Here is a 144,179-nt window from a genome sequence, read left to right as displayed (position 1 = left end):
TGCTTGCCTCAGCCTCCCAAAGCGCTGGGATTACAAGCATGAGCCACTGTGCCTTGCTGGTGCATACAGTATTGCTTTTTCTTCTTGGTGGATTATCCCTTTTATTGTGATGTAATGCCCCTCTTTGTTTCTGATACTTTCTTTGTTCTAAAGTCTACTTTGTCTGAATGTTTATTGAACAACTGAGTGTTCTGCAACACAGCTACTGGCTCATAAAGTAGGCCCCTGTGTAAGTTGAGCATATAGAATGGGTGAATGTTTATTTTAGGTTATATATACACATACTTTTTTTTTCCTCTGTAAAGGATGTTGTAAAAATGTAAAATATGTAAAATTCATTTGTAAAAATTCATTTCATGTAGCTAATGTAAAAATGTAAATATGTAAAAATTCATTTCATGTAGCTAATATGGAATTGACAGAATTTGAACTAATTTTGACAATTTCAGAATTAATATTATCCTAGTTTAAAACATAACATTTTATATTTGAATATCATTCCTGTCATTTTATGTACATAATGTAGATGTAAAAACTAATGGCATGAAAAACTTTATAAACATATGCATTACTTGTTTTGGCTAATAATTTTAGAAATGTCTGGGTTAGAGTTAGATACTGGAATGTAAAACTTTTATTTTACTTTTTAGGTAAAATCTTAAGTAAAAAACAAACAAAAACCCTTTGTTTATCAATTGTAATGTAACATAGCATTACCATATAAAATAAAATTTTGTCCAGGCCTGGTGAATCCCAGCACTTTGGGAGGCTGAGGCAGGAGTATCCCTTGAGCCCAGGAGTTTCAGACCAGCCTGAGCAACGTAGGGAGACCCCATCTCAACAATGACAATAACAACAAAAGTTAGCTGGGCATGGTGGCATGTGCCTGTAGTCCCCACTACTTGGGAAGCTGAGGTGGGAGGATTGCTTGAGCCCAGGAGGTGGAGGCTGCAGTAAGCCGTGATTGTGCCATTACACTCCAACCTGGGCGGCAGAGCAAGACTCTAAAACAAAATAAATAATAAAATAAAATAAAATCTTCAATTACATGCATATGAGGGATTCTTGCTGTGCAATGCTTTTCTCTAGATATTTAATTTTTTTTTTTTTTTCAGTTTATGTGAAGAACCAGCTCAGTTGGATACTACAGATTAAACCAAGGGTTTTCAATGAATACAGAACCATGTGGTTCAAATCCTACAGGACGACCTTTTCCTGTCTGAACAGAATAAAGAGTTTCAGGTGAGTTTATTATTACCGTGGCAAATATTCACGTAATTATTTGCAATAGGTTTTTAGTATTATCTTTAATAAACCCAGTCAGTATGTAATAGTTCATGTGGTTTGATTAAAGTAGCTTGTGTTTATTTAAGTAGTCTCAACTAATTTATTTTCTAATAATTTTTAAATTTGGGGAGTTTCAAACCCACAGAAATGGTAATAGAATAATGTAGTATACAGGCAACAAATAACCTTCATTCAGATTCAGAGATAGCTTTTGTTTTCAATATAAGACTATTACTTAGAGAAGAATTTTTATTTCCTTATAATGTCCTTATGACAAGACACAAAATGCAGTGCTTAAAATCATAAATATTACTTACAATACCTAATACAGTATTTTAAAATTTTTAGAAATCATAAATGATTTGGGTGCTGCATAAATATGATAAGGTGGCTAAGGTAGTAAAATTGAATGAAAGTAATATCTTTCTATATTTGTATTTTATAAGCCAACTTTTAACCTTGTGAAAATATTGCATAGCATTAATACTTGAACTCTGTTTGTTTGTTTGTTTTTGAGGCGGAGTTTCACTCCTATTGCCCAGGCTGGAGTACAATGGTGCGATCTCAGCTCACTGCAACCTCCACCTCCCGGCTTCAAGCGATTCTCCTGCCTCAGCCTCCCGAGTCAACAGGATTACAGGCGCCTGCCACCACGGCCAGCTAATTTTTTTTTTTTTTTTGAGACAGAGTCTCACTCTTGTTGCCCAGGCTAGAGTGCAATGGCGCAATCTCAGCTCACTGCAACCTCCGCCTTCCAGGTTCAAGCAGTTCTCCTGCCTCAGCCTCCCGAGTAGCTGGGATTAGAGGCATGTGCCACCACACCTGGCTAATTTTGTATTTTTAGTAGAGAAGGAGTTTCACCATGTTGGCTAGGCTGGTCTTGAACTCCTGATCTCAAGTGATCCACCCGCCTCAGCCTCCCAAAGTGCTGGGATTACAGGCATGAGCCACCGTGCCCAGCCTTGAACTCTGTTTTCTAAGTGCTTGTTCCTCCTTCTTGTAAATGAGCCCCTTTGAGATTGGGTTTATATGAAATCATTCTTAGTCAAATGAGCAATCACCTACTGTTATCTATTGTAAATTAGTCCTTGATTACTGAGGCTTTGCATGAAGCATGGACAAGGGGGCTAATATTCCTAAGATAATATTAAAGAGGAATGACATTTGAATCTCAAAAGAAAAAAAAGTAATGAATATAGAATATGCTCTTGTTATGTGGCTAAAAAAACGTAATAAAAATGTGAATGGCAGTATTTTTTTTCTAAGTTAACATCCTTATTATCTTTTACCCGAGCAGCCCTTTGAAGGATTTTTCTATACTATATACTACTACATGGAAGTCAGTGTAGTGTCTAATCCCGCGTTATTCCTGTTTGATCCCATTTAATTAAATAAAATTTTAGGCAAATTGTGTACTTTTCTGGGCTTTTCCCTTCAGATTATTCATTTACCAAGTGCTTCCTGAGCACCGTGTTCCAGGAACTGTACTAGTCACTAAGAATAAAATGATAAGGAAGACAGTCCATGCCTTGCCTTCATAGTGCTTGTGGTCTAGTGGAAGACAGACATGATCGATCAGATAATCACACAGCCCCATGAAGAAGTACAAAGTGGTATAGGAGTTAAAATAGGGGGATAGGGGGATGAGGGGAACATGACCCAGTTTTGAGGATCAGGGAAGATTTTTTTGTTTGTTTGTTTGAGACAGAGTCTTGCTCTTTCACCCAGGCTGGAGTGTAGTGGCATGATCTCAGCTCACTGTAGCCTCCACCTCCCTGGTTCAAGCAATTCTCATGCCTCAGCCTCCCAAGTAGCTGAGATTACAGGCACCTGCCACCACGCCTGGCTACAGGGTTTCACCATGTTTGCCAGGCTAATCTGGAACTCCTGACCTCAGGTGATCCACCTGCCTCAGCCTCCCAAAATGCTAGGATTACAGATGTGAGCCACCATGAGCAGCAGATCAGGGAAGATTCTTAGATAACATTTAATTGAAACTAAGATCTGAAGGATGAGAAGGAATTAATTAGGTGTTTGGGAGAGGAAAGGAAGGAGGTGGGAAGAATGTTCCAGGCAGAGGGAACAACTAACCTATGTGAAGTACCTGAGGAAACAGCGTGCATGACCAGTCCAAAGAACTGAAAAAGGACCTATGTGGCTGGAGTGGGAAGGATGAGGAGAATAGAAGGAAGTGAGTTTGGAAAGGGAGGAAACTGAGCACTAAATAATTCAGAACTTTGTAAACTATGCTAAGGAATTTTGGTCTTTTTTCTAATGGCACTGGGAAGATATGGAAGCATTTTATTCAGGAAAATAACAATCAGATTTGTATTTTGGAACAATCACTCTAGATGCATCATGGAGAACAGATTGGAAAGGGATGAGGTAGGAAGCAGCTCCCAGTTAGAAAGCTAGGACAATAGTTCAGGCAAGAGATGATGGGTGCTTGGGTTAGAATTGTGGCAGTAGAAATGGAGCAGAGAAGATGGAGGTACCTGTGTTCAAATCCCGGCCCCACCATTTACTTAATCTCTCTGAGCCTCCCTTTTCTTATCTGTAAAATAGAGATAATAATAGTACCCACTTTCAGAGTTGTTGGAAGGGTTAAGTGAGGTAATATATGTGGAACTCTTAAACAATACCTGGAATTTAATAAGTGCTCAATAAATGGTAGCATGCATTTATTTATTTATTTATTTATTTATTTATTTATTTATTTATTTATTTTGAGACAGAGTCTCGCTCTGTTGCCCAGGTTGGAGTGCAGTGGCGCAATCTCGGCTTGCTGCAATCTCCACCTCCCGGATTCAAGCGATTCTCCTGCCTCAGCCTCCTGAGTAGCTGGGATTAGAGGTACACACCACCATGCCCAGCTAATTTTTGTATTTTTAGCAGAGATGGGTTTCACCATGTTGGTCAGGCTGGTCTCAGACTCCTGACCTCTTGATCTGCCCCTTTCGGCCTCCCAAAGTGCTGGGATTACAGATGTGAGCCACCACACCCAACCAGCTATTATTAGTAGTAGTAGTAGTAGTAGTATTAGAAGGCTAAGTTTTATAAAGTTCTGTTTTGAATTGAAACTTACTTGGAAAGTAATTTTGTTTCATCTGTGAGTATATATATTTATAAGCAGTGTGATTATAAGAAAACTTGGTTTTAAGCATCAATATTGAGCAATATACAGATTTAGAATATAATAAATTATAAATAAGACTATCTTTCTACATGATATATCCCACGTTAAACATTTCTTCAAAACAGCAGTATTTGCCTGGTTCTTTGTTTTCACCTCTTAGGTACCGTTGGGCGAGACTGTACAGTACTTCCCAAACCACTGTTGACAGCGGTGAGGTAAAAACCTTCTTGGCCCTGGCTCACAAATGGTGGGATGAGCAAGGAATATATGCACCTCTTCATTCCATGAATGACCTGAGGGTGCCATTTATTAGGTAACATTCCAGAAACTCTAAGTCTTTTTAAATGGAACTTTTAAAGAATTCATATTTCACATTTCTTTTTCTCTTAGTTTATACCTAGTTAAAAGTGCTGCACATTAAGTTTGCTTTGGAAATTAAGGAGATTCTTTTCAGTTACCGCTGTTTGAAACCATTAATTTTTAATAATATCATGCAAGGTCTAGGCTGCTTTCATAGCTTAAGTTGAAGCCTATTTGTACATTATCAAGTTAATTACAATTAAGTTCTTATAAAAGTAAACTAGGGTCTTATGGCATCAAGGCCATTTTATTTTATTTTATTATTTTATTTATTTATTTATTTATTTATTTATTTATTTATTTTTAAGATGGACTCTCGCTTGTGCCACCCAGGCAGGAGTGCGATGTCACGATCTTGGCTCACTGCAACCTCCACCTCCTGGATTCAAGCGATTCTCCTGCCTCAGCCTCCTGAGTAGCTGGGATTACAGGCATCTGCTACCATGCCCAGCTAATTTTTGTATTTTTCGTAGAGACAGGGTTTCACCATGTTGGCCAGGCTGATCTCAAGCTCCTGACCTCAGGTGATCCACCCGCCTCAGGCATCCAAAGTGCTAGGATTACAGGCATGAGACACTATGCCTGGCCCAAGGCCATTTTATAACTACAGACCTACTGTGGCTAAACTGACTTAGGCAGTTCTGGTAAAGTTTGATTCAACAATTTTTTTTGAGAACTTACCTCATACAGAGCTCAGGGACTAGACTGTAAAAGACTCTAAGATGAATGAAACATAATCTATGTGCTTCAGGAACTTATAGGTTGCTGTGGGAGTTAAGAAAAGGCAAGAGTTCATCAGGGCTTACATTTAAGAAATTGTTCATTTGTTCTTCTGTCCATTTATGTATTCATCAAACAATTTTGGGCAAAGCACTGTAACAGACACAGAATATCTGACTCAGACTTTGCCCTCCAGGAACTTCCTGGTTGGTTTTTGTTGGTTCATCCAGAATCAATGTAGCAAAAAGAGAAACACTGGCGTCCTTTAATACCACTGACTTTGTGGATCACTGCAACAAATCGTAAAGCAAAGAAAAACAGAAATGTCATTTTTGTAAGCTAGAACACTGGTTCTCGAAGTGTAGGCCCTGGACAGTGACATTAGTTCCCCTAGGAACTCATTAGAAATGCAAATTATCATGTGTCATCAGGGACCTACTGCTCTGTGGAGGGGTCAGAACTCCATTTTAAGCAAACTTTTTACATGATTCTGATGTATACCAAGTTTGAGAATTACTCTATTCAAACTGCTGAGACACCTTTAACTAGACATCACACATAATAACCCAGGGCAGTGCAAGCTATGGTTAAAAGTTTAGATTTTATTTTGAGCATAATTAGAACCCATCAAAGGAAAGTGGTATGATCTAAATTATGATGTAAAGGAGTCATTTTAGCTGCTGTTTAAAGAATGGAACGGACTTCATTTGAAATGGGTCTTTTCTGTATAACTTTCCAGAATGCTCTACTTAACCACTATCCATGTTATTCTTCGAATTCAATTAATTTTAATGGTAATAGAAGATACCTTAAGATATCCTCATTATGAATAATGCTTATTTTAATATAAGTATAATTAAAATTTATGCATAATCCTCTCTCTATATATATGTTTAGTTTACAATACTGTTAGGTGTATATATACTTGTGTGTATATGTGTGTATACCTATGTTTGTATAGGTAAAGTATTACTGTGATTATCTTAGAAGTAAGTTTACTTGATTTAGATGCCGGTTTACATGCTCATACATGAAAACACCACTCACCAAGAAGATTAAAAGACATTTTATTTCAAAGGGAATATAGACAAATTCTGAAAATTAGGTCTCCCATCTGCTTTTTCTAAGCTCTGTAAAATAACCTATTTGCTGCTGACATGAAATGGGTCTAGCACGTATTGACAGCAAAGTCAAAACATGTATCATGATATCTCAAGCAATTGAAATTAGGTTAATCTAGATTATTTCAAAAATTTCTCCTTATATTATTACTAAAACAGTAATTAAGTCATAATTACTACTAGATTATTTCAGACCTTTAAGCCTCCTGCTTTTTATTATTGAAAATGTTTTATAAATTAAATGTCGCTTAATGTTGAAAGATCTAGTTATCAAAAATATAAATAATGTATTTAAATGGAGGTTAATAGTTCCTTGAAACTGCATACCTTTTTGACTTTTCATTGATAAAATTAATTATTTGTTTTGGTGTGTTTTGAATTTTTTAAAAAAGAGACAATCTTCTGAAAACAATTCCTAATCACCAGCCAGGAAAACCTTTGTTTGGAATGAAGATTCTTGACGTTGGCTGTGGTGGTGGGCTGTTAACTGAAGTAAGTGATAGCTTTCCTGCCATTTTTAACTGGGGGAAAAAAATTAAGAAGTAGACTTCTGCCTCATTTATTCTTTCAACAAATAATATTATTCATTAAAAAAAGAAATGCATGTTGGGAGGCCGGGGTGGGTGGATCACCTGAGGTCAGGAGTTCGAGAACAGCCTGGCCAACATGGCGAAACCCTGTCTCTACTAAAAATACAAAGATTAGCTGGGCGTGGTAGCGGGCACCTGTAATCCCAGCTACTCAGGAGGCTGAGGCAGGAGAATCGCTTGAACCCGGGAGGCAGAGGTTGCAGTGAGCTGAGATCGCGCCACTGCACTCTAGCCTGGGCAACAAAGAGAGACTCTGTCAAAAAAAAAAAAAAAAAAAAAAATCCATAATATTGATTTTAATCTTTTTTTTTTAACTGCTTGTCAGGATGATTTGACTTCCTCAGCTCACTCCAGTTTCAATGATTCTTCTGCCTCAACTGGATTACAGGCTCCCTTTCATGCCTCCGGCCTAATTCTGAAATAGAAACAGGTTTCACTCCCTATTGGCCAGGTTGATGTGAACTCCTGACCTAATCACCACCTCAGCTCTCAAACCTATACTAAGGATATGGGCATGAGCCACCGTGCCTGGCCAACCTGTGTTTAAAAACTTGGGCATGTCATGGGAAATGACTAAATACAAAAGCTGAGAGAAGAATTAGTTATGAAAAATCATTTCTAGTCATAGAAAAAAAACTTTTGAGAAAAGATTGTTCTTTAGAAAATTTGAGTATTTCAAAAATGATTGCAGTTTTTTCAATGGCTTGTTATATTTATTGCACTTTAAATATGTTAATACTGTACTATATGCAAGCAAATGTATCTAGAGTACATAGACAAAATTTTTTTCACTGTCTTCGAGTAGTTTTTTTTTTTAATCAGTTTTTTGTTGTTTTCATTGTTCTTCTTACCTTTAAGTGTTTGATTGTGGAAAATTTCAAATGTGTACAAACTAGAGAAAATGTATATGAATTTCCATGTATCCATAAATGATGTCCAGTATTTATCACCTCATGGTTAATCTTGTTTCATTTTTGATAAGCTTTTTATTGCTAACATATGTTCTATTTTCTTCCTGAGGGTAACAGCTTTTTATGCTATTAGCCTCTAGGGCGGCTTGGGGCTTCAGTTATTGGAATCGATCCTGTGGATGAGAACATTAAAACAGCACAGTGCCATAAATCATTTGATCCCGTCCTGGATAAGAGAATAGAGTACAGAGTGTGTTCCCTGGAAGAGATTGTGGAAGAGACTGCAGAAACATTTGATGCTGTGGTAGCTTCTGAAGTTGTAGAACATGTGATTGATCTAGAAACATTTTTACAGTGCTGCTGTCAAGTGTTAAAAGTAAGGCTTATGGAGTTTATGTCTTGGTTTCTTCTTCTGAGTGTGTGTATATGTATCTATAGCAATAAAATGGTCCATAATGCATTAGCAGTCCAGCAGGCAAGGTACAGTAGAGAAGAAACCAGGAAGCCTGGATAAGGGGACAGCATCTCTGCTGTAGATTTCGTCTACCCCTCGGTTTTCCCTTACTACCGGGGTCTTCCTGTGTCCTGTTAGTATATTGGATGTCCAGGGATCTTGAAAAATGTTGGTGCTGGTTGGATATGGTGGCTTACGCCTGTAATCCCAGCACTTTGGGAGGCCAAGGTGGGCAGATCACTTGAGGCCAGGAGTTCGAGATTAGCCTGGGTAACATGGTGAAGCCCCGTCTCTACTAAAAATAGAAAAAGTTAGCTGGACATGTTGGTGCACGCCTATAATCCCAGATACTGAGGAGGCTGAGGCACAAGAATCGCTTGAACCTAGGAGGTGGAGGTTGCAGTAAGACGAAATTGCGTCACTGCACTCCAGCCTGGGCAACAGAGTGAGACCCTGTCTCCAAAAAAAAAAAAAAAAAGAAAAGAAAAATATTGGTGCTGAACACTGGAAAACCATACACTTATAGCAGTATTTTTCCATTGGTGTAGTCGGGGTTAAATACTTAATAGATATTGAATGACAATTATAAGACATTGATTTGAGGCCAGGCATAGTGGCTCACACCTGTAATCCCAGCACTTTGGGAGGCGGAGGCGGGTGGATCACCTGAGGTCAGGAGTTCGAGACCAGCCTGACCAACATGAAGAAACCCTGTGTCTACTAAAAATACAAAATTAGCTGGGTGTAGTGGCGCATGCCTGTAATCCCAGCTTCTCGGGAGGCGGAGGCAGGAGAATCACTTGAACTGGGAGGCAGAGGTTGCAGTGAGCTGAGATTGTGCCTGGGCAACAAGAGTGAAACTCTGTCTCAAAAAAAAAAAAAAGAAAAAGAAATTGATTTGGGTGAATACTTAAAAATCAATAAAAATAATTATTATCATAAGTTTAAATAACAAGTAATTCTGTACGGGGTAAATGCATAATAGTTTACAGCTTATAAAAGAATATTTCATAAATATGATCTTACTGGATCTTACCTATAACTAGGTGAGGAAGGAGAGGCAGGTATTGTTATCATATCCTTTCACCTACGAGGACTCAGGATTTGTGAGAAGTCAGAGGTCACTAGGCATGTAAGTGGGGCTTAAGGCCAGACCGTTTGACTCCAAGTTTGGTTCTCTCCACTACTTACTATGCTTATATAGTATAATTTGCAACAGACTTCGTTCTCTGAATGTGGTTCTAAGTTTTCTTTTAATAAATCCCCCTGAAGTATTATTATTATTACTATACTGACTCTGTTGTTCACATATTTAGGAGGTGACAACCTAAAGTCAAAAGCTAAAAGAATGAAATGCTTAGCTCTTATCGAAATAGAGCTTTTTTTAAAAAAAAATGTTATTTTTAAGTAATTTTAAATTTATAGCAAAATTGCAAAGATAGTACAGTGTGCCTTTCGCCTGTCTTCCCCTTAGGTTAACATCTCACATCATAAGGGTAGGAACTAGGATGAGTCAAGTGAGGCACCTGGGGCACGAAATTGCAGGAGACAGCCCCTCTCAGGTGCTGACCCTGCACTTGCACACCCTGAAAGGGGTTGCCTGTTTCAATTCTGTGCCCTAGAAACCTCACTTACCTCATTATAGTTCTAGCCCTATATATAACCCATGGTACCGTTCTCAAAATTAAGAAATTAACATCAGCATTGTACTTATTAACTGCACTACAGAGCTTGTTAAATTTTTTTTTTTTTTTGCTAATATCAGTTTGCTGTTACAGGATCCAAACCAGATTCCTGCATGTATTTAGTTGTCATTTCTCCTTAGTCTTCTTCAATCTGTGACAGTTTCTTGGTGTTTCCTCTTTTTTCTTGACAAGGTCTTACTGTGTCACCCAGGCTAGAGTGTCCTGGCAAGATCACTGCTCACTGCAGCCATTTCCTGGGCTCAAGCCATGCTCCCATCTCAGCCTTTCAAGTAGCTGGGACCACAGGTGCATGACACCATGTCCAGCTAATTTTAATTTTTAATTTTATATTTTACTTTTTTGTAGAGACAGGTTCTCCCTATGTTGCCCAGGCTGGTCTCAAAATCCTGGGCTCAAGGGATCCTGCCGCTTCAGCCTCCCAAAGTGCTAGGATTACAGGCATGAGCTACTGTGCCTCGCCCTTGTTTCCTCTTAAGTAGAGTTTTACTAGGCTTATCTCTTATTTTCCAAATAAAACTTCTTAATTGATTGTTAGTTCTTGTTTTATATGTCAGTCAGTGTGTATGAATGGAGGTTCTTTGACACATATGAGGGATGCTGGCATTGTAGGGTTTAAAACTAATTTTTGCTTCAGTGTAAAACCTATGTTTTGAAAATGACTATTGCTTACCACCATTTCCTTAGAGTGTGAGTTTGTAGAACACAGATTAGATATTCATAAGTGACTTTTTTTCTTTTTTTTCCAGAGACAGGGTCTTCCTCTGTCACCCAGGCTAGAGTGCAGTGGCACCATCATAGCTCACTATAACCTCAAACTCCTGGACTCAAGTGATCCTCCCGCCTCAGCCTCCCAAATAGCTATGTCTACAGGTGCTCAGCACCATACCTGACAGTTTTTTAAAATACATTTTTTGTAGAGATGGGGGTCTCGCTATGTTGACCAGGCTTGTCTTGAACTCCTGGTCTCAAGCTGTCCTCCTGCCTCAGCACTAGAATTATAGGCATGAGCCACCATGCCTGGCCTATAAGTGATTCTTAAGATATTTTAGAGTTTGAAGTCGCAGTGAGCTATGATCATGCCACTAAAGGAAAAAAAAGATATTTTAGAATACTGGAGCTTTACAGAGGAAAGTTAAAATGTGTGATAATATAGTGTAGGATATGTTTGTTTTTAATTTAAAGGCATACTCCAGTATTTCATGGTCCCCTCTTGTCTTTTTTATTTTTGGCTTAGAGTGATATCTAAGATATATTATTTCTTTCTCGCAACTCTCCTTTCTTTCTGTCTTTCTTTCTATATGTCTATAGTAATGTAATTATTTTGGAGGGAATCTTTGACATTTTTTCCCCATCAGGCTAATGAGAATGTATAAAAGAGAGAGGGGACATTAATATCCTTGCCATTTGTGAGGCAACATAGGAAACACCATAAATACATTTACTATAAAGTGGCAGACTGAGGCCAGGCGCAGTGGCTCACACCTGTAATCCCAGCACTTTGGGAGGCCAAGGCAGGTGGATCATGAGGGCAGGAGTTCGGGACCAGCCTGACCAGCCAAGATGATGAAACCCTGTCTCTACTAAAAATACAAACATTAACTGGGCGTGGTGGCAGCCACCTGTAATCCCAGCTACTTGGGAGGCTGAGGCAGGAGAATCACTTGAACCCGGGAGGCGGAGGTGGCAATAAGCTGAGATTGTGCCGCTGCACTCTACCCTTGGTGACAGAGCAAGACTCCGTCTCAAAAATAAAATAAAATGGCACACTGAATAGTCCTATAAGTCCTTTGCATTCATCCCAGTGCTTATGTTGTTCTCTTTATATAAATATATATCACTTCAACCTCCACCTCCTGTGTTCAAGTGATTCTCCTGCCTCAGTCTCCTGAGTAGCTGGGAATACAGGCACTTGCCACCATGCCCAGCTTATTTTTATATTTTTAGTAGAGATGGGGGTCTCACCATGTTGGCCAGGCTGGTTTCAAACTCCTGATCTCAAGTGATCTGCCCACCTTAGCCTCTCAAAGTGCTGGGAATACAGGTATAAGCCACCATGGCCAGCCACTCTTTATATTTTTTATAAAAATGAAATAAAAACAAAAACAGTTCAAACCTAATCATTAATGTTTTAGTGAGAGAACACTTAATGGTAGTACTTCCCTGCACAAGATGTATAGCTCTGTGCTGTAACAAACAAATTAAGACAGGCTCAGCCCTTACAATGAAAACTGTTTTGACATATGTTAGAATGTGAATGTGGACATGTAACAAGGAAGAGCAGCCTGATCTCATTTTTATTGTAAAGTGTTTGGTATGTACAAAAGAATATATAAATATAAATCATAATTATGTATGATCTTAAGAGTTGTAAGCACTGTTGTATATACTCACCGAGTACATCTAAAATGCCTTTTATAGTGAACTTCCCAAGAGAAGAAAAAATGCTATTTTGCTGAATTATATTTTATTCATACATATATATTTTAACAGCACTCAGATTATTTGGAAGAAAGGAGGAGGGAGGGGGAAACTTAGCTTTTACTTAACTGATACACTTAACCTTTTACATTTTACTTCTATATAATTTCATTTCTTTTAGCCCAGTGGTTCTTTATTCATTACTACAATCAACAAAACACAGCTTTCCTATGCCTTGGGAATTGTTTTTTCAGAGCAAATTGCAGGTATTGTACCAAAAGGTACTCATACATGGGAGAAGTTTGTTTCACCTGAAACACTAGAGAGCATTCTGGAATCAAGTAAGTATTAAGAGAATTTTTTCCAGTTTTCCAGGCCTAACTGAACTTTTAATATGCCAGTAATTATTACACACTTAGCCTAGCACTTAATAAAATAGGCCACTATGTTTTTGGATGTTGGTTTTATCTTCTCAACTAGGTCATAAACTCGTTGAAGTTAGGATTAAGTAGTAGATACCATTTCTCTTTTACCTGTCACCCCCTAACCCAGGGCCAAGCGGATAACAGATGATCAATGAATACTTTTTGGCTGTTTAGTTCTCACTTGTTTAAGAAAGAGACACAAATGTCTGTTATTTACACATTCTCGGTCTGCCCTATTGAGCCCTACTTGTATCAGCTTATCTTACATATTATTTTTCCTGATTCCACCACGGTTACATATATTTTGAACTTCAGTATCACTTTTTTATGTATTTTATATGACTTACAGCATGACTTCATGGTTATTTTGGAGTTTTTTTTTTTTTTCATCCTTTTATAGCCCATAAGCTACTTGAAGGCAGGACTATGTCTCCTTTTTGTACTCTCTAAAATGCCTAGCTGTGCTTTACACAGAGTGAGCTCTCGATTTATGTGATGAATTCCGGTCAAGTAATAGTGCTTGTCAGTTCATTTATTTGGCATTTGGTATTCCTACTGAGTACTTAGACTCCTATATTTCTTATGTTTTTTTTTTTTTTTCATGTAAGTCCATCAGTAAACTTGATTTTACTTGGAATACTATCAGTATATAGCGATGTAGTAAATTCTAAAGATTTCTGTGAGTAACTTTGTTGAAAATAAAGTAAGGCCACGCGCAGTGGCTCATGCCTGTAATCCCAGCATTTTGGGAGGCCGAGGCAGGCAGATTATTTGAGGTCAGGAGTTCGAGACCAGCCTGGCCAATGTGGCGAAACCCTGTCTCTACTAAAAATACGAAAAAATGGCCGGGCGCCGTGGCTCAAACCTGTAATCCCAGCACTTTGGGAGGCCGAGATGGGTGGATCACGAGGTCAGGAGCTCGAGACCATCCTGGCTAACAAGTTGAAACCCCGTCTCTACTAAAAATACAAAAAACTAGCCGGGCGCGGTGGCGGGCGCCTGTAGTCCCAGCTACTCGGGAGGCTGAGACAGGAGAATGGCGTAAACCTGGGAGGCGGAGCTTGCAGTGAGCTGAGATCCGGCCACTGCACTCCAGCCTGGGCGACAGAGCAGACTCCGTCTCAAAAAAAAAAAAAAAAGAAAGAAAGAAAATTAGCCAGGTGTGGTGGCGCATGCCTGTAATCTCAGCTACTTGAGAGTCTGAGGCAGGAGAATCACTTGAAATCAGGGGATGGAGGTTGCAGTGAGTCGAGATTGTGCCACTGCACTCCAGTCTGGGTGACAGAGTGAAACTCTGTCTCACACACACACACAAAAAAGAAAGAAAATAAAGTAGGAAAAAAATGTTTTAAAGATGCGTTATGGGGACAATCTCCTGTTGGCACATATTTTTTAATGACAGCTAACATTTATTGAGTACCTACCAAACTCCAAGCATTGTGCTAGTTTACACATATAGCTCATCTAATTCTAACAGTTCTGTGATACAAGTTCTGTACATGTAAGAAAACTGAGATTTAGAAAGTTAAGTGACTTGCCCATGGTCACCATATAATAGATACCCGAGCTGGGATTTGAATCCAGGCAGACTGCTTTGGAATATGTGTCCTAATTGCGACTTACTGAAGTTCTGCACTAAATTGTGATTAGTGCTTAGTTACAAAATACATTTGCCGATTAAGTTAGGAATCCTTTTTCTTCTTCTTTTCCTATCCATTTAGTGTATTCTCAGCATTTTTAATGCAGAGAGTTGCATGAAACTCTTGGAAATTGGAAGGAAAATATTTATTAAATCTACTCTTTCTGATTTTTTTTTCAGATGGTCTGTCAGTTCAAACAGTGGTAGGAATGCTCTATAACCCCTTCTCAGGTTACTGGCATTGGAGTGAAAATACCAGCCTTAACTATGCAGCTCATGCTGTGAAATCCGGGGTCCAGGAACACCCAATGTCTGCTGAGTTTGCTTTCAAGGGAGAAACAGAAGAGCTCCAAGCTAATGCCCGCACCAATCCAGCTGTGCATGAAGAGCTGAAGAAATGAATTGTTTCTGAGGACTATAGTAATATGGCTTAGATATCTGATGTTTTCAAATATAAGAAATATATAATTTATCCTTTGAGAGAGAATCATGAAGAAAAGAAGGTCAATAAAAAGGGCTAAAACCTTGATCAGAAGTTTTTGTTATTTCATCTAATAGCTACTTTCAAGGGATTCTAAGAATAAAAAGTTTTGTCAAGATACTATGTGATCGAGGAGTTTAAGTTCCTCAATCTTTGTTGTATAATTAGGGTATGCATATTCATTTCATTGTACAAAAAAAATTATATATATATATGCTGTAATTTGTTTTTGTTTTGAGATAGGGTCTCACTCTATTGCCCAGGCTAGATTGTGGTGGCGTGATCATGGCTTACTGCAGCCTCAACCTCCAGGACTGAAGCAATCTTCACACCTCAGCCTTCTGAGTAGCTGGGACTACAGGCATGCACCACCATGCTTTGCTATTTTCTTATTTTTATTTTTATTTCTTTTGAGATGGAGTCTTGCTCTGTCACCCCCGAGCTGGAGCGCAGTGGTGCTACCTCATAGCTAGGCTCACTGAACCTCCGCCTCCCAAGTGCAAGCGATTCTCCCACCTTAGCCTCACAAGTAGCTGGGATTACAGGTGCCCGCCACCACGCGCAACTAATTTTTGTATTTTTAGTAGAGACAGGGTTTCGCCATGTTGGCCAGGCTGGTCTTAAACTCCTGACCTCAGGTGATCCATCCACCTCGGCCTCCCAAAGTGCTGGGATTACAGGCATGAGCCACCATGCCCGAGCCATAACTCATTTTTTTAATATACTTTAAGTTCTGGGGTACATGTGAAGAACATGCAGTTTTGTTACATAGGAATACATGTGCCATGGTGGTTTGCTGCACCCATTAAGCTGTCACTGCATTAGGTATTTCTCCTAATGCTATCCCTCCCCTAGCCCCCAACCCCCTGACAGGCCCCAGTGTGTGGTGTTCCCCTCCCTCTGTCCATGTGCCGTAACTAAATTTTTTAACTGAGTTTTTAAAAAATGCTTTCTACTTAAAAAAAGCACCATAAAACATTTAAGGAACTGTATACAGAAGTATGTCCAAATAACCTTAAATTCTTAAATTTAATATTTGAATCCAAATCCAGCACATATTTAGCAACTCATTTGCTTTCCAACAAAGTAAAATTTAAAGGAAAAAAGTACATATTTTATCTTCCCAAATATAAGTGATATGCAGTTATTAGTGAATCATCTTGAAGCAGTTATTACTGAATCATCTTGAATTTCTAGTACTTAACAAGGTATATATTCAATAACTGTGAAAGTTAGGCATCTCTTTCTACAATAAATGAGTTTTGTTTTGGGGACTGCTTTCGAAGCAATTCCATTACATATTTCTTAGATTAATGTTTAATACCAATACTACTACTTCCAACAGATAGAGTGAGGAGGCTTAATTTACTAAGGAAGCCACTAGAAAACAGACTAAGAATCAAACTTCTAGATGAAGTCCAATGGAAACTCCTCATTTTTAGTCCCCTAATTAGTCACTGGCAACTGAAGTTAACATTTTTCTTTTAATTCTTGAAATTTCACTTTCTTCCCCTAAAATGCCACTGGAAAAAAAAAAAAATAAGCTAAGATAGTTGGGAAGTGTTTGCCCAAGGAACCTAAACCAACAGACATTGACAAAGGAATATAGAAAACCTATGAACTGAAAAGTGGAAAAGGCAGAAAGTAAAAGCTGACCTCTACATGGGCCACACACTGCCCCATCTGTGTTGTCACATTTGGCCAACACGTTCTGTGTATGTCCTTATGCAGCATCCAGATTTTCAGAAAAAGCCAGAGACTTGCGTACTTCAAGAGGCATAAAAATATATTTCAAAGTAGTCCTTTTCATTATAAAAATGTTAGCTGAAAAAGGAAGTTTCCATAACTAAATTTTTGTTTTTGTTTGGGACAGAAACTCACTCTGTCGCCCAGGCTGGAGTGCAATGGCATGATCTCGGCTCACTTTAACTTCTGTTAATTCCTATGGAATTAATAAATGAAAATATATCTTGCCCCTGTGTATAATCTAATTTGATCTTGCAGGCCAATTTCAATCATATTCCAGAAGAAATAGACTTTTAAAAGACATTACAATTTCTTAAATGTGTATTTGTAAAGTGAGGATTACTCAGCTGAAAAGTTCTAATTTTGAGAACCACCTATTTTTGAAAACCAAGAATGTAGCAATTAGGGTTATAGTAGGAACTTTAATATGCAAAACTTCCCTTAGGAACCCTGGGGCATAAGAGTCCCTGCAAGAACTAATGATGGAAACTTTAGGGCTGATAGTCCAGCAAAAGAGACTGTAGATCTGTCTTAGGAAGAAAAAGAACAAGGCTGGAGAAAGCAGGAAGGTGAATTTGTTTGGGATTTTGGTTTAGGGTCAGAGGAACAGCTGTGGGAAGCTGAGAGATGATCTGAATGAATATTCATACCCTACTTATAAAAGTAGATGACTCATGTAGTCCTCATGAAGGCAGTCAGATTGCTCAGTGGGGCTACTAATTATAAAAACTCCTAGACCATTTAAGGTTGGCTCCCAGAGCTATGAGCACTAGGAAAGCAAAACTTTCAGCACTTGGAAGTAGTAATAAATGATGGTAGGAAGAGTCACAAGAGAGAAGTCAAGTGGTGTAGCTTTTTTGAAAACATCCATAAGGAACCATAGGAGCCAGCACCCAGCACACACACAAAACACCTGTAGAACCTAGAGGAGCCTTCTGGCAAGATTCCAGAAACTAGCAACAGTAATGAATAAAATCAATAAAACATCATGTGCCTATTCTACATATTTCCTCATAGCAAAACATGACAACAAAAATCTTTTACATCTTTCAGGAGGCACTAGAATTGTCAGCATCGATTCCTCAAATTATGCCTGAGTGTTCTCAAATGAAAATGTCAGTGTTACTACAACTGTAAGCTTAGAAAACTTCCTATTTTTGATGATAATGTCAGGATTTAGAAGTCAGGAGTATCCTTTACATAGTCAGGAGCATCATTTACACAATCTCTATGTAAACAAATCTTCCTCAAATCATCTATTTTGAGCATGCCATCTCTTTCCTGTTGGAAACCTCACAGATATACTGACCCCATGCCCCAACCTCTTCTTCAGTGGTTTCTCATTGCTCCTAAGATATAAGGCCGAAATCCTTTAACATGGCTACAAAGTGCCTTCATGGTGTAGCCCTACCTACTTCTCAAGACTGCTTTTTGACAAGCTTGCTGTATTTGAATGACAGAACAGTTCATTACAAGTCTTTTGCATTATTTTATTTTATTTTTTGAGATTCAGTCTCACTCCATTGTCCAGGCTGGAGATCAGTGGTGTGATCTTGCTAACAGCAACCTCTGCCTCTCGGGTTCAAGCAGTTCTCCTGCCTCAGCCTCCCGAGTAGCTGGGACTATAGCTGGGACTACAGGCTAAATGCCCAGCTAATTTTTTTGTATTTTTCATAGAGATGGGGTTTCACCATGTTGGCCAGGCTGGTCTCGAACTCCTGACCTCAAGAGATCCACTTGTCTTGGCCTCCCAAAGTGCTGGGATTACAGTCATGAGCCACCGCACCTGGCCTTTTGCATTATTTTAAACTTTACATTTTAAAATAATTTAAAAATAATTTCAGACTTAGAATAAAAGATAACAAAAGTGATACAAAGAGTTCCCATATATCCTTTACTCAGCTTCTCCAAATGTTAACTATTTTAACCACATTATAATTATAAACACCAGGAAATTAAATTTGATACAGTACTGTTATCTAATCTAAAAACCTTATTTATATTGTATTAATTGTGCCACTAGTTGGGCTCTTTTTTTCCTTTTGAAACAAGATCCCACATTGCATTAATTTGTCATGTCTTCTTAGTTTCCTTTAATTTGGGATGGTTCCTCCATCCTTCTTTAACATTCATGACTTTGACACTTGAAGAGCACTGGAGAGTTATTTAGAATGAACCTTAACTTGAACTTTTCTGAATTTTCTTTGTGACTAAATTCTGATAATGCGTTTTTGGAAAGAATACCACAGACATGATACAGTGCTCTTCTCCACCTCAGTGCATCCTATCAGGAGACACATAATGTCAATTTGTCTTGTTACTTGTGATGTTAACTTTCATCACTTGACTAAGGTGGTGTCTACCAGGTTCCTTCACGGTAAGGTTAGTATTTTTCCCTTTGAAAAACAGAATATTTTGCTGAGTATCTTGTAGCAAGATAACCCTAGAAATATATAAATATTCTGTTTTTCATCATATTTTACCCATTAGCTGTATCATCCATTGATGCTTCTTGCTTGGAACTATTATGCCTTTGGTGTTTGTCTCTTTCTACACTTATTAATGGAATTCTTCTGAAAGGAAGATGTGTCCCTTTTCCTCCATTTACTTATTTATTTATTTACATCCATATAGACTCACAGATATTTATTATTATTGATGGGTTATTATCATTCATTACCATTTCATGAAATGATTATTCATTATTACTTTTTTCAACTTGTCCCAGATTTGGCCATTGGAACTGCTACTGTGTCCTTTCATGTCCCCATAAGTTTTTTTTTTTTTTTTTTGGAGACGGAGTCCCACTCTGTCGCCCAAACTGGAGTGCAGTGGCACGATCGCGGCTCACTGCAACCTCCACCTCCCGGGTTCAAGTGATTCTCCTGCCTCAGCCTCCCGAGTAGCTGGGATTTTTTTTTATTTTTATTTTTAGTAGAGCCAGGGTTTCGCCATGTTGGCCATCTGTCACCCAGGCTGGAGTGCAATGGCGTGATCTCAGCTCACTGCAGCCTCCGCTTCCCAGGTTCAAGCTATTCTCCTGCCTCAGCCTCCCAACTAGCTGGGATTACAGGTGCCTGCCACCATGCCCTGCTAATTTTCGTTGTTTTTTTGTTTTTGTTTTTGTTTTTTTTTTTTCAGTAGAGACAGGGTTTTGCCATGTTGGCCAGTCTGGTCTCGAACTCCTGACCTCAAGTGATCTGCCCACCTTGGCCTCCCAAAATGCTAGGATTACAGGCGTGAGCCACCATGCCTGGCCTAATTTTTTGAACACCACATTTTTTCTGGCACCATAAGATGCTCCGGGTTCAACTTGTATTTTTCCTGAACTAGCCCTGGAAATCGAGGGACTCCAATACCTTTAATTAGAGAATGGTATTTAGAAACCAAGATCTGAGCACTAAGGACTCTTAAAACTACTGAGGTGTCATTGTTTCCAGGTTCAGCAGATAGCTAGGAAATATGTGAATGCATACAAATATACATATCTCTATTTCTGTATCTGTGGGTGTGTTGTTTGTGTGTATACAATAATGAATTCATACTGATACGTCTGATTACAATCCAAAATCACAGGGTTTATTCAACGTTCCTCTTTTTTTTTTTTTTTTTTTTTTTTTGAGACGGAGTCTCTCTCTGTCCCCCAGGCTGGAGTGCAGTGGCCGGATCTCAGCTCACTGCAAGCTCCGCCTCCCAGGTTTACGCCATTCTCCTGCCTCAGCCTCCCTAGTAGCTGGGACTACAGGCGCCCGCCACCTCGCCCGGCTAGTTTTTTGTATTTTCTAGTAGAGACGGGGTTTCACCGTGTTAGCCAGGATGGTCTCGATCTCCTGACCTCGTGATCCGCCCGTCTCGGCCTCCCAAAGTGCTGGGATTACAGGCTTGAGCCACCGCGCCCGGCCCCAACGTTCCTCTTTATTTGTAACCCTTGCTCGGACAATGAGAAACCTAGCTCTCATTTTATTCACATATATTCAGTTATTTACCCAATTCCAGAATGCTTAGTTTCACAATTGCTAACCCATACCACTGCGAGTTAGTTCTTTTCCTTCTCATCTATCTCAGCATGTTATTCATTTGTAACACAGGTGGGTTCTTATGATGTGTGTGTGTGTGTGTGTGTGTGTGTGTGTATCTGTATCTATCTATATTTTTAGAGACAGGTCTTACTCCAGGCCAGCATGCAGTAGCCCATGCATCGCTCACTGCAGCCTCAAACTCCTGAGCTCAAATGATCCTTCCACCTCAGCTTCTTGAGTAGCTAGTACTACAGGTGCATGCCGCCATACCTGGCTAATTTTTTTGAGACTGAGTCTCACTTTGTTGCCCAGGCTGGAGTACAGTGGTGCAATCTCGGCTCACTGCAACTTCCACCTACTGGATTCAAGCGACTCTCATGCCTTGGCCTCCTGAGTAGCTGGGATTACAGGCGCACATTACCATACCCAGCTAATTTTTTTGTATTTTTAGTAGAGATGGGGTTTCACGGTGTTAGCCAGGATGGTCTTGATCTCCTGACCTCGTGATCCGCCTACCTTGGCCTCCCAAAGTGCTGGAATTACAGGTGTGAGCCACTGCACCTGGCCCTACCTGACTAATTTTTAAAAATCATTTGTAGAGACAGGGTCTCACTATGTTGGCCAAGCTGATCTTGAACTTCTGACCTCAAGTGATTCTTCTGGCTTCGCTTCACAAAGCATTAATATTACAGGGGTGAGCCACTGCATCTGGCCTGTTATTTCATTTTGGGTCCGTCTTTGCCCACATCTTGGCTAATTTAAATTATTTGCTTTGGAAATACATGCCACTGACATAGTACTGAAAGTCAAAACTATACAATAGTTATACTCAGAGACATATCACTCCCCCATATCCCTTCTACTCTGTTTCCATCTGCCCCATTCTTTCCATCCATTCCTGCTTACTCGTTGTAAGTGACCAGTCTCATTATTTTTCTGGTTTTGTGGGTTTTGCAGAAATGAACAGACATGTATATTATTTCCCCTCTTGCTTACATGAAAAGTGGCGAACTATTGGTGGTGCTTTGCACTTTGTCCCAGGCCTCATGTTGTTACGTTGTTATGGGAACTGTTGCTCAGTTCTCCCTCCGCTGTCAGGAACATTTAAACTCTCTCACCACTAGCCACCCACCCCTTCACTTAGTTCACTCTACTTCTCCTTCTGACCTCAGCCCAAGCATCACCTCTCGTGGGGACATTTCTCTGACTTCCCTGACTAGGGAAATACCCTTTTAATATTATACTTTATCTCCTTCCTTGTAGCACTTATCACAATTGCAGGCTTAGGTTTATTCATGTGAATATTTGATTCAAATTTGTCTCATATAAGTACCGTGCAGTCTGGGTCCACTGTTCTGCTGTGTTCACGATTGCATCCCCTGACCCAATTTAGTGCCTGGTACATGATATGTGTTTATTGAATAAAAAAATGAATGAATGAAGTGTTGGTAATATATTCCAACAAAGTTCTAATAAAGTCAATAATCTGGATATCTGACAGGTTACTACTATAGGCTTTTTAAAAAATTTTTTAATTTTTTTAATTTTTGGAGACGAAGTCTTGCTCTGTCACCCAGGCTAACCTCCACCTCCCAGGTTCAAGTTATTCTCCTGCCTCGGCCTCCTGAGTATCTTGGATTACGGGCATGTGCCACCATGCCCAGCTAATTTTTATATTTTTAATAGAGATGGGGTTTCACCATGTTGGCCAGGCTGGTCGTGAACTCCTGAACCTCAGGTGATCCACCCGCCTCGGCCTCCCAAAGTGCTGGGATTATAGGCATGAGCCACCACGCCCAGCTGATTTTTTGTTAATAGGTTCAAAACTTACGCTTTCTTCACTTTGGGACTACTACCTTCAGAGAAGGCCAAACAAATAAATTTTCTTGAGGTTTTGAAAAGTATTTAATCTGCCTGTTTTTATTCTCAATTTCCCCTTATCTTTTCCTAAAAATATGGTCTATTTTCATCTTTCTAAAGATTAACGCATGCCATCCCCAATGCCTGGAGAGTCTCCTTTTTGTTTTCCACTAACTGCTCCTCAGTGACCCTCTTAGCCACCTGTGAACAGACATAGCCAAGTCTGATGGATGTTCCCTAAACCTCCCCCCTTCCGTAGCAAAATAACTGTATTTTAGCTACATTTCTCAACCTTCTTTGCAGCTAGATGTGGCCATGCCTTTTAGTTATGACCAATGAAGTGTAAATAGAAATAATATGTGTAACTTTCAAGAAGTGTCCTTAAAGCAAAAGTATGCCCTTTGCTGTCCCTTTCCTCCTTCCTGCTGGCTGAAAAGAGGACATGTTGGCTTAAACTGGAGCAGTCATCTCAGACTTTCAGTTGGAGAAACAAGATTGAGAAGCCTGAGATGTGAAGTACTGTGTTAGCCTTAGGTTGTTTACTTCCATACTTGAGAGAAGAGAGAGAGAAACACAGAGAGTCAGAGAGAATCAACATGTTTGAGCTACCGATGTTTGGGTTTTCTGTCACTCACAGCCAAATCAAATCATAATTTATTGTAGCTTGCTTTACCATAACATCCAGACCTAGAGCCAAATTACCACTTAGAGAGCAGGGATAAATAACCCAAACAAACCTCACGTCTGTTGATTGGAGGATCCCACACAAAGGAAAGCAATGATTTAGGAATCCTTATAAGAATGACCACTTTAGGTCTAGGGGACCATGATGATATAAGGATGAAGACAATTGAAAGGCAATGGCAGGTGTCCATGTCTTTATTCACTCAGCACCCTTCTCTCTCTTGTCCATTGAGTGAGTAGCTAACCTGCTTCCAGGCTCAGCCCAAATATCACCGCCATGAACCCATTCCTGACCAGCTTTTTTACTCAGGTAGAACTGATTATTCACATCTTAGAGCCACCCTTTTCCATCCTCCACCTGCCCCTCTCTGTGATCCTATAGTTATTCTATCAAGTGTTTATAACATCTTAGTACCCTTAATTCTCTATTAGGAAGCTCTTTGTGAGTAGGAACTGCATGTCTTATCTCTGTATTTCTAGTGTAATTTCTGGCACATACAGCCACTATTAAATAATAGTTGAAATGAATAAATGCTTATTTTATGAAATCCAGTCAACAAACATATATACTTATAAAATGAGATCATTTTTTACACATGGTGTAGGAACACAATCTCTGAGCCCTTGGTGATTTCTGTCAACTTTTAGATATTCTTCTTCCCTTTAAGCCCCTGTCTCTACTCTTTTTTAACTGACCTATTCGGTCTCTCAAATGGAAAACTAAAAGCACTCGCATTGCCTAAAACGTAATAATTGATTCAGGCAATGGTCATCAACGAAAGCTGTCAATCTAAAATAGGCAACAGAGAGACTGACTCTCCAAAATAAAGAATTTACTTGAGAATAGGAAGAAATTGCCATTCAGAATGCAATTCACCATAGGCACATACAAAGAGGCTGGGGCAAGGGGATGCTTTTAAATGAAAAAAAAAAAAAAAAGGAAACATCCATGTAAGCTGCTTTGAAACAAATCCATTGGCTACACAGGCTTGTTGCAAGAGTTGGCACTGGCGTATTACTGGAGACAGCCATTGTTAGGCGAGTATCCTTTGCAAGTGGCTTATCTGGAATAGTGTGGGTTTGAGAAATTTATTGCAATAATTTCTATTACAGATATAGATGTGTGAGGGCTCCTTCTTCATAGTTTCTCAGCTGCATTTTGAAAGAATATGACTTAAGTGAATCAATTTTGATACTGATAACTTCCACGAAGCTAAAACCATTGATATAAAAGTTGAGAGGAACAGGATGTTTATTGGATGTCAAAGTATCACCCAACAGATTACTTACTGATTTCAAATGAATAAGTGTTCTTTTACAATGGAAAGATTATATTTAGCATCACTCATAGTGGGACTGCCTTACATTATGTCCTCCTGATACGATGCAAGATGAAGTATATGATATCTATGGTGTGTCCTTGCTAAGAAAAAATTTAAATCTAATTATGCTTCTAGGCTTAAGTTTCCAGAAATATAGGGCAAAGGAAAACACGTTGAAAGAAATTATAAGGGGAAAGCTAGACACATCTAAAATGTGAGGCATTCTACAAGTTAACAGGCCTAAACTGGGATGTAGGTTAAAAGTGACCAAATGCAATGCAAGATTGGATTCTAGACAGAAAAAACAATGGCAACAACCAAACAACTAGAAAATATGTTTGAGGCAATTAGAAAAATTTGAATATGGTTTGAATATGTACTGGACATGAGATAGCATTATGGAATTATATATTTCCTGGTGTGTGATAATATTATGTTTGTGAAAGAAAATGTCTTTGTTCTAAGGAATTGCATGCTGAAAAGTAAAATACCTGCAACTTATGTTCAAAGGGTTAAGAAAATGAAAACAGGTGACGTTGTTAGAACATGATAAGGGGCAAATGGGAATAGTCAGATAAAGAGAGACAGATGAGGTACTTTTCAGAACTTTAAGTTTCTGAGAGTGTGTGTGTCCCTGCCTATGTAGAAACAGAGAGGAAGTAAATGTAGCAGAAGACTAACAGTTGATGAGTCTAGACGAGGGTACACAGGCTACTATTCCTTCAACTTTTCTATTAATTTGAAAATTTTCAAAATCCAAAGTTAGCAGAAAACATTAGTGAAATTATGATTTTGAGCTGGCCAAGAAAAGAAGGCCTACATTGATTATTATCTCTGTCTCATATTGCATTTTAAAAAGAATTCATGGTTGGCCGGGCACGGTCGCTCATGCCTATAATACCAGTACTTTGGGAGGCTGAGGCGGGCGGATCACCTGAGGTCAGGAGTTGGAGAGCAGCCTGGCCAACATGGTGAAACCCCGTCTCTACCAAAAATACAAAAATTAGCCGGGCATGGTGGTGATGTGCCTGTAATCCCAGCTAATCGGGAGGCCGAAGCTGGAGAATCGCTCCAACCCAGGAGGCAGAGGTTGCAGTTAGTGGAGATTATGCCATTGCACTCCAGCCTCAGCAACAAGAGTGAAACTCTGTCTCAAACAAACAAACAATTCATGGTTACTTTTGGCTACTTACTGTAATCCTTTGGATTTATGAAGTTCCAAATCTTGTGCTAAATGCTATGCATGTGCAATCTCAATCCTCACAATAACCCCATGAGGTAGAAACTATTGTTAGCTACATTTCTCAGAAATGTTGAGTGACATTGACATGTTCAGCATCACACAGCTAGGAAGACAGAGCCAGGATCTGAAGCCAGGCAGTCTGATTCCTGAGCCTGTGCACTTCACCACTTTTATACTTGTATCTATTGTCCATGCCATATAGTCATAGCGGTAGCATAGCCATGCTCAGCTGGATTATTTTAATCACATATTTGAATTGTCTGTATGCAAGGCAGTATCTCCAAAAATATTGAAATCAGACAGAACCTCAGCAAGCCTAGAGTCTGGGCTCTTGCCTCAGTTCTCTTTTTTTTTTTTTTTTTTTTGAGACGGAGTCTTGCTCTGTCGCCCAGGCTGGAGTGCAGTGGCCGGATCTCTGCTCACTGCAAGCTCCGCCTCCCGGGTTCACGCCATTCTCCTGCCTCAGCCTCCCGAGTAGCTGGGACTACAGGCGCCCGCCAGCTCGCCCTCGCTAGTTTTTTGTAGTTTTAGTAGAGACGGGGTTTCACTGTGTTCACCAGGATGGTCTCGATCTCCTGACCTCGTGATCCACCCGTCTCAGCCTCCCAAAGTGCTGGGATTACAGGCTTGAGCCACCGCGCCCGGCTGCCTCAGTTCTCTTAAAGATTAATTCCCCTTCTATGATTAAAACAACTATGAGCTACTAATTGCTACTTAATAAAAATGCTTTAAATACCCTGCATAAAATTATATCCTTATTCTCTGTATTATAATTGGATGTTTTACTATTATATTAGTGATAAATTGAAGAAAAGCATCAAGTTAAAACATAATACATCGAAAGTATCTTAGTCAAAATTTTGGACACTGTTTGAAATAGCCCTTCGATGTGTCCTAGGGACACCCAAGAGAGCTTCTGTGCTACTACTGGCCTTGAATAGATATAACATTGAGAAGCATCAAGTTTTAGAGACTGTTCAGTAACCAGGCACAAGCTCAAGTCATGCTTACTGGGAATATTTTTTAAACCTGTACTGCTGAGGTCCCCACAATTCCATTTAACATATTTACATTATTATAGGCTACAGAAGGAGGTCTGAACATCTAAGAAAATGTCAGTGTAGAAATAAAGATGGAAGCAAGACCAGATAAAAGTGTTAGTATAGCCAACACATAATTGTTTTGATTAACTTATGTTAATTAACTTACAATGTGACTCTATTAGAAGGGAGATTCTTACTTGACAATTACTAATGAGATGCAAATGACATACAAACTTTTTCTGTATCAAAAAACCTGACACTGACCGTTTGCATGAAAATTAAGTAAAAAAAAAATGGACTGTGAGTTCAATAAACCTCTTGTATCTGAGCAAAAAAGTGATGCGGCACATATAAAGAACCATTGTCTAGGAGATAAAAGGCACCAATTGGACCCAAAGAAAAAAAATATGTTCTCAAGATGATGTGGTGGCAGAGCTAAGAATGGGAGTAGACAGTTTCAAGGTAAATATGGACACGAGATGTTCCCACTTCAGCTAGATCTGAAACCTTGTTTCTCATTGAGGAACAGAACCAAATGGATATAGAACTCACTGATATCTCATAAGATCTCCATTCCTTTTTGACTTTAAAACAGGGTTGGTGTTTGTCTCTGTGCTCCTAGGATGACACCTTTTCCTGGGAACAATCAGTTCAAGTGCAGGTCATTGGTGTTCCAGGGAGCCGCTGAGTCCAGATGGTTGTGCCATTCTTATAGCCTGATAAGGATCTCTGCTATCCCTAGTCATTGCCCAACATGTAGGCACCCCACAGTGATTCTTTCCCAGAATCTCTCCTTAAGAGTGTTTCTTGAATTTTTCTTGCCTAACTCTCATTGATTTTCTATACTTTTCTGCTACAACCTCTATAAGGCCCGTTTCATGATGTACCAATTACCCTACCTTCTCAAGTCCTCTTTGTAGTGCTCTTTACTTCCTATCTCAACTGAAACCTGCTCTCCTAGGAGGACATGACTTCACCTGGAGGAACTCCCACATGTTCTATGAACCTCAGAGTTTGGAGATGGGTTTTATGTCCTCTTCACTCACTGCCATTACTTTTGGGTAAAAGCTCATGCTTCTCCAAGTTTCAGGTCTAGCTCTCCCATCCTCTACTCCTCCTCTGTTCCAAACTCTCACTTCTGTTCACACCCCTCAATCACAGCATCTTTTTCTTCTACTCTCCCTGAGTCTTCCTGTATTCTTGCATAACTTGTCTGTCTTTGTGGATGGTCTCTGTCCTATCTTGTCAGAAACAGACCCTTATCTCTAGAGGCTTCTACCTTCCTGGTCACAAATGACAAAGACTCTCTTCTTGACCAAATTGTAGTCAGGCTCCACTAAGCCTTCTTCTCAACTAAGCGTCAACATTTGGACTTCTGTGTCTATGTTTGCATTGCCCAATTTTAGAGAGAATGCTGCTAAGTCAGTTTAGCCAGATTTCCCCCATCCTTGATATTTGATCACCTTCAGTGTCTGATCAAATTTCTCATCTCCCAGGTGGCATCTGATCACCTAGGCCTGTCTTCATCAGGAATCTTGTTGGCCAGTTTAGCCTCCTAGCCTTGATGTCTTCTCATAGTAATTCTCCACCCCCTGACATCTGCTCCCCTCTCCCTGCCACTTGGGTGTAAATCCTCACTTTTCCTTGTTGTATTTGGAGTTAAGCTCAATCTTTCTTCCCTATTGCAAAGCCCCATTGCAGTAGTCCCTTGAAAAAGGTTTTCCTTACTGCCTTTAACAAGTATCAGAATAAGTTTTTCTTTAATACACCCCAGCACTTGAGGTCACCCCAGAACATTGAAATAATAGATTTGAGCATCCTATTCAGAGGATAACGCCACTCTAAAACTATAAAAGAAAATCAAGAAGCCATAGGAAAAAAAATGGAAAGAGACTGGGACAGTGGCTCATGGCTGTAATCCCAGCACTTTGGGAGGCTGAGGCAGGCTAAATGCTTGAGCCAGGAGTTCAAGACCAGCCTGGGCAATATGGTGAGACCCCGTCTCCACAAAAAATTAAAAAAAAAGAAAAATTAGGTGGCCGTGGTGGTGCCTGCCTACAGTGCCAGCTACTTGGGGTGGTTGAGGTGGGAGGATTGTTTGGTAATTCAGAGAATTATCTGAAGTTACCTAAGCCCTGGAGGTTGAGGCTGCAGTGAGCTGTAATCATGCCACTGCATTCCAGCCTGGGTGACAGAGCAGTCTTGTCTCAAAAATAACAAATATGTAAAATAAAAAGAAAAAATGGAAAGATAACAAGCTGGGGAAAATATTTTCATCACTCTAATTTACAGACCAAGAGTCATTTTTCTCTATTAAGAGCTCATATAAATAAAGAAATAATAAATAAATAAATAATGCCAAGTGAAAAAATGAATGGTTCAGGACCAGGTGTGCACTTATAATTTCAGCTACTCAGGAGACTGAGGTGGAGGGATCACTTGAGGAGTTCGAGTCCAGCCTGGGCAACATAGTGAGACTTGACTCTTAAGACAAAACAAATGAACAGTTCACAAAAAAATAGAAATACATCTTTCCAAAAAATGCATTCAACCATACATGTAATCAGAGAAGTACAAATTGAAAAATACAAGGAGACACTGCTTTTTCAAATTAGGAAGGATCAAAACATTTAAGAGTATCATGTACGGGCCGGGCACGGTGGCTCACACCTGTAATCCCAGCACTTTGGGAGGCCGAGGTGGGCTGATCACGAGGTCAGGAGATGGAGACCATCCTGGTTAACACGGTGAAACCCCATCTCTACAAAAAATACAAAAAATTAGCTGGTTGTGGTGGCGGGCACCTGTAGTCCCAGCTACTCGGGAGGCTGAGGCAGGAGGATGGCGTGAACCTGGGAGGTGGAGCTTGCAGTGAGCGGAGATCGCACCACTACACTCTAGCCTGGGCGACAGAGAGAGACTCTGTCTCAAAAAAAAAAAAAGAAGAATATCATGTACGGTAAGGGTAGGACAAGGAAACAGACACTCTGAACACTGTCGACAGTAACATTTTTTCAAGCTGGTTTCTGCCTCCTCAACATTTGAATGCACTCACCCACCAAGTTCAGCAATGTCTGCCCTGCTGGCTAACTTTATTTTACTTGACTTTTTGGGAGCATGTGACACTATTGATCCTACCTCTAAGTTTCTCAAAACTCCCTATTCCCTTCTGTGTCTCTGACACCCTCCCACTTGTTGCTCCTTCTCCATTTCCTGGATAGTCCCCTCTTTCTTTGCCCATTCTCTAAATATGGTGTTCTTAGGGTTCTGTTCTTTGCCCTAGCAAACTAATACACTGTCCAAACTCAAAATGTTCTACACTTCTCACGATTCACCTTCTCAATTGCCTCTCACTCATCTGAGCCTGGTTATTATTTGCATATCTTTTCTCAGCATCAAGTTACTCTTACAGGACATGCTTTCTGAGAGTTACATAATGGTTTGTAAAATGCTCAAGTCCAGTGGATCAGAAAGTACATAGGCAAAGCACCTTATGGTGAGAGATGAGAAACTGACTTCCAGCTATAACGTTGGTTAGGATTCAGAATTCTCCTATGGGCCAGGCACGGTGGCTCACGCTTGTAATCCAAGCACTTTGGGAGGTCGAGACGGGCGGATCACGAGGTCAGGAGTTTGAGACCAGCCTGGTCAACGCAGTGAAACCCCATCTCTACCAAAAATACAAAAATTAGCTGGGCATGGTGGCAGGCGCCTGTAATCCCAGTTACTTGGGAGGCTGAGGCAGAAGAATCGCTTGAACTCGGGAGGCGGAGGTTGCAGTGAGCCGAGATCTCCCCACCGCACTCCAGCCTGGGTGACAGAGCTAGACTCTGTCTCAAAAAAAAAGGAGTTCTCCTGTGCCAGGTGGGTAGTTTGGTGTGAGATGTCCTCTCCACAAATCAAGCCAAGAAAGTAGACATTTACAACAAAATTCAGATAAATATTATCAATTAAATCGTCTACATTTGAATAACATAGAGATATTTTAATGCAATAGCATAGTAAATTTTACTATGTAAAAACCAGCAATAGTGCCACGTCACATCCATTTGTTACCATAGGAGCAAGGCTTTAAATCTCTTAAACTCGATTTTAAAACATCAAGTATAATATTATTCTGATAAAATATGTTTAGGATAAATTTGTAAATTATTTTGTTCATTTGTTTATGCTGTTTGTTTTGGTGCCTGAAAAATACATTATTTTGATATTATATATATCCATGATATTATTAATCACCCAGGTAGTGAAGCCGAGACATGATAAATTGCCTATTCTCTGTCTTCTCTCTTATCTCCTATCTCCTCCCCTTACATCTCTCCTTCCCCATGACTTCCTCCCTCAGCTCCTACCACTTGGGCATCAGGTCAGTCTCGCAGAAGGGATACACATTACTACTCTCTGTTCTAATTGTTCTCCTAGAGTCTTGATTTATTTTCTTCCTATTTCTCATTCTACTACTGCTCCAAACTTATCTGCAATGTATGATGTTCAAACTAATAAAAGGTGATGACTTGATTGGGTTGATTAGAAACCATCCAACATGGAGTACACCTGGTGGGCAGAGTTCTTGATCTTCCTCATAAGCCAGTGGTATAGACAATTGTTACGCAAACTGTGGTCGGTATCACCTGGAAGCTTGTTAGAAATGCAGACTCTCAGGCCCCACCCCAGAACTACTGAGTCAGATTTTGCATTTTAACAGTATCCTCATATACACGGTAATGTTTGAGAGGCCCATACTCAAAACATCCTAAACTTTTCTCACGACCCACCTTCTCAGTTGCTTCTGACCTAATTGTCTCTTGTTTGATCATTATGACAGAGCCCCAGGTGACACACATGTACTTTAAGGTTTGGGAAACACTGATTTAGTTGTCCTTACCCAATTGTCTTGGCGAGGCTGTAGACCCACATGACATAGGGCATGCCGATATCCGCGTAATACGTTATCTGAAGCTACCTTTTTCAGGTGACAGTATAACCTGCAGGCATTTAACACTTTGTAGTCATTCAGTTGAGACAGTTCAAAACTGAGCCTAGACTAATAGTGTAAAGCAAGAATACCATGGACAGCAGCACTCCAGCACTCACTGTTCTTGGTGTGAGGCCCTTGTAGGTCAAAACCTTGTCCAACCTGGCGGTCCAGGATGACTTTGAATGTGGCCCTACACAAATTTGTAAACTTTATTAAAACATTATGAATTTTTTGTGATTTTTTTAAAAAGCTCATCAGCTGTCCTTGGTGTATTTTATGTGTGGCCCAAGACAGTTCTTCCAATGTGGCCAGGGAAGCCAAAAGATTGGACACCCCTGATGGAGGTGGTGGAGCACCCACAGGGCCGCTGGTGTGAGACATGCTTGGATCCATCATCACCTCGCTCTGGAAATTGAACTTGTTAATTGTCCCCTCTGGGCCTTAGTTTCTTTCAGTTGTAAAATTGAAATGACAATACTTACCTAACATAGCTTGTTACTGGAAAAAAAATCACTATACAACACAAATAGGTGTTCAATCAATATTAGTTTCTTCTTTTTTCTTGTCTTATAACACCTCAATTAAAGTTAGTTAGAAAAAGTCCTTGGAAAAGAAAAATAAGTTGCCTCTAGTTTGGAGCTAATGTCCATGCGTACGGCACCAAAGCTGTCAAAATTAGTGGTGGTGGTGGTAGAAAGGGTGGAGTAGAGATGCCCAGCCTAGTGCTCAGAGTCTTCGAATTTTTTTCACTAACTATAGGAGCCTGAGGAGGAGAGCTGGGGTGCAGACATGCTCAGCTCCTGCACCTTCAGCCTCAGCGGGCAGGCCCTGCATAGCTACTGTGGCTTCAGCCTGCGACCTGGCTCTACAATGGGGATTCTGAGGAGGCACTCTTTGAAGAGTCAGCCTCCTTAGCTCCTCTTGTTAACCCAGCTGTGTTCAGTTCCTTTCTGCTGAGTTCATCCCACCACTACCACTCCTCTGGGGCTGAGTCCCTTCCCCCTGAGCCTGAGTCTCCCGTCTTTCTACAGCTGGCTTGCACCCCTTTGTAGAGCAGCTTTTCCTTCTGGAACTCAGTCTGACTTTGGATGAAGAGTTGGCTGAGGATTGCATCAGTCGGTGCCTTTACAGCTGGAGCTGCTTTCCTTGCTCCCCAAAGGTTTGTTCTGAGGTTCTTCTTCTTCTTTTTTTGAGATGGAGTCTCACTCTGTCACCCAGGCTAGAGTGCTGTGGTGCAATCTCGGCTCACTGCAACCTCTGCCTCCTGGGTTCAAGTGATTCTCCTGCCTCAGACTCCCGAGTAGCTGGGGTTACAGGTGCCCACCACCATGCCTGGCTAATTTTTGTATTTTTTTAGTAGAGATAGGATTTCACCATGTTGGCCAGGCTGGTCTCAAACTCTTGACCTCAAGTGATCTGCCCACCTCCCAAAGTGCTGGGATTGCAGGCGTGAGTCACCCCACCATGCCTGGCCTATTCTGACATTCTGATACCAAATATTTGTCCAACTCAGATTTGCTGTCTCCTCAGTCTACTCTTCCTCCTTTCATCTTATACAACCCTAGCAATAATCATATTTTCTCTTCTATGCCCTGGATCTAAAAGTTAAAATTTAACATGTATCAGATTAAGATGACATTTTAGTTTCTCTTGTGGGATTTTATTTTATTTTTATTTTTGTTTTTTTTTTGAGATGGTTTCTCACTCTTGTTGCCCAGGCTGGAGTGCAATGGCACAATCTCTCCTCACTGCGACCTCTGCCTCCCAGGTTCAAGCAATTCTCCTGCTTAGTCTTCGGAGTAGCTGGAATTACAGGCGCTCGCCACCACACCCGGCTAATTTTTTGTATTTTTAGTAGAGACAGAGTTTCACCATGTTGGCCAGGCTGATCTCGAACTCCCGACCTTAGGTGATCCACCAGCCTCGGCCTCCCAAAGTGTTGGGATTACAGGTGTGAACCACCTGCGCCCAGCCCACGTCTGCTTCTTAAAGACTTTCACTGCAGTGTTCTTCTAAAAATGTAAACCATGTTTGAACCAGAGACCAGTTGATGCTCAACAGTTGTCTGATACTCCCAGGAAGCAGCAGTGGGCCCCCGGCCTGCATGTGTGGGTGGGGCAGGTCACCATGAGTGAGAGCCAATTGTAGTCAGTGTCTTTCTGGGATAAAAATACTATACTTCTTCTGGTTTCTAACTTGTTTTTGGGCATTAGGTTTGTCAGGATTGACTCTCCCTTTTGCCTTCCATATTCTTCCACTCAAGGTAATTTATGCCCATCCCCATGCCTAGACCTAGATACACAAATAATGTGATCCCAAGTACCAAACTTATATTCTTTAAATATTGGCTCAGTGTTCACTGAGAGCAAAGACTGAGTGCTCTGTGGGAAGGGCACAGAAGGAGCATGGAGAATTCCTGGTGCCAGCCCTCCTTGTTCCCTCTTCCAGAGCACTGCAGCTCTGGTCCCAAACTTAACTACTCTGCTTCTTGCCGACAAGGCCAGGCAGCTTTCTGGTCTCTCTCCTTGCAAGATCGGCTGGTGACCACCTCAGTCACCCCAGGAGGTCGTTGGGTTTCACTCCTTACAACCTACTCATGGGAGCTTCACTTAAAACCACACACATTACTTCTTCCTGGGAGGTCACATGTTCCCAGGAGTGTCTGGGGCGTCTCACACGCTGGTGCCTAGGCATCAGCTGACTAGCCCCTCCCCGTCTCGTTGAGGCAACACGTCCATATTTATCATTTTTTAACAATATGACCACACTCCTTGCCTGTTCTAAGAGGCTAGTGTGGCAGGAGAGGAAAAAAGGGGGGAGTCCTTTTGCACCTCAATCTCTGTCCCCAGGCAAAAGTCTGGAGGTTTCTTTTATCCATCCTTCCACCTTAAGAGTGATGAACCTCCACTGTCCTGTTTCCTTTTTCAGTTCTTCCAATTTAAAACTATCCATGCTCTTGCTAAAATCTGTGCATATACTACAAGCGTCTATTCTTTGTACTTATGAACTTTAATAAATGAAGTTAAAGGAAAAAAATACACTGAACACACACACAGTTGTTAGACAGATTTTCTTAACCAAAAGAGGGACCCCCGCCCCCCCAACCAAAACCCTGTATCAGCGAGTTCCCTGATAGTGACTTCAAAGAGGAAAGACTTGAAGTGGGTTTGTCAGAGAAATCTCTCTAGGTATTTTGTTATTTGTCAAACCAGACATCTCGTCCCTGTGAACACCTGGTCAATCTCGAGGTAACTGTGTAATGTAATAAGAGTGTTTTTTACACATTATGCAAATACACAGCGCTTTCCTGATGGCCAGAACAATCTGATTCCCGACTTTAATCCCGGCCCCCGCTCCCAGCCCCCGCCTGGTGGCGTCTCCTGCCCGCAGCTCCGCGCCGCCCCAGGTGAGTCCTGCGCGTTCCCCGCTCTGGGGCCCGCGGGAGGGGCTGGAGAGCAGGCGGAGGGCGGGCCGGGGTAGGGGAGGACCAGGATCCGGGCCCCGACTGCAGCTTCCTCGCGGTGAAGCCGCATTTCCAGGCACCTCCGCCGCCCTTGCCCGCGCGCGGCGAGCGGTTTTTGGGCGTGCCGCCTGGAAGCGCGGAGCCCGCCCGGCGCGCCCCAGCCCTGCAGATCCGGCCCCGGCGGAGGCGGCCGGACCGCGGAGATGCGGGGCGGGGGCAGGGCGCGGGGTAGGTGACTTTATCCCGCCTCTGTTTGCCTGCCCCGGGGAGCAATGACATCACGCGGCCTTCTCCAGGCGCCGACACAAAGAGCGGGGCGGAGAGGCCGCTGCGGGGGGAGCCGGCGGCCGCTGCTGCCGCCCAGGGCTCTGGGGCCCCGCCGGCCAGGCCCGCAGTCCGCGGCCAGCGTCCTTCCTCCTCCTCCTCTTCTGCCGCCGCCTCCTCAGTCGCCGCCGCCCGCGTCCTCCGCGCGCCTCTGAGCCCGCGCCGGGCCGCGCCGGCCCCTTCCCATGCGGGCGGCGCGGGCCCTGGGAGGGGCGCCCGGAGCCAGCCGCGCAGCATGCACTGGGGGGTTGGCTTTGCTTCGTCCAGGCCGTGCGTGGTGGATCTGAGCTGGAACCAGAGCATCTCCTTCTTCGGCTGGTGGGCCGGGTCCGAGGAGCCCTTCTCCTTTTATGGGGACATCATCGCTTTCCCTTTGCAGGATTACGGTGGGATCATGGCAGGGCTGGGCTCCGATCCCTGGTGGAAGAAAACCCTTTACTTGACCGGGGGAGCTTTGCTGGCCGCAGCTGCGTATCTGCTCCACGAACTCCTGGTCATTAGGTGAGCCGGAGAGAGGGACCCGCACAGGGGCGCCGAGAGGGGCACCTGACTAGGGCAGGGCTGGCGCGAGGGGGGCCCCTGCCAGCCCCTCGGTCACGCTGCCCAGATGCCCAAGCGTCCTGCAATTACCTTTCCCTAAAGGCATTCGGTGGTCACCTGGCCGTGAGGGGCAGTTTGGAGTTGAAAGGAGAATTAAACCGGTGCTGGGAGGGAAAAACATTTGTCTCCCAAAATGCTCTGGGTCACTTGTCGTTATCTATTAAGAAATGTCCTTAGGAGGAGGATCTAAGTGCAGTGTGTTTGCAACAATAGAATTGGGCCCTGCAGAAATAGGTTACACTTTTATGAGATGCCTTGTTTATAAGTAATAATGCTGGAATATTAACTGCTAACCTTATCTTTTACTTAAAGGTTAGTTCTTCACCATCCTTCCCTAAATGTCAACATCAAAAGGCTGAAAAATTGCAAAAGCTCCAGAAACCTGCGGGTCCCTGTTAAAGATGCATGACCAAGTGTAGTGGTGTGCAGCTTTGATGCAGCCTTAACCTGGTTCTCTGCTTCTCTGGTGTTGAACGCCAAGCACCATCTTCAGGCTTAGATGTCATTGTTGTGTGAGCAGTAGGACAGGCTAGCACATGGGTGTGTTGGGCATAACACGGAGTCGACCAGTGCCGTAAACAGTTGCATCCGCTGCCGCAGAATGTTTACAAGATTGAGTTGGAAATACCAGAAAATGGAGGCCCCTGTTGTTGGTACATCCAACGGGCACGAAATTTTTGTTTGGGTAGAGTAATACCACAGGGCACTGAGACAGTCGTTTGGCTAATTGATACATCAGTTAATGGTTAAAATTTCCGTGCATTTGAGCCCTCCGTCACTGGAAGATTACCAGAAGCCCAGTTTTCAATAGCTCAGAATGTCCCTTTGCCAGTATTTTCAAAAGTGGAAGAAATGTGTCCACACTGCCTTATTCCAGTGGAGGAATCCTACACAATAGGTTATAAACAAAGACAGTGATAGGTGACCTTTACTAGCCTGCAGGGATCCAAGGAGATTATTGGGATAGCCTAATGTAGGTATTTGGCCTAACATACATATTTTGAATAGTTCCCATCTCTGAGAGGGTAGGAAATCATTTAGGTTTGGGGAAATGTATTGGTTTTCATATTCTTTAGCCATATTTGAGGAAGTTTATTTTAAGCTTGTTGCACATTTAATTCTCTCACTTAACACATTGCTTTGAATCTAGCTGAACCAAACAAAAAAAATTTGAAGAGAATTATCTCTCTAGATTATTTGTTAATTGTGCTAGTTTTCGAACTGTATTTCAAGTTAGATTTCAAGCTACCTAAAGAACTAAAACATCTGGGCAGCAATTTAAATGGTAACCCAGTTGTTTCTCAGTTGTATTCTAGTCTAAAGCCTTTGAGGAGATCCCGAACCATGAGACTTCTCAGCAGTGGAGGGAGTGAAGGCTTCACAGGACCAATTTTAAAACAGAGCTTAAATGACCTTGCAGAAACGGTATGGAGCTCAGCTCCCACTCTGGAGTAGGCCATGCCCTGGCAGGTGTGGTCACTGGAGCCTGAAGTGCGCTCTGCCCACAGATAGCTCCTAACTCATTTAGGGGACTATAAACCTCAGCACTGGATGCTTATTTGGACTAAGGAGTTTAATCCTAGGTTGATTCACTTTTTCTTTTTTTTTTTTTTTTTCTTTTGAGACATAGTCTCGCTCTCATCCATGCTGGAGTGCAGTGGCTTGATCTCAGCTCACTGTAACCTGTGCCTCCCTGGTTCAAGCGATTCTCCTGGCTCAGCCTCCTGAGTAGCTGGGATTACAGGCATGCACCACCGCTTCTGGATAATTTTTGTGTTTTTAGTAGAGATGGGGTTTCACCATGTTGGCCAGGCTGTTCTTGAACTCCTGGGCTCAAGCGATCCTCTGGCCTCAGTCTGCTGAGTTGCTGGGATTACAGGCATGAACCATTACACCTGGCTAATTTTTTTTTTAACCTTTTTGTGGAGATGGGGTCTCACGGTATTGCCCAGGCTGGTCTCAAACTCCTGGCTTCAAGCAGTCCTCCCTCCTTGGCTTCCCAAAGTGTTGGGTTTATAGGTGTGAGCCACCATGCTTGGCCAGTTTTGTTTCTGGACTAATGTTTGAGTTGAATTAGACATCTCTGAAGTAATGCAAACAATGAAGAAGGGCTATTTGTGAACACTGAGTAGAGACTTTGCATATATGGGCTTTGCATGTGTGACTGCATTTATTCCTGGCAACTGTTGTTTGAAGCTTGACACCCGTTTCATAGATAAGGAAATTGTAGCTCAGGGAGGTTAAGCAACTTGCCCAAGGTCACACAGTTAAGAGTAGCAGGATCTAGATTCATATCAGAGCCTGCATTTTTTTTTTTTTTGAGACGGAGTCTGGCTCTGTCACCCAGGCTGGAGTGCAGTGGCCGGATCTCAGCTCACTGCAAGCTCCGCCTCCCGGGTTCACGCCATTCTCCTGCCTCAGCCTCCCGAGTAGCTGGGACTACAGGCGCCCGCCACCTCGCCCGGCTAGTTTTTTGTATTTTTTTTAGTAGAGACGGGGTTTCACCGTGTTAGCCAGGATGGTCTCGATCTCCTGACCTCGTGATCCGCCCGTCTCGGCCTCCCAAAGTGCTGGGATTACAGGCTTGAGCCACCGCGCCTGGCGAGCCTGCATTTTTTTAACCACTGCCTCTTAGATAGTATCTACTTTGGCTGGGCGCGGTGGCTTACGCCTGTAATCCCAGCACTTTGGGAGGCCGAGGCGGATGGATCACGAGGTCAAGAGATAGAGACCATCCTGGTCAACATTGTGAAACCCCGTCTCTACTAAAAACAAACAAAAACAAAAATTAGCCTGGCATGGTGGCACGCGCCTGTAGTCCTACAGCTACTCGGGAAGCTGAGGCAGGAGAATCGGTTGAACCTGGGAGGCGGAGGTTGCAGTGAGCTGAGATCGTGCCACTGCACTCCAGCCTGGCGAGAGCGAAACTCCGTCTCAAAAAAAAAAAGTACCTACTTTGAAATCAGTTTTGTTGGAGGAAGAGGAAGGAAGAGCAATGTGGAGAACTGAAGCATCGCTCAGGAAGACAGGCCTGTAGCAGGTGCCTTTCTTGCAGCCTCTAGGGGAAGAGGAGTGGAGGGGCAAAGGGAAAAAAACAGGCAGGAAGGGCGAAGACCAAGGCTTTAGAGGTTACATGATAGCTACCTCCACTAAGGTGAAATCTAGGTTTCAACAGTCTTTATAATTTAGGCAGAGAACAAGACAAAATCTGAAATATGTGATATGGAAAATACACCTTAAAATGACTTCCCTGAGTTTACTGGCTATTGTAAACTCTTCCCCAGCCTACCTGGATTTTCTGCTGCATAGACATAACCTTAATCTATGACTATGTCTCTAGAGTGGACGAGTAAAGTTGACAGGTGAGAATTATTTAGGATGTTTAATTAATGAATATAACCAAAGTAGGTTTTTTGGGGTTTTATCCATGTTTTTTTAGCACCATATTTTTAAATAAATATTGTTCCAACACACTACTTTGTTTTCCCTGAGTAGAGATAGCTTGGCAGCTGTCTTAAATTCAATCAGGCTTTGGAAATTTTTGTTTGTAAATTGAATGACTAAGTAATAACTTCATTACCAGTGCTTATTTGCACTTTTGACACACAGGGTCAGCCTCTTCTAGAACATTTAGTTGGTGAATCAACATCTGATCTCTGCAAACTAACAAATCATCAGCTGTATACAGAGGCATGTTCATCTGTGATATCGTTAGCCCCAGGAATAGTAGTAAACTAGCTAGTTAATGCTCTATGGGTGTCCTCTTCTACAAACTTTATGATAAGGTCACTTTATAAAATACAGCTGTGCGGGAAACAACTCACTCAATCGTCTGATCCTAAATTAGAGAGGAGTTTCTGACATATTGGAGGGAGGGCTCTGGAGCCAGACTGTCTGGGTTCAAATTCAGACTCTGTCTGTAACCAACCACATAACCTTGGATATGACAGTAAGCTCTTGATGACTCAGTTTTCTCATCTGTAAAATGGTAATAGTAGTAGTAGCTTTTCTCATAGTTGATTAAATGAGTTAACACGTGACATTCTTAGAACAGAGTTTGTCATGGTCAAAATTCAATAAAACTTGGCCATCATTAGCTGTGACTTTTATCAGAAAGTTCCAGGCTTCAGTGGTCTGAGTCAAACTGGTAGCTTTAATACGATTAACTGAGGAATTGCCCATTTTGGTGGCCTTGAAGTGCTTAAGAGCTGGAAACTGGAGTTATTTCAGAGTCAATCTTAAATTGATGTTCCTTAGGCAAGTTGTTTAACGTCTTTGAGCTTCAATTTTCTTATCTACTATAAAATAGTATAGTATGATATACCGAATTTAAACTATAACAATACCCATTCTAAAGTGTCATTGTCAGAATTAAATAAGTTAATATATATAATATATATAAAGTCATTAGCATATGCTTGGTAGATAATTAGCATCCATTCTTACTATGACATGGCCCAAATTAACAATTAGAATTAGATCGTTCTGGCTGATGGAGCAGGGATTTTTTGTTTGTCTTCTCTCCTGTCGGTTCTGAAATTTTTGTCTGGTTAATTTACATGAAAATACCACTTTGTGATGGGAATTATTTGACTGGACAAAATCAGTTAATTGTCAAATCTATGCAGTCTTGGAACATCATCTAAATGAGTTCTTGATTTTAAAATCTGACTTCCCAAACATTCCATCTAAATGAAAACATTTCTTTTATAGTAAATATTGCCAGAAAGCAGCAAATATTTTTATTTTTTTGACTTGACAGATATTTTCAAAATGAGTCTGAATTGTGAAGTTGAATGGGCCCTTGGGTGGTAAACTTTTCAAGAGAGTTTGTTTTATTAAATGGGGATCTGCAGGAAGTGGGCATCCATGTGATGAAGAGACAAAGAAATTATTCTTGCTTGGGTAGAAAGAAGCAGGTGTGGCGTTGTACTGGGAACAATGCGAGGGAACCAGAGGCTCAGGGAGGGCCAAGGGGAAGGAAGAGTGAAGTTTATCTGACTGGGAATCGGCTGGGTCAAATGAAGATGGAAATTGCAAAAGGGTCCCGAGGAGTGGGGTATGAGTGGGGCTGTGTGGAATGATGAGCTTGCAGGGATGAGACCATATCTCTTTGGATGAGAATAAATTCCACTATTACTTAATGCTTGATGGTTCACTAAATAGTTACAGTATTGCCTTATGTAATCCTCATGATAATCCATACAGAATTGGTACTGTCCTCACTCTCCAGGTGAAGATGGTGGAGAGATCTAGGCTAATGTGGCCAGTAAGGGAAGCAGGGCTTGGATTTGACACCAGGTGTCCAGACTTGGAATCCAGCATTCATTCCATTATGTAGTGGTTATTGAAAAACTGTATGCAGGGAAGTCCTCCTCACCCAAAAGAGTAGCCAAAGGAAAAGATGGATGCGTGGCTGAGACAGAAGAAAGGGGAAAAGCAGGGGTACTAAAATACATGCTGTATGGTAAAAGTGGGGATGCTGGGAAGGCAGAAAATAAGGAAGACAGAGCTAGAGAGAGAGCATCCAGAAGGCGGGTTCCACGGCGTTACAGGTGAAAGAAGGGTTAGGTGAGGGCATGGGCAGTTGGGAAGAGGGACAAGAATATTCAGTCTCAGTTTCCCTACAGACTTGGGTCATAGCAGAGCAAATCTGCACTATTATTCCTGGGTCTTCTGGATGAATAGACTGTTTCACAGTATAGTCTAATGGCCAAAAACACAGACTCTGACTTCTTGATTCAGTGCCCATTCTGCCATTTACTAGCAATGTGACTTTGGGCAAGTTAATCCTCTGTGCCTGAATTTCCTCATCTATAAAACATGGATAGCGGTAATACCTACTTCATAAGGTTATTATGAAGATTAAAGGAGATAAGACCCGTGAGACCCTCAGAACAATGTGTGACACACAGCAAGCACAGAGTATCATTTTTATCCATCCAGCTTGTTCCTGGCAGGTAAACACAGCCGGCTGGAGAATAGGTGGACCAGTACCAGAAAATGTTCTTGTTGCCCAGAGGCCATAGGTAACAGAAGGAGGTTGGTTGGTATATAGTTACTTTGCTGAGCCACTGGGGTCGTGGTAATATCATGGGAGTTTGTAAGGTTCTCTTGTGTTTTGACTAAGCTTCCATGAGTGCTGGGTGAGGTAAGCCCCTTCGACAAACTGGGTGCTGGGTGAGGTAAGCCCCTGTGACAAACAGATCTGCTTGTTCACTGAGGAGCTACAACCCTGCAGGGTCCTCTCAAGAAGTAAGGGAACTGAATGTGGATAACATGTGGATTGTTCTTTATTTCTGTTTTGGTTTTGACAGGAAACAGCAAGAGATTGACTCTAAAGATGCTATTATTTTACATCAGTTTGCAAGACCTAACAATGGTGTTCCCAGTTTATCTCCTTTCTGTTTAAAAATGGAAACTTATTTAAGGATGGCTGACTTACCGTATCAGGTACTTGTGTGCAAATATGTTTTCTTCTTATGACATCAGTATCAGGGGATGAGTATTTAACTAAAGGGGGGAATATTTCATCTCACACAGTGGATGCCAGAGGGGATGGGAGCTGAAACTAGCAGTGCCTAGTCCTTAGTAAGAGGGAAATAAAATACTTGGTTCCAGAGTCTGTTGATTTTTACAGATCCAATTTAATGATGGATCAAGAAGGTCTAAACTTTCGGGAGACTCAGCGCCATGATATTTTTCTTTAACAGAGTATTCTTTGGGCTGGGTGTGGTGGCTCACACCTGTAATCCCAGCACTTTGGGAGGCTGAGGCAGGCGGATCACTTGAGGTCAGGAGTCTGAGACCAGCCTGGCCAACATGGTGAAACCCTGTCTCTACTGAAAATATACAAATTAGCCAGGCGTAGTGGCGGACCCCTGTAATCCCAGCTACCTGGGAGGCTGAGGCAGGAGAATCACTTGAACTGGGGAAGCAGAGGTTACAGTGAGCCGAGATTGCACCACTGCACTCCAGTCTGGGTGACAGAGCAAGACTCCATCTCAAAAAAAAAAAAAAAAAAAAAAGTATGCTTTGGTTAATAATTTTGACAGGCCTACTGGGCCTTGACAAAGATTGGTGTGCCACTGCCTGATGTGGTTTTTTTACTTTAGGTTTTAGTTTATTGACAGCATTGTATTTTGTCCCTCATGAATCTTGGGGGCAGAAGGCCCAGTACGCCATGAGGTGGATATTTGTATATGTAGTGAGACCTTTTCCACAGCACTCCATGTTCTGTTTGTGTGACTTTCAGGGAAACACTTGTTCATTTTAATAGGAAGTAAGGAAGAGGAATGTACTTAAAGGTATATATTTCTCTCTGAGTAATGCTTGAGCTGTGTCTCACAAAGTCAACATGCTGTGTTTTCATAGTCATTCAATTCTATGTATTTTTTTAAAAGTTCACTTATGTTTTTATTTTTAACCAAGTTCTAGCCATATGGAATTATTTTAAGCTTTGATTTTTGTTATCATTTTTAATTTTATGGTCAGAGAAGATAGTCTCTGTGATATTGATTCCTTGGAATTTACTGAAGCTTTGGCCTGGTTTGTAGTTACTTTTTAAAAATGTTGAAAATAATTACATATGCTCTGTTTGGATATAGAGCTCTATATATATCTACTTGCTTAAACATGTTTGGTGTATTATTTAGACCTTCTATATTTCTGCTTATTTTTTGTCTGCTGGTTCTAGCAGCTTCTGAAAGGAGCATGTTAAAATATTCAAGTGTATTTGTTGATTTTTCTCTTTCCTGTCATTCTCTCAGTTCTTGCTTTATGTTAGAGTATTTATATATTTTAGGTTACATTGTTAGGTACATATAAAAGTTCACATCTTTCACTCTTGTTTATTTTTCCAGTATGTATCATCCATTGATGTCTCTTACGATTTTTAAAAAATCTTGAATTCTGTGTTATTAGATATCGAGATAGATTCTCCAGCCTTCTTTTGGTTCATATTTGCTTAGGATATCTTTCTTCATCCTCTCTCTTTCTCTCCCTCTCTCTTTTTGTATTTGTTTCTTGCTTATATCTAATTGGAGAGTCTTTTAATTGGCAACTTTAATCCATTTACACTTATTGAAATGATTGTTTTATTAGAAATTATTTCTAATATCTTATTTAATATTTTTCTCCTTACTATACTTCATTTTAAAATTTTTTCTCATTTCCTGCTTTCTAATAGATAGATAATTTTTTCTCATTTAAAACAAATTATATTTTTATTGTTATTGTAGTTAAGACCCAAATTTGTGTTTATGCTCATTAATTTGTTAAATGTATTAAAGTCTGTATTTATTCTGTTATAATACAAACACATTAGCAGTTTACGTATACCTTGGGTCTCTCCCTTTCTTCCCAGCCCTCATCCCAGTTATGTTGCTGTTGTCTAAGATTTTAATTCTGGAGTTTTTCGGCCAGGCACGGTGGCTCACATTTGTAATCCTAGCACTTTGGGAGGCTTAGGCGGGTGGATCGCTTGAGACCAGGAGTTCAAGAGCAGCCTGGCCAACATGGTGAAACCCCATCTCTACGAAAAATACAAAAATTAGCCAGGCCTGGTGGTGTGCACCTGTAATCCCAGCTACTTTGGAGGCTGAGGTAGGAGAATTGCTTGAACCCAAGAGGCAGAGGTTGCAGTGAGCCAAGATCGCACCAATGCGCTCCAGCCTGGGTAACAGAACCAGACTCTGTCAAAAAAAAAAAAAAAAAAAAAAAAGAAAAAGGAATTTAGCAGTTCTTTTCCTTTCTTTTTTATCCTTTTTAGACAACAAACTTTACTATGTTATTTGACTAGCCTTATTTACCATATATCTTATTCTAAAGGATTTATCTTTTTATTTGAGAACTTCCCTGATGAATATTTTTAGAGTGAGTCTTTACGTGGCAAACCTTCAGTGGCTTTGCATGCCTGAGAATATTGTTATTATACTCTCACATTTGATAAATTTATGTTCAAAGTTCTTTTCCTTCTATATTTTAAAAATATTAGTCTGGGCATGGTGGCTCATGCCTGTAATCCCAGCACTTTGGGAGGCTGAGACCAGTGGATCATTTGAGGTCAGGGGTTCGAGACCAGCCTGGCCAACATGGTGAAACCCCATCTCTATTAAAAATACAAAAATTAGGCCGGGTGCAGTGGCTCACGCCTGTAATCCCAGCACTTTGGGAGGCTGAGGCGGGTGGATCACGAGGTCAGGAGATCGAGACCATCCTGGCTAACACCGTGAAACCCTGTCTCTACTAAAAATACAAAAAATTAGCCGGGCGAGGTGGCGGGCGCCTGTAGTCCCAACTACTCGGGAGGCTGAGGCAGGAGAATGGCATGAACCCGGGAAGCAGAGCCTGCAGTGAGCCGAGATGGTGCCACAGCACTCCGGCCTGGGTGACAGCAAGACTCTGTCTCAAAAACAAGAATTAGCTGGGCAGTAGTGGCATGTGCCTGTAATCCCAGCTACTTGGGAGGCTGAGGCAGGAGAATCGCTTGAACTGGGGAGGCGGAGGTTATGGTGAGCCAAAATCGCGCCACTGCACTCCAGTCTGGGAGACAGAGTGAGACCCTGCCTCAAAAAAAAAAAAAAAAAAGAAAAAAAAATTCATGTTAATCTCATTCTTCTTTCTCTTTCTCTCTAAATTATCTTAGAGTTTGTATTTAATCTTAATATTCTCAAGTTTCAATATGGCATGTGTTGGTGTGGCTCTTTATATATCCTGTTTGGTCCTTTATAAACTCTTACTATCTGAGGTCTTTCATCTCTTTTGAATTCTGGAGAATTAATGATCAATTTTCTTAAAATATTTCCTTTTCTTTTATGTTTGGTTTTCTCCCGCTTCCTCTTCCTTGATCCCTATTATCTGGATTTTGGAACCTCTGCTTCTATTTTCTATATCTCTCTACTCTCTACTTGAATTCTTTTCTGCTTCTTTCTGGAAGCATTCCTCTCGCTGAGCTTCCTTTGCATTGCCCTGTGTGTGTTTGTTTGTTTGTTTTTGTATCCATCATACTATTTACCCCATCTATTGTGTTCTTTATTTCAATCTTTGTATTTTTCTTCTTAATGTTTTCTTTTAGTTTGTATTAGTAATCTCTTCCTTTATCCATTGGAGGATATTTGTTATGTTACTTAAATTTTTTGGTCTGTCCCAATAATTCTGCTTCATGTGATATAATTCAGTGCATTGCCCTTCTCATAGTAGTGGTACTTATCTAGTTATTTTGGTTTGAGAGCTCCTTTTGCCAGGGATGCCAACTTCTCTGCCTGGGAATTTGTACCGGACAAGGGCTAAAGCCCAGGCCACAGGTCCTGTACCTCTGAGGGATTTAAAAAAAGAAGGGAGGTGAGCCTCAGTCATCCCCAAACTACTCTGGTCCTTTTGCTTTGCTGCCACTCCCCCAAATGGCTCCTGCAGCTCTGAGGTTCATCTTTAGACTCTTACAAAGCAGCAACACTGGGAGGGGGTATTCTCCTCAGGTTGTAAGAGACCAACTGGGAGGTTGGAGGGGGTGGGCTCCCCACTCAGCCAAGCTTTTGCCTGCCCCGATATTGATATTACCCCTCCAGCTCCTGACTCCCCATAGCCTGTGCTTTTTGAGCCAGTTTCTGTAGAGAAGAGGGGAAGGGGGTGGCAGTGATCCTCCTCAGGCAATGCTGGGACAACATGGTTGACATGCTTTAGTTTGGTTAAGTGCTATAATGCAGGTCCTTTGGGGACATGGTGAAGTGGCACCGAGTCCAGACTTCAGATTGGGGCATCAGGGAGGACATGGGATGTTTGGGAACAGAAAGAGATTAGAAAGGGGATCTTCGTAACTGGTAACTGGAATGCACAGGGGGAGTCCAGAGAGAGCAGCAGGGAGAAGATTACTTTGGACTTGTGAAGACAGCAGTGGAGGAAACAAGGCCTGCGGCATCTAAATGCATTGGCTCATATTTGAGAGATCGTTGTTCAGCTTGGTGTTGGCAGTCAGCACTTGAAGATGTGTGTCACTTGGAGACTCAAATGGAAGGAAGAGATTGCTACCCAACAGCTACCTGTCTCTATTCCATCATCACTCTTGACCAGATTGCCTCACTTAGCCAGGACAGCTTTGGGGCAGTGGGAGTCCAAAACCTGAATTTTGTGCACTGCTGTCTCTGACTACTTTCAAGATCTTTTGTGCTCCCCCACCTTTGATAAAATAATCCTGTCGTTTGTGGTGGCTGCAGCAGCTGCCAGGCTTTTCTGCACTTTCCTTTCTGCCCTTCAAGCCGTCAAGCCCTGACTGCTGCAGACCTGTCTTTACCTGCAGCATATCTACCTTTCTTCACGTTTTAGAGCAGCTACCTGTAGTTAGTGTAACTGGAGCAGTGGGACTATCCCTTGCTGTGAAGCCTGCAGCCATTACAGAGGTCTTCAAGAAGGGGTGTGCTTACCCCTTCCAAAATTATATTTCTTATTAAGTATATTTTTAAAGAAAGAATTGGGCTGTTTTTCTTCTGTGAGGTCTCTATGGAAGATAAATGGAGTGGGTGATGCTCGGGGGGTGACAGATTTTAGGTAAAAAAAAATGGTGCTGTGGTTTAGAAAGGGATGCTCTGTTGCAGGGGTTGGTGGTACCCTGATTCCCGTTCCCTTAGTGGGATTTGTATTGATGCAGTGGGTGTCTGGGGAATGCTGGAGAGTTCATTTCTTGGATTGATCAGTAGAGAAATATTTTGTCATGGACCCAGGGAGCTGTACCCTCTGCCCGTTCTTTTGCCTGTGCCATTTTAAAAAAAGATTAAAATGCCATGTTCCTCAGATCATGACTTTATATTAGAAGCTCTTGAATTTTTTAACCTAAATGGAATAGGAATGAATATTTGATGACCATTAGTTAGGAAATCAAAAGGCTTATTTTTTTAAAAAAGCTCAATGTATTGAACACAGTTATTATTATTTTTCTCTATCAAGATATGAATATTGGGAGTTCAATTTTAAAATCTTTTTATTTTGTAATAATGGTAGACTTATAGGAAATTGCAAACAATATACAGGGAGGTCCTAGGGATGTGGTTAATTTTTGAAAAACACAAAAATAGCTTTACTGTGTTTTCTGATTATGTGTAGATGATATATGGTCCTTAGAAAAATTCCAAACAGGCCGGGCGCGGTGGCTCAAGCCTGTAATCCCAGCACTTTGGGAGGCCGAGACGGGCGGATCACGAGGTCAGGAGATCGAGACCATCCTGGCTAACACGGTGAAACCCCGTCTCTACTAAAAATACAAAAAACTAGCTGGGCGAGGTGGCGGGCGCCTGTAGTCCCAGCTACTCGGGAGGCTGAGGCAGGAGAATGGCGTAAACCCGGGAGGCGGAGCTTGCAGTGAGCTGAGATCTGGCCACTGCACTCCAGCCCGGGCGACACAGCAAGACTCCATCTCAAAAAAAAATAAAAAATAAAAAAAGAAAAATTCCAAACAGTACAAAACAATGTATGTGGAAAGTGAAAATTACTTGGTATCCTACGAGCTGGAGATTATTATCATAACTGATATTTTTGACTTCCTTACATTTCTTCAGACATATATAAAGATACCTACATCATTTGATATAAGTAGTTGTATAAGAAGCATACGTTTCACAAAAGAATTCTTTTTAAGTAAGAGAAAGAAAAAAGAAAATGTTTCCTTTGGAGCTCTCTGCCTCGGCTGTCAGCCCTAACTTTCGATGTTGTATTTATTTGCTGATCTTGTCTCCCTTCCTGCGTCTTTTTCTTTCTAAGCTGCAGACAAAAGGATAGTACAGTGCACACCCCCATGCCCTTTACCTAGATTGTGAATGGTTAATACGACTTCTCCTTTGCTTCCCCCGCTTTACATCTACAATTGCGAACAATGTTTTTGATAAACCATTTTAAAGTAAGTTGCAGAAATCCTTACACATCACCCTGCAATACTTCAACATGCAGCTCCGAAAAATAAGGACATTCTTCTTCAAAACTAAATAGATAATGGGTATGTGGATTTCTTCAGTGTGTCGTAATCCACACAGACTGCTCAAATTATTTCAAATTTAGCCAGTGGAAGATGACTCAAGATAGCTCCAGGGCAGAGTGAATATAATAGATAGATATTTACCTAAAACCTATGGGTACAGTATATCAAATCAGAGTCCCAAGACTCTGGCATCTCTCTTAGAGTCTCAAGTTCTTCATCTCAAAATACTTCTGATGAAGGCACTGCACATCTTCTCATTTCATCCTAGCAACTGTTATTATCCCCACTCTACAGATGAGGAAATTGAGGTCCAGGGAGGGTTAAGGGAGACCCAGGGAGGTCCAGGGTCACTCAGTGAATAAATGATGGAATGAGATTTTGAAACCCAAAGCCTATGGCCTTCACTGCCATGCTAATAATGTAGCGTATGTGTGACTGCATCAGTCTCACCTGGGGCAGACTTGCAGAAGGAAACATCAGCTTGGAAAAAATACGGAGGATTTACCTATTTATCTTCTCAAAATTACTTTCAGAAACTACCCTCAGTGGATTAGTCAGAGTCTAATTGCTTAAATAAAAATAGTCCAGGAATTCTTCAATAGATGTAAAGAAGTTAAGAAAAATTATTTTTGGCCAGGTGTGGTGGCTCATGCCTGTAATCCCAGCACCTTGGGAGGCTGAGGAAGGAGGATCACAAGGAGTTCAAGATCCACCTGGGCAACACAGCAAGACCCTGTCTTAATTTTTTAGAAATAAAAATATTTAGGAAAAATTAAAAGAAAAAAAAAGAAAAAAAAAATCAACATTTTTAACATACATTTTTTGGGCCAGGCATTGTGGCTTATGCCTGTAATCCCAGCAGTTTGGAAGCCTGAGGCAGGCAGATTCCTTGAGCCCTGGAGTTTGAGACCAGCGTGGGCAACATAGTGAGACACCCGTCTCTGTAAATTTTTTTTTATTTTAAAAATTGTACAACCACATTTAGAAAAATTGAAATGTATGGGAAAAAAAGATCTTTGGCATCTCACCTATAGTCTTCCCAATTACTTGTGACATGTTTGTGAGTCTCTCTCTTTTTTTTTTTTAATGTTTTTTCATTCATGTATGTTTACTTAGATGTAATCAGAGTGTCTCTAAAATGTTGTCTCTTGCTTTTTACCTAGCAATCAAAATATAATTGTTGATTGTGAAAACATACTAGAACTTCCATTTCCATAAGAATTGATTATTAATTTTGTTAGAAATACCAAAATTGTTAGAAATAGATAATCGGTGCTGTGAAGGAAAGTCAGCACGGAGACAAAAGATCTCTCAGCAAGACCATCTTTACTTTCTGCAGAAAGGGTGCTCAGTTGCATATGGAACAACGGCGAGAGCACACCTAACAAAGGAAAAGCAGACATATTTAACCCTTAGGCATTTGGGTTGTCTTTACTGCTGTGTCCTGCATCCATTGGCTGGAGTGGGGCCTCACAGTCTTAAACTGATACCTGATTTGCTAATAGCCTAAAACTTTCCTAAATAGTTAAGTGCAAGGAAGAACAAAGAAGTTGCTTATGAAAGGTTTGAGGAAACAATAACATTTCCAAATAAGGAAGGGGCATAGGCTGTGAGCTGGAACGTGCCTATGAGCACGTCCAACAGTTACATAGGATAGGACTTAACAAAGAGTTACTAGCACAAAGCAAGGAGGCTTGAAGAAAGTTAGTCTTTAAAAGAAACTATTATTTCTAACACTTATGATTTATTCTTTAACAAGAAGGGGAACTTTGAAGAGGAAACTTTTTACTTTCTACAATTTTTATTCTATTTTAAAAAGTAGTCAAGATAAACATGTAACAAGTTCTCAGGGGAAAGGGTGGTCTAGAGGGAAGGCCCGATGTGTAAATAGTAACTCTGTAAGGGTAGGGGACTACACAATGTACAGTGGAAGCACAGAGGAAGGGCAAATAATGGTTGTATCCTGGGGAAATAGTTACATAACAAGGTGAGATTTGAACTGATTTTTTTAAAAAAAGCATGGATATGACTTTACAGAGGATGGAGAAAAGGATTCCTGTAAAAGGGGAAGAGTGCACAAAGTCAGGGAGGTGGGCAGATACCTTGATCTGGCTGGGTGGGGGCAGTTGGAATTCAGGAGACCAGAGGGACTTAGATAGCCAATGAGACCGGGCAGGTGGGCAGTGGCTAGATGGTGGGTGTGGGTCTAGATTGCTGTGTGAAAAGGGGTAGTTTGTAGACTAGAGCTATTAAAGCCATTGGATAATTTTGAGCAGCAGCCTTCTTGGGTCTCATTTGCATTGTAAACAGTTCCCTCTGGTGGCAGTGTGGAGGATAGATTGCATCTGAGAATGACAAGAGTCCAGAAAGGGATGTGTTAAGAGGATATGGATGGCATCAAGAGAAATCTGAAATAGGGGCTATGGTATGTGGTAAGTTTACACCTTTAGTATACAGATTACAAGAATGTTAGATGTATTAGCAACTTCTAGAAGTAGGTGACATTTCTCCTGGTTAACATCTGGGATAATGTCTAGAGAGGTATGTATGGTTGTGCAGGTTGCTCACTGCACAACAGTGCCTGGCCAAAGGGTGGGGGTGAAATCTTGACCCAGTTCTGTTTGCCAAGCCGCAAACCTAATGGACCATTTCCACCCAGAGGAAGTTCTATTTTCTAAATTGCACAAAGGCAGTATGACTAACAGCAGCCCCTATAACATCCCCAATAGTAATTACCCTTTTTGAGGTTAGGCCTACTTTTATTCTTTAGAATAAGCAATGAGATAAAATATCAAGACACCAGGAGGCAGAGATCAGCCCAAATCCCCATTATTCCCTCTACCAACGACAGTTTGTCAAAAACACAGATTTCTGGGCACTATCCCCAGGATTCTGATCCAGAAGTCCAGGCTGGGGCACAGGAACCTGCATTTCTTAAGAGACACAGTAGCTGAGTCTGTTGTACATACTTTGTTAGACCTAAGCATTATAATTTTGGGGGACCGTTCATTTACAGTGTAGTAGTAGTATTATTCAGGTGTGAGATACTGGTTTTCACGTGAGGTCTTTGGTTAGTTGTCCAGTCAATACAGGCCTCCTTGTGGTTTATTTTCACTTTTTGAGTTTTTGAATTGTTTGTACATTAAAACTAGACTGACTATTACCAGGGTCATTTCAGCCCTTTCAATCTGCTACCCCCTACCCCCATCATCCCTTGCCCCTGGGGTCTTTTTTTTTTCTTTTCCATGATAAGCCAAAGTCCATGATCGAATCAATGGGAGAATAAAGTGATATCTTTATGTGCGGTTAAACAAGTTTTTTCCTAGAGTAACCGTGTATTGTCTTAGGAGTTTATGCCCTGAGTTCATTCACTTGAATAGTACTGTCACTATCAAACATAAGGTTGGAATGTTTGTTTTTATTAATCATACAGTGGAATTTAAATACAATATTGCTTTTCTCTTTTTAAAAATGTACTCTACTTAGAACTATTTTGGTGGAAAACTCTCTGCTCAAGGGAAAATGCCTTGGATTGAATATAATCATGAAAAAGTTTCTGGCACAGAATTCATAATTGACTTTCTGGAAGAGAAACTTGGAGTGAATTTAAACAAAAACCTTGGCCCTCATGAAAGAGCCATCTCCAGAGCGGTGACCAAGATGGTGGAGGAGCACTTCTACTGGTGAGTCCCCTCTGGAGTGTCCCCGTCCTTTTGAAGTAAGCCCCAAGTTCTGTTTCACTTTTCAGATCCTCTTTATACCTTTTCAACAGTTTGCTACCTTAACAGTTTCGGATGAAATGAGTGGCTCAGTCGTCAAAGTTGTTATGACCGTTAAGTTTCTGGTTACCTAGACCAGGGGTCAGCAAACCATTTCTGTATAGGACCAGCCAGTAAATATTTTAGGCTTTGCTGGCTGTACGTCTCTTTTGCAACTAGTCAGCTCTGCTGTTTTATCAGAGAAGCAGCTATAGAGAGTATGCCAACAAATGAGCATGACCGAGCATGACCGTGTTCCACTCAAACTATGGGTACTGAAACTTGTATTTCATTTAATATACCATATCCTTCTTTTGATTTTTTTCAACCATTTAACAATGTAAAAACTTCTTAGCCTGTGGACTATAATTTGATGGGCTTTGATCTAGACTAGAACTCACTGAGTTGAGGAAGATAGTTCAACTGATTGGACTCAGGGCTTTTTACCAATACTGTATAAACTGTTGAATTAAAGTCATATTATGTCAGAGACTCAGAGGAGGGAATGGAAGACTAAGTCAAGATAAAATTCCTAGGGTCAGTTGTCCATAGATAACAAGAGCTTCTCTGTCTTCCAGGAGTAAAGCATACTACTCCTTTCTGGATTTTCTTTGGCTTGATTGCAAAGTCCTAGGTTGTATTCCCCAAGTTTGAAGCGTCACACGAGTTGATGAGTTTTCCCTGTTCTGTTTTTTGTAGCCTTGAGCTGACAGTGGTACCACGTGAGTTAAGCAGATATGGTTCTTGCTTTACAAACTCATTAGTCATCTGGTTTTTAAAATTTTTCTTTCATCCGTTTTCTGAAGTTTCTGCACCTTTCTCTACACCCCAATAGCTAGAGAAAGTTTCTCTTGATTTCTGCAAACTTTATCTTTTTCCAAAGATTGAATTAAGAATTGTTAAGCCCACCGTTTTTGGCATTAATTGTTATCTGCAGGCAGATGCTGGTCCAGTAGCTTTTATTAAACCTCTCCCGCTGAGTGATACCCTCAGTGTGGGGTTGATTGGAGAAGGTTCTTCCTCTTCCTCCTCTCCCTGTTTCATTTATTCCCTCTCTTTGTAAATGGAGAACTTGCTGTTCCTGTCTCTCGGATTTTAAGTGACCCTCTTCTTTTTCTCCTTTTACTTTTGATTCTTGCCCAGTTTATTCCAGGGCTGACCTAAGCTCCACTTCTACCCCCTCCTTGCTAAAGTGGTGTAGAGTGGGGAGCAAGGAGGGGGCTGGGGAGAGGCTGGAGACAGGGGTACAGATCAGTATGGAAGTAATCAGCCTCAGTGTTCATGGAATGAACCTGGTCTTTTCCTTGTAATAGTGGTGGGGAACTGCTGGGCCTCCCCTCCCAAAGTGTGCAGCAGTCACCGTGGAACCAGAATGCATGACTGTGTCTGACATGCATAGCTTCCAGGAAGAACTTAGCTTCTGAGAAAAGCCTCGCGAAGAGCCCATCACACTTGCTTACTAGGCTCCAGTCAGTTCTGCCACTATGAAGGGAAAGGGAGGACCCGCACAAGGCCACTTGACCCATGTGCCTTCCCTCGACATCAGCCCTCCAAGGCACTACATCATTTGATTGATGGGCCCATTGATTGCCAGAGCTGTCGCTTTGTTAGCTGTCTGAAAAGCTGAAAGCCATACATTTCAGTTGTCACTTTGGCTACAACTCTTTGCTTTCCATAATGGTTTAGAAAATATGTATTCCCATTAGAAAGTTTTTGACCCAGCAACATTTCCAACTACCACACATTACTACTTTTTGTTCTGTGTGTGTGTGCATATCATTTTATATAACTCTATTCCCTGCTAAAAGTTCATCCCTGCCCTGACCTTTCCATCTCTCCCTTCACCAGCCCCGAGCTGATACTCCATGTGGGGTGGAGTGTGGGCGGGGTGAGGGGTGGGGGCGAGAGTTGGAAAGTGTTACCCCATGGGAAAGGATCTTAATTTTGTGGACTGCAAATTCCCAAAGGCTTGGGGATCTGTTTGGGTCATATGTAGACTCTTCTAAGGACAATTTTATTTCTCTAATTCACTGTTTAATTTGAAAAATGTTGGAGGAGTTAGGTATTATTTCTTGCTTATGTCTTCTCAATGGTTAATTTGAGGAAAAAATAGTGAAGGTGGGAGGAAAGGTCTTGATTGAGATATCTAATAAACTTTCAAAGCAACACTGCTAATTCCCACAGTTCCATTTAGTCCCTAGTAGCGGAAGGAAAAACAAATCTGTTTCTTAAGGTTCTCAAGCCTTTAGCCAACTTCTTGCTTTGGGGAAACCCTGAAGAGACTTTTAAGAGAGCTCTAAATCCCAATGGAGAAAAGAACCTCCTTTCCCCATGCCCGGGGCAGAGAATCTTCAGATACTCTTCCCTCAGGCGCCTCCCCTCCTCCCCTCTTCTGGTTCCAAGGCCACACACAAAATGTCTACCTGTGGAAGCTGAGGCCCAGCATATAGTGATCTGACCAAAATATGTAGGAAAATATTACAAGTATGAGCTTTCCATGATCTCTTGTTAAATTCTAATAGTCAGTGAGCTCCTAGGTTGTGTCTATACTCACAGAGCCAGGAGAGGAAATTTAATAAACCTACTTTGTTTGACTCAATAGATTCAATTATGTGGAGTTTTCATAAGTTTATTTTGGCCTGAAACCTTAAAAACACCCCAGGCATGATTTTATGAAAAGTAAAGGCAATGGAAAGCTAGCATTGTTATGTTACATCACATAATTCCGAAATTGTTTTAGGTCTATTCAAATAAACACACTCAACTCTAAAGTGGCTTTTCTTCCGCTTGAAATCTATACACTGATGTCCCCCTTGCATTATAAAAACTATTATTGAAGATCATGAACACAGTTTTTAAAAATCCCCTTTGTTCTACTGAATGCTTAAGTACAGAGAACCTGGTGTAAAGGGAAGTCAGCTTGACACAGGGTCAAATTACTGGAATGAAACTGATTTTGGGTAACACACACTACAGCTTCTTCAGTGTGACATACTGCCCCCTTGTGGATGTCAGCGAGCGTCTTCAGAGTATTTCAACCCCATATGAGTATCATTTTCAGACTATCTAGTTATTTATAATATTTTCCCCCATAAAAATATAGGCATTAGGGCCAGTCATGGTGGCTCATGCTTGTAATCTCAGCACTTTGTAAAGCTGTGGTAGGAGGACTGCTTGAGCCCAGGAGTTCGAGACCACCCTGGGCAACATGGCAAAACCCTCTCTCTACAAAATAGCCGAATGTGGTGGCTGGCACACATCGGTAGTCCCAGCTGCTTGGGAGACTGAGGCGGGAGGACCTTTTGAGCCCAGGAGTTCAAGGCTGCAGTGAGCCGTGATTGCGCCATTGCACTACATCCTGGGCAACAGAGTGAGACCATGTCTCTAAAAAAAATAACAAAAATTAATTGTTCTAATGCCTGTGTGTGTGTGTGCACACGCATGTGCGCGCACACACACACAGGCATTAGAACAGTGGATTCAAGCTCGCTTCTAGGTTGGCCATAATTTTAAAATTTTGAGTGTAGTTCAGGAGATGGGATACTTTCATAAATTGACTTAACCAAGAAGATCTTTTCTAAAAGCCAAGAGACTACTCTTTCTGATTATAGCTTGGTTCATATGTTCTCCTTTTCTTTCTTTTCTCCCCACCCCAGTTTTAGATGTAGTGAGGGCCCCTGTTTGGAGGGGTTGATCTAATGCTTGTGAAACTTGATGAAACTACAGAAACATATCATATGCTCCTATATTCTTGAGTAGATATTCAGAGTATAAGCAAAAGACAGCAAGGATGTAGCCCTATGCAGAGAAAGGCATGCTCATGATTTGGAAATCCAGGTGTTGATACTCAGTCTTCAAATTGTAGTTTGTTATGGGTTCCCACTTATAAATATTCATTTCTATCATAGGCCAGGTATTGAGTTATAAAGCGTGATATCTTCATTAAAATATCAGGGGTCAGCTTCTCTTTGACTGTTTTCTTGTTCACCTTTAAACATTTTTGAGCAGGTTTTGTTCCTCTGTTCTAAGATAGTCTTTTAAAAAAATCTCTTTGACCCCATTTTTGCAGAAGAGATTAGATACATTCGTTGTGATAAGGAAAATGAGTATTTCAACTTCTTGAAATAGATTCTCAAAATGATAGATTAATTGTTTAGCCTTGTCTGCTTTCCAAATTGACCCTCCCTGTCCTCTCCTGTTAATGATTCATGATTCCTTTTGCAATGGGCCTCCTCCCAGTGGAGAGTGAAGAGCCGTGGATTTCAAGAGAAAATTGGCAGCCCCTTCTTCATTTTCCATAGGCACATCTCATTGTCTCTTTTCCCATTTTTCTATGTATGTGTCATCCCTTAGAAACACTACTTAGCAGTAGCTGGCTCAAAAGCAAAGCCTTTTTTCGTTTAATCAATAATTCATTATTTCTGCAAACTTAATGAATGACTGTTAGTGGCCAGGATGGTATGTATACCTGTTATCAAGTGACTCAAAGGCTGGAGGGAGACATCAAGCCTTTGCAATGGTCAGTGCTGGGGGAGGGTTTGAAGAACCAAGGAAAGGCAGCCAGCTACTACTGGAGAGAAGGGGGGAAGGCTTTGCAGAGGAGGTATTGTCAAAATGGAATCCAAGGACAGTTGGAGTGCCAGATGAAGGGGCTGGTGGTAGGGAAAGAGTAGGATGTCTAGGCAGAGGGAGCAACATCTGCAGAAATTTAGAGGAAAGAAGGAAGCATTTGGGGAGTATATTAGGCCGTTTGGGCTGCCATAACAGAATACCTTCGACTGGGTGGCTCATAAAGAACAGAAGTTTCTCATGGCTCCAGAGTCTGGTGAGTCCATGATCAAAGCATCAGTAGATTTGGTGTCTGGTGAGGGCCAGCTTCCTGGTTCATAGATGGTCATCTTTCTCACTGTAACCTCGTATGGTGGAAGGGGCAAGGCAGCTCTCTGGGGTCTCTTTTATAAGGGCACTAGTCCCATTTATGAGGGCTCCACCCTTATGACATAATCATATCCCAAAGGCCCCTCCACATACCAACACACTAGGGGTTAGATTTCAACACATGAATTTTAGAGGGACATGAACGTTCAGTCTATAGCAAGGAGGTTCATGTAATTCTCTATGACTTGTGCGTAAGGTGCATGGGAGTCAGTGCTGGGAGATGGGGCCCGAGAAGGGCCAGGTCATAGAGGGGTTAGACTGTAGGGAGAGGGGCTGGCATGCCATGCAAAGGAGCTGTGGGGAGTTAATGAATGACTCTAAGAAGCATTATTGTTAGGATTAGGTTTGTGTTTAGGAAGCTCTTTGTATACACTGGAGCAAATGGATTTCTGAAGGGCCTTGAGGGGATGTCAGGGGACCTGATAGGAGGCCATGTTCCTTGTAGTTAAGAAATAAGGGCTGAACTGCAGTGTTTATGGAGTTGGAGAAAGGGCAAATTCACAGGGTGACTGGCTGTCAGGAGTGAGGGAGAGAGGGCAGTGAAGAATAACTCCTGGGATTCTGGCTTGGGCGAGGAGAATCAGGTTTGAATGGAACAAAGATGATGAGTGCAATTTTGGAAATGTTGGTTTGCAGTTCTTGAGGGTCATCCACATAGGATCCATGGATCTCAGGAGAGAGGGCTGGATATGGGAGACATGAGTGTAAAGTAATAGGTGTGAGTTAGATGGCTCCAGGAGTGTGGAGTAGGAAGATAGGAGGAATGAAGATAGAGATCCTGGGAATATGTAAGGGGTGAAAGGAAAAGCAGTAGAGGTCTAAGCTAAGGGGGTGTCCCAAGAAAGAGGCCAATAGTGTCAGATACTTTAGAGAGTGCAAGAATATAGAAAGATGGTTTATTTGGATGTTGCACTGTTGACTTGGACAAGAGTGATTTTGGTGGAGTAGTTGGGATAGAGGCTCCAACCAATGTGAACAGAGTTTTCAAGAATCTTGGCTGTGAGAGGAGGTGGATTCTTGTTTGCAATAACATGGAAACATACACCATGTGATGTCTTCTATGTGTAGTAATTGATTTAGGAATCTGTGAAGCATCTATTTTCTTTGGTATTTAAAGTTTATACACATTTCACTGGCCTCAACCCTTAAAGACCTGCCTGACCCTCATTTACTTCTCTTCCCTGACACTGGTCGATCATAATTGGGCACAGACAGTGAAAGAGAGGAAGAAAAATCAAGAGCAAGATAGAAGGAGAAGAGAGGAAGACCAGACAGTTTCTGAAGTTACTTCTAGCTGTGAAATTCTGAATCAAGCCAGTGTTTCTTCTTCTATGTCCTGCATTCAGCCTGCTGCAGGTAGAGAACCCCACACCATTGCACTGGCGGAGACCCCTCCCTGCCAAGAACAGAACAGCTGCCTCTCCCTTCGTGCCTGCTACTCCTCAAACTCTCTACACTGCAATGTTTTCACCTTGTGTGCGCGCCCTCATTTCCCATGCTACAGAGGAAGCTGAAGTCATCAGACAGGAACTCTAAACTCTGTAGCCCCTCACCCATTACAACACTCTGTCTTCCTGAAGCGCAGAGAAAGATGCCCCTACTTCTCTCCAAGCTGCCTCTTTCAGCCTGGCCTTCACATCTTCTAACTTGCCCTTGAACTGTGGTTTCCTCAACACTCTAGAAACTTCCTAAGGAGACCTCATCTCCTCTCACAGCTTTTAAACCACCACCAGCACGCCCTGCTCACCAGTTCTCTCTCTGGAGTCTCAACGTATCTCCTGAGTTCTCAGCCTTCTAGACATCTTCACTTAGGGGTTCCATGGGAGCTTCAAATGCTACAGGTTAACTAATCTTTCATCATCCAAATATATTCTACCTTGTACAATTTAGTATTGGTTAATGGTATTACCATCTACTCAAACTATTATTTTAGGAGAAAATGCCTAATTTCTCCTTACCCATAAATCTTTACATCCATTGTAGTCCAGTAGACTCTTTTCCTTCTGTCGCAGTGTTTCTCCTATGGATTCCTTCTACCTTTGCCTCACGCAGTGCATCATCTCTTGCCTGGTCTGGTAACTGGCCTTCGTGCCAGCATTTTCTCCACCTTCCAGTTCTTCCTTTACATTGCCACAAATCTGACTATGTTTCTTGTCTGTTTAAAGCCTTCCAGCAGTTAACCTTTGCTTTTGGAATAAAGTTCAGCTCCCTTTCCTCAGGCCTGTCCTGACTGGCCCTTGCCCGCGCCTCCAGCCTCACCTCTTCCAGGCTTCCCCAAATGCAGCCTGTACCCACGTGCCCCTTCCAGAAGTTCTTGCAGTTCGTCAGGCAGCCGACGCTCTTCATGTGCACACCTTCCCCCTCTGCTCTGCCCGGTGAGCTCGATCAGTTACGCTTATGATCAAACCTGTGTAATTTGTCTACAAAGGATTTTTTTTCCCCTTCTAACCTGTCAGCTTAGAGCCACACATTCCGCATTTTTACACTTTAGATGCTTTTCGTATGCTATTATTACTTGATCATGTTCAATTTAGAGTAATTTAGTTTTATCCTAAGACCATTGACTTCCAAAATGGTAAAAGGTTGTGTAACTCTTTTGTTGTGAATTTAGGCCTAGTACAATTAGAATCAAAGTGCTGAATTATTCTAATGGAATGTGAAAATTGCCACCTTAATTACTGCAGGTGTGAAAAAAGGAGTAAGTAGGAAAGCATTTCATTTCCATGTCTGTATAGAATTTACTAGAAAAAATGCAAGATATTCTGTATTGAAAGATCAATGGAATGCTCTGACTATACACATTAATTAGTCACTATTGTGATGTACTTCTTCCTATTTTGGGGAAAAACTATTTCTTGATTCTTCAGTACTTTATTTTGAGAGACTTACTGAAAGAGGCACACAAAGCTTTCTAATCAGATTTGTGGGCATTCTTTTAACAAGGTAGTCAAGAACTGCTGTAGCTACTGCACAGGGAGTATGTTGAAATTGGCTGTAAGACTTTTTGGTAAAAATCAGGAATCCAACAATTTTAGAGAAATCTATTCCTTATTTTTATTTGTTTTTAGAACAGAGAACCCTTATAGAACAGAACTATATAAAATGATCAAAATGCCTTTTTTTCCCCTTGAGGTGGAAAACAGCATTTCATTATAGCTATGATTTACTATCATTCCTTGAGTTCTCTCTCAAAATATTTTTCAGCCCTTTGATTTAAAAACAAAACAAAACAATTAAAAAAACCTTAAAAAAACGCAGCATTCTGGCTGTGCCACTTTCCAATTGCATGAATTTCTTTTTATTTCTAAATTTTTATTTATTGATTGCAGTTTGTCAGGCAGCCGACGCTCTTCATGTGCACACCTTCACCCTGTGCTTATTGATACAGTGGTCCCACTCTGTGTTGCTCAGGTTGGCCTCAAACTCCTGAGCCCAAGCGATCCTCCTGCCTTGCCCTCTCGAGTAGCTGGAACTACAGGCATGTACCACCACACCTGGCTTCTGAATTTTTTGAAGTGGCCTTTACTGCTGTATCAGCCAGTACTAAGAGTAGAGGTGAATGCCAATACATCTTTTGTTACTCATCAGGGAGGAAAAATGAAAATGTCTGATGCCTGTACTCCCACACAGCTACATTCTCTTCAGCCTTTGGTAGAAAACCCTTTAAGTTTCTATCTACCAACACTATTAGCCATAAAAAAAATTCTTGCCATTTGGAGAATAAAATCAGCAAAGAACTGGGTGTGGTGGCCAGCAAAATATTTGAACAGTGAACAGCTGCTGGCCCCTCCATACGGATCACACTGTTTTCAGGGGCACCCGAATGAGCAAGTTTACCACTAGGATCACCTAGACAAGAAAAAGGATTCAGCCAAGTTCCATTGGCAGTTGTGTTCCCTTTAGAGTTCTCGAGAACAAACTGAGGTAAAGAGTTGATTTTCTTGGAGAACAAATCATTTGCATAATATTTTAATTTATAATAAAGATGGAAAGGTGCAGTTACTCCCTAATGTGCTATCAAAAAAGCAAAAAGCCTGGGTGTGGTGGTGCATGCCTATAGTCATAGCTACTCTGGGGGCTAACGTGGGGGGAATCACTTGAGCCCAGGAGTTAGAGTCCAGCTTGGGCAACATAGCAAGGCCCTGTATCTTTTTTTAAAAAGGCAAAAAGGTTTCTTTCAGAAATTTCTTTCTTTCTTTTTTTTTTTTTAACTCTTTTATATCATGAAATGTAAATGCACATGCAGAGTATACAAAACAGAAATGTGCAGCTTAATTAATGAACACCAAGCATAAACCTGTGGAACCATCCTTTTGCTCAGGAAAGAGAATGATGCCAACACCCCTGTCACTACTGCCTCCTGCCCTGGGCACCCATGAGTGCTCACTCTCCTGACTCAAAGACTTTTCAAGTGGGTTTCCACTGTGGAATTGCGTGAGAGAAGGCAGAAACGTGGCACTGGGAGGGGAGGGGAGAGGTCTGAGGGTGGGTACCAGGAAAGATCTCATGGCATCTTTATCTGGTTTTTTTCCCATTTCTTCCACAACCCCTTAAGTCTAGGCATTGACTAGAGCCTGTTGTGATATCTGCCATGCAGATTGCTCTTGATTAAAGCTGCAGTTATTCAGTTCCTCCAGAGTGTACTAAATTCTGAACGACTCATTCTAAAGTGACCCTGTGGAGCTGATATGTACCTGATGCACAGTAGTAACTTGTTTCCACACAATTCCAGGACGTTAGCTTATTGCCAGTGGGTGGACAATCTCAATGAGACCCGGAAGATGCTCTCTCTTAGTGGTGGTGGTCCCTTCAGCAACCTGCTGAGGTGGGTCGTGTGCCACATAACGAAAGGAATTGTGAAACGCGAGATGCACGGCCACGGCATTGGCCGCTTCTCCGAGGAAGAGATTTACATGCTGATGGAGAAGGACATGCGGTCTTTAGCAGGGCTTTTGGGTAATGTACCACACCTTCTATTCTATATTTGCTGTTCTTACTTTTTGCATGATTAGTAAAGCACTGTTGGTTCACTAATTTATGTTTTAATTTTGGCTGATTTCTTTGCTTCCATGTGTAGATTGCGGTCCCCACATTTGACCAAATCCTCTAATTTTCAAAAGCATGTGTCTTTCTACTTAATCACTGGTACTTGACTGTTTTTAGCATGGTGAGCCCGTGTGAAGAGAGTATGGAACATACTTCAGCCTCACCACCTGGCTGCAAGTGATGCTGGCATTTCTGAATGTGCTGTAAGAAAACGGAGATTTTGAGCAAGGAAGCACTTCTGTTTATAAACAGGTCAGGGTCACAGGCTGCTTTAGGAACACACTGCTCAGAGGTTCAACAGTGTACCCATTGACGTCAAGAGTTTGAGACCTGCTGACAGCGCTGATTCTGATCCATTCCCTGTATATGTGGAACATTTGTCATTTTCTCACCCCTCTTATTCCTCTTCATGTTCCTAGTCCTCTTATTACGAGCACATTTTAACCCTGATTTTGTATTTATCACACACAATGATATCATTTTATTTGGGAAACCACTAGAAGAGAAGCACAGAGAGCAGTGTGTACCCGTGGGCTGGTGAGGATGGCTGGGAATAGAATGATGCACTCTTGGTCCCCTGGCTGGCTGAGGGGGCCTGGGCTGATGTGATTCTTCACTGGGCAGAGCTTGATTCATAGCGATGACAATTCATAAACAGATATTGAATTCAGGACCTTCTATGTGTAAAATAATGGCTTCTCCTGGGGGATAGCTAATGTATAAGGAGCCAAGTCCTCCATGTGACTAGGCCATCTCACCAGGTCCTTTGAGGGCTACTAGTTTTTTCTGCAGAAGGTGGGTTTTCACTGGCTCTCCGTCATCTGCAGTAATTTCCAGATTCACCCTCATCCTCGTTCTAGAGCACATTAAGTACCTCACCTCTGCTAGGAAGTCAAGTTTAGAATTTGTTGAAGACCACCTCATGCCTTAGGAACTGGAAGCCATGCTGAGTAGAGGCCGTGCTGGGTATAACCTGTCCCTTGCAGAGTGACCCACTCTGACTGCATCTTTTTGCTCTACATTTCAGACAGTTGCTAGACCTGGGGTCCTTCCTTGAACCCCAGCCTGCAGAGGGCAGATCCCAGCACCACATCCAGCTCTTGGCTAGCTTCGTTACAGGAGCTATGTTCTGGGGGTGGGGGCTTGATACTGGCTGGACTCCTTCAAAAGCTCTGTCTGGCTTGCAGAATTGACATTGTCTAGGCCGCCTGTTGTTTTGCTCCACTGGGACCAGGTAGACCTGCTTGATGTAGATGTGAATGGAATTAACCTCAAATTTGCCTCATTCCTTTGGAAACTTAATGCTGGACTCTTGGCCTCAGAAACCAGGCTCACAACTGGGCCATTTCTCCTTAACAATGGCTATGTCTGTTCCTGGCTTCCTCCCCTTCCTCACTGGCCCATGCTCTTGTGAGCCCCAGTAAGCAAGGAATTGAGTCCCTGGAATTATGACAGAAATTATGCTATAAGCACCACACATCTTTAACAATTTTTAACAGTGTGGCTTTTTTTAACCAGAGAGGGGCGACCTTCACCTTTCTGGACATTTCTGGTTGGGAGAATCAGGAAGCAGGGTGATACCAATAATGATGGTGACTGACAATTGTTTCTCTCGCGATTAACGATTTAGACAATGCTTTCTCCCCAGTTTTCAGGAGATGGGAGGAAAAGGAATCACTGATAGCTAGGTTGGATACATGATAAGTATTCAAAACAGCATCAAAAGTCTGGATGATTTTCTGGGATGAGAAGCTGAGAGGGCTAGTTGAAAAGTTAGCTGGTGTTATATTCTGTGAAGACCAGGGGTCACTGTAGTTGTGAACTCTGTGATAAGAGAAGCACTTTTTTTATACTTGGGGAGGGAGAGGTTCTTGGGCTGAATATCATAATTTGTCTTACTAAATGAGGCAAAAACCTCATTTCATTTATTGAATAAGTGAAATTCAAACTACCTCCCTGCCATCCCGACGGACATGGCTCATTTTTAATGCCCAGATGCCTAAGAGACTCAAAATTCAAAATTACTTTTTGTTGAAAAGCCCAAGATTTGGGGAAATAATTGTCTGTGGATGTATATCTGACTCATCAGGATACATTAGTTATCAGTGTTCCTGGTCTATCAACTTCAGTGATTTGAACATCTCCCAAGTGCCAGGAGCTGAGGAATATGAAGATGGGTTAGAGATTTCCCCCTGTCTCAATCAGCTTATAGTCCAGTGGGTGATGAGCCTGTAAACCAGGAGAGGCAAAGTACTGCTGATCCCTGGTGGCCTGTTTTCATATGGCCTGTGAGCTAATAATGGTTTTTACTTTGTTAAAGCGTAGGGAAAAAATGCAACAGAAATGTGCACATAAGGCCTGGAGAGCCTGAAATATTCACCATCTAACTCTTCACAGAAGTTTGCTGACCTCTGCTCCAAATGAGGAACTGCAGAAGTCAGGCTGGGGCAAGTCCCACGACAGAGACCTGTACTTGGTGCTCTGGGATGAAACAGCAGGGAGGACTGGGGAGGGCCATAGATGAGTTGGCAGTGTGTTGGCTCAAGAAAGAAAAGCGTTGTCCCAGTGAAGAAAATAAGGAAGGACTTTTTGGGAAAATCATGAGAAAAGGAATCCCAAGTGAGTGGCATTTGGGAATCATGGTTGAAATGAAGATTAAAAGATAGTTTGGGGGCAGTCTTATAAAGGACAGTAATCACCGTGCTAAAAGATGTGTACTTTATAATACAGAAACATGGTGATGTTGCAGATTGCTGAGAATAAGAGAGAAGGAGCCACATGTGTGATCTAGAAAAGTGGCTCTGTTGGTTTTGCAGGGGGTGAATTAGGCCGGTTGGGAGGTGGTAAAGAGAGACAGGAGACAGGCAGTGAATAGCTATGGATGTAGTTTTAAAAATTGTAACTTAATTCAAACTAAAATAAATGAAATTCAGACTACATAAAACATTAAACAAAATTAGCTAATTTTTATTTTCATATATGAAAAAACTCTACAGTAGAGTCAAATCAGGTAGAGTTAGGATAGAAAATATGGTTTTATGATATAAAATACATTAATAATATGATGAATAGTTAGGAGGATAGTCATAATTATCTCAGTACTGGGAACACATTTGATGGTGAAGTTCAGTGTTCATTCCTGATAAAAACTCTTAGTGAAATAGGACTCAAAGACTAGTTCCTGAACACGATGGAAGGGTATTATATTAAGCCGACAACTGGTGTCAGACTTAATGTTGAGTCACTCGGAGCATCCCCAGTTAAATAAAATATGAAACGAAGATGCCTGCTCTTGCTATTATTTAATGTAGTTTTGGGAGGGTTCTGACAATGTAGTTGTACAACATGAAAAAAAGATATCTTTATATTGGAAAGGAAGATACAAAATTAGGATTTATAGAAATTAGAAGATCATGTCGCCGATATAATGGAGAATCAACTAAAATTATTACAGTTAACGAGAGAATTCAGTAAGTTTATGAAGGATACAGAGCTAACATGTAAACAAGTTTTCTTGAGTATCTCAAATAACTAGTTGGAAAATATAATTTAAAAATATTAGAAGTATGATTTATATGAAATATTCAGGACCTACAGAAATAAAATGAAGCAATCCTAATAAGAGCACATTTGTTTAGAAAATGGAGAGGTGTGCCTTCATTCTTCACTGACTGGAGAATGATGACTCCAGAACTCCAACCCCAGCTCTAAGACCTTGGGCAAGTCTCTTGACTTCTCTGGGCCTGAGTTTCCTTGTGTAAAGTAGGAACAGTAATGGTGAGAAGAAAAGTAATGCATGCAGAGTGCTCTGAAAAGTGGTCGGCATGTAGAAGTAATCAAACGGCAAGCAAATGTGGAGAGCAGGCGTGACCAGTGTCTGGAAGGAGACGTTCGTGGTGCTGTGAGAGCTGACAGTTGAAGGGTTTGCTTTTTAATTCTCATGTTCTCATGTTCCCCTTGGGGAAGGTGTGTGTGTTCACAGCAGAGAACTATGTGTAGTGGTTGCCTGACTGCCCCCACATGCCAGAAATGCATACACTGTTTATTTCTGAACACTCCCAAAAAGGGATGAGAGTCAATAAAGAGCCAAGAAGACATGAAAATCAAAAACAGAAAGGTGAGGTTTTTGGGAACCAGTGTGGCTAGAGGCAGGAAGCCTAGTGGCTGGCATATGGGTGTGGGAATCCTGGAGTCGGATCCCGGGTTCACATCTGGGGCGTAACTGCTTGCCAGCTCTTTGATTTCACACAAATAACTTGAATTGTTTCATTTGCAAAGTGAGGGTCAGAACAATACTTACATCACAGAGGATGGGGACTAAACGAAATGCTTTCTGTAAAGTACTTACTACAGGGCCTGGCACATAGGAAGTGCTAAATAAATATTAGTTATTCTCATAATCACTGTCACTGATTTTGTATGTAACACAACTTCATTGCAAACATTGTTATCTGGGAAAAATATCTACGTAACAAAGATCTTTTTTCTGATTTTAGAATTTATTGTAGAAATTTGGGAAGGTTTAGAAAAGTATAAGGAAGGAAAATAAGTCACCGCGATTTTTAAAAAATATATTTTTCCCATCCCTCCCTCACTCCTTGTTGCTGTAATCTTCCAACCCATTGCTAACAACTGTTACCATTTTGGTGCATATCTTTCCAATATTTTTATGCATAATTTTGAATCATCTATATATACATATTTGTACATATATATTTTCCATTTCGTCTATTTTTAAATATTCTATACCATGTGATTCTGTGTGCGGGGTATCACACTTGGTGCCAGGAAAACTGATAGAAGATTTATCAGACAAAATCCTGCTTTGTCTTTTGCCTTTTTAATATTTCTGTTATCAGTCCTACATAGATTACAGGTATGACCTTGAAGTGGATGGGAAATAAGACAATGAAAGTTAGAATTGTATAGTTGTGTCCCATGTTAACACAGAGATCCCCAGCTGTGGCCGTGAGATACAAAGTATGAATGGAAGATGGACTCTAGTACAAAGTCAAAGGAACACCACCCATTTGACAGATAAGAAAAACGAGGCACAGAATGGTTGAATGACTTGCCAACAGTCACACAACCACTAACAAGTGAGGGCAGGACTCAAATCCAGGCTGTCAGACCTAAGGCCCCTACTGTTTTCTGACCTGACTACTACCTTGGTTTCTTAAGAATTGTGCTGTAAAGTACACAAGTTAAATTGTGTCAGGATGACTTCTTTAGAACATTTTCTAAAATTGCCACAAACTTCCACTGGCAAGTTAAAATGTGGTCTTCAAAGTGATTTTTAAGTACATTTGATTAGGTTGCCCCTGAAAGCAGAGTAGAGATTTAAATGTGGAGCATTATCACTGATTTAGAGATCCTGAGCCTTGTGAGTTGAAGCTGTGCCCTTCATCAGGAGGCTTGCTGCCTAGTCTCTAGGCTGAAATGCTTAAGGAGAAATGATCTCTTTTTGGGGGGCTGCTTCTGAAAGAGCGAAGTGGTAAATGGAATTTGTAAGTGGAAGTGAAAAAACAACCTGATTTCCAGCAAACTTCACTTGATTAATAAAAAATATAATGTGCTTTTCTTCTACTTTTTTTTTCGGCTAGTCTACAGCATTTTATTGAGTCCGAAAATGGCTTGAGGAGTCATTTTTTTTTAGTCTTTGTTGACACTGGATCAACACACTTTTAAGAATCAAACTTTTTAGTTATTTTAGTAAACGTCAATGTGATCTTGACTGTAATAAAGAGTAGGGAGTTGCAAAGTAGTGCTTCCCTTTAAAGGCAGTAAAAATGAATCATTTGCTGCTTCATGTCAGCTTCCTAAGCATGTATAATGACACCGTGGTTTTGCTTTTCAGAATGACTGTATTTTGCTGTAGAATAAAACAAGCAACTTTGTTTTCCAAGTATATAGATATTTGGGTGATCACTTAGTTCAGAGTTAAATAATACATGGAAGGTGAAAATATTCTCAAAGAACAGCAGGGTTAAGCTTTTGTGATTAGTCATAGAAAATTTGTAGGTTGCTCTTACCCAGAAATGCCTTTGGGGTTCCATGCCTCCAGATTAGGAAGCCTATACTATCAAGCGGTGTTGATGCTGTTCAGGGAGCAGATGGACTATAGCAGAGTCAGGGAAATTCAGAGACGGGCATGTGTTGAGGGAAAGGTAGAGAAAATATGGCTGCAATTATGTCTTGCAGTGTAGGTCAAAAACCTTGGAAAGGCGGGTGCCACACTGCAGTCCTCTTATAGCTCTGGCATGCTGAGAAAGAGAGAACTGGTCTCAGTGAGCTCAGAATCTAAAGACAAGGCTGGGCTCTTGTAGGAAATACACAGGTGGAGGGAATGAGTAGGTTAACAAATGTAGAAGAGCTACCCTCTGGGGAGCGTGCCCTGGGTTGTTGTCAAACGCTTTCTGTGGTTTTATACACCTTATCTTGTGGTTCTCACGTTTCTCTGAGCACCAACACAAGATTGGATTTTGATGCTTCTAGAAAGCAGCTTTCATAAAGTTTCCCAGAGCTCAGAGCTATTCAGGAATGTTGACGGGGCAGTGCCTTGCGTGTTGGGGGTGAGTGGGTTAAAACTGGGCCTGAGTTTCTTCTCTTGATCTCTCTACTGACCCCTAAAGCTCAGGGTGGGGTACAGGGTGCTAGGCGGCTGGGTTTAGTGATACAGATCATGATGAGGCAGCACAGACTACTAAAGCCTGATGTTTCTTTGCTTTTAATTGGATTTTTATAGATCCTGGGTGGTGACACAGCAGTTATCTCATGGGAAAAGTGGATGAATAATTGGTAAATAGAGTTGGTTTGGGAGATATAGTCATATAGAGGGAGAATAAGAAAAATACAGTTTCAGTTGTGAGGCTCAGCTGTGGACTGCTGGTGGTCAATAAATATCTGCTGGATGAATGAAGAAAAGAATGAGTGAATGTCAGAATGCTGTTAGCAGATAGACAAGCATAGACTCCAGGATCTCTGGATGTTAGGAGTACTTTCTGAGCAAAAAATTTAAATTTGTAAATGTATTTAAGAGTAAGTAGGATCAGAAATAGCAATGGGCTGTGCAAGTGGAAACTGCAATGTTATTTTCAGCCACTTTTCTGTTGTTAGACACCTTAGGAGGAGCGTATACTTGTAATAATTAGAATTCAGGCAGAAGGGTAATTCCATTGACTTAGGACTGCGTGGTTAAACACACATGCCTTGAACAGTGTGGCGGGCTTTTTTGAGGGGCTTAAGGGTTGGGTGGTGAACACATTGGGCACAGCCCTGAGCTACCAGAGCTGCCACCTGAGGGAGATATTGCAGGTAAACATTTATAAAATCTCAGCACTTGTGAGGAGTGCTACTGTAAAGTGCAAAGTGCAATGAGGAATTTTTTTGCAGGGGAAATGAACATGGTGGTGGTAGTGATGAAGAGGTGGTTCTGGAAGCCTTCAAGAGGTGACGTTTACTGTTTTTTTGTGTGTGGTGTTGTTGTTTTAAGATGGAGTGTTGCTCAGTTGCCCAGGCTGGCGTGCAGTAGTGTGATCACAGCTCACTGCAGCCTCTGCCTCCCAAGTTCAAGTGATTCTCTTACCTCAGCCTCCAGAGTAGCTGAAATTACAAGTGCGCAGCACCACGCCTGGCTAATTTTTGTATTTTTATTAGAGATGGGGTTTCACCATGTTGGCCAGGCTGGTCTTGAACTCCTGACCTCAGGTGATCCGCCTGCCTCGGCCTCCCAGGGTGCTGAGATTACAGGTGTGAGCCACTGCGCCTGGCCAAGGAGGTCACATTTAAGTTGCATTCTGAAAGATAAGCCCAAGTAAGGCAGGCGTGTGTGTAGGTGTGGGCAGCAAGGGTGGGACAGTGAGTAGAATAGCGTGGACTAGAGAAGGAACATCGTATGTAAACAGCCTGAGATGAACAGCAGCTGGGAGATTTCAAGGAGTGAAAAGGTGGCCGGTGTGTCTGGAAATTGTGTGAGAGCAGGAGTGGCATGAGGCAGTGGTGGCAGGGGCTGAGCTCATACAGTCTTATGTGTAACATAAATAAATCTGGACTTTTCCCTAAGAGCAGTGGAAACCAGCAGAGGTTGAAAGTTGGGACATGGTGTGATCCTATATCCGTTTCATGTGCTGGAGGGGCCAAGAGTAGATTGGGTGGCCCAGGGAAGAAGCTGTTGCCCAGGCTGTAGTGCAGTGGCACTGTCATAACTCACTGAAGCCTTGATCACCTGGGCTCAAGTGATCCTTCTGCCTCATCATCCCGAGTAGCTGAGACCACAGGCATGTGCCACTACGCCCAGCTAATTTTTATATTTTTTGTAGAGACGGGGTTTTGTATTTTGTATTTTCTGTAGAGACGGGGTCCAGGAAAGATAAGATGTTGTTTCGACTATAGGCATGGTGGTAGAGTTGGGCAGAAAGTTATGAATGAGAACTATGTGTTAGAGACAGAACTGAGCAAATTTAGTGATTTGATGTGTATGTGTAGAGGGGGAGGGTCATGGTGATGGAGAGGGGTGGGGTCAGGCATAATCAAGTTCTGGACATTAAAACTTAGTGGATGACTGGGTGTGATGGCATGTATCTATAGTTCTAGGTACTCAGGAGGCTGAGGCAATGGGGATCGCTTGAGGCCAGGAGTTGAAGGCTGCAGAGAACTGTGATTACAACTGTGAATAGCCACTGCACCCCAGCCTGAGCAACATAGCAAAACCTCATTTCTGAAAAGAACCGAAAAACAAAGGACAAATAAACATTTGATGAGGTAGCCATTCACAGCGTTGGAGGACACTGGAGAAGAGGGGAAGATGATGAATTTCAGGTGTGGGTATGCTGAGTTTGAGGTCCCTGTGAGAAGACACATGAGTAGAGATGCAGTATATGATAAGGGCAGCTGTAATCAGTGGAGGAAAGACAAATTGATTCAATAAATGGTGCTAGGACGGGTGGCTAACCATTTGGAACAAACGAAGTTCAATTCTGACTTCATGTCATATACCTGAATAAATTCCAAATGAATCAAGCATTTAAATGTGAAACATAAACCCATAAACATAAAACCATAAAGGTGCCAGAATAAAATATGGGAAACTTAAAGAATGTTGAGCTTTGGACAGTTTTTCTAAACATGGTGCCGTAGGGTGAAACTATAAAAGAAAAGTTGAATTGCTTGATGACATGAGAAAAAATTAAACCAACCTCCTGTATATAAAAAAAGTTGCCATATTAAAGTTGAAAGGATAAGCTGGAAAAATGTTTGCAACATGTGACAAAAGAATTAGTATTAACATATGAAGAACTTTTATAAATAAATAAGAAAAGTGAATACTTAAGGGGGAAAATTGGTCAGAAGACATATAAAGAGGTAATTTACAAAAACAATACAAATGATGAATAAATACATTAACAATGTTCAACCTCTTTATTTTATTTATGTACTTATTTTTGTTAAGACAGGGTCTCACTCTGTTGCCCAGGTTGTAGTGCAGTGGCACAGTCATAGCTCACTGAAGCCTTGATCTCCTGGGCTCAAGAGATCCTTTTGCCTCATTGTCCTGAGTAGCTGGGACCACAGGCGTGTGCCACCACGCCCAGCTAATTTTTGTATTTTTTGTAGAGACGGAGTTTTGCCATGTTGCCCAGGCTGGTCTTGAACTCCTGTGCTCAAGTGGTCTGCCTGCCTTAGCCCCACAAAATGCTGGGATTATAGACAGGAGGCACCGCACCGGGCCTCAACCTCTTTAATATCAGAGAAATGCAAGCTAAAAAATGAGGCACTTCTCTGTCAATGAAATTGGCATATTTTGTTTTTGTTTTGTTTTTTAAATACTATGAAGAAGTATCAGCAGGGGTATGGAAGAGGCATTGACATATTGTGGTAGGAGTAAAAATTAGTATGTAGTTTAGTAGTTTCAAAAGATAAAATGTCATATTTCTAACATTGACTTAATAAGTAATTCAACCTTCAGGATTTTTTTTCCTAGGAAAAATATTGGAAAGATTTAACTAGAAGGAGAATTCAATACTAAAATATTGCAACCTTACAATTATTAATAGTGTGGCTTTTTGGTCTGGAGTCTGATTTTTGTTTGAGATAGTAGCTGGAAACTTAAGCTGCTATAGGTACTTGCTCTCACTTTCCCTACCCTCTTCTCCTTTATGTTGTCAACTTTCCCTTTCTTCAGCTGGGAGTCTGAGGGTTTAATGGGGGCACAACATGTATAAATTGGTTTATCTTGAGACACCCACTTGTAGATCATTTATGAATAATCTGCATGTCTCTCTATGAATGAGTGACACCCTTTCATTAAAGAAATGATCTAAAGAAATGATCACCTAAAGAAATGATCACCACTGCAGAGAATGCTCTGAAGAGCTGAGCAGTGTGCATTGGTGTCACCAGGTTGGAGTTCAGTGGACCGAGGCTGGACCTTTCTCCCAGAGTGTTCCCAGCAAGCCTGCTCCATGCTCCTGGGCACCTGGTGCTTTCTTTTTCAGAGCTCTCCTTGCACCCTCTCCTAATGGTTTGGTTTGAGTGTTTCCTCAGCTGGACTCTGTGCTAGGCCTGAGGAAACTTATCTATATCAATTATAGATAAGTGATGACCTCCTTTGTCTTGAGAGCCCGACTGAGTGCCAGGCACACATGAGGCATCCAGCCTGTGTTTATTGAACAAGAGTGTAAGGAGCAGTTTTGGGATCGTGCTTTTAAAAGAAAAATGGCCAAACTAGTGTGTTTCCAGAGGAGGCTGGTCAGGAGTAGTTAGTGGGGAAAAAATTTCATGTGAGGAATTTGAGGATACTGGGCATGGATAGTATGGAGAAGTAAAGCTATCAGGTAATATACCAGCTTTTTTTGAATATTTAAAAGTGGCTAATGACTTAAGTGCCACTGTAGATGACAAGCATAAGGGGGACGGGAGAAGAGACAGAGGGGATGGTGAGATGTATATTTGGGGAAATAACAGCTTACAACTCAGGGTAAGGCAGAACTTTAAGACAGAGCTGTCCACAATTGGGAGGACTTATCTTGTGATGTGGCCTGAGCTGCTGTTCTCCAGATGAGGTTGGATGACCACTGTCATGATAACTGAGGAGGGGTCTTTTTTACAGATGGTGTGATGTTTAGAAATGGGAGGTCTTTCTAGTTCTAAGGGTTTCATGATTTTGTTTATTTATTTATTTTTGAGACGGAGTCTTGCTCTGTCACCCAGGCTAGAGTACAGTGGCACGATCTCGGCTTACTGCAACCTCCACCTCCCAGGTTCAAGCAATTCTTCTGCCTCATCCTCCCGAGTAGCTGGGATTACAGGTGCCCACCACCATGCCTGGCTGATTTTTGTATTTTTAGTAGAGACAGGGTTTTACCATCTTGGCCAGGCTCGTCTCGAACTCCTGACCTCGTGATCCACCTGCCTCAGCCTTCCAAAGTGTTGGGATTATAGACGTGAGCCACTGTGATTGATTTCATTATTTTATGTTCACTCTCTGGGGAGAAGAGTAGAGTCATTTTGTAAGTCATAAAACAAGGCAGAGGCCAAAGTAGAGATTGGTTATCTCCAATTCTGTTTGCTCTGTTGGGTGGTGATTTATGTTTAGGCTGCTACTCACACCTGCTGAAGTCTCAGTGCTTTAAAGGATCCGTGTTTATGGCACTACTCTACATCCCTTGTTGTTAAATCTGTGCTTTGGACAATGAATCTTCCACTTCATTTAAAGTTTTTTCTTTTTTTACTTGGACAGTAGCAAAATTGTTTTTAAGAAAGCTTGGGGATGGGCTGTTTTAATATCTGCTCTTCCTACTCTAATTAGATCATGCAACAGCACCTCATAGAGATGCCCACGTCATCTCCACATTAGGCCTTCAAGTCTTGGCTAGAAGCTGCTTGCTTACAACGCAGTGGCCACACACTCTTACCTCCTATGGAAGTGAAGGGAAAAAGCCTTCAGAACCAGGCAGTGGAAAAGGATGAATATCTACACACACGTTAGCACATTTAGCATATGCTGAGTAACTGGGAACAGAGATCAGAGAAGAAAAATGAAGACATGGAAGTAATTATGCCTGTCAATCTAGCTAGAAAGATAAAATACACAGATAAAAGAAAAAAAACCATAGACATTAAAAGAAATGATCTCGAACCTCAAAACAGTGTTTCCTATTGCAGATTCTAAGCATTCTCTAAACTACAGGGGACTGTCTTGAACAGTGGCTTTCAGCCCTGACTGCTCATTTAGAATCACCCAGGGAGGTGTGGAGCGGGAGGGTGGTGCTTTTAAAACACAGCTATGCGGGTACCACGCCAGAACAGATAATTCAGCCTCTGGGAAAGAGGTCTGGGGAAAGGTAGTTTAAAACTCACCAGGTAATTCAAATGTGTCTGTAACCCAATATAGGACAGGGATAGAGGAGGGAAGGGCCATGTGAGGTCAATGTGCCTTGGTTTCGGCAGGCACCGAATGGGAGAACATTGTAGTCTTTTATACAGGAGGTGATAAAATCTAGAACAAATCAGGCCTACTTCACAGTTTTGCCAGAAAGGTTACCTTTGCTCGGTCTGTCTGCATGGTACATAGCCCAGCCCTTCTTTCCATGTCAAAAACCAGTTGCCTAGACAGTAGACTTTTTTGGTGTGGGTAAATTTTAGATGCTATTTTTAGTAGCACCTTGAAGATAACTCTGGTCTTACAACAGCCCCGAGAGTGAGTTAATGTACAGATGAGAGGGCCAGATGGGGTTCAGAAGGGCTAGGGAATGGGTCTGAGGCCACTCAGCAAATGACAGTGCTTTTCTTCTGTTCCAGTAGAACTACTGTGTGTTTACCTTGGTGGTTTGTTAAAGTCACATGCCAGAAGAATAATAATTTGACCTGAAAACCATAAATTCTAACTTTGCCTGTATTGATTGCATTCTGGTGAGTGCCTCACCCTCTTACAAGTGCATACCGGAGTCCTGTGCTCATCTATTGAAGTGGAAGTGATTTACTCTGACAGGTCTTTACTTATTATTCGATAACTCTAAGGTGCTCACTGCTCTCTAATGGAAGGGACCATTAGATCATACACTCAGAAAGCATTAACTCTTCTTTTCACTCAGCCTCTCCATTCCAGACTTCCAGAGGGCCGAGGGCCCGGTATCTTTCAATAGCCAGGGACTGTGGGACCAGGCCCCATCCATGTTGGCAATTCTTATGGGGACCGGGCATTGGAGGTCCTGAATTGTGGTTTATTTGTTTTCCATTTTCCTTGTTGCTATCTGAATTGGTAGAACTATGTTGATTATGCATGAAAACGAAAGAATTAGTTTTAGCAGAATAAAATTAAATGCTAATAAATACCGAGTTCTTAGAAAACCTTGTGGCTTATTTAGCAATACAGATGGGTTGGTACAATTCTGACAGTCTCTATCTGGTCTCTATCCTGGGTCTTTATCTGGGTATATTTTAGCTTTTTCTTCCCCTGAGAAAAGCAACTTTGACTTTGTGCTTAAATTTCAGGGTTCCAATTACTGAATGATTATAATAAGAGAAAAAAAAAAAACCCTCTCAAGATAGCATCATGTAGACAATAGTCTTTAAAAAACCTTTATGAGTACATATCCCTTAGGTGTGTTTATATGTTAGAGATGAATATAGAATGGGAAGTCTCAGCATCTCCCTTTCATCCCCACCCCTAAGTTGCCAGCTGTGGAAGTTCTCCCAGTGTGTATTCGGCTGGGCTGATTTGCCTGGATACAATTCAGGAGGAATTATAGATAAGTGATGACCTGGTATATTGTAATACATTGTCAATTGTTTGGTGCTTGGTCAACCTAATAAATTATTTCTATTTATTTAAATGATTCAACTTGTATAATAAACCAAAATTTAAAAAATTGGAAAAAAAGTAGATATATTTCATTATTCTGTCACCTAACTCAGTAACTATTTCCTATTTCTGTATACTTTCCACATACATATTTTTATGAAATTTAACTTTTGATGTACACATCTCTTTGTATCCTATTTATTTTTTAAAAGCAAACACTAAACATTTTTCTCTGTATTGACATATTTTAAAAGTTTATCTCTTTTAATAGCTGCATAGTGTTTAATTGTGTTGGAAAGTACCTGTATTGATTCCTTTAACATTAGTCCAGTTTTTTTTTTTTTTTTTTGTATTATAGATGACTCTTCCAGGTCTGGATTCATTACTTCTGAGGAATAATTTCCCTGAGATAAGTTCATAGGAGTGAAATTACTGGGTGAAGGATTATGCACATTGTTAGGTCTGTTCCTAGGCATCACCATGGTGCTTTCCAAAAGATGCACAAATTTACAAAGTGACCAGTAAAAGATTGAGGCTTCAATGTCACTGAAGTCTTACCAGTATCAGATCTTACTACTCAAAAATGGTTACCACTTTATTCATTGTAAACTGATATCTTAAGGTTGCTCTATTTTCTGATTCTTCTGATTCTTTAATCGCTTGTAAGAATAAATATTTTTCTTTTTTTGGATTTTTCTGTCTCTTTTTTTTGAGATGGAGTGTTTTTTTTTTTTTTTTTTTTTTTTTTGCCCGGGCTGGAGTGCATGGCCTGATCTCGGCTCACTGTAACCTTCGCCTCCCGGGTTTAAGCAATTCTCCTGCTTCAGCCTCCCAAGTAGCTGGGATTACAGGTGCCCGCCACCATGCCCGGGTAATTTTTGTATTTTTAGTAGAGACGAGGTTTCACCATGTTGGCCAGGCTGGTCCCAAACTCCTGATCTCGGGTGATCCACCTGCCTCATCCTCCCAAAGTGCTAGGATTACAGGTGTGAGCCACTGCAACTGGCCTGGATTTTTCTAATTATGTATTGTCTGTGATTTGTCCCAATCCTTTATCCATTTTTCCAGTGAATGTTGAGGTTTTTTTTTTTTTTTTTTGAGACGGAGTCTCGCTGTGCTCCCAGGCTGGAGTGCAGTGGCCTGATCTCGGCTCACTGCAAGCTCCGCCTCCCGGGTTCACGCCATTCTCCCGCCTCAGCCTCCCAAGTAGCTGGGACTACAGGCACCCGCCACCACGCCCGGCTAGGTTTTTGTATTTTTAGTAGAGACGGGGTTTCACCATGTTAGCCAGGATAGTCTCGATCTCCTGACCTCGTGATCCACCCGCCTCGGCCTCCCAAAGTGCTGGGATTACAGGCTTGAGCCACCGCGCCCGGCCTAAGTCAGTGTCCTTTTTTTTAATGTCATTTGATCTATTTTATTTCACAGTGTTGTCTCTGATGTTTGAGGGAAATATTTCCTGAGAGTCACATGGAATCGTAAAAGTTTATGTGGAGGGACACTGACTTAGGCTTATCCTCTTTGCGGCAATCCCCATCCACTGTAGGCATCACGGTGCTTGTGTGAACCTTTTGTCCAGCACCTCACAGCAGTGAGCCTCAGCACTGCAGTTACTTCACTCTTTCCATTAAGCCGCCCTCTCCCATAGGCCAGCTCCAGACTTAAGTGGTTCATGGGGCCCTCTGACCCCTGACCTTGCCCTCACAGCCTGCAAATGCACTCCTGCTTAGCCTGCAACACCCCACGCTTGATCTCTGCCTGCCTCTAGACCTCCCCACTGCCATCACTGTGGATTAGCTCCTTCCCATATTGACTTCCCTTCCACTCAGTCAAGCCTGAGCTCCGTCATGGAAGCCACTCTCTCCGTAGTATTCCCCGTCGGTGCCCCAGCCTCTCACTCACCTCAACCATCTGGGAGTCAGCCCCATCGCCTCATTGTTCTCTCCATTCAGGCCTTTGAGTACAAAGTATCTTCCCTGTCTTTAACTCTTCTCTCTTTAAGTCTTCTATCTTTAAAGACACCACCCACTTCTGTCCTGTCTCCTGCTTTCCCTTCACACAAAAGCGTTTTTAAAATGTAGCCAATGCTCTTCCCTTACCTCCCATTTTACTCTAAGAGCCACTGCATCCTGACTCCCAGATCTGCTACTAGTTGCTCTTGAAAGGCTACCATTCAAAAGCCTTCCTATTCTGTTTTGGCCTTTTGGAAGTAGGAAGCTTCTACTGGAGAGAGAGGAACCTAGGAGCCTTTCTTCTCTGCTGTAATGCTAATGGAAATGAGACTTCTTGGGTGTATTAAACTACAAATACAGGCTTTCTTCTCTGGAGGCTTTATCCCACCTTTTCAGCTCCGGAGATTCCCAGCTGCCTCTTGATGAGACATTAGTGTCTTGTGGTTTCAGATGATCCCCAGTTATTGGATGTAGCAACTACTAACACATGCAGGCACTTAACTCCATGCCAGCACTATTCTGAGAGCTTTTCAGGTATTAACTTATTTCATGCTCACAACGATCCTATCCATGAGGAAATTTAGGCACAAACAGGTAACTTGCCCAGGGACACCCAGCTTGTAGAGCTTAAATTTCAACCTAGTCTAGGAGAAGCCAGAAGTCATTGCTGAACACCTTTTAGCCCTTACCTTACGTATTGGATTTCTCTGATCCTTCATCCCTGCTTTTCCTTAAATGTATCAGTGATTCCCAGGATTCCAGCCTCCACCCTGTTCATCTCACATTGCATACTCCCACATATTTATCTCCGCACACTCCCACATATAATAACTCTCCTGAATCCCAGCTGTTTTCTAGATCTTCACTTAGATGTCCCAGAGCCTGCAGAAATTCAGCACATCCTACAACAGAACTCTTCATCTTCCCACCAACCCAGCATTCCCTGTGACCTCTCTCCATGAATGGTAGCACCGTCCATCCAGTTGCTCCAGCTGAATGCCAGAAGTCATTCCTGAGGGCTCCTTCTGCATCATTTCCACTGGGCTTTCAAAGCCCTGTACTGCCTGACCTCTCCAGTCTCATTTTGTAGCCCTTGGCCCTTGCCTGCTGTGTCTTAACCACACCGTTCTCTCTGCCTCACAGACATTCCAAGCTTATTCTGACTTTCAGGCCTGTGTCTTAACTCTTTCCCTGCCTGGAATTCTCTTCTTCCAGATCTTTGCCTGCTCGATCCTGCTTGACATTCATATCTCTGTGTAAACAGCACTTCCACAGAGAGGCCTTCCCTGACCACCCACTCTAATGTAGCTGCCAGCCACCCTCTATGGCATCACCTTGCTTTAATTCTCTGCATAGCACTGATCATTGGCTGCTTTTTAAAAATTGATTGATTGATTTGCTTATTGTCTCTTCATGTGATGTAAACGCTGTGAGAGCAGTGACATTATTCCTTTTGTCACTGTATCCCACTCACCCAGAGCCATGTCTTGCAAATAGTCAAAATAATATTGATTAATATTGATAAGAACTGACATTTATGGAGTATTTACAGTGTGCTTAGGCAAACAGTAATGCAATATATAATATATACCCTTATGTATAATATACCTACCCTCAAAACTATATATAATGTATATATGTGTTATAATATGTATTACACATATATGTATAATATAAAACACCTACTATATATTTTTTTCATATGGTGATATAACAATACCTATATTCTCATGGGTTTAGTGAGAGTTAAATGAGGTAGAAATTGTCCTCATTAATTTTCACTAAAGGCGTATGAGGGTAGGTACTATTATTATCATTGGTATTATTATGCCTGGTTTGTAAATGAGGAAACTGAGGTACATTGTAGTGAATTAGCTTACCTGAGATCATGACTAATAAGGGGTGGGGGTCAGGCCTGGCCCTGGGAGTCTGGCTGTAGAGCCAGATGCTCAGTAAGTGCTTGCTTACCAAACAGATGGCTATAATTCATCACCGGGGTGCTCACCAGGTACCTGAATCTGCTACCTCCTTTCTACCCCACAACCATAGTAAAACACCTGATGTCTCTTGCCTGGATTTTAACCACAGTTTCTTAACTGATGTCCCAACCTCCAGTTTTGTTTTTTAACACTAAGAGTGGTTACTTTGAAATGGAGACTAGAGCTGTAGGCTCTCAGTTCCTCTTAGGCTAACATTCAAACTCTTTTTTTCCACAAGCCTAATTCTCACATCTCCAACCTCATCTTCTACTTCTTCCTGTATGCACCTTGATTCCTGCCACACCAAATTACCCGTGTTCCCTGAAGTCCACTGTGCTGTTCTGCAACTTCATGCCTTTGCACAAGCTATTTCCCCTGCTTTGCTTCACTTCACAGTTTCTCAAGACTTATTTCCACTTCCTCAGAAACTTTCTTAAGTTTCTCCCTAACCTCCCCCAGCATCCCTGGGCTGTGTTGGAGGTGCTTCTCTTCTGTGCCGTTTCGCTGAGCGTGTACTTCCATCGAGGGAGTGCTGTGTTATACTCGTCTGGGTTCTTCCTGTCCTCCTGCCCTCCCCCACTTTCCGATAACCTTGCCTGTGGACACTGTCGTCCTGAAGGAATTGACTGGCTTCCCTCTAGTCCTGGTCTCTAACAGAAGGCCTAGTAAACAGTAATCACTCAACTATTTGCTGAATGAATACTAACTTCCCAAGGTCAGTTGAGGCAATCCGCAGTGTTATAATACATATAAGACAGGACAATATAATATATTACAAAACATTAATAGAAAAGTTTCAGAAGCCTGTTAGAAAAAATACACTTTTGGAATGAGCTAGTTCCTGAGATTAGGTGCAATTTAACTTTGAGCTTTTGGCAACCAAGGTAAAAAGGGAAACGTGGGGTTTGTGTTTATTTTCTAAGAAAAGGAAACACTCAAGTTCTTCAATGGGGACAATTTTTTTCTTGGTCCTGAATTCTAGGAGAAGATTCTTCCATGGATGTTACATAAGGGAGAGTGGGTTTCCTTGTAGACAGTGTTTTTTTTAAAAAAAATTATTTTATTTTATTTTTTATTTTTTGAGACAGTTTCTCTCTTTTTGCTCAGGCTGGAGCGCAATGGTGTGATCTTGGCTCACTGCAACCTCCATGTCCTGGGTTCAAGCGATTCTCCTGCCTCAGCCTCCTGACTAGCTGGGATTACATGTGCGCCCCCACGCCTGGCTAATTTTTTTGTATTTTTAGTAGAGATGGGGTTTCATCGTGTGGTCAGGCGGGTCTCGAACTCCTGACTTCAGGTGATCCACCCTCCTCAGCTCCTAAAGTGTTGGGACTACAGGCATGAGCCACCACACCTGGCTGACCGTGTTTTTTGAATATAAACATTTGTAAAAACCTTTCTTAATAAAAGCTCAGGATTGAATGTTGAAGTTCCAAAAGCATTTCTTTGAAGATCTACTTTAATATAGCTCCTATATATTTTTTTCTGATCAAATTTATTATACAGGTAGAGCTTAAAGAGCCTAGAGGTTTTGTTAACTTGCCTTACAGCCATAGCACAGGCACCTCTTAGACCTTCTTTCTAATACAAGTTATTTTTTGTGGGAGAGAGGGCAAGCCATGACAAGTCTTGAATGAAACTGTTTTACATTTAATATTTTGGTGACCTCCAGAGGTATAGCTCTCCCATGTTTTTGGTAAAAGAGAAGTCTTGTTGCGTTAGACACTAGGTGGTCTAACCTTGGACATTCTCTTAAGAGAACATAAGGGCCTGACTTGCCATGCTGCCTGGTTAGAAGGTCATCTTGCCCTCCTGTGGCAGTGTGTTAGAGTAGTATGGGGCAGGCCAGAATACCTCTTCATGAACTTTTAACTCAAGCACCTACACATGTCCTTGGTTGAACCCCAGATTTCTAGACCCTGGAGTTCCATGCCATCAAGTATTGAAAGAGATAATTTTGGTCTAAAATATTTAAGGGAAAGGTATTATAAATAGTTGCCATTTACTAAAAGTAAGTATATTTACTGAATACCTACAGTATACTGGGCACTGGGCTGAGTACTAGGATGTAGTCCTAGTGTTCAAGTAGAGTTCATCGTCTGGTGTGACTTCTGTCCTCACTGAATATACAGTCTAGACAAAATCACAAGAGGAAAACATTTTGATGAGACCGTCAGGGCATATAGGTACCAAATAGGTCCCAGAGGACTTAGTTCACTTGTCAGAGAGGTTATTTAGCATTGCCTATTTATACATTGGAGGATGTCTCCCAAATATCATAATTTAAAATTTAGCATAGTTAATATACTTTTTTTTCCCCATTGACCCCACTATAAGTGAACAAGATCAGGCAGTTTTGACTTTTTATGATCAAATTCTTCAAACAGAAAAGTCAAAGAGCAGTACAATGAACAACTTTATAATTACCACCTAGATTTAATAGTTAACATGTTGTTATATTTGCTTTACCTATTTTTTTTTGTACAGAAGTATTTTAAAGTAAATTACAGATATTATGACATTTAACACCTAATCACTTTTGAATGTAGCTCTGGGAAATAAGGATGTTTTCTTCTTGTAGTAGGCAGCCCCCAAAATGGATCACGGTGACCCCTGCCTCCTGCTGTACAGCCTCTTGTGTATTTCTCTCCCTGTGAGTGTAGGCTGGACCTAGTGATTTGCTTTTATTTTTACATTTTTATTTTTTTGAGACAGAGTATCGCTCTGTCGCCCAGGCTGGAGTGCAGTGGTGTGATCTTGGCTCATTGAAACTTCTGCCTCCTGGGTTCAACTGATTCTCCTGCCTCAGCCTCCTGAGTAGCTGGGACCCCAGGCATGCGCCACCATGCCCAGCTAATTTTTGTATTTTTAGTAGAGACAGGGTTTCACCATGTTGGCCAGGCTGGTCTCGAACTCCTGACCTCAAGTGATCCGCCCGCCTCAGCCTCCCAAAGTGCTGGGATTACAGGTGTGAGCCACTGCACCTGGCTGTGATTTGCCTTTAACAAGTAGAATGTGGCAGAAGCATCGGGATGAACCAACATTCAATAACAAAATGAATGTGGCTTCTATGTTAGGCATCCTTTCTTTTTTCCTCTTGCCATCTCACTGGTTTGCTCTGACAGAAGTCAGCTCTGAGGTGAACTGATCTATAGAGAGGTCCATCTTTGGCCACGAACCAGTGAGGACCTGAGATGTACTAACAGCCATGTGAGTGAGTTTGGAAGGAGATCCTCCCCAAGTCAACCCTTGAGATAACTGCAAAGGGCTGGCATCTTCATTGCAGCCTGTGAGACACCTTGAGCCAGAGGCACCCAGCTAAGGCTATCTGGTTTCTTGACCACAGAAACTGCAAGATAACCCTTGTCTGTTGTTCTAAGCTGCAAAATTTGGGAGTAATTTATTATGCAGACAGCAATAACTAATATACCTACATAGCCCCAATCCTATTAATCCCAGTAGGCACTTCTTTCAGCTGCTGCTGGGCTGTGCAGAGTAAAGCCAAGCTGTCAGAAGAGGTTGTCATAGCTTATCCTGCTATGGTGGGTGGCAAGTACCCAATCTCAGTTGCCTCAAGTTATTTATTTAGATAAAAAGTTTTACATCTTGTAGAAGTAGAATCTTATCTTTCAGTCTCTCCAGGGACTATTATTATTAGCCATTCTGATTTTAGCAGGAGTATTCTCATCTTGGCTGTGAAGAAACCAGGATCCATTCCAAGATTACAGATCTTGGCGCACAAGAGGTTTCTGTTTCTGGCTTCAGTGATCTTTGAGAAAGGAGTGTGCACTGGAGAAAGTTCTGTGGCCATCCTGGTTTTTATTCACTTTCTTTCCTTCTTAAAATTTTTTGATTTTTAATTTTTGTGGGTACCTAGTAGGCATATATATTTATGAGGTACATGAGGTGTTTCGGTACAAGCATGCAATGCCTGTGGCCATTCTTAACCATTGAATTGTCAGGACACAGAGACAAGCACATTCAGTAGAGTAGTAACATGGTCTCCCACAGAGTAGAAGATAGAGATTCAGTCCTGCACTTGAAGAGAAGCATCACACAAGAGTTTTGACATGATGTCCAGCATGCTGATTAATGTATGGTTTGAGAAGGTTTAGGATTTCCATGTTTAAATATAAGATCGAATGCAATTTGGTTTCCTCCTAAGGGATTGTGTCTAGCGAGTTAATCTGAGCAAGGCTCACCACTCTGGGCATGTCCTAAACAGCGCTGGTGGTTAAAGATTTTTACCAGTTTTTGGTGATTATGTACTTGTTTGAAAGTGGTCAAGGATCCTGGATTCCAGCTAAGGTGAAGCCTAAATCCATAAAATGAGGAAAGGTCCTTCAGGAATGTGGAGTCTGCCTGCAGAGTTGAGCTTTTCTGGCCCCGATGGCCAAACACAAAACCTCCCACTAGAATCTACTACTATTCAGCTTTCTCAAAAGATGGGCGAGTTCCTTATAAAAGGATTTGAACTTAAATTTCAACATGACATTGTGTTCTTTCTGATGTGGTGTTTCATTAACCAGAATCTGGGGGCTACCAGATAGTCGTTATTGAATAAAGAGATAGAACAGCTTGTTCCTTTGATTGCCCAGCACAGGGCAGATGAGACAGAAATGAAATTGAGGGGAAAGCCTGTCTTGGAATGCAGTTTGAATTGAGTGATATATTTTCTTTATCCTCAGAAGATGTATTTGGGGAAGTGATACTGGGGAGAGAGACTCATATAATTTTTATAGCCCTCAGATCTCACCATGTCAGCTGAATTGTGCAGTCACTCAGAAGCAACAATATTGCGGCAGCTTCAAGAAGAGAAAGAACCAGGAAGGCTGATCATCAGTGAGTTGGTAAAACTGATATCTTTGTTGGAGATGTTAGCTGTAGATCTTTAAGGCTTCCGGGAGCTGCTTAGTGATGCTAAATTATAAGTGAGCCTGAGTAGGCATTTGCCTCATCCTGAGGAATACTTTCCTAATTTAGATATGTAAAGTCTTTCCACACTGGTGCAAATCCTTCATCTAAGTTTCCTAAAATTATAAAGTATGCCCATGGATTCTCTGAGTGTCCGGAGTTCAGAAGGTGTTCAGACACATTAATAGAGGAGAAGTACAGAGGAGTATACATAACCCATTGCTTAGAGTCAGGGATTTATGCACTTCCTGCTTTCATCCATAAGGAATTGTAAGAGCTGGGACATCAGCAAAGAGACAGGGTGATGGTGGTATTGGTGGCCAGTGAGAAAGGCGTCGAGATAGTTCATGTGAGCTGAAAAGAGATAAATTTTTGTGTGTTCTTTCAGGAAGTCTTATTAAAAATTACAGGAGTATCTAGTTGCTTTCTAGAATGAAATCTGAAGAGGGATTAAATTAAGGAGATTCTTCTGGTATTTTCTCTACCCACGTTTATTTTTTCCCAGAGTGTGAGCAAATTGGCGATCGTGAGCTAATCACAATCTATACAGTGATTTTAGAGTATGCTTGTATGAAAACAAGCGCTTTTTGAAGGAAGTGGCTTCTCTTATATATTATTTCTGACAAAGTGGGGTCTGATCAGTTGTATAAGGGAACAGGAAGTAGATTTTATTTTTCCTGTAGCTTTGCCCTGTGGGACATTCACTTGCAGAAAAAAAGTTTTAAGTGTGTGCTCTTTGATGCTTGGATGGTAAGATTACTGTGACCTCCTATTTCCTTGGGAAAAGCACTCAAAATCTTTGTTTCTTAATTTTTCTTCAATTTCCAGTTAATGAAAGGTGAGAGAGGGACAATTAGAAGTATGAATAATGTCCACATTGATTTTACTATAATTGCCTGCTTATAAATCACATGAGTGCTCAGGTATAGGGAACCCTATGTAAAACACACAATTGTACTTTATCTCTTAGACTCATAGAGAAATGAGTCTTGGAAAATCTTTTGATTAGTCTCTTTAGTTTCTCCCTTGAACTTACATTTTATAGCACAGCCAGCCTTGTCTCCTTTGTCACTTATAGAATTTGGAAATTTAGCTAAATTGTGGAAGTGGAGCTGACAGTGACCAGTGGGAAGTGGGAAAAGAATTAGGGAGGAAGGAGATGAGATTCAAAAGTTCATTTCTGTAGTGTTTCTAGTGATCTGAAATAAACTTTCTGTCTACTATCTCATAATAATATATATGAAAACAGGTGATCAGTATTTCCTTAGAAGTATGTTAGTGTAGACTAGGAATGGGTGTTGTGATAGAATAAATATGGCCATAATTTTTTTTGTGAGTTCCAGAGGAAAGAACTGAGATGCATGGTAGAAGTTCTAAGGCTATTTTGTTTCAGTATAAGGAACCATCTAACCACAGAATAGTCTGCCCTGCCCAATAAATTATGGGAGAGAAGTTTCAGCAGGGTTGGGGTTGGGATGGTGAGTATCTGGTAGGAAAGTGTGAGAAGGGATTCCTATACTTGGAGAGAGGTTGGACTGGTTCTGTCCACATTACTTGTTTTGACTATTGGAGATGAGTATAAAACAATTTCTTATGTTAGAATAGCACCTCCTAGTTTGCAAAATGCTTTCACGTTATTATACTTTTTAATCACTATTACAGGTCTACATTCTGAGAAAGGACAGAGATCAAACATAATTAAGGCTATCATAACCTTAATTGATGTTTCCTATGTGATAGGTGCCAGATGGACAGAGAAGTAAAATAGAGGTTTACTTGCCCTCAAAGTGTTTAAAAATTATTAGGAGATAGGACCTACACGTAGGTAGGACTGAAAGATGGCTGTGTGATTTACCTAATGTGTGAGCTAGACCAGTGGTTCTCAAAGTGTGGTTCCTGGAGCAGCAGTATCGGCATTACTTGGGCTCTTGTTAGAAATGCGGTTCTTGGATCTCACTCTGTACCTACTGAATCAGAAACTCCTGGGATCAGGGACTTGAGTGAGTTTTTTAAAAAATTCTTTCAAGGCCTAGTGTGGTGGTGTATGCCTGTAATCCCAGCACTTTGGAGGCCAGGTCGGGAGGATCACTTGCACCCAGGAGTTCAAAACCAGCCTAGGGAACATAATGAGGTCTCATCTCTACTAAAAAAGGCGGGAAAGAAAAGCCTTCCAGGTGATTATACTACATGCTCAAGTTTAAGACCAATGATATACTCTAGTTTAGCCCAGTACTTCTTAAGCTTTGCTGTGCACAAGAATCACCTGAAACAGTGCTATTCAAAGTCTGGTCCAAGAACTGCCGACTCTCCTGGTGATTTTAATGCCTCTAAAGTTTGAGAAACCCTGACCTGAAAGCTTGTTAAACACAGGTTCTGTTGTCTCATTCCCAAGTATTCTGATTCAGTTGATGGGATCTGAGAATTTCTAACTAACACTCAGGTGCTGCTGGTGCTGCTAGACTACTCTCTGAGTAGCCTCACTCTAAGCAATACGTCCCTCTGGGATTTAGCAGAGGCGTGGACAATGAGAGGTTCCAGTAAACTGGGACAGTGTGGGAAGCCTTCATGCAATGGAGGAGGTAGGACTTGGTCTGAGTCCTAAGGGAAAGGTCAGGCTTAGATAGCCAGAGTTATTTGGAGCAGGGAGGATAGGATGAGCACCTACATGTTTGACTGAAGTAGACCATTCATAGGAGGTAGAGCTCAGCTTGTCCTGCCCAGGTCTGGAGAGCGTCGCACACTGTCAGCTCTCGTGCATCCTCCCCAAGGAGGCAGCTCAGAGCCAGGCAGCAAGCAAACAGCCCAGGATTGTGAGCACTCCTCAGTTATGCTGCCTATGCCCCCCATTCCCCAATGGAACTTTCAGGTGCATGTGACTCTCTGCTTGTCCCCTCCTATTCTCTTGGTTCCTTTGCTCATCAAGTTCAGCTTGCTTCAGCTTTGCAGCTTGCTGGTTCCCTCAATTTGGCCTAAGTCTTCAGGCCTGGATTCTGGACATTCTTCTCAGACTCAATATTGCTTCCATTCTCCCTGGACAACTGTGCATCCTTGTCCTCTATTGTTCTCCCTGCCCTGCTCATCCAGCCATCCGCTCAGTTACTACTCAGTGGGGGTGAAGGACCTAGTCTATATGCTCAGTCCTCTTCCACATACTCTTGTCTTTGCTGTGCCCCTTATCTCCTGGTCAACCCTCTGTGGCTGCCCATGACAGCCACAGAAGTGGAAGACAATGTAGGAAGAGCTGGTCAGGCTTGGTGGTCAGGATAAGCAGCCTTGGGTTAATCAAGGTCGCTAAAGGCTTATAACCAACGATCCATGACATAGTCCAATCACAGTGAACTCAAGTCTGTGTAAGAGAGCTAATGTCCATCAGGACCCCTTAACATTCTTGTTATTCATGGTTTAGTACTTCCACTCAGTTTTTGGTCATCCTTGGGTGTCCCGATGGTTCCTTCATCTACAATATGGCCTTTCTCACAGAGAGGAGCTGCCTAAACCACCAGGAGAGGTCATATGAAATTCTACAGATATCCAGGGCCAACTGTCATTCTCCAGCCACACAGTAGAACCAGCCACTCCCCCTGCCACTCCCTCTGTGGGCTCTCCTTCTCCAGATCCACATGGCCCCTCCCTCTTTCTGCATAGTCACTGTCCTTGTATTTCATTCCTGGTCTCTGCTGTCTGATTGCCACGTGAAGACCAAGCCATGAGGTCTGTTGGGTCACTCTGGGCACCTGAAGTCACTTTGCTACTATCAGCATGTAGACTCACCCTCATCATCAGGAGGGCTCTGCACCCTTGGGGAGGTGTTCTGGGTGCCTAGAAGCTGGCCTCAGGTGGAGCATACTTCAGAAGGTCTGATGTACCCTCGTCCCTTCACACCCGGGGCTTTGATGTTTTCAATCTTCATTTTCCCTCACCAGTGGTTCACAGTTCACATTCCGAGCTTGGAGGCTGGCAGGGGAGTTACAGGTGCCCACACATCCCTCAGCTGCTTCCATCCATCCTGTGGAAGTCACCGGATGGTTCACCTCCCAAAAATGAAGCTCACAGTGTCTCATCACCCAAGTCTCCTCCCTCAGTGCCCTTCACAGGTGTCCTGAGTGTTCTGCTTTTGTCAAAACCCCCTGGTCGTGAGACCCGGGGCCACTTTGCGAACCCCAAGAGTGCTGCAGTCTGAAGCCTTTAACTTGGCCTCTTTGTCTCTAAGCGGAGTCAAATCTAATTCGATTTCCTTAAAAAAAATTTCTTTTGCCAAGCTCCCAAAGGCCAAAGTTAGAACAATTTGAGCAACAAAATAATGAGAGTATTGGATTATAGCCTATAGAATAAAATAGATATCCATTAGTGCATACTTACATAAATAAATAATTGAATACATTAGGAAATGGGAAAGAAAGGACAGTAGAATTCTAATCAATATGAAGAATGAGAGAAATCGAAACTCACAATGAAGCAAACACCACAGTAATATTTGCTTCAGATAACATCCACCAATGGACACTAAAATTAGCAGGCCAAAGTTTGAGGAGAAACAGGATATTTATAAAGTCTCAAAGTGTCTCTGTCAAGATTATTAGTTACAAAGAAATAAATCTTAACTTTATAGTGAAAAATGTAGCAGATGGCATCTTTACCACATGGTTAAGATTAATATCATAGTCATAAGATATGGGATATTACATGCTCCCTGATCTGATGCCCTGAGAAGGTGTATTAGTCAGGATTCTTCAGAGAAACCGATCCATTAGGATTTATTATACGAAGTTGGCTCACACAATTATGGAAGCTGACAAGTTCCAAGATCTGCAGGATGAACTGGCAAGGTGGAGACCTCGGAGGGACCAGTGTCCCAGTTTGAAGGCAGTTAGGCAGAAGGAAATCTGTCTTCCTTACTCAGGCTTTTTGTTCTATTCAGGCCTTCAACTGATTGGATGAGGCCCACCCACCTCAGGGAGGACAATCTGCTTTACTCAGTCCACTAATTCACATGCTAATCTCATCCAGAAATACCCACACAGACACACTGTGCTATGTTTACAACATTTCTGTAAATCTAAAATTATTTTAAAACAAAAATTTAAAAAGGCTTTCTGCCATCAGGTACTATGAGGACTTTTGAATGATGAGATATTTTTGTATTCTTGACATTTGTAACTATCCTGTGTGTGTGTGTACACATATATAATTTTATATCTGCCGCTCAGCAAAAAAAACACAAAAAACAGATAGTTAATTCCACCTATATTTTTGCAGGCACCTTTGAAAACACCTGATTTCTATTCTCTTTTCCCTTTTGCATTCTGTATTCCTTCCTGATGAAAGCATCCTTTTGTAAACTTTCACAGCTCAACCCTTCTGCTGTTCCATGCGGTCTTTATCTCTGAGATGAAGATCAGTGTGGCACATTGTGGAGACCGAGAGCATCGGGCAGAAGTCGGGAGATGTGGTAGCATCCTCAGCCTTGTTCTTTACTCACTAACTCAGTGTTCTTCTGGTTTAACATTTTGAAGCCAGGTGGCGAATTTTGGCCAAACGTTATATGCACTATTTGATGTGTGGGTTCAAATGATTTTTTTAAATGATTTTTTCTTTTTATCAAAGTCCTGTGTGTTCCATTTTTAGGTTTTCCAAATTTTTATTCATATTTATGTTTTACATTTTGCCTTTAAAGTCTTTGGATTCTACAACAGACTTCAAAATTTATGGACTTTACTCTGGCGTTTCCCTTAGAGTCCTTTTGAGTAATTCAAGAAACATTTTCTTTCTTCCTTTTTTTTTTTTGATCACGAAGTCATTGTTGCTCTTAAAAAAAAACACACACACATACACAACAAAAATCCTGTTTTCTTCTCTCTGAGGCTGTGTGTAGCCCTTCTCACAATGGTCCTGAAGCCCTCTCATGGCTTCCAGTATGTGGGTAGTCTGGTGTTTGGACTTTGAATGGGTTGAGCCTGGTACAATCCCATAAGGAGGACCGTTGGGCCACCTGGCCAACACGCCCTCCTGCCCTAGCAGGATGGCAGGAGAGCTTCTGTGCAGTTTCCCTCTGCCTCCCTGCATTCACTTAATGCCAGCAGGGGTGCGGTGGAGGCATGGCGCCAGCGGGATGCAACCCCAGGAGTAACACCTTAGGAATTACTTCTTATGGTATCTGATTTTTCGTTATTATTTCTGTCCAGGTAGTACTTTCTCTGGATTTCCCCCCAGTATTTGGATAATGGTATAAGACTCAAATGATGGAGAATTTGGTTGACAGTGGGAAATAACTAAGGGCTGTAACGTGAATGACTTGATTGTCCTCACCAGAAAAGGCAATTTGGTTAGGTTCAGCATATTGCCCTACTATAGGGTATTCCTTGGTCTTTATGACATATATAGGAGAAATGATTTTTAAAAATCACTTCCTGCTTCATTTGGGCTGTAACAGTTGTTAACTTGTGTTCCCACCTCCAACCATTTCCCCTTCCTGTCTCTCCTGTGCATTGTCATCAGATACTCAGTTTCCTCAGCTTGTCACTCAAGAGTGGTGAAAGGGGTAGATAGTCCTAGAGTACAGCCTGTAGAACCAGGCCAGGCATATAGTAAATGTGGTATAAGGGTTTGCTAAATAAAAGCAAGAATTGACCCTTACTTTCAAAGAGCTAACAATTTAGCTGGAAAGATAAAATGCACACACACACACACACACACAGACACACACAGACACACACACACGCGCGTGCGCGCGCGCACACACACACACACTGTGTATAGAGCATTGTGGGAAAAATGTCACTCAGGAAGCCTGAGAGAGAAGAGGTAGGATATATCTGCTGTGTGCTCTGCTCAAGTCACCTCAGTTATTCTTCTCATTTTATAGTTGAGAAGGTTAATAGGCATTAAATGCCTTAAAGTCCTATAAGGCTATATGTGCAAAAGGGAGATGTAAACACAGGACTGTATGAACTGAAAGCTCCTGTTGCCACCAGAAAACTTTGAAAGCAGACTGGAGCTGGACCTTGAAGGATGGATAGAATTGATTCGAGAGAAGTGGTGAGCACATATAAATTGTGGGGGCAGAGAAAGGGTGGGCACAGCATGAGCAAAGGTGTAACAGTTGGAGGCATAAAGTGTGCTGGGGAATGGGAGTGGCCTCTGGGTTTGCTAGGATAAGGGAGGAATGAAGGATAAAGCTGGAACCTGGGTTGGAGGCAATGTATAATGCACTTTAAGTTCTAAATTGAGTTTGGACTTCATTTCATAACTCATTTCAAAAGCCATGGAAGGTGTTTGAAAGGGAGTGACATGATTAAAAGAGTGTCCTAGGGCCAGGTGCAGTGGCTCACGCCTGTAATCCCAGCACTTTGGGAGGCTGAGGTGGGCAGATCACTTGAGGTCAGGAATTCAAGATCAGCCTGGCCAACATGGCGAAACCCTGTCTCTACTAAAAATACAAAAATTAGCCGGGCGTGGTGGCGGCTGCCTGTGATCTCAGCTACTTGGGAGACTGAGGCAGGAGACTCACTTGAACCTGGGAGGCGGAGCTTGCAGTGAGCCAAGATCGTGCCACTGCACTCCAACCTGGGCAACAGAGTGAGACTCTGTCTCAAAAAAAAAAAAAGTCTTAGGAAGTTGATAGTGTCAGATGGGATGTGGAAAGGACTGGAGAAAGGGAGGGGCTATCATGAGTGCTAATGTACGTTATGTCATTTCATCCTCACAATAGCCAAAGAAATAGACACTCTTAGTTTCATCCCCATTTCCAGATGGGAAAACTGAGGCTGTAGAGGTTATGTGATGACCAGATTCCCACAGTGAATAACAGTGATGCCAGGATGTGAACTAGGCAGATCCATCTCCCCCAGTGCTCCTTCCATATGCAGCAGTGTCTAACAGTAGCCTGGGAGTTGACTTGGGTCAGTTTTAATAGGTTGAGTGTGATAGTCCGGTGACAAGGCCTGGATGAAGTCAGTAGTGTGAAACGGAGAGATGGGAGCAGTAGTGTGAAACATCCTTTCATGAGAGCCTGATGCCAGGGCTGAGCCTGTGACCTCATAGCTTCTCTTAATGTTTTCCGTGGAAGCTGGTCCTCAGAGGTGAGAACCTTGCCAGGACCATGTAGTGTCATGGGAAATCTCACCTCCAAACCTCTTAAGGAGCTTAGGCTTCTTGTTTTTCCTGGGGAAATGTATTTAAATTAACAATGTAAGTGCTGATGTTGGCTGTGCTTGCTTTGGGTTACTTTTGAGACGATTTAAGCAAACTTCCAGGTGTTCTTAAGCATCACAGACTTGACTTAACTAGAGTTTGAGATGAGTTCCCCAGAGGTCTGGTGGTGATCAATTCTCCCTTTTTTCCATGAATGCCCTCTCTCATCTGCTTATTTTGATATGTTCCTTGTGTTGCTATCCTATGGGTTGGTGTATCACATGATTGCTTAATTCATTTTACCTTTGTTCTATTTTTTTTTTTTTAAGCAAAAGGGTGTGCATGCATTTAGACTCTGCAAAGCTTTTTGGTATTCAGTATAAGAATGTGTAATAGAGTGTGCTGAATGCCATTGTGATGATGTGAGGTAGTGCGGGCCAGCCCAGTGACTTCTCTGCTTTATTTACTGCAGGTGATAAGAAGTACATCATGGGGCCCAAGCTTTCCACTCTTGACGCCACTGTCTTTGGACACTTGGCACAGGCAATGTGGACCTTACCAGGGACAAGACCTGAACGGCTGATCAAAGGCAAGCCCTACACACCTCTTCAGGTTTTGGGGCTTAATGGGGCTGGGTGGGCAGTGGGGTAGCCCAGTGGAGAATTCTAGACCAATGCTTTGGTCTTGGGTGTGCTTTATGGAGACACCAGGCTGTGGTGTACAGGGCTAGGGCTGGTTCTCTGTACTCAGGATACTTTGGGGTGGAAGAGAGTCTGGGCTTCTCACCTGTTGTCTTGCCCAGACTGTGTTCTTAGTAGTGCTGACACAGATCCTGCCATGTTTTTATGCTAGCGCTTTTCTTCCATCTGCTTACATAGTGAAATAGGGTTTGAATTCCACCTAGTGCCCTTGGTTTGCTGGTTTTCCTTAATTTCCTTTGGGCAGTGGAGGCTCCCCACTTTCTAGTATATCCAGTGCTACAGCAACCACGGTGGGGTGACGCTGATGAACTCACTGACTGTTTCAGATGTTCTGAGTCTAAACCGTTCTTAGATGTTGCACATGTAACTGTAAGTACATAGGATTCTGTGCCATTTGCATTCAAGCCACTCTCTCCTTCTGTTCTAACAGAGTGGCTGTAGATCATACACTAAGAGTAGCAGAGCGGCCAGACTCAGTGGCTCATGCCTGTAGTCCCAGCACTTTGGGAGGCCAAAGCGGGCAGATCACAAGGTCAGGAGTTTGAGACCAGCCTGGCCAACATGGCAAAACCCCATCTCTACTAAAAATACAAAAATTAGCTGGGCATGGTGGCATGCACCGGTAATCCCGGCTACTTGGGAGGCTGAGGCAGGAGAATCGCTTGAACACAGGAGGCAGAGGTTGCAGTGAGCCAAGATCATGCCACTGCACTCCAGCCTGGGTGACAGAGTAGGACTCTGTCTTAAATTAAAAAATAAAACTAGTAGAGCTAAAAAGTTCAAGACTGTGGGAAAATGAAAATGTCAACAAATATTTTGTAAGTCTAGTGCTTTCCAAAGTATTATTATTCTTATTATTTTTGAGACAGAGTCATGCTGTGTCACCCAGGCTGGAGTGCAGTGGTGCAATCTTGGCTCACTGCAACCTCCGCCTCCCGAGTTCAAGAGATTCTCCTGCCTTAGCCTCCTGAGTAGCTGCGATTACAGGCGTGCACCACCATGCCCAGCTAATTTTTGTATTTTTAATAGAGATGGGGTTTTGCCATGTTGGTGAGGCTGGTCTTGAATGCCTGACCTCAAGTGATCTGCCCACCTTGGCTTCCCAAAGAGCTAGGATTACAGGCATGAGCCACCATGCCCGGTCGCCCAAAGTATTATTTATGTTAATTTTGACCAAAGAAATACAATCTTAGTACTTTTTTTGTGTGATGTGTACCTTGGATGTGAGGCCTGTCAGAATTACAAGAGACATGAGAGGGGAAGCTAAGGAGCAAGGATAAGTAGAACCCATGCTAGAGGGTGAACATATATGTGTGAGTGGGTGTGGGGTTGTAGCCAAAAGTAAAATTCATGGTGGAAATGGCATACAGAAAGACAGCTCACCTTGGATTGATGTGCAAGGGACCAGATCTTGGGGGGGTGTGTGTGTGTGTGTGTGTGTGTGTGTGTGTGGTGGGGTAGGGTGGTGGGATATACAGATGGTTCCTGACTTACCATTGTTTGACTTATGATTGTTGAACTTTAAGGTTGCGAAAAACAATACTTATTCGGTAGAAACCATACTTTGAATTTTGATCTCTTCCTGGGCTGTCCATATGTGTGGTGCAATACTCTCTTCTGATGCCAGGGGGTGGCATTGAGCCACACTTTCCAATCAGCCATATAATCATGAGGGTAAACAACTGATACTGTACAGTGTGCTGTGTTGCCAGATGATTTTGCCTTACTGTAGGTTAATGTAAGTGTTCTGAGCACGTTTAAGGCAAGCTAAACTAATGTATGATGTTTGGCGGGTTAGGGGTGTTAAATGCATTTTGGACTTTATATATGTATGTGTATATATACACACACACACATATATACATATGTACATATACGTATACATATATATGTTTTAATGGGGTCTTGCTCTGTTGCCTAGGCTAGAGTGAAGTGGCATGATTGTAGCTTACTGTAATCTCAAACTCCTGGGTTCAAGTAATCCTCCTGTCTCAGCCTACTGAGTAGCTGGTACTTCATGACTGAGACACCATGTCCAGCTAATTAAGAAAACTTTTTTTTTTTTTTAAATAAATGAGGTCTTCCTGTGTTGCCCAGGCTGGTCTTGACATCCTGGCCTCAAGTGATCCTCCTACCTCAGCCTCCCAAGTAGCTGAGATTACAGGTATGAACCACCGTGCCCAGCTGATTTATGATATTTTTAGCTTTCAATGGGTTTATAGGGATGTGTCCCCATATAAGTCGAGGAGCATCTGTATGTGGCAGCCAGGGCTTCTGGGAGAGGCTTCCCCTGCATAGTTGCGTGGGAACTGTTTGAGGCAGTACCTAAGCAAGTACCTGGGGGCCAGGGATGTGGGGATCGAAGTTCAATAATTAGGTTTGGGGAAGAGGATCGACAAGAGTTAATCAAAATGTTTATGTCCAACTGAGCAGGCTGGGTATATAGATGAGAGACCAGTAGAATAGCACATAGAATGCTTTTAATAAATGTTGGATGGATAGCTGGATGGCTGAATGGATGGATGGATAAATAGATGGACAGATGGATGGGTGAATGGATGGATGGATAGATGGATGGATGGATGGAACCAAGCAAGGCAGAATCATACAAGAAACTGAGGCAGGCAAGCAGTCTTGTGTGGGTGTCATGTAGATGGGTGGGGAGGTGGTGGAGCCTGCAGCTCTGTGTGTGTGTGTGTGTGTGTGTATGTATGTATGTGTGTGTCGATTCATGTGCATGCCCAGGAGGTTAGACCAGGCTGACGCCAGCAGCACTCACTCTCCACATCCTCTTATTGGTGGGGACAGAGCCCCGGATACATGATCAGACTTCGTTGGAGTGGGTCAGGTATTGATCTAAGGTCTTCTGGAAGTTCAGCTGAGTGGGACTAGGGATAGTATGGACTGTCATTTAATTTCCTAAATGGTCATTATGAGGATGTTCCTTGTTTTGCAATACACTGGAACTTCTCTAAACTAAATATGCTATCACATTGGTGAGGTTTGTGGCATTTAAAATATCAGTTTCTCTTTAATTTAATCCCATTTTTCCACGGTAGTCTAAAAGATGTTGATTCCTTTTAGTTCATTTAGGGCTGTGTTTTATATCCATTCTCTGTTCCTATTATTTCCTACTCTGTTCCCTCCATTCTCCTACCATACCACCCTTACACACCCACATGTACACACCCACCCACATCTACTCACATGCTCTATACACACCCCCACACACACTCACTTGTACAGTTATACCTACACTTCTACCCGAACACATCCCTACATACACACGTGTGCACATACACATACAAATGTGCACACACACAGTGTTGTGGTCATCTGTTACTTCGTCTGAAGTATTTAGAGACCCCATTATCAGTAGAACTCACAGACTCTATAGAATTTTTTCTTTCAGAAATGATGCATTTTTTGTTATGATTTAGCCCTTTTCTCTATTACTTCCTGAAAGGACTTGAGGCATTTCGTGTTCTTTTAAAAGAAATGATCAGCCTTTTGGAGGATTGATTTCGGGCCCTCATGCACATCTGGGGAGTCCGACACCATCGTCTGCAGGGGGCTTTTGGCACATGGTTGCATGCACTTTGATTCTTAAAGTAGCTTCCAGCTTTCCCTGGGTACTGGTGTAGCATGAATTATTAAAGTCCACAGGGATCTCTAAATCCCATTTTAGGCATTAGTTCCATACCCTTTCTAAATCTTTGGACGGGAGCTGATAACGTGCAGCCAAACTACTACTGCCGTAATTTGCTCTCAACCTCTTTCCCTGCCTTTGCTGTCTCTGTGGTAGAGACTTTCTCGAGAGGTAACATGAGAAGGGTTAAGTAGAAACAACAAGCAGCCTGGAGATTTTAGAACTGGGTGAAACCCAGGCATGTGAATGGCTCGGATTCAGGCAGTTTTCTGCTTTAGCTTTGGAACGACAGAAGCGCCACTGGCCTTGCCTCATTGTGAGTGTGTTTGGATGAATATTAGTTTTTTGGTCCAACGTATTATTTACAAAGCCACACAAGCTACTTCTGGAACCATGTAGAATAGTATGAGAGTTTCCTTCATTTAGATGCGCAGGAGGACAGGCTTTGAATATACATATGTATGCATTTATCTATCTAGATAGACATATAAATATGAGTAATAATTTGCTTACTGAAGAAAATTTAGAAAAGATAGAGAAGTTTTAAAAGAATAAAAAATAACTCGTGACACCATCTTTCACAGAGAACGATTGCTGATATTGTGTTATGTATCTAATCTTTTATCAAATAGAAGTATGTATATATATATTTTAAGTTGGGACCATAATGTTGATACAATTATAACCTAAAGTTTTAAAATTAACTGTATTTTGGCCATTTCCCTTGTCATGAAATATTCTTCAAAATGGTATTTTTAATAGTTGCATAATATCCTATCCTGTGGCTACATGGTAATTTATGTGATTAATCTATTTCTGGACTTGTGGGTTGTTTTAAATAACTTTTACTAATATTCTATAGTGAATATTGTTATAAATATATACTCTTGCTCATCTCTGGTTATTTCCTTGGGCTAAATTTCTTGTTCGGTAATTACTGTCTCAAAGGGCATAAGCTCTTGGTCTACATGGCTAAATTGCTTTCTAGAAAGATTATACCAATTTATATTCTCATGAGCAAAGTCTGAAAGTACTTCCAATTTTTGTTCCTTGATTGGGGTTGAATATAATTTATTTTGAAATTTTTGCCATTTTATACTGAAAAAATCTCAGCTTTATTATTAGCAACATTCTTAATGTGGAGTCAGATTTGATATTTTAATCAGGGTTCTTATTAGAGAATTGCATGTGGATTGGGGCGCTCCTTAGAACCGATGTGGAGAGCTTGAGAAAGCTGAGAAAAGTGAAATTGAAGCCATAATGGGTCAAGAACTCTGCAGCGTGTCTGCCTGTCCTCCAGAGTCCTATCAAAACCACAGACCTTAATGCGATTTTCTGAATTAGGAGGAGCCCAGCCTTCTGTGCTCTAGGAAAAACCTCATTCAGCAACTTTCACCAGCAATTATTTATTGTACTTGAATGTCTTTTTTACTTAATACTTGATAGATTAAAAAGTGGAAAAAATGCTGCATCTCCTTGACCAGCATGTAAATATCTCCTCACTCCTGCACTCTTACTGTCCTCCATCTGGAGGGAAGTGTTCAGGAAGAGGTTGCTGTGAGGAGATTTGGGTTTCAGGAAAGGGCTGGATCAAATTACCTTGGCCTGCTTTTGTATTTGGAGATCTGTGAATTAATATTTTTTAGCTTCAAGGAGACAAGGCAAAGGGGGTGTTTTCACTACAGTATTCAAGTATTTTAGGAATTTTTCTGAAGAGGATATATGCTCAGTGTCCTCTATGCCTGCATGACAGAGGCTAAAAGGAGCAACCAAGGGTGTAGTCAGCGCCTAGCGTGGATCTGGAACAGGGAGGTACTGACTAAATACCTGTAGAGCAAATGAGTGTGTTTGGATGTTGGCCTCGGTTTTCCAAGTTATTTGCTGGTTCGTGACCGAGGGCTGGCAGGTGCTGCTGTGAGACATTGGCAGGCTTCTCTCTCACCCGCATTCCTGCCTGGCATGATTGGCAGCTGGGAGAACCTTAGTTCTGGATTCTGGATTTGGTTGACAATGTTTTCACCATCAAATTGTACAGAATGTTTTGATTATTAGAAAAATTAGAGGAATACAGGAATATAAAATGTGTCACTTTATTCAAAGAGCAGGGAGGGTATTTCCATTTGAGAAACCCAAGTCTTTATTCTATCTGGGATTATCTTCTGGGTAGAGGGGCATTTGGCTTTCTGATAAATATCCTCTCGAGTTGTCTGAGAATATCACTTTGTTTCTTACCAATTGATTTTATTGGATTTTTAAATATGAAAAGTAATACATGATGGTTACAGTAAGTTGAATTACAAAGGTATAGTTTAAAAAATTTATGGCCTTCTCCTCATCCATGTCCAATATTATTTCCACAGAATAACCAATATTAAGGATTTAATGTAAATCCTTTTGTGCTTTTTTTCATGTACAGATTTGCATATGCATATATGTGTTTCAGTTTATTTTCACTATTTTTAAACTAAATGGAATTATATATACACATTATCTATAACTTGTTTTTTTCACTTAACAGAATATCATATCATTTTAACAGCTCCACAATATTCTATAGCATAGATGCACCTTAATTTATTTAATCAAAACCTATTGATGGAGATTCAGGCTGTTTTCATCTTTTACTTTTCTTTTTGCTTAAAAAAGCTTCATTTGATATCCATGTACATATATCTTTACATACCACTGCTTTCATTATAGTTGAATAGAGTACTAAAAGTGAAATCCTGGGCCAAGAGATATGCACATTTAAATTTTTGATAGATAACATCGGATTACTTTCCAAAAAAGGTTACAGCAATGTATGCCCCTGCCAGCCATGTAGTACAATGCCTGACCCTCCACATTCTCATCAGCATTGGATGTTATCAGACTTTTTTTTACCAGTCCAGTGGATGGTACCAGTCCAGTCCCTGCTTCAAGTGATTCTCCTGCCTCAGCCTCCTGAGTAGCTGGGACTACAGGCGCCTGCCACCACGACCGGCTAATTTTTGTATTTTTCAGTAGAGATGGAGTTTCGCCATGTTGGCCAGTCTGGTCTCGAACTCCTGGCCTCAGGTAATCCGCCCACTTTGGCCTTCCAGAGTGAGGAGATTACAGGCATGAGCCACTGCACCCAGCCTGTATAGGCATTTATATTAACACAGGCTTATCTCTGTCTCACACACACACACACACACACACCCCCACCCCGACCACTCCACACAACCTATTTCTACTGCCAACTTTTTCTGTTCTTTTGTCCAGTAGCATGTTAAGTGGCTCAGCCGATGGAGAATCTAGCCACAGAAAGGGATAGACAAAGCCTGAAAAAGATAAAACCCAACTGTAGATGTCCACTCTGTTTCACTCTTTATCAGGGGCAGGAATTGAGGAGTGTGTGGGCTCGCAGCTCCTGGCTCATCAAAGCAAACCCTTTCTCAACTACATGTGGGAATGATCACTTCTTTTATGGTAACTCATTGCCATTAAGGGGTGGCACCTGTCTCCTCACAAGTCTTGAGACCTCAAGAATAATTACAGAAAAATATTCCATGACAGGTAGTGCAATACTATTAATTCCCAGGCCATGCTGTCAGCTCATCAGTAGAGAGCTGAGTGGAGGTGAAGGGCATGAGGACTAAGGAGGTTAATATGAATTCAACAGGTGAGTGAAGCACTTCACATGCCTGGCACACAGTTAGGACTATATAACTATATAATTATGATTATTAATTTTTATTATTACATACTGAAGTGGTATTAATGTCACATGGTCACAGAGCAGGCAACTCTTCCGGAGAAAGGTGAAGAAACAAGCCTGTAGAAAGAAAAGCCATGAATGAAGTGGTATTCATAGATCCCGTGGATCTTGTGAATAGATTCTGATTTTCTGTAGGAAAAGCTAGTAAGGAATGGATTTGATTGAGTCAAACAGGGCTGGCCCCAGGTTCTACTGTGAAGTGACTGTATTTCATCTTTGATGTCTCTTTACCTCCCCAATTAGATATTTTATTTTCTCTTGCTGCTGCCTTTACATCTTTATTCAATTCTTGGTTCCCTGGCATTGGCAGCAATACCTGTTGAGGCGTTTCATGACTGTCCCCATGAGGGAGAAAGTAAGTGAAGGTTTTCCAGGCTGCATCTCCTCAAAAGGAGCAATGGTGTTGACTTCTGAGTTTCTGGCTCCAGAGCATGTGCACAAATATCTTTTAGAAGAGAATAGATTTTTACATAGTGGGGGTTGAGCTGGTATAATTTGAGAAGACTGGAAATGGTGACCTGGAACCAGTACGTGTCCATGGGATCCATGAAGCAGGGGGATTTGCTTTGTTTATGATTTGCAGGGGGTGTTAGCAAAACAGCAATCAAGTTTTGAAAAATTTTAACAACATGGGAAAATGTTTACAATAATGTTACAGGAGATAATATGTAATAATAATGGCAATAGGTAAATAGAAAAAATACTGAAAGAACTTACACCAAATTTTTTTTTTTTTTTTTTTTTTTTTTTTTTGAGAGGGAGTCTCGCTCTGTTGCCCAGGCTGGAGTGCAGTGGCCGGATTTCAACTCACTGCAAGCTCCGCCTCACGGGTTCACGCCATTCTCCTGCCTCAGCCTCCCGAGTAGCTGGGACTACAGGCGCCCGCCACCTCGCCTGGCTAGTTTTTTGTATTTTTTAGTAGAGACGGGGTTTCACCGTGTTAGCCAGGATGGTCTCGATCTCCTGACCTCGTGATCCGCCCGTCTCGGCCTCCCAAAGTGCTGGGATTACAGGCTTGAGCCACTGTGCCCGGCCACATCAAAATGTTAATTGTGATTATCTTGGATCGATGAAATCATGGGTACTTTTTGTTTTCTTCTTTATGTATTTGTACAGTTTCTGTATACAGACTAATTCTAATTTTCCAAAATGAGAATATGTTATTTTCCTTAACAGAAAAGTTAAATAGAGTAGTGACAAACTGTCATTAACAGAACCATTAATATGGAAACAACCTAAACGGCCTGTGATGGGGATTCATAAAGATAAACTGAAGCTACGGTACAGCCATACAACAGTGTGCAGTTACCACTGTGGTCAGAGTGTGAAATTCAAAGATTTTTATTGTACATTGTTAAGTGGAAAAAAGTAGGATAAGATAAAGAATAGGTAGTAAATCCTATATAGCACATGTAAATATATGTAAATGTATATGTAAGTATACATTTCTGGAAGAACATAAATGAAAATGTTATGGGGAATGGGATTATTGGTAATGCTTTTATTTTTTGCTTATCTGTTGTTTCTAATTTTCTGCACTAAAACATGGATTATTTACACTATAAATGAATGTTTATATAACTTAAATCCAAAGATACTCTTAGAGTAATAATGTCCTATAAGAGACAGTAGCAAATCATATATTTATAAGCAATGTTGCCATCTGCTGGATCAAAGGGAGAAACTCACCCTCTTTCTTTGTGTTTCATTTGGAATTAGGAAATGAAGGCCAGGTAGAGTGTCACGTTTCAGACAAATGCCTAGACAGTAATAGTGACTTAACACAAGAGTTCCTTTGATTCATGTAAAAAAGAAGTAGTCTAGTGACTGAGTGGGACCCGGATCCTGAGTACCGCTGTTCAATTTCATGTAAAAATTTTAAAATATCTTATGCTAAGTGTGTTTGCAGGCACACTTATCCATAAAGACAATTCTGAGTTATCCATTTTATGGATTTTTTTTGGGGGAAAGTGTATGTCCTAACATAACTTTTTTCAGCTACTTGGCATGGTACTCAGCCCATAGCAACATTGCAAAACTTTGTTGAGTAAACGATTACTTCTGGCTGACTTAATGCAACCAACAACAGTTGATGTATCTTCATGGAATATAAATTAATTTATGTATGAACCAATCAAAGCATTAGTTCTCTTGATATGTAAACAGAAAATAATAAAATGCTTCCTAAAGCCAAATGATGGTAGTTTATCTGCCGTTTTGGATAAACTACCCCGCCACTTCTCATCATCATCAGACTCACCTCTTCATTTCATTCTGCTCACTCACTGAATTTAACTTTTCTCACTCACCGTTTTTTATTATGTGCATAAAAACCTAAATATTTTCACAGTATCTCTATGGAAAAGTACTGTTAATGTTTACCTTCCCCACTATTCCAGTTTCCCAGAAAGCCTAGTGGCTGGATGTCATAGTTTGGGCCACTGTTGCAAAATGCTGTAAACTTGGTTTCTGGTAAACAACAGGAATGCATTTCTCACAGCTGTGGAGTCTGGGAAAGTCTGGGAAATGCAGGATCATGGTGGGAAATGCAGGATCATGACTCTGGTCCATTCAGGATCTGGCGAGGGCCTGCCTGAGTGAGGGCCCGCTTCCTGCTTCCTGGACACAGTGCTGTCTCGCTGTGTCCTCACGTGGTAAAACGGGGAAGGCAGCTCTCTCAGGCCTCTGTTATGAGGGCACTAGTCCCACAAATGAGGGCTTGGCCCTCATGAACTAACCACCTCTTGAAGGCCCCACCTCCTAAGACCATCACATTGGGAGTTAGGATTTCAACATTAGAGTTTTGGGGGAACACAGACCATAGACGTGGTAGACTGCTGCCTTTGAGAACTAATCCTTGCTTTTCCTGATCACACTGCAGGTGAGCTGATCAACCTTGCCATGTACTGTGAGAGGATAAGGAGGAAATTTTGGCCAGAGTGGCACCACGATGATGACAATACCATCTATGAGTCTGAGGAGAGCAGCGAAGGCAGCAAAACCCACACCCCACTGCTGGATTTTAGCTTTTACTCAAGGACAGAGACCTTTGAAGACGAGGGAGCAGAAAACAGTTTTTCCAGAACCCCAGACACGGATTTTACCGGACACTCACTCTTTGATTCGGATGTGGACATGGATGACTATACAGACCACGAACAATGCAAGTGACGTCCAGCCTCGCTGACGCTCTTCCTTGGCACCTGCCACTCCCTGGGTCGGTCCATTTTCCCAGGTAGCAATCCATCCGAGCTGGGAGGAGATCTTCGTGCTTGGCACAGTTTTCACATGCTAACTGGACTATAGCAGCCTTATTTCTTTTTTGTACAAACAAAACACAGAACCATTCAGATGACTCCATTGAAAACAAACAGGCAAAAAATAATAATGTCAGCATGGTTCCTGAAATCCATTTTTGTTTTCATTAGAAAACTATTAATAATATTGTGTGGTAGAGCAGGTGTAAGAGCGGGTTGTCAGCTGATAGTGTTTATGATGATCCTCTTCAACCTTGAGGTCTTAGTTGTGAGATGGATTCTTGAACCTCCTTCATCCACCAGGATTTGAAGCAATGAGAGATATCATCAGAGAAAATGTAGGAGATAAATGTCTTATGGTGGCTGCTTGTACTTTATGTGTGTATATTGTATGTTGAGACATAAGTCAAATAAAATCCACAGATATTCAACGAACACCTACTATGTGCAAAGCACTGTGCTAGGTGCTAATCAGTATACGTTTTATTCTAAGCCCTGCCAGTGACTAGCTGTGTGATTTTGAGCAAATCTCTTATTAACTATTGTGTGCCTCATTTTTCCCACCTGTCAAGTGGGGATGACAATACTCTCCACCTACCTACCTCACAGGGGTGTTGTGGGGATTCATGTGGTAACATTCGTACGGCGCTTTAAACCTCTTGGAAGTGGTGCGACATAAACACAGCATTTTATTCTTTATTGCACTTCATGCATGTGAAGATTTGAGGGCAAAGGAATTCCATATCCAGGCAACCACCACCACAGTCACTTGCAAAAGCTGAACAGATGAAATACACACAAAGGTACACTTAGGACTTTGTCATCATACCTTTCTGTGATCTTGGCTGAATCAAAATCTTTTGTTGAAAGAATATTGGAAACGTTTTTACAAATTATCAACAGCTACAAACAGTCTTCAGTTCTACCATGTATTTGCAGAAAAGTGGTTCTTTCATTGCCTGAGCTCATGCTGGCATGTTCTGTGTTGATTCCAGAGTGTTACGTTGCCTACGTTTGATTTATTTGAGGAGAATAAATCTCAGGAATATGGCAGGTTTCATAGAGTTGAAGGGAAAATATTTCATTGATTTTTGTAAGCAGAAGCCTGCCCACTTGTAACATCTTTTTGAAAACAAAACTTGCACAGATGTATTGAAAAGATGAAGTAGCAAGAGGATACTTGTATCAAAGCACTCTGTGCAGTGTTAGATTATATGCAGTTTTATTAATGCAACTTTTCTGGTGTTTTAGGCCACTGCCCAGTGAGAGGAGAACAATGCTGAGAACAAATCTTAATGTTTTTGCTGTCTCCTCCCCGTTCTCTCTCTCTTTCCCTAACGTATTCTATGAACTGTTGGCTTACCCATATTTGTGAAGGCTCCCTATTTCTAAAGATGAAGTTTCTTTTTTTTTTTAGGACATTTTCCAGAGACACATGGGGCAGAGATCCTGGGTGATGGCTGTTGAATTTGGGCTAGGAGAGCCAAGTTTTACAATTGCAAACAAAACTTCTTTGCTTCTGACCAACATAAGGATTGCTCATTATGGGGTTAAAGAGGCACTTCTTAAAATACAGACACTTCTGAGTAATCCATGCACTCTACTTGAAAAAAAAAAAACAACACCTCTGTGAATATAGCATTTGCAAAACAATCTTAAAAGACTGCTGTAGATTCACAAAGAGGTAAAGGGAGGAGAGTTTTTAAGGCTGCTTACCACTTAAGCAATTGTGTAGGGCATATGTGACTGGGAATATGCTCTGAGATACCCTAAGTTAGAAATTCTTATTCCACGGGAAACTTAGTTGTTAATATCTTATTAAAACCAGTCTTATTTAAAGGGACTGTTTGATGCCTAATAAGAATGTGGTGGAGAAGATATGAATGGATAAGCCTATTTGAGGCTCCAGCGTCATTTGGGAGGACTGTTTGCCTCCCCTCTCTCTAGCAAGTGTGTTTTAAGGCCAAATGGTGGCATTTCTATGTGACTAGGGAGACTCCTGGACTGAAAATATGAGTATAATGAACAGGTGGACCGCAGACCTGTCTCCACAAAGCATGGGTTGTCCTTTTCCCACCACATTTTAGCCGAAAAGAAATGTATTGGAATTTTTTTCTATAAACAATTTATTCTTACTGTACAGTACCAAGTGTGATGTATGTTCTCTCAAAGGATGATTAAGTTATGAGAATATAGATTCATATATGTTTTTAATTTTGTATTACTTGGAATACAAGTATGTGGAGAACCAACTTTGAAAATGAAGTTGTAGAATAAGTCATTCCATCCAGGTACCTCTTACAGGGGCATGAATGGACATTGCTACCTGGAGTCTTGGGCAGTTGCCTGACAGTGTATGACTGGGCCTCAACATTTTGTAGGTGTCAATTTGATTTAGAGCCCTAGAGTATGTTCCTGCTTTACTTTCCCAAGGTGGGTTATGCAAACAGAATAACCAAGACAAAGTCACCATGGTGTGAGTCTTTATCCGGAAGGATTTAATTTTATGTGCTTCATTCTTAAGCTACCCAGATTTGAAATGTTCTCCCATTTCATGAACAGGTGCTAATTATAAGAAAAAACAATAAGAAGTTAAGGGACATTTTGGTCATCTGGCTTCTTGTTCAAGTTCTGTGTTTCCTTTTTTGCTGGAAGATAACTTGAAGTATGTGGTCTTTAATGTTAACAGATGCTTTTGGTTGGACAAAAGACCCATAGGCTTTTTGTTCCTTTTTTACCTCTCATTGTAAAAGTAAATCAAGCTCTTGTATCCACCTCTCTTTGCCCACCTGCACTCTCACTCAACAAGATTAATGAGCAGAATCATTGAGCTTTACTCTCCATCAGAACAGATATAAGGACAATCTATATTTATGCAAAGATGAACTATATTGTCAGCATTTACCAATTTGTTGTTGTTACATAATGAATTGTAGAAAGTGACACTACGAAGGCTGTGGGCTACCTGGGAGACTAATCACAGACTTGGAACAACTTGGACTTGAATCACGACTGCAGTCTACTCCTCAAGTTAGCCCTGCCCATGTATACTGAGGTATTAGAGTATATTTCTGTGAAACAGCTAAGGTTCAAGGAACAGACATACTAAGGATTTTGGCCTTGTGGGTCTTGCTTAGATTTGTTTGAGAGAAAATGTAGAGTCATAGAAATGTATAGCTGTGCTCAAAATTAGCTGTAGAAAGCACCTCATTGGCTCGGTGTCACATACATACTTATTTGAAGGGCAGGACCAAACACTGAGGTCAATATGGTTCTTTCCATTACACCACGTTGCCCTTGATGGTTTCTTTCTATTACACCACCTTGCCCTTGATGGTTCTTTCCATTATACCACCTTGGCTTTGTTGTCTTATAGAATGCATGTTACCTGAGAAGTCACCCTGTGTTCAGAGAACCAGCACGTCTCCAGCCATTCCCTGCTTGGAATCCTTCACTTTTGTTCAGCCTGGTCAAGACCAATACAAGAGACCTTTCATCAGTGCAGGGCATTGCTAGACTCTGCAGGGCATTGCTAGACTCTGAAGAATAGCAAGATAGATTCCCAAATCACCAAGACTCCTCATACTTTCTTATGTATCTTTTAAAGAACCCATGTCCATTCCCTCACTTGCTGAATATTTACAGAGCACCTACCCTGTGCCTGGCCCTAGAATCTACACTGGTTGCAGAGTGCAAATAGAACAGCACAGAACTCTGATTTCAGGGCATCCCTTTTTGCCTAGACTTCTCTAGCCTCTTTTACCTACTTGGCCACTTCCCTGTTCCATTCCACCCACTACAAATGGATTAATCTTTCTAAAAAGCTCTGGCCCTGATGGGGTGTGGCATTGCCTCAGGGTGAGGGGTACTCCTTAGGGTCTGGTGTTTTCACCTTTATTCACCTTGTCTGCATAGCTCCTCCATGAGAGCCATCCAGTGCAGCCAGGTTGATCCATTTGCCATTGCCTAAAAAAGCCTCATGTGGCCCCCCTCTGTGCCTCTGCTCATGCCAGTCCTTCTGAAATGTTCTAGTCTCTGCTCCACTGTCCCAAGTCATGCCCATCTCTCAAGGTCTGACTTCATCAGCTTCACATGAAGGCTTCCCAGCTGATTATAATCTCCTCCTTTGAAAATGAAGCACTCATCATTTTCTTCCCTGAAGGTTGCATGGGAAAGATGCTCAGAGTGGGTCACGTACCATTAAATAGTGATTTTTCACTTTTTGTGTGTCAGGAACTCCACTGATAATCTAATGAAAGTTCTATACCCTATTCCTAGAAAAATACATATATGCAAATATATAAAATGTTACAAATAAATTCAGGAAATTTAGAGACCTTCTGAAATTATCCATGGTTTTCTCAGGGGGTTAATGGAACCCAGTTAAAAAGTCTTGTTCCCAAGAGTCTTTAAATGTTATCATTGTGTTTGTTCTTGTTTTTAACACAGCCAGAGAGAAGAAAAATTGGTACAGGCTATGCAAGCAAAAGTAATCTCTATTATCCATGTTCAGTATGTCTTGAGTGACAGAAAAGAAGAAAGAAGTGCTCTTAGGTTATCTGAGAAAATTTTGTTTTGGAGGTTTGAAATTTTGAAAGTGATAGGATTTTGTTGTTGTCCTTGTCATTTATCTTTTAACTACCCCCAAAATTGATTTATCAAAATGAGTTCAGGGCCAAGTGTGCTTCATTTCAGCCCTGAAACCCACCGCTTCTGCATGGATAGGGCAACCAGCCTTGGCTGAAGGTGGGAGAGAAGAGGCTGGATTTTTCCTTACAGAAGAAAGATCTGCACAATCAGGTTTTCCTGTATTCATTCATTCATTCATTCATAGAACAATTGTTGAGTGTATTTTCAATAAAAGGTTGGTGTGTTTTGTTGATAGGGAACAACTCAGGTTATTCTTCTTTCTTTTATTTATTTATTTATTTATTTATTTATTTATTTATTTATTTATTTTTAACAGAGTACAGTTATTTTATTGTTCCTGACTATGACCCAAGATCCTTTATTCTCCTTTATATGCAATGCTATTTAAGTCAAACTAGAACTGATAAAAGTACATTCAATGACAAATCCTTCCCAGGCTAAATGCTGGGCTCTGGCAACCCATCTTTAACAGGTCCAGGGATCAATCACATGTGATTGTGAAGTGCTTGACCTTTATTCAGTTGCTTCCTGTGGTCTGGATATAACTTGGGAAGTTCAAAAGGATCCCCTTGGTGGATGAGGAGGGAGGGGCCTCTTACCTGTAAGACTCTTGCTAGTGTCAAGGGTGGATGCAAACATCTGTGGCATGTTTTCCTCATCTGAATTCCTTAGTAGAAACTCAGATTTTTGGTCCCTGACTTTCAAGAATATCTTAAGGGTATTTAAGTTTCCTTAATCTTTGAGATTAGACTGCTGGAACCAGCAACATTAGCCTTGCCTGTTAGCGATGATTACAGGGGGCACTGAAACATAGATTTAAAAAAAGGGACTCAGCTGTTTTGGAGCTGACAGGGTGACCTCCTCAACCATTCTGCTTTTGCCAGAGTAAGGAACTTGTCCCCAGACCTAGGCCCTCTAAAACTCCTGCTGCTGGCTGGACCACGACAAACTAGGATGCTCAAATTTCATGGGGATGATTGCCTTAAGTTGTCAGATTGGTAGACAAATAAAGGGGACCATTGCAATAATAAAACAAATAACCTATAGATATGGTCTAGCAGCACCAAACTGACCATTTCAGTGGGAAAACAAGTCATCTGCAGTAAAAGATGGATACGGTACTTTGGTGTTCTGTACACAAATAATTTTAGCAATGAACTTAATGGCCATCATGCATTTTTGAAACAATCCACTAACCATAAAGCAATATATATCATAATCAATTAACTTTATAAAAAGTTGTGTTACTAAATGTGACTAATTCACCTCCCACCCCCCACTAGCATGCATTTATTTTTATTTATTTGTGGCTCTGAAATAGAGTAACTTTCATTTATCAGTAATGCTTAAGCTTTTTTCCTTCTTTAATACCTTTTTTGTTTTTAGTTACCCCATGGCTTCTAAAAAAATAAGATCCAACTTCTGAATTGCTGTGTTAGTTAATGGTGGCTAAACAAATAGCAGAGGGAATATAATATAATTGTTCATTGAGGGCTAAAAATGCTGTGAATATTTACTATCTTCCTCCTCTTTGAAAAATAATTTTCCTCTTTCCTCTTTCATTGTTCAGGATCGGAAATGTTCTTTCATATTTGCTTCTCTTCTACAAGAGATTATATTTGGCTTATTAAAATATAAACCATGTCCAAATGATTGTATTTTTATCTGTAAAAAATTATGCCTGGGATTTGTTTTTTGCAGAAATAAGGCTAAAGACTTCTGCTTCAGTAGGGGTGACATGTTTGTGTTACTGCTGTCAAAATGATTTTATTGCAAGTAATAAGCCTCGTGGGATCAGAACATGCTTATTTTAAACACATGTTTTTTCCCAGTGATCTACATCATGCCAAATGTCTGACAACTCAAATGTTGATGACAGCGATGGTTTTTCCATGGTGATGTTGGAAAAATTAGGGTCTGAGTCCTTCATTTGGTGGTATTAGAATTTAGCTGAATAAGAGGAGAGAAGAAAACAGTAACAAATGTCAAAGTTTCAAGCAACCATGTGGTATGGCTGTGGTAGAGATGTATCAGGCAATTGAAAGTTTTCTAGATGGTGCCATCTTGCTAAAATAATGAAAAGTACAGGTTTATAAATCAAAACAAGTGCAATCTACGTAGGGAAGGATTGTCTATGCATATACAAGTGGCCAGTGCAGGAAGTGTTGAAGTCACATTTATCTTTATTTTAATTTCTATGCTCATGTCCCCCATTCCCCTTCTGAAGCCAGGCCTGGGACCTTAGCAACTTAGAGGGTCTGGTCCTGATGTTTACTCCTTTACTTTTGGAATTTCCTTCTAGTCTCTCAAGAGTGTTTGCGGCATATATTTTCCATTTTATAAATATAAAATGTACAAAGTAATGTATATTTTGTTTTAGAGAAGTCTTTTAAATGTTTGGAGACAGCCCAGATCATCCCTATTTAGGCAGTGGTCTCCAAACCTTTGTGCTTATTCACCCCATTAATAAAACTTTCTGAGCATGCCCCTCCCTGTATTTATTTATGATATATATGTATATATGTATACACTGCTGTATATGTATATACTGTTTTACTGATGTAAACATTAAAAACCATAGCAAACATAGACATTTTAAAAGTATATTTTCTGGTCCTCAATGGAGTTTAGAGAATGGGACAAGAGGTCTTTAGGCGTAGCACCCAGATGCCTGTAATTGATTAGAGAATGTGTATATACCATTTGTGGCAAAGCAGATATAAAATAAGCATGGACACATGATTTTAGGTCAACGTATTTAATTATTTTTACTTAAAATAGGCATTTTTGGTTGGGGAAGAGAAGGATGAACAATTTGATGTCACCTTTAATATTGCACTTTTTAATTCTGCTTTTGGGACCACTTGATCTAGAATGCCTTGAAAATTCCGGAGAGATTTAACAACCCACTGAGTTAAGCAAAACAAGAAAAGAAAGTAGGGGTTGGGTGGTACCCAGATAATGCAAATGCAGGATGTATTGTCTGTGAATTTCAGCAACAATCTGAAAAACATGTTTTGATAATGTCTGGTAATTAATCATCTCACTGATTACATGTCTTTTTTTCTATTTGTTTATAATCTTGTATCTTCAAATGTGTGGAATATGTGCAGACTTATTTTCAGGTATCTGAGATAGGAAGGGCCAATGCTGGCATAATTTGAACCCACATTTCAGCTACTTGGGGGCTAACGGGCGGACACCACCTGGAAGCACTTACCTGTACCATCTGTTTTGCAAACACAATGATTAGCATCTTGCTGAATGATGACCCAGTGTGAAGGTGGCATTTCAGTGTTTATTTCTGGATCTATGAGTTACTTTAGCAGAGTTATTAGTAGTTTATAAAGCCATATTTAAACTTGTACACTTGATTGTAAGATAGATTTGAATTGTGCACTATGTTGATTACTGTATATAAATGTGGAAATTCTGTATATTTGGTCTTAATGCTGTATGTATTTGATGTGTAAATGATAACTAATGGATATGAAATAGTTTTCTGTGAATGTCTTTATTCCAGTTTACTTCTGTTTTGCAAATTTGAATGTTTAAATTTCAGGCTCATGGGGAAAATCTGAAATGTTTGCATCTAATATACTGTTAAGTGGTGGTCTCTTAGATGATTGGGAGACTATTTTAGTTGTAAGTTTCTTGTATAATTAAAACAGAGGTAATGAATATTTTAGGCATATAAATTTCTGATAGAATTTCAAATGAGTGGCTTTTAAGAAGAAAAACAGATCTCTGGAATATGCTGTCCCATCCTCTCCTGCTTTTATTTCATGCCCAGTGTACCTCTGAGTGTTACGAAATGTGAGAACCACTGGTACAGAGAAGAAAAGGAGGAGAGGAGAGGGAGAGCTGGGAGCACATGTTAAGACCTTTGCTATGGCTATGCCTTATAATAGACCAATTGTCCCTTGTATAAATATTGTCTCAATTAGTCAGGGCATGGTGGCTCATGCCTGTAAATCCCAGCACTTTGGGAGGCTGAGGCTGTGGGATAACCAGAGATCAGGAGTTTGAGAACAGCCTGACCAACATGGAGAAACCTCATCTCTACTAAAAATACAAAATTAGCTGGGCATGGTGGCACGTGCCTGTAATCCCAGCTAGTCGGGATGCTGAGGCAGTAGAATCACTTGAACCCAGGAGGCGGAGGCTGGAGTGAGCTGAGATTGCGCCACTGCACTCCAGCCTGGCAACAAGAACAAAACTCCTTCTCAAAAAAAAAAAAAAAAAAAAAAAAATGTATATATATATATATATAGAGAGAGAGATAGATAGATATAGATATATATGTATAGTCTCAGTTATACCTCTTCAATAAAGTAATTATTCTATTCCCAATTTATAGATGAAGAAAGAGGTTTGGGGTGATAAACTGGCATATGGTAATATGGCCATGATATGCTCAAGTCATTGGGGTCAGAGATTCACAGTAAGACTTTGGAAATTCAAATCTTATTACGAAGTCATTCACATATGTGTATCATAATGAACCCTAAAGGATAGCTGGGTGTATAGGCATGTCAAGATCTATAGAGATATGCAGGATGTTTCAAGTACTATCTTAAAATTTGACCAAATCTTTGGTTAAATAATAATACTGTTATTCAAATGTCAGCTTTTTACCACTTAGAGCAAATTACAATCAGGTAACATTCTAACCTTCCCTTCCCTCCCTTCTAACCTCCCTTCCCAACATGGGAATATCTATTAAGTAGCAAATGAGACAACCCCCTAATCCCACATTTCAGAGATAATACTGGTTGAATATCTCTTATCTGAAGTGCTTGGGACCAGAAGTGTTTTGGATTTGGGTTTTTCTCAGATTTTGAAATATTTGCATTGTACCAGTTGAGTATCCCAAAATCAAAATTGGAAATCTGAAATAATCCAATGTCTGTTTCCTTTGAGTGTCATGTTGGTGTGCAAAAAGTTTTGGATTTTGGAACATTTCAGATCTTGGATTTTTGAATTTGGGATGGTCAACCTGTAGTTTGGTTTTTATCTTTTTAGACTCCATTTCTCTTGATCTATAAATCCTATCAGCACTGTTTATTAACATAGACCCTAGTCAGAAATGCTTTGAAATAGATCTACATCTACTTCAACGTCAGTTGGTTCCAGACCCTTCTAGAACTTGTTTGGGGTCCTGGACTCCCGTCTGTCCTGTTAGGGAAGCTTTGCTGTCCTAGCTTTCAGTACTCTGTTCAGAGGGAAGGGCGTCATTTACCTTTCCAGTGTGCTGTGCTCTCAGAAGTGTTAAAATACATGTTTTACTGCCATTTGTACTGTTTCTTGACTCAATTTTTCATATTTCTGTTCTTCTTTCCTTTTAGAGGAGAGGCGGAACAGCTGGTCTCCCTGCTCTCTCAGAAGCTGCTTGATTTGTTTCTAGATGATGCCACTAGCAGGCACTCATTAGATCTTTCACAGCTGGGCTGGTTCCCATTAACCACAGATTTTTCTTTTAAAAACTGTCAAGGTCAGAGCAGCTTATCCTTTGGATAAAAGTGGATTTTGGAGGAAAAAAAAAAAAGAGGAAAAAGAACCAGCTTCCTTCCTTATGGAATTAGTGTGTTGCTGCCCCGTGTACCTAAGAGGTCTATTTTAGTGCCAGTGTTCTGAAGACTTAGGGGCTCGTCTCCAGTGTAGGGACTGTTAGGATTGGAGGGTTACGTTCACCTATCGCAGGGTATATTGGGCCTGAGCAAACACATTGGGTAACCTATGCTCAACATTGTGTCCAGGTAAATCTGGATGAAAACAAACACGAAAGGCAGCCCCGGAAGGGCGGAGGGTTGAGGGAGGGGCTGTGTGTGGGAGGGGGCAGGCCCAGCTCCCTTCCCTACTCTACCTATTTACAGGCATTGATTGTGTGGGGGCCTGGCTGCCTCCTTCTCCACTGTCACAGGCCTCCTCCCAACTTTAGCTGGGGAATTCAAAGGAAGATGGCGGAAATCCTGTGTGACTGTCAAAAGTCAAATAGTCCTGATTCACTGGTGGCACAGCTTGGGAACGGGGGTAAGTGAGGAGGAAGTATGCAGGGCCAGATTCTACGGAAGTCATCCCTTTGGGAATGAGGAGGGTGTTTGAGCAGGGGACTAACACAGTGGAAGAGTATTATTTTAAATAAGATTCATCTGAGGACAGCCTGGATATAGTCAGATAAGAGGCCATGGTAGAACAATGAGACCTGCTGATTCCTGGGGCTCAGAGTGAAGCTAAAGGTGTGCAAGGGGGAGGGGGTGGTGGAGACGGGGAGAGGGAGAGAGCGGCCACGTGCGCAAGGAAACGCTGAGGCTCCTGAGATGTGAGGAGCAACAGGGGGAGAGAGATGGTGAAAGTGAAGGTAGTGCTTAGGCTCCTACCCCAGGAGACTGGGGATGTAGTAATGCTGCTGTCAGACATGGGAAATATGGAGGAAGGGAAATGGGTTTGCAGGGAAAATGGAGTTTGGTTTTAGCCACACTGAATTTGAGGATCCAGTAACAAATACAGGCCTGGAACTTGTGATGGGGTAAAGTGAAGCCACAGCCTCTAAAGGGATAGTTAAAGCAAATAAGCTGGAGAGCTAGAGACAGAATAAAAATTACTAGCACCTTATATTTGTATTGTGTTTAATTATCATTAAGATATTGTCAGTAACTCCTGGAGCATGTCACTATCATCTTCTTATGTAAAATGAGGGACCCTGTAGGTTGATCTTTAAGACACCTTCTAGCTGAAACCTCCTTCCATTCTACCCTGAAGTTGAGTACCACTTCTCTATAAACACTAATTCTACCTCCTGCTTTCCTGATTCTCATATCAATGAAGAGTTTATTGACCAAATCAACTAATAGCTAACATTTACATATCACTTACCATGTGCTAAACACTGTGTTCCTAGCAAGCTGCATATATTAACTCATTGAATTCTCACAATAAAATAGGTGCTATCATTGTCACCATTGTCATTGTCACCATCATCATTATCACCATTATAACCATCACGTGACTCCATCATCATCACCGCCATCATCACCATTGTCACCATCACCAGCACTACCACCATCCTCACCATCACCATCATCATCTCAACAGATTAGAAACTGAGGCAAAGTGAGGTTACATAACTCGCTGGAGATCTCATGCCAAGTGAACAACAGTGCTGGGGTTTGAAAGCAAAGAGTCTAGGTTTAGGAATGTAGCTTTTACACCCTACACAATACTAGCTCTACACTACTCCATCTCTTCTGCTGTCAGACTACACAGCCTCCTGGGTAGAAGGCTGTGAAGATCGGGAGGTACTTGTGTTGAACCAGAAGTGATTTTACTTCATCAACTTTTGTTAAATCACCCTCACCTCATAATGCAGGGTTTACCTTCTTACAGAACACATGCAGATCTGTACCATTGAGAGGTGAAGCCGGCTGGGCTTCTGGGTTGGATGGGGACTTGGATTGTAAATGCACCAATCAGCACTCTATGTCTAACTAAAGGTTTGCACATGCACCACTCAGTACTCTGTAAAAACGGACCAATCAGCACTCTGTAAAATGGACCAATCAGTGCTCTGTAAAATGGACCAATCAGCAGGATGTGGGTGGGGCCAAATAAGGGAATAAAAGCTGGCCACCTGAGCCAGCAGCCACAAGCTGTGGAAGCTTTGTTCTTTCATTCTTCACTGTAAATCTTGCTGCTGCTCACTCCTTGGGTCTGCACCACCTTTAAGAGCTGTAACACTCACTGTGAAGGTCTGCGGCTTCACTCCTGAAGTCAACGAGACCACGAACCAACCAGAAGGAAGAAACTCCAGACACATTTGAACATCTCAAGGAACAAACTCTGGACACACTATCTTTAAGAACTGTAACACTCACCGTGAGGGTCCATGGCTTCATTCTTGAAGTCAGTGAGACCAAGAACCCACCGGAAGGAATGAAATCCAAACACATTTTGGTGACCCAGATGGGACTATCGCCTATCGCCAAGCAGTGAGTACCATTGAATCCCTTTCACTTGTTATTCTGTCCTGTTTTTCCTTAGAATTCAGGGGCTAAATACCAGGCACCTGTCGGCCAGTTAAAAGCAACTAACGTGGCTGCCAGACTAAAGACATGGGTGTCAGGCTTTCTGGGAAAGAGCTCTCTAACCCCCGACTCTTCGGTGTTTGGAGCATTGGGTTGCCTGGAACCAGCTTCTGCTTTTCCTGTACTTCCGAGTTGAGCCAAGGGTCAACAGAGAGGAAAGCCATTCAGCTCTGGGGTCCCGACAACAAGTTGGTTGACTCTGCGGCAATGAGCAGAACTGTCAAAGTCATGTTGCCCAAGCAAGACTCACCCATCTATCCTATCTATCCTGACCCTTGCCTCCTGGGTCCTAATGCCGGTCAGACAAACTTCCTCCTGCCTCTCTTCTCTGAGGCTAATCCCGCTTCTAAAACTACTCCCTGTCTGTGGTGCTTTTCTAGTTTCTCCTGTAAGAATGATTTCTGGTATAAACTTCAGGACTCTTACCTTCTTTAGGCACCCGGGCTCACCAACCAGAAAGACATTATTTTTGCCCAAAGCCGTGTCATAGAGGGAATTATCTGGAATTTTAGGATCCCTCCTCAGACAAGCAGGCCTAACAAAAGCTATTCCTGAAGCTAGGACATGGGGAACCTCAGAAATTGTATCCTTCCTATTCATATAAATGAGGACAAAAGGCATCACTCTTCCAACTCTGGAGATTGCTTCCCTCTCTGAGGGTGTGGCCCTCCACTTCATTTTTGGGGCATAACATCTTTATAGGACATGGGTAAGGTCCCAATACTAACAGGAGAACGCTTAGGACTCTAACGGGTTTTCGAGAATACATCAGTAAGGGCCACTAAATCCGACCTTCTTTGGTCCTCCTTGTGGTCTAGGAGGACAACTAGTGTTTCTGCTGCTGCATCGGTGAGTGCAACTATTCTGATCAGCAGGGTCCAGGGACCATTGTGGGTTCTTGGGTCGGGGGAGAAACAAACCAAAACTGCAGGCGTGTTTTGTCTTTCAGATAGGAAACACTCAGGCATCAACAGACTCACCCTTGAAATGCATCCTAAGCTATTGGGACCAATTTGACCCACACACCCTGAAAAAGAGGTGGCTCATTTTTTTCTGCACTACAGCTTGGCCCCAATATTCTCTCTCTGATGGGGAAAAATGGCCACCTGAGGGAAGTATAAATTACAATACTATCCTGAAGCTTTACCTTTTCTGTAAGAGGGAAGGCCAATGGAGTGAAATACCTTATGTCCAAGCTTTCTTTTCATTGAAGGAGAATACACAACTATGCAAAGCTTGCAATTTACATTCCACAGAAGGACCTCTTAGCTTACCCCCATATCCTAGCCTCCGTATAGCTCCCCTCCCTATAAATGATAAGCCTCCTGTAATCTCCCCCACCCAGAAGGAAATAAGTAAAGAAATCTCCAAAGGATGATAAACTCCCCTCAGCTATCAGTTATGTCCCCTTCAAGCTGTAGGGGGAGGGGAATTTGGCCCAACCTGGGTACATGCCCCCTTCTCCCTCTCTGATTTAAAGCAGATCAAGGCAGATCTTGGGAATTTTTCAGATGATCCTGATAGGTACATAGATATCATACAGGGTCTAGGGCAAACCTTTGATCTCACTTGGAGAGATGTCATGCTATTGTTAGATCAAACCCTGGCCTTTAATGAAAAGAATGTGACTTTAGCTACAGCCTGAGAGTTTGGAGATACCTGGTATCTTAGTCAAGTAAATGATAGAATGACAGCCGAAGAAAGGGACAAATTCCCTACCAGTCAGCAAGCTGTCCCTAGTATGGATCCCCACTGGGACCTCGACTCAGATCATGGGAACTGGAGTTGTAAACATCTGTTGACCTGTGTTCTAGAAGGACTAAGGAGAATTAGGGAAAAGCCCATGAATTGTTCAATGATGTCTACCACAACTCAGGGAAAGGAAGAAAATCCTTCTGCCTTCCTTGAGCGGCTACAGGAGGCCTTAAGAAAATATACTCCCCTAACACCTGACTCACTAGAGGGTCAATTGATTCTAAAAGATATGTTTATTACCCAATTAGCCACAGATATCAGGAGAAAGCTCCAAAAGCGAGCCCTGGGCCCTGAATGAAATCTGGAGGCATTATTAAACCTGGCAACCTCGGTGTTCTATAATAGGGACCAAGATGAACAGGCCCAAAAGGAAAAGTGAGATCAGAGAAAGGCCGCAGCCTTAGTCATGGCCCTCAGACAAACAAACCTTGATGATTCAGAGAGGACAAAAAATGGATCAGGGCAATCACCCTGGTTATCAGTGATTGATAACTGATAGGGCTTGTTATCAGTGTGGTTTATAAGGACACTTTAAAAGAGATTGTCCAGTGAGAAACAAGTCGCCCCCTTGTCCATGTCCACTATGCTGAGGCAATCACTAGAAGGCTCATTGCCCCAGAGTGCAATGGTTCTCTGGGCCAGAAGCCCCCAACCAGATGATCCAACAACATGACTGAGGGTGCCCGGGGCAAGCGCCAGCTCATGTCATCACCCTCACTGAGCCCCGGGTACCTTTAACCATTCAAGGCCAGAAAATTGACTTCCTCCTGGACACTGGTGCAGCCTTCTCAGTGTTAATCTCCTGTCCTGGAGAACTGTCCTCAAGATTCGTTTCCATCTGAGGAATCCTGGGACAGCCTGTAACCAGGTATTTCTCCCACCTCCTCAGTTGTAATTGGAAGACTTTGCTCTTTTCACATGCCTTTCTTGTTGTGCCTAAAAGTCTGACACCCTTATTAGGGAGGGATATATTAGGCAAAGCTGGTGCTATTATCTACGTGAATATGGGGAACAAGTTACCCATTTGTTGTCCCCTACATGAGGAGGGACTCAACCCTGAAGTCTAGGCATTGGAAGGATAACTTGGAAGGGCAAAAAATGCCCACACAGTCCAAATCAGGCTAAAAGATCCCACCACTTTTCCTTATCAAAGGCAATATCCCTTAAGGCCTGAAGCTCATAAAGGATTACAGGATATTTTTAAACATTTAAAAGCTCAAGGCTTAGTAAGGAAATGCAGCAGTCCCTGCAACACCCCAATTCTAGGAGTACAAAAACCGAACGGTCAGTGGAGACTAGTGCAAGATCTTAGACTCATCATTGAGGCAGTAATTACTCTATATCCAGTTGTACCCAACCCCTATACCCTGCTCTCTCAAATACCAGAGGAAGCAGAATGGTTCACTGTTCTGGACCTCAAGGATGCTTTCTTCTGTATTCCCCTGCACTCTGACTCCCAGTTTCTCTTTGCCTTGGAGGATCCCACAGACCACACATCCCAACTTAGGTGCACTGTCTTGCCCCAAGGGTTTAGGGATAGCCCTCATCTGTTTGGTCAGGTACTGGCCCAAGATCTAGGCCACTTCTTAAGTTCAGGCACTCTAGTCCTTCGGTATGTGGATGATTTACTTTTGGCTACCAGTTTGGAAGCCTCATGCCAGCAGGCTACTCTAGATCTCTTGAACTTTCTAGCTAATCAAGGGTACAAGGTGTCTAGGTCAAAGGCCCAGCTTTGCCTACAGCAGGTCAAATATCTAGGTCTAGTCTTAGCCAGAGGAGCCAGGGCCCTTAGCAAGGAATTAATACAGCCTATACTGGCTTATCCTCGCCCTAAGACATTAAAACAGTTGCAGGGGTTCCTTGGAATCACTGGCTTTTGCTGACTGTGGATCCCCGGATACAGCGAGATAGCTAGGCCCCTCTATACTCTAATCAAGGAGACCCAGAGGGCAAGTACTCATCTAATAGAATGGGAACAAGGGGCAGAAACAGCCTTCAAAATCTTAAAGCAGGCCCTAGTACAAGCTCCAGCTTTAAGCCTTCCCACAGGACACAACTTCTCTTTATATGTCACAGAGAGAGCAGGGATAGCTCTTGGAGTCCTTACTCAGACCCGTGGGACAACCCCACAACCAGTGGCATACCTAAATAAGGAAATTGATGTAGTAGCAAAAGGCTGGCCTCACTGTTTATGGGTAGTTGTGGTGGTGGTGTCAAAGGCTATCAAAATAATACAAGGAAAGGATCTCACTGTCTGGACTACTCATGATGTAAATGGCATACTAGGTGCCAGAGGAAGTTTATGGCTATCAGACAACCACCTGCTTAGATATCAGGTGCTACTCCTTGAGGGACCGGTGCTTCAAGTATGTACGTGTGCAGCCTTCAGCCCTACTGCTTTTCTCCCAGAGGCTGGGGAGCTGGTTGAGCATGACTGCCAACAAGTTGTAGTCCAGACTTATGCCGCCCAAGATCATCTCTTAGAAGTCCCCTTAACTAATCCTGACCTTAACCTATATACCAATGGAAGTTCATTTGTGGAAAATGGGATATGAAAGGCAGGTTATGCCATAGTCAGTGATGTAACCGCACCTGAAAGTAAGCCTGTTCCCCCAGGGACCAGTGTCCAGTTAGCAGAACTAGTGGCACTTACCTGAGTCTTAGAACTGGAGAACTGAGAAAGGGAAAAAGAATAAATGTGTATACAGATAGCAACTATGCTTATCTAATCCTACATGCCCATGTTGCAATATGGAAAGAAAGGGAGTTCCTAACCCCTGGGTGAATCCCCATTAAATACCACAAGAAAATTATGGAGTTATTGCATGCAGTACAAAAACCCAAGGAGGTGGCAGTCTTATACTGCGGAAGCCATCAAAAAGGGGAAGGAGAAGGGAGAACAGAGGCATAAGCAGCTAGCAGAGGCAGGGAAAGACCAGCAGAAAGGAAAGAGAGAAACAGACAGAAAGTCAGAGAGATAGAGAGAGGAAGAGACAGACAAAGAGAGAGTCAGAGAGAGAGAGAGAGAGAGAGAGAGATAGAAAGTCAGAGAGAGGAAGAGACAGACAAAGAGGGAGTCAGAAACAGAGACAAAGAAGTCAAAGAGAAAGAGAGATGGAAATAGTAAAGAAAAAACAGTGTACCTTATTCCTTTAAAAGCCAGGGTAAATTTAAAACCTATAATTGATAATTGAAGGTCTTCTCTGTGACCCCATAACACTCCAATACCACCTTGTTGTCAGTGCCAACAAGGGCATAGCCGGAAAGCACTGAGGCCACTGACAACCCATAGCGTTCCTATCAAAAAATCCTTAACCCAGCAGGTTTCCTAACAGGGGATCTAAATCTTAATTAATCACCATACAAAGGTCTGACCAGATCTAGGAGGAACTCCCTTCAGGACAGGATGATAGATGGTTCCTCCCAGGCAATTAAGGAAAAAAAAAAAAAGACACAATGGATATTCAGTAAGTGATAAGGAAACTCTTATAGAAGCAGTTAGGAAAATTGCCTAATAATTGATCTGCTCAAACATGCGAGTTGTTTGCACTCAGCCAAATCTTAAAGTACTTACAGAATCAGGAAGGAGCCATCTATACCATTTCTAAGTTAATATGGACTGAACAAGGTTTTATTAATAGCAAAGAAAAATTAAAACCCCAAACTTACAAGGTTTTCAACTAAAGTAAAGTTTGCTAAAAGTTAACAGTGTAATATGCATTATCCTACTACCATATACTCTCAAAGAATTTCTCAGACAGTTTGCAAGAAATAAAATCTATCCAGAAAGGATAGTAACTACAATCCCAAATAAACTCTTTGGCAGCAGTGACTCCAAAACCGCTGAGGCCTAGACCTCACTGCTGAGAAAGGAGGACTCTGTACCTTCTTAGGGCAGGAGTGTTGTTTTTACACTAACCAGTCAGGGATAGTACGAGATGCCAATTGGCGTTTACAGGAAAAGGCTTCTGAAATCAGACAATGCCTTTCAAACTCTTATACCAATCTCTGGAGTTGGGCAACATGGCTTCTCCCCTTTCTAGGTCCCTTGGCAGCCATCTTGCTATTACTTGCCTTCGGGCCCTATATTTTTATAATTTGTTTTCTCTAGGATTGAGGCCATCAAGCTACAGATGGTCTTACAAATGGAACCTGAAATGAGCTCCACTAACAACTTCTATTGAGGACCCCTAGACCAACCCACTGGTCCTTTCACTGGCCTACAGAGTTCCCCTCTGGAGGACACTACAACTGCAGGGCCCCTTCTTTCCCCCTATCCAGCAGGAAGTAGCTAGAGCAGTCATCGGCCAATTCCCAACAGCAGTTGGGGTGTCCTGATTAGAGGGGGGATTGAGAGGTGAAGCTGGCTGGGCTTCTGGGTTGGGTGGGGACTTGGGGAACTTTTCTGTCTAGCTAAAGGATTGTAAATGCACCAATAAGCGCTCTGTGTCTAGCTAAAGGTTTGTGAACGCACCAATCAGCACTCTGTGAAAACGGACCAATCAGCACTCTGTAAAATGGACCAATCAGCGCTTGGTAAAACGGGTCAATCAGCAGGAGATGGGTGGGGCCAAATAAGGGAATAAAAGCTGGCCACCCGAGCTAGCAGCGGCAACCCTCTCAGGTCCCCTTCCAGGCTGTGGAAGGTTTGTTCTTTTGCTCTTCGCCATAAATCTTGCTGCTGCTCACTCTTTGGGTCCGCACCACCTTTAAGAGCTGTAACGCTCACTACGAAGGTCTGTGGCTTCACTCCTGAAGTCAGCAAGACCACGAACTCACCAGCAGGAAGAAACTCCAGACACATCTGAACATCTGAAGGAACAAACTCCGGACACACGATCTTTAAGAACCGTAACACTCACTGCAAGAGTCCACGGCTTCATTCTTGAAGTTAGCAAAACCAAGAACCCACCAGAAGGAACCAACTCCGGACATATCATCATGCCATTCGTCTATGTTCAGACACTCCTTGATTCTCTGTTAGAGGGCCTGTCTGATTTGTGAATTATATATGGTCAGTTCACTTTAATTTTTATTATTATTATTTTTTTGAGATGGAGTCTCACTCTGTCACCCAGGCTGGAATGCAGTGGCCCTATCTTGGCTTACTGTAGTCTCCACCTCCCTGGTTCAAGTGATTCTCCTGCTTCAGCCTCCCAAGTAGCTGGAATTATAGCTGTGTGCCACCATGCCCAGCTAATTTTTGTATTTTTATTAGAGACAGGGTTTCACCATGTTGGCCAGGCTGATTTCAAACCCATGACCCCAGGTGATCTGCCTGCCTTGGCCTCCCAAAGTGCTGCTATTACATGTGTGAGCCACCACATCCAGCCAGTTCACCTTAATTCTGATTGTTGTAACCATTGGTTCCACACAATTCACTCACCCTGACTTCTTGGGTCCTGGGGATATTACTGAAAAAATAAAGGAGAAAACACCCTTAAATGGCATGATTCTTAGGGCTTCAACTGCCACTGCCTTGAGAAACTTGCCTTATATATTGCTTTCCACCATCTACAAGCAGATGATGCACACTTCTACATCTCTAACCCCAAACCTTACTCCCCATCTCCAGACCCATATATAAACACATCTATGGACACTGCCTCTGATGTCCCAACATATTCAGAAGTGAACTTATAATCATTTTCCCCTAGTCTGTTGTTTCCTGATGTTTCTAATCCACCCAATGTCTAAGCAAAACCCTTGGAGTCATCTAAAAGGCTCCTACCTTCCCCTTGGACATTTTGAGTTACCTAACCCTGTAGATTCTGCTTTTTGAAAATAGTTTTTTTAAAAAATTTTATTTCAGAATCGGGGTACATGTGCAGGTTTGTTATATAGGTAAATTGCATGTTGCAGGGGTTTTGTGTACAGATTGTGTCATCACCCAGATAATAAGTGTGGTAGCTGATAGGTTGTTTTTCTATCCTCATCCTCTAAACCTCCACCCTCAAGTAGGCCCTGGTGTCTGTTGTTCCCTTCTTTGTGTCCATATGTACTCAATACTTTGCATCCACTTATAAGTGAGAACGTGGTATTTTCTTTTCTGTTTCTGTGTTAGTTCACTTAGGATAATGACTGTCTTCCATTCATGTTGCTGTAAAGGACACGATCTTGTTCTTTTTTGAAGACAGTTTTAATTTCTCTCCTCCTCAGCTCAACCTGAATTTCTGGAGCTGCTATTTCTTCTTTTTCTTCTTCTTTCTTCTTTCTTTCTTCTCCTTCTCCTTCTTCTTCTTTTTTTTTTTGAGACAGAGCCTTGATCTGCCACCCAGACTGGAGTGCAGTGGCATGAGCTTATTGCAACCTCTGCCTCTTATGTTCAAGCAATTCTCATGCCTCAGCCTCCTGAATAACTGGGATTACAGGCCTGTGCCACCACGCTCTGCAAATTTTTTGTATTTTTAGTAGAGATGGGGTTTCACCATGTTAACCACGCTGGTCTTCAACTCCTGACCTCAAGAGATCCACCTGCCCTGGCCTCCCAAAGTGCTGGGATTACAGGCGTGAGCTACTGCACCCAGCCAGGAGTGGCTGTTTCTATCCGGGTCCTCTCCCATTCTCTACCTTGCTGCCAAGCTATTCAAAAAGCAGAAACCTGTTCATGCTGCTTCTGTAGATTTCAAGATAAAGTTCAGGCATATAATAATCTTCATGCCCTGGAACCTGCCTCCCTTACTGGTCACATTTCCCACTACTGCCCTTTCCATACTCATACACCAAATTCCAGAGCTACCAAACTATGTATTGTTTTTGGTCATGTTGCTTCACATGGCAGTCCACCACCAAGGGATGAATGCTGTTTAAAAAAAAAACTGTACATTACTATGTTTTGACTGTATGTGTCCCTCCAAAATTCATATGTTGACAACTAATCTCCAATGTGATAGTATTGAGGTGGGGCCTTTGGGGGGGCAGGGTGCTCATGAATGGCACTTGTGTCCTTATGAAAGAGGGTCTAGTGAGATCCAGAATCCCTGTTGTGCCCATTTGCCATGTGAGGATGCCATTTGGACAGTAGAGAGTGAGTCTTCACTAGACACTGTTTCTTACAGTTCTGGAGGCTGGGAAGTCCAAGCCCAAGGTATCAACAATTTCTACTATATTATAAATTATCCAGTCCGTGGTATTTTGTAACAGCAGCCTGAACAGACTGTGACAGACATCTTTGTCTGTTTCTTTTACATACATAGCAAATAGTTGGTTGTGGTTAATTTTTCTGTGTTCTCTGCTGAGCACCTTTATTTCACTATAGTTTCACCAAGGAGAGAGGATCACTAGAAAGTTCTCTTTCATTTCTTTGATACTGTGGATTAATGACAGTTAATTTTATTAACTATCACTTTAATTTTATAATGGTTAATTTTATTTTTATTTACTTATTGTTATTTAAATTTTTTTAATGTTTTGAAATTTCAAAACAGTTTTGATGAACACATAATAATTGCACATATTTACAGAATAGATAGTGATATTGTGATATGTACACACAGTGATCAGCTTATGGTAATTAGCATATCCATCATCTCAAACATTTATTGTTTTCCTTCTAGCTATTTGAAACTATATACTATTGCTAATTATAGTTATGATGGTTAATTTTGTGTGTGAACTTGAGTGGGCCATAGGGTGCTGCAATTAAACACTGTTTCTGGTGCCCCTGTAAGGCTATTTCTACATGAGACTTACTTTTGAATTGGTAAACTCAGTAAAGTAGATTGCCCTCCCTAATGTGGTTGGGCATCATTGGATCTTTTGAGCACTGCATAGAATGAAAAGTGGAGAAAGGAGGAATTCATTCTGTTTTGTCCTGCCTCACTGCTTGAGCTGGGACATATCATCTCATCTTCTCCTGACTTTGGAGTAGGATTTACATCATTAGTGTCCCTGGTTCTCCTGTGTCTCCAACCTGCAGACAGCGAGGGACTTCTCAGCCCCCAAAATTGTATAAGCCAATTCTTCAGAATAAATATCTCTCTTTCTTATTCTGTTTCTCTAGAGAACCCTGACTAATACAGTGGTGGATCTAAAGATAAACCAGGCACTGATCCTGCCTTCAGTGGAAGGTAAGGCATGAGCACACAAAACTCTGAAAAAAAGGTAGATGCTGGCTGGGCCCGGTGGCTCATGCCTATAATCCCAGCACTTTGGGAGGCTGAGGCAGGAGAATCACTTGAGTCCAAGAGTTTGACACCAGCCTGGGCAATGGTTGGGGACCTCCTGTCTACAAAAATTTAGCTGTTTGTGGCGGCTCATGCCCCACTCCAGAACGTTTGTGGTTGTGTCCAGCTACTCAGGAGACTGAGGTGGGAGGATCACTTCAGTCTGGGAGATGGAGGCTGCAGTGAGCTGTGATCACACCACTGCATTCCAGCCTAGCAACAGAGCAAGACTCTGTCTCCAAGAAAACCTCCCAAAATAGATGCTCATAATAAGATAATTTGGACTCTATAGTAGAGAGAATCTTTCCACCACAGGCCTTCCAGAAACACAGGGAGGCCTCTTGGAAGTGACCTTCCAGACTCTGTGCCTCTCTCTGTTACTCTCCTTGCCCTTGTAGTACTGAAGGTTAACTTATTTAATTAATTAATTAATTAATTAATTTTTTCAAGATGGAGTCTCGCTCTGTCACCAGTCTGGAGTAAGGTGGGACAATCTCAGCTCACTGCAATCTCTGACTCCCTGGTTCAGACGATTCTCCTGCCTCAGCCTCCCAAGTATCTGGGATTACAGGCATGCGCCACCATACCCAGCTAATTTTTGTATTTTTAGTAGACATGGGGTGTCACCATGTTGGCCAGGAGGGTCTCGATCTCTTGACCTTGTGATCCACCCGCCTCGGCCTCCCAAAGTGTTGGGATTACAGGCGTGAGCCACCGTGCCCAGCCTGAAGGTTAACTTATTTTTCTAAATCATATCACCTTCAGATGTGCCCTCTCATTAGCATATAAAGGAGGAAACATGTCTTTTATTGGTTAAAAAGACTTTCAGAAAGCTGGAAGTCTAAGAAATAGTTGTCCACAGACCATAGGACCTGAATTCTAAGTGTAAGATTCTGTTTATCTACATCCTCCTGAGATGACTTACACTGTCAAGGGCTCTCTATCCTCCATCAGCATCTTATATAGGTAAATAACATTAACAGGGAAGGGATAAAGGAGGCAAAAAGGTCAGAAAGGACATGGAGTGCATCTGTGAAAGGGAGGGACAGGGTTTTGCTCAGCAGTATCATGCTAGCTGCTTGGAGGCAGGTGGTGTGGGCTGATTGGGTGTATGTGGTTTATGTCTTAGTATCAACTAAGTTACTCCTTTTTTCCTTAACAGCAGCTTCCCAAAGTCACTGTGCAGCAGCTTTTCCCTATGGGTGGAGTCCTGGGAAACTGCTTAGATAGAGGTTTAAGGATAGAACACTCTGAGAACCCCCACTCCAGAACGTTTGTGGTTGCGTCCTCATTGAACATTTGTTTAATTTTTGTTGTTGTTGTTGATGGGTATTTACTCTGCAGGCAGGACTCTGTAGCTGGCTATAGGATGTCTGTTTTCTGGTGTCAATAGCTTTATGGGCCTAAAGCCTGAAGTAGCTGGAGGTCCAAAGGTTACTACTGCACAATCCACTTCCCCTCACAGTTCGGTACATGTAGTAAATGCTCAATAAAGATTTGTTACAGAAATGGACAGATTCTCAGGTAAAAGACAAATCAAATTCCAAAGAAATATCCTGTTTCAGGTTTGACACAACATACTGTGCAAAGACAGCCAATAAATTACTCATAGAACAAATCACAGGTGACTGAATTATGGGGTAGTAAGTTCTGAAGGCTCAAGTGGTTTATGCAGTCCTCAGCATCCCTCGATGGAATTATAGCCCCGTAATTCAAATAGCTCCTGTTTCCTTGACAGACACATACCATGGATTTGAATCCCAAATCTTGCCCATGGTTGACACTCTGTTTTTCACCACTCCTGCACTCTTTTGCTGCCCAATAAATTTTTTTGTTGAAGCCTCTAGTGTTAGGTACATTTCTGTATTTCTTTGTGTTATGTTGTTTCCATGTATTACTGGGTGTTTAACTTATTAATGAGACTACGTAGATGAACATTTTGTGAATGGCTTTCTTTTGGGGTTTTGGAAATTTATTTCTTTTAGCCGTCAGTTTTTGCATCCTGTATGAAGCAGAGTGAGGCTAGTGCACGGTGCATTCTTTGCTTAAGTGCTAGCAAGTATGCATTTAGTCTGATCTTTGTACACCACAATGGAGAGGTAGTGAAATGGGGAAGTTCCCTTGTTCCCCTCCCAGGGCATGTGATGGGGATGTGGCTCGCTTCTTCAGGGCCCTGCTGCTCAAACCTCTAGCGGAGCATACAGATGGGTGGGCTGTGGGACTCCCACCCCACAGCAGTGTCTAGGGGTGAATGTTTACAGCTGAAACCCCAATGGGCATGTGTTACCGGGTGCTCTTTCAGTTTGCCTTTCTCTTTCTATAGGCGGCTTGTGTTAGTCAGCTCGATTAGACCCTCTGCTGTGTCAGAAGGACAGACGGTTTTCTGCATCCTGGGGTTTCTTGCTTTGGTGTACCGGAAGAATCGGATCACATGTGGGCTTGGAGAATGAATGCAAGGTTTTATTGAATGGAAGTAGCTCTCAGCAAACGGGGGAGCCAGAAGGGAGACGGTTTTCCAGTGGAGTCGGCCACCTGGCGGCCAGGCTCTCCTCCAACTGCCCCAGCCAAACTCCACGTGGTTCTGCTGGTCAGTGGCCTGTGGGCATGCCAGTCAGTGCTGGTGCATTCCTCTCCACGTCCAGCCACCTGTGTGTTCCTCCGCTGATGTGCTCCTCTCCCGTCCAGCTGCCTCTGTCTCTGCCCTGCTTGGGTTTTTAGAGGCCCAGGATGGTGACATGGCAGGCCAGGGCAGTATTGGGAAATGCAACATTTGGGCATGTAGGCAGAAGTGCCTGACCTCACCTAGGTCCCTGAGGGTGGAGCCCGAGCCAGGAACCATACCTTTCCTCTCCCCAGCACTTCCCTTCCCCACTTCCGTATCATTTAAAGGGAACGCTCCTCCCTTCCCAGCACTTCCATATCATTTCCCCCCTCTGAAGAGGTACATCTAACTGCCTTTAGCATATGGACGGTGACAGGTCTTAGCTGCATCCTCCTGACAGCAGTCATTGTTTTGGAGGAAAGCAGCAGTCAGACTCCTCCCAGAGGTCTACCTAAGGGTTCCTAGCAAAGGTAAGGTATCACCTGAGGCTCTGGTTGCTTGACCATTTGAAGTTTAATGGATTCTAGGAGTGAGAGAAAAAAACAAGTTTTATAAGGTTAAGTATGCATGGATTAAACATGTGTATTATATAAAGAAAGGATTTAGTGCCAAAGATTACAGAGACAAGAAGTATATTAATAACAACATTGCACCCTGAGCTGGTTTACCCTGGTGAAAGAAATTAAACCTTGTATGGGAACAGATAACGTTTTAAAAGAGAGATAACTGTTCTTGCCATATCTTTAGCAGTTAACAGGTGCACCCTGGGAATAACTATATCTTCTCTCTCTTTCCCGGGCCTCCCTGTCTCTATTATAAAAGACCGAGGTGGCCACTTTCAGGAGGTCCTCTAATGTACTTTCTGGTCCCAGGGCTTGTTTCTGCAACTTCCTCCTGATGTCAGGAGCTGCCTGAGTAATACATTTGTCCTTTAGGATTAGCTGTCCCTCGACTGAATCAGGAGATAGAGAAGTGTGCTTTACCAAGTCCTCCCTTAGCCTTTCCAGGAAGGCAGTGGTGTTTTTATCAAATCCCTGGTCGATCATGGACAACTTAGTATAATTGAGAGGCTTGGTCCCATAAGCCTTCCATTATGCACACCTGAGACTTCCATCTCATCACTGGGGTTCCATTTAGGGTAATTCATTGGTACTGCTTCTCTTCCAGCTGAATAATGTTTGTCCCCTTCCCTGACACTATATGTGATACAAAGCTCATCCTCCAATCTCTGCTGCTTGCAGAGCAGCCTGCTTCTCATTGTCTGCCAGGGTCTGATTCAAAAGTAACATAACATCTCTCCAGGAGAGTTCAAATATTTGAATGAAATCCTGGAAAGCCTCTATATATCTATCAGGGTCATCTGAAAACTTGCCAAGATCTCCCTTAATTTGCCCTAAGTCCTGTAGGGAGAAGGGAAGCTGAACCCTACTGGGCCCAAATTCACTGGGCATCTGTTGAGGTGGGGGCAAGAGAGAGACTGGGGCTTGTTTAGGGCAAGGAGTTTTAGGAGGGGGTAAGTGAGAGGCTGAAACAGGATAGGGAGGTAGGGGTGAACCTGGACAGGCAGGGTTGGAGAGAGCTGGCTCCTCTGCTGGGGGTGCCTCTGGGACTCCTATCTTTACTTCCCTGGGCTTGCCCCTTGCAGCCTACCCTGAGATGGCAAACAGGAGGGCTGGATCAATCCTACACTGTTGGCAAAGGTCTGGATTGCCTTGCAAGTTATAGAAAGCCTCCACATATGGGGCCTCAGACCATCTGTCCTCACGTCTACAGAAAAGTTTCAATTCAGATGGTATTGAAATGAATAGTTCCTTCCTGAGGACAAGCCAATCCTTGTAAATCAAAATTTGGCTGAAGCTTTGTGCAGAGGAGGCTATGAGGCATTTTTCCTCCAGATTCGGAAGGTCAAAGCAGTCCCAATGGTTCAGGATACACTCCAGAGGAGTATAGCTGGGGGTGGTGAAGAGAACTGGCTGCCCATTCTGAAAGACAGGGGATAGAGGTGTCCCTCATTCCCTTCCTTCTTTCAGCAAAAACTCAGAATGTGATGGAGGGAGAAAGCGAGCAATCTCCCTTCACTATCCACCCTTATACCTGATCCGGCCATAGGTACCACTGTGGCATATACCCACGAAGCAGTGAAACTCTGGAGAATAGGAATTAACCACCCTCACCTATGCCTCCATTTCTTCCTGCTGTTGGCAAACTTTGAGTTCTCCGGGCCTGTTTATGCCATGAAACATGGCCTCCTTCTTTGGGGTGGAGGGTTCAGTTGGCAGGAATTGGTCGTGCCCATTTACATTGTCCTGTTGCCTGGCTTTGGACCCACGCAGACCTGGTTTTTCTTTCTAGGGCCTCTGCCTGAAGCTTGGAATCGAGTCTGGGACTGAAAAGGCATTTTAGAGGCTGTTTGTATCTGTTTGGAGTGTCTCAAATGTGTCCTGTCGAAGTTCTCAGCCAGCAGGTGTCATTCCTCTGTTAACTTTCCTACCAGAAACAGAGTTGGGTGTTGCGGGGTGGGGAGCCCTTTCACTTAGAAAAGGAAAAAGAGAAAAACAGTTTAAGGGGAAAGAAGGGAAGGTTCTGGGGGAAGAAAACCTTGCTTAGTGCAAGTGGGCACCCCTAATCTCTGTATCTTTTCCCCGAACTGGGTTGAATTCCTTGGCCAGGAGAGAAAAGGTTCCATCTGCTCGGCAGGCTAGAAGCACCCTGTAGGGTGGTGGCTACCACCACTGTTTTCTCCCACCCCACTCGTAGCTGTAGGGCTGGGCCTTTGCCTGCTGTGGGCACGGCTAGGCACCTGTGGGAAAGGATAAGGAGAGCTGTCCTGGGCCACGCGTGCCTGCAGCTGTCAAAGTGCTGGCATGCATGGCACCTCTAGGGACGGCTGGTCTGATTGCACCTTTGGCAGCTGAGCCAAATGCTCACTTTACTTAGTGACATTGCTGTTCCCTGTGGCAAAACTCTTAACGTTATAAAGACAGAGATAAGAGCCATTTCAAACCAGGTGAAAGAAAAGAGACAAAGTCTGGGGGTTTTGACTTGCCAGTTAGGGCAGAATTTTGAAGGGAAACAGAGCCTGTTACCCACAGGAAAGAGAGAGAAGTGACAGGGTTTCGGAAGAGAGGCAGACCTGACAGTTTCACATTCATTCACACTCACCTTCCAGGATCCCAGGGCAAGGCCCCAGTGGAAACAGGAAAGGTTCCCTCATCCACTCTCCCACGCCCTGCAAGGGGACAAGGGAACCTTTCCCGTTTTAGCAGGTAGGAGATAAGTTGTCTTCTCTTACTTTTTCCTCCTTCTGCTGTAGCTCTTCCCCATTATTAAGAATTTGAACTCAGCCTGGTGCGGTGACTCAGGCCTGTAATCCCAGCACTTTGGGGGGGCCGAGACGGGCGGATCACGAGGTCAGGAGATTGAGACCATCCTGGCTAACACGGTGAAACCCCGTCTCTACTAAAAATACAAAAAAATTAGCCAGGTGTGGTGGTGGCGCCTGTAGTCCCAGCTACTCTGGAGGCTGAGGCAGGAGAATGGCGTGAACCCAGGAGGCGGAACTTGCAGTGAGCCGAGATAGCGCCACTGCACTCCAGCCTGGGCGACAGAGACTCCGCCTCAAAAAAAAAAAAAAAAAAAGAATTTGAACTCATAGTAATATGCTATTGTTTTTAGCCGTCTTTCCTGTGCTGTTATATGCTTAAAACAGATACATGTCAGGCACAATTATAACGCAACTTATATTTTTAAATAACTGCCCCTGTAAAGTCACTCAATGGGGATCATTTTTTCTCCTGATATTAGATGAAATTTCAGGCAAGCCTCAATGTTTATCTTCTCGCTCTTACACAGTGAAAAGTAGGGGATCTATTTAATCCCTTAAAACAGTTGCAGTTCTATTGTTAATACCTCCAGTCAAGTGTAATCATCAAAACTCTGAATTGCATTCAACACTGAAGTTACTCCCTTGCTTTGCTTAGATTTCCATCAGAAGAAGGGCATGGTACATTTATTTTCTTTCCTCAATCAAGTCTTCTACCTCTTACCTCCATCCCACCCCATCCATGCATTAGTTAGCCTCAACTTCTGACCCTTCTAGAGTTAGAGTAGAGGAAGGGAGGGCATGTTTAACTCTCCTGCCACCAAAATGGTTGTAGATATTTGCAGATGCTTAAAGATGGCTCTTTTGTGGGTGCATTCATGGGCCCTTTAGAGACTTGCTAGTACTGGGGATCTATGACCTGGCAGCTGCAATGACACAGGCAAGTGCATCTTCTCTGGCTGAACCTTTATGACTCTGCTGTTACTCTTTGGTTAGAATTCTACCACTCTTCTAAAAGCCCTCTTAGGCAGTCTCCAAGATGGTACCATTCTCTGCCTTTCTTTATGTTAAAATGTATACTTTTCCACTCAAATGGTGAATTCTCTACCAGGCCTCATTCACTGAGCTTGAGGTGACTCCCCCATCCCTCATCCACCTCTGCTTATGTGGTCTAAGACTCCACTGAGGAGAGTGAGATTAGTTGTTGCCTATTGTCTTGAGCTCTCAGTTGAAGGTGAGGGCATAGTTCCACTTTAATGTCCTGTAAAGTGTAACATATACATGTGAAAGAGAACCAAGTAATTTTATAGGCTTGATATTCATGGGTCTGTTAAGAGCCACTGATGAGCAGGACTCTGGTGTGTGTTCTCCTCAGGCTTGATGTGGGAGGCACTCATCACAAGGGCTCTGCTCCAAGTATTCCCACCTGTTCAGTTCTTTCTTGTAAGCTCCTATCTGTTTTTTCATCACTGCAAAATAAGATAGTAAAAATTCTTCATTGGCCCAAATAACTGGGTAAGCTAGCTCTGTATCTTGTCTCTGAAGTGAGATTCTGAGGTACTCTGGTGATATCCCCTTAGTATGTAGGAATATTTCCATATGTTCTTTTAATAACCTGAAATGAAACTAATACACATATATAAAAATCAATCATATAATCAAAAGATATTTATTGCTCACCTCATGTTCTATTCTTTGTTAGGGACTTGAAGGGACTAAAGATTATTCTTTAATATGAGAATACTAAAATATGTGTATGTGAAAAGATACCTAGAAAATGGGCAAGGGACTGTCAAGGAGCCTAGCTTGACTAGCAGGAGCCTTGGCTTTATGAAAAGTAAGTGGAATTTGTTGAGAAAAATTGTTATTAAAGTTTCACTTCTAAAGCCAAAAGTGAAGGGTAAATTGTTCATAGAAGTTTATTCCCAAGTTGTGATTCAGGGAAGTTATAATAATTTGTGTTTTGCCAGGTGCAGTCGCGCATGCCTATTATCCCAGCACTTTGAGAGGCCACGGTGGGTGGATCACTTGAGGTCAGGAGTGTGAGACCAGCCTGGCCAACCTGGTGAAACCCTGTCTCTACTAAAAATACGAAAATTAGCCAGGTATGGTGGCACACACTTGTAATCCCAGCTACATGGGAGGTTTAGGTGGGAGGATCACTTGAACCTGGGAGGTGGAGGTTGCAGTGAGCAGAGATTGTGCCACTGCACTACAGCCTGGGTGACAGAGTGAGACTCCATCTCAAAAAGAAAATTGTGATTTAATTATACTTGTTTATAACATTAGGGCTAACCTAAAACTTATAAAAATAGAAATTTATGCTTTTAAAGTCTGGTTGCTGTTGTACCCCTGGCACACTATTGCCTCCTGGTGACAGCCTGTGCAAATTGCAGGGAATGTGAACAAAAACCAATCTTATGTGTTGAATCTGTTTTTAGAAAGTGATAATTTTTTGATATGTTAAAATCAGAAATGATCACTAAAATACAATTATAAATTATTATAAATATAAAATTATAAATTATAATAAAATTATAAAATAAATGGAAAAGATTATAGGTACAGATGATTTCAGAGTAAGTGAGGGCGGTGTAGGTAAGTGTGATCATCAGTGGCCCTGGAGAAGATATGGACATGCTTCTAGATGAATGAATAGTGTTCAGGCAAAAAGCAGTGGAAGAGGGATTCCATTAGATTTGGGTCTTCAAGAATAGTCTCTATTTTATCATTCTTTCATTTTCACACGTAACACAGAGCAGGGCACAGTGGGTGATCTTGTTAATAATAAACTATATGTATGCTGGATATAGTCAACTGATTGGTTGAATGCAGTGGAAGGGTCATGTTGTAAGTGGCAACTGAGTTTATAAATAGATTTGTGCAAGATGGCAAACCGTAGTGGATACTAAGAAGAGGAGTTTGGACTTTGTATGGTATGCAGTGAGGTCTTTTGAGTGGAAGATTAGCAAGTTGATAAAGGAGGATTAATCCAGCAGAAGTGTGCATTAGAAGGGAAGAGCAGATTGTCCTATACATTTCTTCCCTTCTTTCTACATTGTTGCTCTCAACTTGGGTCCTTATTGCTCCTTGGCAGAACCTCCTGCTCAGACCCCTTTGGTGGCTCCTCACCATGACAGAATAGTCTCAACTCTTTAGCTTGCTTATCAAAGACTTCTAATATCCTGTTCCTAAAGAACTCATTCTCCTGCTATCCTATGTGAAGTTTCCTCACCTGAATGAACTCCGTTATCCATCCAGACAACTGATTTACTCAAATTGGGTCATACTCTTGGTTGCCTTCATGTCTTGGCTTGCGGGGTTTCCATCCTGTCTACTTATCTGTGCTCATCCCATGCAATGTGGCATATCAAGTTTATCCTTCTTCAGGAAGTCTTCCTGCCCTGAGAAATAGTCCCTTCTTCTTAAGGTTTGAAGCAATTATTGTTTAACTGTTCCCTTAGCAACTAGCATGTGCCTATGTCATTTTCTATTCATCTCTTGTTTTATATCACATCCACTTTTGAGATTATACATTTTCAGAAAATACAGTTTTCTTGCATTTAAAAAATTTTCTTGGAGGATTCAATAAATATACAGTGTTCAAGGTGAGGATAGTGAAAATAGAAGGGAAAGGCAAATAGATGAGTGACTTTGAAGGAAGAATTCACAGAACTTTGTAATTACTGACCTACCTAAATCCTTCTTGGGCTTATTTTTATTTTTATGCTGTACAAACTCCTGAGATGATAGGTTCCATATACATCCATACTCCTATGCAAGGAAGTTCTTCCTTTTATTTGTCCTAAATTGCCCTTTATACTGATGATCCTATTTAAAGCATAAGGTCTATATGCCTTTTAAAGGTTAGGGCACTGTTTAGCCAGACGCCCAAATATTTATATACTGAGACCTACGTGAGTGTTTTCTGATTAATACCTGTCTTCTTGGGAAAGCTGTGAATAATGTCAACATGAACTACATTATTCCTGCTAAAAATTCATCCATTTAGTTTAACTTGCATGTAATGACACCTGAAAGTCAGGAGCTGTTTGCTGAGCACTGTTGCAATACTGTTGCAGCTCATTCATAACGAATGGCAATGAAGTACGTTCAGCATACCAAATGGGAACATCAGCATAAATGGGAAATTTAGGGGCTTCTGGAAACCTTTAATATGTGATGAATATAAAGGGAAAATGCAATGAGTCTCAGAGAAATTCTTGTTTGGAAAAAAGACACCTTTAGTAATAAAATTGAATTGGGAGTTAAAACTATGGTATTATCCATATGCTTTACATTAATGCCAGTTGAAATTTATCAAAATAGCTGAACAAAAAAGAAGGTGGGGATGGAGCTATTAGATAGATCTAGCAAGGGCTGGGGAAAGGCAGAACACCATTCCCTTTTGACCTTTCTGTTTCTTCTTTTTGATTCCTTTTTTTTCTCTCTTGCTACATGACTCTGTTTATGCTTTTTCTTCCCTCTTGAAAACTGCTATTTACCCTGGTCTTTGATCAGCCTCTCCTTTTTTTTGTCAAATTGCAGATTCCCTTCCCCATTCCCTCCTCTTTCTTGCTCTCTGAGTCTACCCTTTCTCCACCTCAGATGTTCTGCTCCCTCTCTGTTGTAAGTTACAGATTTCTGCAATGCGAGAGACCTCAAATCATCTAATTAGCCTTCTCTTATAGGTGAGGCTGAAAAGGCCAAAAGAAATTAACTTACTTGTTCAAGTCACCTAGACCGTGAGCAAAAAAGCTGTATGTCTTAGTATTGAAAGAGACTGTATGTTATCTAACACGGAAACACTTTCCAAGCATCCTTAAATAGTTAGACTGTTGGAGGATACTTCTAGGAAGGGCAACCCACTTCTTGGTTAGGTGCATTGTTACATTATTGGAGAACTGTGAAAGCAAGCTATTCTTTAAGTTATGTTCTGCCTCCCTATGGAGAAAAAGACATACTTATACACTGTTGATGGGAATGTAGATTAGTTCAGTCACTATGGAAAGCAGTTCGGCAATTTCTCAATGAACTTAAGACAGAAGTACCATTTCACCCAGCAATACCATTCATTACTGGGTATATATTCAAAAGAAATAAATTATTCTACCAAAAAGACACATGCATGTGTATGTTCATTGCAGTACTATTCACAATAGCAAAGACATGGAATCAAACTAGGTGCCCATCAGTGGTGGAGTGGATAAAGAAAATGTGGTGCATACACACTATGGAATACTATACAGCCATAAAAAGAAAAAAAATCATATCTTTTGTAGCAACATGGATGCAGCTGGAGGCCATAATCCTAAGAGAATTAATACAGGAGCAGAAAACCCAATACAGCGTGTTATCACTTTTAAGTGGGAGCTAAGTAGTGGGTACTCATGGACATGAAGATGGCAACAATAGACACTGGGGACTACTAGAGTGAAGGAAAAAGGGAGGGAGCAAGGACTGAAAAACGATTGGGTACTATGCTTGGTACCTGGGTGACGGGATTAATTGTAACCCAACCTCAGCATCATGCAATATACCCGGGTAACAAACCTGCACATTCTCCCATGAATCTAAAATAAAAGTTGAAATTATTAAAAACAATTCTGCTTCCCTGTAATTTTCTTCCAGGATCCTGCTTCTGTCCTCCAGAGTTACAGTGAACATGTTCTTTTATGTGCTTGTTCTTTCAGTATGTGAAGAAGTAATTAGACTCCGAAGCCTTTCCTTCTCTAGGCCAAACACCTCCAAGTTCTGTTAATGGTTCCTCGTGTCACATGGTTTACACATTTCTCTTCACTTTAGAGCCCTCGCTGGATGATCCCTAGCCAGTGTCATCTTTGTATGATGACAACAAATCGGGCACAATACTTCAAATAATATTTAATCTATACAGACTGTAGAATCATTACCTATCATGTTCTGGGAGTTCTGTTATTTTAATAATGCTCATCATGTTGTACTCGTATAGTGTTGGCTTATCCTGAGATTGGGCCCAGCTAAAATCTTCAGGTCTCATCCATCTGAACTGCCAAGAAACCAGATCTTTCCAGCTCTTCTTCTTCTTCTTTTTTTACAAGAGTAAAAGACCGCGTTTTACTCTTGTTGCCCAGGCTGGAGTGCAATGGCACTATCTCAGCTCACTCTGCCTCCTGGGTTCAAGTGATTCTCCTGCATTAGTTTCCTGAGGTAGCTGGGATTACAGGTGCCCACTACCACGCCTGGCTAATTTTTGTATTTTTAGTAGAAATGGGGTTTCACCATGTTGGCCAGGCTGGTCTCAAACTCCTGACCTCAGGTGATTGATCCGCCTCAGACTCCCAAAGTGCTGGGATTACCGGCGTGAGCCACTGCGCCTGGCCTTTTTCCAGCTCTTCTTATTTGATTATGTAGATGATTATAGCATTAATTTGGGTCTTAATAGGTATTCCTATAAAATTTGGTCATTTTGGTTTTGTGCCATTTCCTCCAGCAACCTGGGCTCTTTCTAGGCTGCTGGTTTCACTCGGGTTCCTGTACTTTACAGTGTATTGACATCGTCCTACTGGTGAACAGCCACATTTGATCGATGTGTAAATTTATGTTTGCTATAATTAAGTATCCATGCTGTTACTGATATCTTCCAGATAAAATGTTCAGTGACAGAGTCGTGTGCTGCAGGGTCGAATGGAGTACACCCCGTCTTGTGTCAATTAAGATTCATTTGATTATAAACCATAGTAGTCAATTGGGAGAACTCTGTCATCTCACAAAGCTAAAGAAGAATGGGATAATCAAACCTTGAAATGGGCAATTTGGTGCTAAGTGTTTGTGACGTTTTCTAGAGATGGTTGGCTCCCAGCTCCTAGGTCTTTCCATTCTACTTTTCAAAATTCTTGGTGAAAGAATCTGATTGATCCAACTGGGGTATCATTGAGGTCCCTGGAGCTGCCTTGGAGGTCCCTGGAGCTCCCCACTTTTGGAAGTCCCACTTTGCTGTGGCTCATGTAGTCAGAAGTTCAAGGTTTTGTTATGCATACACAGAACCCCTGGGACCCAGCTTCTGCATTCTGGACTTCCCAGTGAAGGGTATGTGTTATAAGCTACTCACCCTCAATGATTCCTAATAAAGACATGGCATAGTATAAAGAGAATGCCAAAGGAAGAAAGTGTGTTTACTGGAATATATGAGAATATAGTCTTATTAGTACAGACAAGAGCAAGGTCAGGGCAGTAAGATTTTCTTCAATAGCTACCCAGTGCTGAAGAGCAACCAAGGGAATAGCGAGAGGTTTAATTACACCGCAAAAGTTGGTTATACTGTAGGAATGGTTTTGCCATCATGTTGCTGACCTCATTTGTTCATTCCTTCATCAAATATTTTTTATGTGTTTACTATGTACCAGTCATCATTCTAGGTGCTAGGGAAAACTTGGTGAATAAGATAGGCATATTTCTGCCCTGCTGGAGCTTTTTGTAGTGTGTCTATGGCACGATAGACAAGAAAACAAACAGGAAAGATAATTTCAGATAATGATCAGTGTTACAAAGAATACAAAACAAGGTAGTGTGAAGAAGAATGACTGGGGCTGGTGCACAGTCAGGGAAAGTCCTTCTGAGAAGATGACATTTGAGCTGAGCCCTCAACATGTCAGGAGACATCCAGATCAATAGATGCGGAAGGCTAAGGATATTTGACTTGCGTAGCATTCAAGTTTTTTAGTACCTTTAAATGCCCCCAATAATTCTAGTATTTGCAAGTTAATCACAAAAACAGCAAGTCTGAGAGCGCAGCCCTAGATAGATTGCTACTGAGTGGTGAATCTTGATTTGCCTATAAGAATCTGTTGGCTCTGGTGGCTTGACTGAGGCAACAACTCTTAGAGTTATCTAGTTTGGTATGAGTTGGGGGAGAATAAGCAGACATTTAGGTTAATTTCCTAAAGCTTCATTACAAAGATGGGGGTGTTCTGATTCTCCAATTTCACCTGTGTTGTCCATTGTTCTTCCATTGGCTCCCTGCTTAGACATAAGTCCTAGAAGAACTCAAATTGCCAGACCCAAATCTTCATATGATAAATGAGAAAACTGAGAGGTTTAGTGACTTGTCTCAGATTACACAGCTAGTTAGGTCAGAGCCAGGATTTGACCCCAGGCTTCCCACTTCCCAGTTCAATTTTCTTTCTTCCAGTTCACTATGACCCTGAAGATACAGGAGGTGTTTTCTGAGAGCTCTATTTCAAACATGGGTGAAATCAAAGCTCACATTTATTTTTAAAAGCAATAGTTCCCCAAATTTCTAAATAATATTAATAAAAGATAAAATATTGTATAACAAAATATATTAGTAAAATGTATTGTTAAGACCAATTAACAAGTAATGCATATTTTATTAAAAAATAAACAGTTGTGAAATTACTCACAAGAGACCAATTAACCTTATAGTTGTTTGGTGAGAGAAAGTGAGTTATAGAATGCTGCGGGGAGGAGGTAATATTTAAGCAACCTGGGTCTTACAGGATGAGTAAGCAGATCCCAGGTAGTGGGGTAGGAAGTAGAGGGGAGACATCCCAGGGAGATCAGTGGCAGTGATGGGACTGGGAGCCATGCAGTGGGGATATTTGGAGGAAGAGGCTAGAGATGAGAGTAAGGCATTTGGGACCAGGCTGTAAAGGGCTTTGTTTGGTTTGCTGAGGATTTTCATCAGTATCCTATGTTTAAGAACAATTTCTGTAATCTTGGAAATGTTCAACAGTTGCACTAATACAGTAGCCACAGGTAGCTACTGAACAATAAAGGGCCTAGTGACTGGTGCAATGAGGAAACTTTAATTTTAGTGCATTAAAATGTAAACTTAGACAAACATGGCTAGTGGCTACAATATCAGACAGTGCCACTCTGGAATATGGGGGCCATGGGAGTTTCCAGGTAGGTGAGTGATGCAGTCAGGTATGGGTTTAACGAGTCTTCATTTGAGGAATCATTAATATGAAGCTGTATCTATGCAATGCTAGGTCAATCAAGTAAGGAAAAAATAAATTCATTGCTTGATTTCTGCATGGACCAACCTTAGAATGAAAACTACTATCTTAGGATAGAGGATGCTCATAAAACAGGCTTTTCTATTGTGAATGCTTGTGGGATCAGAATGAATGCTACTTTAAAACCACTACTCCAGCAATAGTATTAGTAGACTTTGGATTATGATATATCAATACAAAGATAATAGTAAATAAAATACTGTTTTATCAAGGCTACCCTCTTTTCTTAGATTATTAGAATATGTGGTTACATTTCTGTAAGATTGCTGAAATTTCATGTATATATTAAGAATGTAATAATTTAAAAAATCCATTTAGGTTCATTTGTCTGTCACTAGTTAAGTTGCAAATGGTGTGGCAGCTCACAGGAAAATCTTAAATCTGTCATTAGCACAGGGTGATCTCTAGAGGGACTGTGACTTCAACACACATTTTGCATCTATTCCAAGCTAGGGAGAACATCTTTCAACGTTCCTAAAAACGAAAGCAATTTGCTTAGATCCTGATGGGCTAAAGTCTAATTTGGCCCACTGTGGACAGGACTTGAGCTGCAATTTGGGGCGCAGCACCTGCTCCCAGCTCAGGCTACCTTTACTGTGAATCGGCCTCACCTCCTGCTCCCTGAAGTCTGGTTTGATTTCACAGTTGATCTAGTCCAAGATTTCGTAATTGGCCTAAGCCCCTGACCTCCTCTTCTCTAGAGGAGATGTAACGCTAAGGATCGATCTTGGAATACCTCATCTTACTAGATCTCTCCTATCTCCCACCACCCCTGGATGGCCTAGGGTTAAGCCAGGAGCCCAAATTCAGATTTGTACCACAAGAAAATTACAAGCACTATGACAAGTTATGCCTTTTGTTGCTTCTCCTCCTTCACAATTTCTTCCAAGGCTAAGGAGATAACCCAGACTTCCGTTGGCAAGCAGCAAGACGGGATACCAAGGCACCCACAAGAGGGCAGCAAATGATTTCCATTCTAGTTTTGCTTCTTTTTAAAAGTCATTTTGCTTCTCTGCCACAGAGCTTCTATTTAGTCAAGAAATAAAAATTTGATGCTGATGTGAGGAATGGGACCTGGTTTCATTTCTCTGCGAATCCTTGTTAGTACAGCTTACCACAAGAGCCTGGCAAGTCCTGGCTGGTGGTCTCCTGGCCCAGGCATGCAGGATGGAAAAGCCTGCGGGAATAGTGCCTTTCTGTCCACTCAGCTTTTAAGGTCAGGG

The 144,179-nt window shown here is 41.8% G+C and overlaps 2 protein-coding genes across 4 annotated transcripts in view; both read left to right on the top strand.

Moving 5' to 3' along the window:
• COQ3 (coenzyme Q3, methyltransferase) overlaps positions 1-15,368 on the top strand; it is a 24,763-nt gene extending 9,395 nt beyond the window's left edge. For both annotated transcript variants that reach the window (XM_009205723.4, XM_003897943.4), the window contains exons 2-7: positions 1,116-1,242; positions 4,584-4,736; positions 7,017-7,116; positions 8,259-8,501; positions 12,885-13,044; positions 14,948-15,368. In XM_009205723.4, the coding sequence (XP_009203987.1) occupies positions 1,116-1,242; positions 4,584-4,736; positions 7,017-7,116; positions 8,259-8,501; positions 12,885-13,044; positions 14,948-15,168 (1,004 nt within the window). In that variant the 3' untranslated portion in view covers positions 15,169-15,368. The remainder of the gene's footprint in view (positions 1-1,115; positions 1,243-4,583; positions 4,737-7,016; positions 7,117-8,258; positions 8,502-12,884; positions 13,045-14,947) is intronic.
• Positions 15,369-35,552: 20,184 nt separating this feature from the next.
• Positions 35,553-105,835, top strand: FAXC (failed axon connections homolog, metaxin like GST domain containing). Of its 2 annotated transcripts, XM_017958145.3 has the most exons (7): positions 35,553-35,834; positions 36,310-36,431; positions 42,848-42,983; positions 52,978-53,174; positions 62,920-63,143; positions 94,482-94,598; positions 104,983-105,791. In XM_017958145.3, exons 2-7 carry the CDS (start codon positions 36,325-36,327, stop codon positions 105,270-105,272), a joined length of 1,071 nt encoding a protein of 356 aa, XP_017813634.1. In that variant the 5' UTR covers positions 35,553-35,834; positions 36,310-36,324; the 3' UTR covers positions 105,273-105,791. The 2 variants fall into 2 exon arrangements, with proteins under 2 accessions (XP_017813634.1, XP_003897989.1); XM_003897940.5 differs by lacking the exon at positions 35,553-35,834 and having other exon boundaries at positions 35,930-36,431; positions 104,983-105,835.
• Positions 105,836-144,179: the final 38,344 nt, after the last annotated feature.

This window comes from Papio anubis, chromosome 6 (assembly GCF_008728515.1).
Source record: "Papio anubis isolate 15944 chromosome 6, Panubis1.0, whole genome shotgun sequence".
Classification (NCBI taxonomy): Eukaryota; Metazoa; Chordata; class Mammalia; order Primates; family Cercopithecidae; genus Papio; species Papio anubis.
Note: the sequence above shows the minus strand (reverse complement) of the source record. Positions and strands in the feature narration are given on the sequence as shown.

What these genes read in the sequence shown, in the direction of transcription:
- FAXC (XM_003897940.5), top strand. Translation starts at nt 36,166, where the DNA reads ATGCACTGGGGGGTTGGCTTTGCTTCGTCCAGGCCGTGCGTGGTGGAT. An exon ending in TGGCTGACTTACCGTATCAG is followed by an intron (nt 42,984 to 52,977) that starts GTACTTGTGTGC and finishes TACTCTACTTAG; the next exon opens with AACTATTTTGGTGGAAAACT. An exon ending in GTGGAGGAGCACTTCTACTG is followed by an intron (nt 53,175 to 62,919) that starts GTGAGTCCCCTC and finishes ACACAATTCCAG; the next exon opens with GACGTTAGCTTATTGCCAGT.